The sequence below is a fragment of the Podarcis pityusensis genome (genome assembly GCF_964106645.2).
Source record: "Podarcis pityusensis genome assembly, chromosome: 5".
NCBI classification, from domain to species: Eukaryota; Metazoa; Chordata; class Lepidosauria; order Squamata; family Lacertidae; genus Podarcis; species Podarcis pityusensis.
In genome coordinates, this window is record NC_138032.1 from 55,725,101 (window position 1) to 55,869,279 (window position 144,179).

At 41.1% G+C, this 144,179-nt stretch overlaps 1 protein-coding gene and 1 long non-coding RNA gene across 2 annotated transcripts; both read right to left on the reverse strand.

The window, feature by feature from the left end:
* Positions 1-3,747: 3,747 nt before the first annotated feature.
* LOC308477476 lies at positions 3,748-6,635 on the reverse strand. The gene is made up of 3 exons (XR_013986580.1): positions 6,509-6,635; positions 5,220-5,480; positions 3,748-4,086 (listed from the first exon to the last, which is right to left on the reverse strand). It is a non-coding gene; the product is annotated as an uncharacterized lncRNA (long non-coding RNA).
* Positions 6,636-27,155: 20,520 nt separating this feature from the next.
* On the reverse strand, positions 27,156-99,392 carry CHST15 (carbohydrate sulfotransferase 15). The gene is made up of 8 exons (XM_081005268.1): positions 99,187-99,392; positions 54,403-55,413; positions 50,712-51,051; positions 46,016-46,153; positions 43,153-43,309; positions 31,487-31,643; positions 30,229-30,376; positions 27,156-27,768 (listed from the first exon to the last, which is right to left on the reverse strand). Exons 2-8 carry the CDS (start codon positions 54,946-54,948, stop codon positions 27,578-27,580), a joined length of 1,677 nt encoding a protein of 558 aa, XP_080861394.1. The 5' UTR covers positions 54,949-55,413; positions 99,187-99,392; the 3' UTR covers positions 27,156-27,577.
* Positions 99,393-144,179: the final 44,787 nt, after the last annotated feature.

Here is a 144,179-nt window from a genome sequence, read left to right on the forward strand (position 1 = left end):
GAGAAGATGAAGGAGAAAGTTGTTGTTGAATCGCAAGTAATTCAAGTGGAGGGAGCCCCGGCCTCCCAGAGGCAATTTGATGAACATAAGCTGTTGCCTTTTATGATTGAATTTAGAGAAAGTCAGAAGTGGTGGGATGGAGCCCTGCTTGGATTGGAGAAGGAAAGTTGGCTAGATCCTCCTATGCAGGGATGCTCTGGCCTTTGGGACTTGGATTTGGGTCAGGGGGAGAGTGGCGCTCTGAAGTATCTTTTGGACTTTAGTTCTGACTATGGAGAGTGGGCTGACCTGTTGAGAAGGAATAAAGACATTGCTAGGTTGGAGCTCCCCCGAGATCTACTCCTCAGTGCCAAAGGAAGGAAATTAAGACCAAGATCAGCAGAAGACAAAGTAATGTGCATGGATATATATGAAGAAGATCTGCAGAAGGGACAGGGAAGAGAGTTAAGAGCCTCGGACAGAAGCTCACCAGGTAAATGGACTATATGGTATTGATAGAAAGGGCTGACAGAATCCGAGACCAGGGAGAGGAGACGGTGGAAGAGGATTGGGGGGGGGGAGCATAAAATTAATTTTATTTAGAGAAATGTTGTAAAATTAATGAGTGTTAGAAAAATGTTGGAATGAAATTATACGGCTTTAGTAGAAATGTTATAGGGAGTACAAATAAGTTTTAGGGTATTAATGGTAAGATAAGGTTAAAATAAATTATGATAATTATATGATAGAAAATAGTGAAAGATGGAAAGGATTTGCTGAAACAATTAATAACTAGAATACAAAAAGGGAGGTGTGAGGAGGTCGATGAAACAAGTTAATGAAAGATAAAGATATGGAAATATTGGATATGTTTTTAACTGTTTCTGCTTTTTGTTTTGATGTATTGTGTTTTTTATGCTTTTCTTTTTTATGTATATGTATTGTAATGTGTTGATTTGTACTGTTTATTTTTTTATTTTTTTTCTTTAATTCTTAAACTTTTAATATATATTTTTTTTAAAAAAAAAAAAGATGATCAGAACCTATAACGCTAATTGTGGCATGACTACACTGGCTACCAATTAGTTTCCAGGCTCAGGTCAAAGAGTTGGATTTGGCCTATAAAGCCTTATGCTGCTCAGGAACCCTGTAACACCTCAAGGACCACCTCTCTCCACATGAACCAGGCTGGATCCTGTGTTCTTCATCTGAGGCCCTTCTTCATCCACCCACTCCATGAGAGGTTTGGAGGATGACAGATGAGAACAGGCCTTTTCATTGGTGTTCCCTAGCACAGCTTGTAGAATGCTCTCGCCAGGGAGGCATGCCTAGAAGCATTTTTATCCTGTTATAGGTACCAGACAAAAACTTTAGTTTCCCCCCAGGATTTTGGCCTTCTTCTGAAAGATATTGTGGCCTATTTTAAAGGAGTGGGATTTATAGTCCTGCTTTTTGATTAGCTGTGTGTATCCTATTTGAATTGTTGTGTTTTTAGGTTTTTATTTTATTTACGGGGAAAGGGGGTGCACACACACAAAAACCCTTTTGGCATCACAGTGCAGAATGGCATCATAGGAATGGGTAAAGCAACAAAAAACTAAAAGCAATAATACACTGTCATTTTTAATGACAAATTGCAAAGTCTTTGGGGAGGGGATTTTCTTGGGAGGTGAAATGTTAAAGACAGAGCTATATAGCTACCATAACATGTAGTGTGGCCATGATTTTCTAGGCTCATCTAGATTTTTCTAGTTCATCTGTCTCTAAACTTTTTATAGCAATGTAAAGTTAGTCAGCAGGGTCTGGAAAACATACTGCATGTTATGGAGCTTTAACCATTCTAAAATTAAAATGTGATTTTCAGGAAACTGTTTCTCAGAAAAAGCAATAATTTCTTACAGAGGTGACTAATTTGGGACCCATGGGCTATATATGGCCGCCAGAAGGATTTTTGTGATCCTTAAAAAATATATCAAAAAATGTGTTTTTTAAAAAATTACTCATATACCATGACACACGTATCTTGAAAAATTAGCTTGTTTTCAATAGACAAGTGAGATGTTCACACATTTCCACATTGTCATCAGTGGTGGACGTTGACGTCTCAAATTTCAGTGGTGCCTTGTGTGATGCTCAAAACCGGCACCCCATGCCTCACCTCTCGCCTACCATTTGATGTAACAATTGTGGCATTCCAGAAGCTCTGCACCCACCTCACCTCTGCTCCCCTTGATCTGCCTTATCTGTTATGTCTGCTTTGGCCTCTACTGTTTTTGGAAAGAGAACATTAGTATGTTTTATACAAAATGTAAAAGATCACATTTCATATATTGTTCTTTTAGAACATATTACTTAGCATCTGGAACTGCATATCACTAAGAATGTGTCTCTAACTCCTAGTCTAGACAAAATCCTAGAAATCTTTTCATAGGCCAAATGCTTTGGATCAAAATCCAAAGGATGTCAAATGTTTTCTTTTTTTCTTTTTCCCTCCCTCTGCCCTTTTTCTGGTTTAATATTCTTTTCTGGTTTAATATCTGACAGGCCTTTTTGAAAGAGATTTATTTTCTATAGCTCACTTAGGAGATACCATGGCCAAAACAAGTTTTCTGCTTCCAGGAACTGTTAATAGTACTGAATATATTGTTCATCGCGGGGAATCAAAGTGTACTGAAACCCACTCAAATATGGCATGCTCATTTGAGAAAACTTGGCAAGTTTTTGTATGCTTCTTTTCTTCTGATTTGTGTAAATTGACTTGGAGAAGTTCTGATTTGATTACTAGACCATCCTTATGATAATGTGCCTTAGGTGGGCCTGTGATGCTGGAAGCTGGCACAGCCTATCCTTGAAAAGCACAGCAAGAAGGAACTTAATGAAAAGCATCTGAGAAGGCTGCCAATTGTGATGCATTCATCCAGCAGGACAGTCAGAGATCTCTAAATCAGTCTGCTTCTACTCTTCATCTGAGGGGGAGCCACATCAATAATCAACATGCAAAACAAATCAAGGATAACAAGCGAAGCTGAGGCAGGGCTGCAAGAGCATATGCCTCTAAAAGAGTAACACTAATCATGGGCTTAAAGATAGGCAACTCACGGTGGCCAGAGCTGCCTCTGCTGTAACAGCAACATGATTTCCCACCACCTGAGATGCCACCATGGCTATGGCTTCACACTGAGTAGGGTTCACTTTTTCTGGCATAATGCCGCTTCCAGTTTCATTTTCAGGCAATATTAGATGCCCTAGACCAGACCATGGTCCAGAACCCAGAAAACAGATGTCTTTAGCTATCTTCATCCGCCTGCAAGTCACAGAATTCATTGCCCCACTCAGGATAACTAGGGCACCATGAGCAGCAAGGGCTTCAGATTTGTTTGGAGCAGTAATGAAGGGCAAGCTTGTTAGCACAGCCACCTTAGCAGCCATCTTCTCAGGAAAACCAGTTCTTGTAGTCATCTGAATACAAACAGAAGTGCCAACAGCACTGATAAGATCCTAGTGATTCCATGTCTGACTTGCTGCACCTAAGCACTAAATTCCTGCCCAAGGGGAAAGGGAACTGCATCCCTTAAAACAGAATTTAAGATTGGAAAAATGTGAAATTGGGGGAACCAAAATTGACAGATTTGTCCACCCCTAGTTACAACAAAATCAATAAAGGATATTTTGGCACCTTAAAGAACAACTATTTTAAATGATACAAGATTTTGTAGGCTTGAGTCCATCCGGTGTCAAGAAATCTCATCCATGAAAGCTTATGCCAGCAGTAGACTATAATTCCCATCAGCCTCAGTCACTATGGTCAGTGTTGGGGATGGTGGGAGTCCCAAAAATATCTGGAGGGCATCACATTGACTACCTCTGGCTTATGCCACAACAATAATAAAAAGATCTTTAATGTGCCACATAACTTTGTTCAAAATGGAAGGTGTTGCAATATTTCACTAATGAACGAAAGTTGCAGGAAAGTTTTCTGAGAAGTCAGAGTTCTAGCATTATGTTGTAATACTGGTGTAACTATGAAGAATTGTTTGTGCAGCACTTATCTGAACCAATACAAAAGGGCAAAAGTATTCTGTAAACACACCACCACATGATACATTCCTGGAAGACAAGAAGAAAGCAGGAATCAAAAGGACAAAAGGACAGCTGCAGCAGGGTGAAGAACAATAGCAAAAAAAAAATTGTTTGCTTCTCAGTTTCTGTGGAATATGCTTTTTCAGATCTTCATACTGTACTTCCCATTATATTTTAACTCTTTCTCTCTCTGATGCCATTTGTGTGGCTGCAACCAACTGATTTTGTTGTTGTTGTTAGAAACACCACTCTCCCAAGGCTATATTAACATTTTATGAGGTTTTGTATTCCTGTGGGAGTAAAATGATTCCACAGTTCACCTTTAAAACAGAAGTCTGTAAAACAGTAACTTATAAATAGAAGTTTTGGCCAACTGTGCAGTGTCTTCAATCAAGGTGTTTCATGAAAATATATTCTATTCAAGCTGCTTGATGTTGACATCTATATTGTGGTTTGTTAAGTTACAGTACCTTGTGAGGTCTGAACCAAGAAACTGTAGTTTGTGCACTACTTGAAAACTAGGTTATAGGATCTGATCCTGGAAGATCCAGGCTTGATCCCAGTTACTTTCCAGAGAGTCAGAGGCAGCTGCTCATGGTAGGTCTTATATTACTGGTCACCCATTCCTTCAGAAGTAATCTGTCAAAGGCCACATGCCACTTGTACAGGATGAGAGCCCAAAGTGGGCAATTTGCAGGATTGCATAGCAAATTTGCTCACTTACACCCCATATCTCTCCTCCTTTCTCTGCTCCCCCTCCCTCTCTCCATCCAGTTTACATTCTCATACTGCCTTGCCCTCCTCCACTAACACAGATTACAAGTGACTGCTTGCAGTTGGCTTTCCTTCCATTGTTTTGTCCATTTCCATTTCCCCCTTTCTACCGCCCCCCCTCCCCACCCCAGGATTCCCCAACCCTTCAGTTTCCTGCCAAGTTTTTTTCACCCAGCCTTATTGTGTAGCAGCTACATCTTCTCTACCTCTCTACCCCTATCTCTCACATTCACAAAACAGGAGAAGAAATGACCGCAAGGTGGTGAACTGGGCAGCTATAGTGAACCTGCAGTGTCCCAGAGAACTGCATTAAACTAGACTGGCAACAACAGGTTCCCGAGCACTGCACTAGGGCATGCATGTAATGGATCAGTTGTAGGACTTACTGGTGTGACCTTGACCATTTATGCTGAAAGTTATTATGTGTTCTATGTTCTTGAGCAAACTACTTGAATCCAATAGATCTTAGTTAATCAAGTCACATGAATATTGTCATGCAACCAGACAGGTTTCTTAGGGTCCTTGGAGATTATGGCAAACAATGTGCTGTCAGTTGACCCATCAAAGATCCTATAGAGAAGAAGCTTGTCCCTTCCAAACATTATTTATCTGCAAAGTTGTTTCCAAGCTGAACAAGTGTTGTAAGTCTGCAAATGAAAAAAGCTGATTATTTGGGGTTGCATTTTCCACCTTGCTCAGGATGAAAGTGTAATTCAGATTATTTGCAGCTGGACAGCTGGAAATACGCGCCCCTTCTACCAGCATCTTTTTCTTTGCTAATGCCTACAAGATGATACGTTTATATGTTTGAAAGGTAGATTTCTTTGATAAAAGTATGTTCCACTGAAATTTATAGCTTTCACATGCAGACCAGATGAACTAGAAATAGCAATCTGGCAAATATGATCTCTCTCAAAATAATGCTTGACTCATTCTGTGATTGTTATTTCAAGTTTCAAACCCCAAATATTTATAAATTCGTTTTTATTGTGCTTCTTGCCATATTGGTACACTAGCCTGTGTACAGCACATTGTCAAAACAGCAAATGATGCATCTTGGAAAGTCCACACCTCTAAAATAGACACCTTATTTAACTAGGTGTTTTGGGACTATAATTCCCATCATCCCTGACCACTGGTCCTGTTAGCTAGGGATGATGGGAGTTGTAGTCCCAAAACAGCTGGAGGGCCAAGTTTGGCCATCACTGAGATAAAGGCATGACTTTACTGCAACATATTTTATTTCTCCTATCAATGGGGAGCCTGATCCAATCATGTGTGAATGAGTGCGAGAGAGCAAGCGTTCGTCTCATTGTCAGAATCTCACAGGAAGAGATGGTGAGTGGGAGATCACGCTCCAAATTCACACTCGGAGAAAGGCATTTGGAAGCCGACGAAAACCACGTCTGTTAAAATGACTTTTATTATAAAGGAGGAACAGAATAACTTTTCTCCAGCATAAAATGCCCTTACAATACCAAATCCTGTCTTGTGCAATAAACTAATACTGCAGTCATTTCCCCCAGTCCAGTTCCTTAGGATGTTGTGACGTCCCCTGGCTGTTCCTGTGAATGTGATGTAGCTCCTTGGCATCGCTGCTAGCCAAATCCCAATTCACCTTACAGCTCTTCTCTCTCCTGCCATTATTTTTCCTCCCTGCCTCTATCTACCACACCTGGAACTTGGCTGCAGGGTCCCCTCACTGAATGTGCTTCACAAACTCACAGCAACACTTTCTTCTTCCTTCCTAGCCCACCCTTCCTGCTCTTCTCTTCTCTTCCCCCTTCCCCTGCCTAACTGCCCCATTGTCACTTTCCCAACATTCCGATTCCCTTGGCAACAGTTGCCATGACTGCCCAGAACGCTCTCGCCCTCAGCTAGTTACACACACACACACACACCTATCCTCTGTTTTTCCCCAGGCAACTAGCCTTATGAAATACACGAAAACCAAAACAGAAATGTTAAATGAAAATATGACTATACCTATGTCATCTGTCCCGGGGCATTTCCGGGTGGGGGTTTCATATTGCAAATGGGTTGTTCAAATGTCATCACAACAGCAGCTAGGGGGTGTGGTGTTAGCGTTGAATTATCTGCAGAAAGAGTAAATCCAGATAAAATGGGGGAAATCCAGGCTGGCATTTTGATGGCAATGATGTCATGTGAAGCCTACAAAAAATAATAATGCATGAAGTGTGCCTATCCCACAAGAAACACCCACCTGGAAGCACCCGGAAATACATTTAAAAAGTGTGGCTTAACAAAAGTTTCCCAGGTTCTTTAACTGAGCAATTTCTGAGTTCAACCAGCGAGAGCTATTGATTAACACTCGTGTTCTGCAACTGTTTGCGAGCCTGTTTTTGTAAGCCTGACAGTTTGTTATCTGGATGTGTTTTGCTCATTAGCCTTAGGTCAGTGTGAAGGATCTTTCCAAGATAACACAATGTACTTTGAAATCTAAAAACCTAAAAAATAGTAAGAGTAGGTTTTATCTCTGGACTCTTTGAAGAAAATTAGGAGAAAAGTATCATGAACAAAATGCGCATAAGCAGAAATCAGGATTTGGCAATCTCTTTTAGAGGTGATGGTTTTTTCCACTTCTGTAAGTTGCAGACCATAAGTAAATTATGAATGTTGTTCCTTGGGCACATTCTAAACACGGCAGCATTAGTTAAGAAGCTCCTTAAAGCAGTAGCGCAGTCCCTTGGGGAAGCAAACAGAACAAGGTTAACTTTCTTGCTTAGATGCTTTGAAGACAAAACTGCTTGTGTCGGCTGTTGCCCATGAAATCTCATGCTAAATTAAAATCAATTTGTCACAAAGATGCTGTAGTCGGCTATAGCACTCTGAAATCCCAAATACACAGGGCTGATATTTCCTTGCGATTTTGGTCAGCTCCTTGAAGATCTTTCGCTTCCTCTCAAATTATCCTGTCAATGCTATGGAACGGTTCACAGGCCAGGAAGGTCCCCGAAGATTGTTTAACGCAACCTCTTCCCTCAGGCAGATTCCTCCAAACATTCTTGGACGTTCCCATTCCACCTCATGATGAGCGTGGTGTATTATGAAGCGAAAGCTAGAAAGGTTCCCTAAGGCAGGGAGGCCTGCTTGATTCAAGGGATGCATTATTCAAGTACAAAAGTGCTTGACTAGAACATCACAACTACTACTCCATTCTAAGGCAGTTTTTGTATGCCTGTTTTTTTTTGGGGGGGGCATGTGCAGCATGAGGACAGTCCACCGTGCCTCCCTTTTGAGAATCTATAAAACAACCATCTTGCCTGGGTGATCAAATAATCTTTTCATTGGCGCCAAAATTGTGTTAGGGATTCTCTGAGTCTGACAGCTTATCCTCACTGAGAGGAAATTACTTGAACCATTAAACGAATTCACCAAAGGATGAGTGCAAAAGAAATATCTTTCACAGGACTGAATGGAATCATTTTTTAAAAACATTGCCATCTGTATCACCCGAACTTTCCACAGCAAACCAAAACTGTTCTGCACATAATTATCTTGGTCTTAGGTAGGTGAGAATGGAGGTGGGAAAGAGGAACACGGCAACAGAATGACACATTGTGCTGTCACACACATGTTTTTTGCTCCCTGGTAATCGACATGGCAGCAGGTGACAGCAACTTATGGCAGGCAATTAAAGTGTGGCTGCAGAGTGTCAGAACTGGATACCTAACTTGCAGCGGTTATCACTGCCCCAGATTTGATCTCCAGTCTCTGAACTTCAAGAAAATAGTTTCCTTAAGTCCTAAGAAAAGTGCTGCATTTTTCCTTTAAATTCTAGCTTTGGAAGTGTGCTTACTATTCATTTATTCCTAGGGTCCAGGAGAATTTTTAACCATCCTGTCTACTTCCCTACTGCACTCCTGTATTCAGTGTAGGTGATATCATTCAGTATAAGTTGGAACAAGCAAAGCATACCATGCCCCAAACAAGTTTCATTTAAAATAAAATAAAATAAATAAAATAAAATAAAAATTGCTCCATAGATGAAACCAGGCCACATGTGCCCAAAGTTTAAACAAGCAAAAAGGGACATCAGTCATTCTAACCTGGGAATGTGGAAGTCCTCAAATATGGAGAAATTGCTGAGATGCTTCCAAGTACCATCTCCAATGGTAGGAGTTTTGTGATCTTTGCTTAGTAGTTTCACGCACAGAGTCAGCTGTGATCCCACCTACTGCCTGAATGTGGCCTTCAACGGGGGGGGGGGGGAGTTTCCCACTACTAATCTATTGGCTGCAGGAGCTGTATATTCATTTCACCTCTTCCACTCTGAATTAATTGTAGAAAAGATCAAGCATGTTCGCATTAGTATTATTCTAAAATTCAAAAGCTCTTCAGAGAAGAGCAAAAGCACGTGATCATTCATGCTCCAAAGAATATGTAAATAGCAAGTAAAGACCTTAACTTTAATGTCATGTGAGCTGTAAACATCTTCTACAATTAGCCATATGCTTCTTCTAGCTTACAACTTTAACTCCATGCACCGATATTTTGCCTTTTTCTTTTAAGACTCAGTTCTACTATGTTGCAATTTAGGTCTGAAGCTGAGGTCAGGGGTAAATATCACAACTAAAAGAGAAAGGGAAATAAACTCTCCTCTGCCCTTTCAAAAGCTTAAGCAAGTTGAATTGTTTTCACCTGTAGCAACAGGAAGGTAAGGAACCAAATGAATTCTGCTGAGAAATCAAAATCTGGGGGCCACTACAGAAAAGACTCTGTTCCTGATGCTGCCGAGCTTTCTTCAGATAGTGGCATCTCTTGGAGCAGAGCCCCTCCTAAAGAAATCAGCATTATGGTTAGGTTTACATGGGACAAGGAGACCACATGTGGCTAAGCTGTTTAAGGCTTCAAAGATCAGTGTCAGGGATTGAATTGCACTCAGAAACCAACATGAAGACATCAAATATCATTCATCACCAGAGGTATGTACTCAGAATTTTGGGTTCCTATTAAAAGCCTGTTTGCTGCTCGGGGGGGGGGGGGGCTGCTGTTTTCAAATGTTTTTCAAGGGCAGTCCTGTGTAAAGTGCATGTTATTAGAAAAAGGATTTTCTTGCTGGTCAGGTAGGGCTGGGGGTAACCCTGATCTGAAATCCTGGAGAGCTGCAGGAGTGTAGAAAATGCTGAGCTTGATGGATCAATGGTCTGACTTGGTGGAAGGCAGCTTCCTATGTTTCTCATTTTAATCATTCTCTATATACATACTTTGCTTTGCATGAAATCTCTGTGTGTAAATTATATATTCTTGCATTAGCCTGACCTCTTGTGGTATTCTTAGCTTCAGAACTGACAACTCATCTGGCAATTAGGTTATATCATGATACACTTTAAAATCAACGTTCACTCTTCTTTCTCCAAAAGCTCCGGGCCAATTTTTCACTGACTTTAATAGCCCTTCTAGCAGGTGAACTGATTAACGAACTCTGCACTAATACAGATGTCTTTCCACCTGAGCTTCAGGTGGCCTCTCCATCTTCCTGCATTTGCATGTTTGCTCAGGTTTGTTGGTTTTGGTTTGTAGTCATAACTACCTTTTCAATAGTTAGATAAACTGCTTGGGGGCAGGGGGTGAACATGTCACATCACAGGGGTCAGCCAACCAGTGCCCTGTGCAATTGGCTTATGTTGCAAACAGGAAGAATCAGATTTCTGGGATTTGGTCCTGAAGAGAAGACTATAGTTCCTCTTCTGGTGTCCCACTCATGTGATGAAAAAAGTGAGGAGAGATCGCAGCAGCCCCCACTCATAGAATGATATGTGTAGAATGATTTGCATGAATGGCAAATACAGTGTTACCTCTGGATGCGAATGCAACCTGCGTCTGCACATGCACAGGTCGCAATTCGCCACTTCCTTGCATGCGTGTGACGTCATTTTGAGTATCTGCGCATGCACGAGTGGTGAAACCCAGAAGTAACACGTTCCATTACTTCCAGGTCGCCGTGGAGCATAACCTGAAAATGCTCAACCTGAAGTATATTAGCCCGAGGTATGACTGTGTGTCACTGATTGGGTGCCTGTTCACCTATACAGAACTACCTGTACCTTCAGGTGTTTGCATGGGGCCTCCTGTCAGAATCAGTACATGAAAGGAAAGGGTCCATAGGGTCATTAATCTTATGAGCAGAGCCCCTGAAGGGGGTGGTACATATGTGTGGAATATGGCAAGTGGAATTTCTCCGTGGGGTTAATAACTCAAAGTTGTGTATGTCATGCACAGCCTAAGCCTTCAAAAAGAACTCTCTCTTTTTTGTTCTCGTAGTAGGTGTGTTACTCTCTTGCATGCAGAAAGGGAGGAGCAAATATCCCCATTTCTTTCTGCAACAGCATTTATCTTCTTAATCTTGGTAGAACTGATTTTTCTTTTGTTTCAAACCCTTGACGATAAAGTACATAGTATCTCAGACATTTAAAAACAACGAATAAAGTATCTAAGCTTGCATACTGTGTAACAGTATGTAAAGCTACTTTTGAATATCACTCACTAGCCAACTACTAGATTGGAATGTGACTAAAATAGATTTGTTCCTGTCCTGCATTTGCCAACACAGGTGGGTGGATTAAATTATCCTCTAACTAGCAAGACCAAGGAGCTTTCCAATAGGTCAGAAAAGGTTGCTAAGAGAGCAGGAAGCTGTCCAGCTATAGAGTCACATGGAGCTGAGACAGATAAGATGGTACACCAGGATTGTCTATGCACCACTTGCATTAGTTCTGGCCCCCTAACTAACCCTGCCACTCAACTCCTTCCTGGAACATCAGCTGGGCCCTGATCAAGAAAAAATGTGTTTGGCTATTACCCCCTTTCCCCAAAAGTCTTGTTCCTTGTGGTCTAAAACTCTGCTTGAACACCCTTTCATCTCTTTTCTCAGGATTGTGGGGTTAATTTGGGGGTGAGAGGTGGAACCAGCCAGAATGCATTTGCCCCCATAAATCTGGAATCCTTACAAGTGAGGCACTTTCCTTGGTGGTATACTGTATGAGGAGGTTTACTGTATCTGTCTCCACTGGCCCCCTCTTGATTCCCATATAGAAATTAGGGCCAACAATGGGACCCTCCTCTGAGCAGGAAGATCCTACCTGGATTTAGTTGTAGTTCCTGTAGGGTAGAGGTGGAAACTTTTTACAGCCTCTTGAGCGACCTTGCAAGGGACATATGCTAGTAGTGGCTGGGGCCATAGGCAAAAGTAGGACAGATATGGCTATTACATTTATACAACAGGATTCAACCTCAATCTGTTAGCCTGGGGGAGAGGACAGAACCCTGAGGCACCCCATAAGTGAGAGCCCAGGGGTCTGAACACTCATCCCCCACCACCACTTTCTGAACATGGCCCTAGCCCGCCGGTGATCATCGACCAGCGTGACCAAGGCAGTTTCAGTCCCATGATGAGGCCTGAATACCAACTGGAAGGGATCCAAATGGTCCTCTTCTTCCAGGCGTGCCTGGAGTTGTTCAGCAACCACTCGCTCAATCACCTTTCCCAAATGGAAGATTTGAGACTAACAAATGTAATAAATAATAATAGCTCACATAATCTTCTTTTTCTCAGCAATAAAAAATAAAACATCAGACCTGTTATCATTACAGGTACACACTTGTAACAGGCCTGTATCTATAGCTTTTCAAAAGTAGCTATCATGTTGAAGAGAGGAGAGGCCTATTTATTTATAAAATACATCTAATACATAATAAAACCATGTGAAATATTGTTAATTATCTCCCCCCCCCTTCAAATTAAATTTAGCTTAATCCAATAAAGAGTTTTCCAAGGAATATTCTCTTTCTATATCAGGATGTTGGTTAACATTGGCCAAAGAGGTTAGGTCTCTTTGTATAAATAATATGTCCCTGGGGCATTGCTTATATTCCAGTTTAGTACCATGCCATCAACATAGTACCGAGAAACCTCTGTAATTGGATGAATTGAGCAGTTTTGTAACACCAAGCACTTAATCTAGTTTGATCTATGCACATAAACATAGCCTTGGAAGTTGCATATGATTTAATTTTAGCAGGAAATTAAATAGACGCAAAGAGCTCATCCTTTCTGGGAGTGTTACAGTCACTTCTCAACATCATCAGCATAATGGCGTGAGCGCTGCTTTTCTGTTGCCTTGTTGCTGAAGATCCCTGAACAGAGCCCTTCTAGCCATTTCTTAATATGTGCAGAAAAGCCTGAATTGTGGCCATACTGACTTCCAAATATCAAGTAGAAGATCCAATATTAAATATTAGTTCCTATCAAATAGAATCAGATACCAAATGTCAAGTGTCAATAATCAAACCCTGACAACATTTTTTTTTAAAGCCTGATGGCCATTATAAAATTACCTTAGGCTATATATGAATCTCTGAGAATACTGGAAAAGTTGTTTGGTATCCCGGTGGTCCTAATCGGAGAAACTTGAAAACCAGATCTCAGTTTGGGAATATTCTACAGCCTACAGCATGCTCCCTTTCTCCCTCCTCTCCACATGAGTAAAATATCACAGCTCCTCATGAGCCTCAAGCAATTTTTCACTCTATTTTCTCTGCATTGAAAAGGATCTCCCCATGCTCTCCACTGTCAAAGCATCTGCACTGGGGATTGCAACAAAATCTAGGGAAATCTGCAGATTGAAGTCCCAAGTGACAGTATGGTTAAGATATACAGTAATTTGCACACCCTGGGACCTTTGGGTGAATGATAGATTATAAATACTTATAACAAAGCAAATCAAATTAAATAATTAAATTCAGCTGCTGGGCATGGAAGCCATTTCGAAGTTTCCACTAAACTAGCAAGTCGCAGGCAAAAAGTTGGGCTCCACGTATTCTTGGTGGCTCAAAATAGGAGCAAACGGAAAGTGCCCAAGAGACTCATCCTTTCATACAAAGTCTGCTGTGAGCCAAGATACCAGTGAAAAACTGAGGCACTTCCCCTCCTCACCTCCACTTACATAAGCAAACCTAAGTTTGTCACAATTGCAATGTAGAGCTGCAGCCAACAGAGCACCCCAAACATAGAGCTGAAGCAAATTAAGTCACACTGGCTGAGCATATCTGTGTGACGTTTGTGTTTACAAAAACTTGTTTGTTGCATTTGTACTCTACATTTCAGGTGTTGTCAGAGATTGAGATCTCCTATCTAAGAATAGCTTTTTCCTTAGAATGTGGGAAGCCAGCAGATTGACCGTTGAATTTCCCCAGGTGACAAGGCCACTACTCTCAAATGTATTGGCTCTATCATTGAGCTTTGCTTTGACAAATAACAACAGGAGTGATTCTCCATGTTTTTTGCCTTTTAATGATTTTTTCTCCCTTTTAATTAAAAATGGATCAAAATGTTCAAAAGCATGGTTGAATTAAAGTCAATAGTCAGTATAAACAGAAGTCATTTCCCTTCTCTTAAAACATCTTTGGCACATGCCATGAAAGTGTAATTTACTGAAATGTAACTTGTGCACCTTTTCTTTTTTAAAAAATAAAAGCACTGCAAATGCATAGCAAATAGGTATTTTAAAAATGAAAAGCAGAGCAGCTGCCCCCACGAATCTGAGAAAATTGTAATAACTTTGCTTTCTGCAGGAAGAACTTGGATTTTACATACAGTATAAAAGTGTTCTGTGTAGAAGAGCTTTGTGGTACCATTAGTAACATGTGCTTAGCATTTACCATGGCAACTGCTACTTCAGTAACAAGGAGCAAGCTGAGATCTCCTAGAACCTAGCACACAAGTTTTCATCAATTTCCTATATGCCTGTAATATGTAACTAACAGCTAACTTCCTTTTGTACTATACACAAAGAAGAAAAATCAGTTAAGGAGATTTGGTGGAACTGCAAGATATACTTGTAACACATGTCTGGGCTTCATTGCTCTGCGTGGAAACTTCAGGAGAGCAAGAGCAAAACAATCCAGCCTCTCAGAGAGAGATGGAATCTGAAAGCCACATTGGCTCAGGAGAAATGCACTAAGAATTACATAAATTACATTTATTTCTTTAATTTGCCCCAGCAAAATGGCTATCCTTTCAAAGTCAAGCTGAGGGTTAAAAGACAAATGGTGTGCTTTTGCTGCTGCTTATTATGGTTCATCTTCAATGACTTGCTTCTTTGTCTAACCATTAGGAATCACTATCATCTACAAGGATTCCCAATTGTTTGTGTCTACCCCTGGATGTTCTCTGCAAGCAGCTTTAAAGTATCTGCAAAACCTCATGTCAGTTAAGGTAAATATTTGTGGTTTCTCTGTTTCTTCTTCCCAGTGATCTATTCCTCCCTCCCTCCCTCCCTCCCTCCCTCCCTCTCTCACTCACACACACACACACACACACACACACACACAATGAGCTGAAATGTTTTGAAGGCTAAGAGACAGTCCTTCGAAATCAGGTATGTTCCTGAAAGGACCAGCTGCTCATCTTGCCACTGTGGAAAACTGGCTTCTGCACATCCTTTTCCAACTTGGTACCCTACAGATGTTTTGGACTACAACTCCCATCAGCCCCACTGAGCCTGCCCAATGGCCACAGATTGTGGGAGTTGTAGCTCAGCAATATCTAGAGAGCACCAGGTTGGGGAAGGTTACCTTAGAGCACAGTTAGCCAAGGGGATGTCTTCCAGAGAAGGAGCATAGCTCTTAAGGGGGAAAGGCTATAGCTCTGGGATTGGCGCATATGTTATGCATGCAAAAAGTCCCAGGTTCAATGTAATTTAGTTGTCAATATTTGTTTTTAAAAGTATTACTAGTTTTACCTGTGTTTTATTGATTATTGTTTTATGTAACTCTTAAAATAATTTTGTGGATTTTAGCTGTGTTTTATCAGTAATTCTATTATGCACATCACTTGGAGAGTTTTGTGATTAAGTCGTTTATGAATCTAAATAAGTAAAAATAAATCCCTAGCATGCTCAGTGAAGGCTGGAAAAGGCTCCTGCCTCAGACCCCAGAGCAAGGGTAGGCAACCTAAGGCCTGGGGGCCGGATGTGGCCCAATCGCCTTCTCAATTCGGCCCGCGGGCGGTCTGGGAATCAGTGTGTTTTTACATGAGTAGGATGTGTCCTTTTATTTAAAATGCATCTCTGGGTTGTTTGTGGGCATAGGAATTTGTTCATTAATATATTTTTCCAAATATAGTCCAGCCCACCACATGGTCTGAGGGACGGTGGACCAGCCCACAGCTGAAAAAGGTTGCTGACCCCTGTCTTAGAGACTAACATATTATCCTGAAAACTGAAAGGTTGCTGACCCCTGCCCTAGAGGGCCATTGCCAGTCAGGGACAACAGTATAGAGTTAGAGGGTTCATTGGTCTGACTTACTATAAGGCAGCTTCCTATGTTCAGATCTTGTTGGACTACAACTTCCATCAGAACCTCAAACTCACAATTCCTTTGTCCCCAAATAGAGGAGAGAATTTTGGATGCCAGTTTTGCAGAGCAGAATTTTCTTTGATGCTTACCTCAGCTGTGGGGGTGGGGAGGAATCCATCACTAAACCTATTTTGCCACTTGCAAATAGGTTGGGGGATTTGGAGAGGCTTTTTTTTTTTTTTTTGCTCAGAGCTGCAGAAGTAGTAGTCTGCAGAGGTGGCTTTGCATGGGATGGTTGATCATGTAGCAGTGTGTTTGCGGTCGTCTCTCTCACAGCACAAGCCTATGCATATCTACTCTGACGTAGTTCGATGACATTTACTCAAAGCTAAATTTTATAGGGGACGTGGGTGGCGCTGTGGTCTAAACCACTGAGCCTAGGGCTTGCCGATAAGAAGGTTGGCAATTCAAATCCCCATGACGGGGTGAGCTTCCGTTGCTCGGTCCCAGCTCCTGCCAACCTAGCAGTTCAAAAGCTCGTTAAAGTGCAAGTAGATAAATTGGTACCACTCCGGCGGGAAGGTAAACAGCGTTTCCGTGCGCTGCTCTGGTTCACCAGAAGCAGCTTAGTCATGCTGGCCACATGACCCGGAAAAACTGTCTGCGGACAAACATCAGCTCCCTCGGCCAGTAAAGCAAGATGAGCGCCGCAAGCCAGAGTTGTTCGCGACTGGACTTAACTGTCAGGGGTCCTTTATCTTTACCTTTAAATTTTACAAGGTTACAGCCTCAATCTCTCTATTTCCTACATGTGTCTTACACCTTCAATAGAGAATATCAAATGCTGTAGGTCTCCGTTATACCAGCATGCCTTTCCCCACACTGACTTCAATACTGTATGTTTCTAACTTGTACATACGGTAAATGAAAACTCTTGTTCCTCTGGGTTAAAAACAGCAAACTTTTAAAACTGGTGTAAAAGAAAGCAATAGTGCCCTCTAGTGTTTTGCCAAGCACTGAGCAGAGCTGTGTAATAATGCATCCCAGGGAATTTAATCTAGGGCCATAAATGGATTAGAATTTACTGATTTGTTGCATAACCGATAGCAGGACTGTGCAATTCTCACTGCACTGTATCGTTCATAAATTGCAGAATATCATTGTGATCTGTCAAATTACAATCTGTCTATATCACAGTCCTGGTTATTCAAATCAGTTCTGAGAACACTTACAAGTTCTAATCTGAAAGATTCCCCCCCCCCATCCATATATGAAAGGTATTTCACTCCTCATAAATTAAATAAGATGTATCAGCTGAATCTATTTTGTTGGAGATGCAGGAAATTAAAAGCAGATTATATCACATTTTCTGGAGGTGCATCAAAATAAGAAATTTCTGGGGCAAAGTCCTTAACACAATACAAAGAACAGACCATATCAAGAAATCCAAAATATTTACTTTTTTGTTTACTAAAAACAAAAGTGTGAGACATAGACTTGCAGCCTGTTTCCAGCTTACTTCTGAGAGCTAAGATATACCGTATATCGCACAATTATGGAAAGAAGAAAGACCCCATACATTGAGAGTGGATACAGAAGTCCTGGGAAATTGTTTTGTTAACTAAATTGACCTACCAAAGGAAATAATCAATTAAGCAACAAGAAGATAAATACATGAAAAATAGGCACTTAAAAAAAATACTGGAACACAGAAAAATTTGTGCTTATGTGGAAATCATAAGTTGTTCCTGTGCTATAAAAAAATCATTTTGTGTTAATTTGGGCCTGGCCTCCTCCATCCCAATCCTAAATACTGTGCACATGATTTTTAAAGGAGTATTTGTTCATGTGTGCACATACATAAATTGGAAGAGGAGAAGTAGTAAATTATATACAGGAAAGTTGATGGCATTTCAAAGATTCTTAACATAATGATTATTATTTGATTATATTTCATAACTCCAATGTAAACTATATCCAATTCAAAAAATTCACGCTTGTATGAGATTATTTGCAAACCCTATAATTAATGATTCTTGACTGCACTAGTTTGATTCACTTTCATAATTATCCTTGATGCTTCATAATAATTAAGTGTTTAAAATAAGCGGCATATGTAAAATTTAGAGGGTTCGTTCCAGAGATTTTGACACCCCTGTAGTGAATGAGACAGTGAGCCGGGTTGCCAAATCTGCTTCTCTAGCCAGCTGGTGGGTTGGACTACAATTTAGATTCCTTGTAGTTATTTAACAAGGTTGGCGATGATGCCGGGACTTTTCTCTTCAGCACATTGAAGATTTCCTGCCCTGACTGAGGATTAGAGAAAACTAGGAAATGATGGCCTTTAAAGATGAAGCTCAAACCTACAAAATAAAAAGGATCAAGTAGATCAAGATATTAGCAAATCCACATGCCCTGATTATTCCTCATCAAAAATGCCTCCCTTATTCCCCAATCCAGTTGATTCCCACCCCCCTCCTGACTAAAACCCATCCAAATACTTTACATTCCCTGACAGTGATGATGGCAATTTTAGTTCTCCTGTTGTGCACCTTTCTGTTATGTACTGAAGTTCTCACCCTGGGCCAGCAGGGGGATGCTGTAGATAGTTCAGGTCCACATATGCAAATAAGGGATTGAAAGTGACGTTCAGTGATTGGATAGTTACAGAAAATGGTTACTGTTGCATTCTAGTGGAGCTCTATATAAGCAGGCTGGCTGAACCCTTCAGTTCAGTTCTGTTCTGGCCTGTGAATAAACAAGAGCTGTTTGAAGAATCGCTGTGTTGTCTGATATGTTCACCCACAACTTAACACTTCCCCTGCTGTCTACCCTTCTGGAGCAGCCAAAACAGCACACACTACAGGAATACACAAGAATAGCTCATCGGGATCAGGCCAATAGCCCATCTAATCCATCACTCTGCTCCCAGAGTGGTCAACCAGGTGCCTATAGGATAATGGGAAGCCTGCAAGCAGGACCAGGGTTACTCTTCCCACCTGGGATTCCCAGCAGCTGGCGTTCAGGCAAACTGCCTCCAACAATGGAGGAAGAATATCATGCAACTGTGGTCCATGAACCCCTTCATTCAGAGGGTCCATGGCATGTCCCTTAAAATACATTTGAAAATCGTACAGCATCTTGCTACAACAGGCAGTAATGTTGAGTGTCTGCCAAGAATCTCGGCAATTTTCAAGTAGTCTATAGAGGAAAGTTTGGAAAACATTGGGTCAGACCATGCTTATTGCAAAATGATCTCTGTTGCAGCAAGGCATGCTGGGATGAAGGAGCAACAGCTGTTTTCCCTCTTGAAATATAAAAGCCAGCAGCAATTTGGCTTTGCCACTAGCATTAACCAGAGCCCAGCAGAGAACAGAAGCAAAGAAAAATGGAGATATCTTTATATTAGCAAATCTGAAGTTTAATTTTAGGTGATGCACAAGGCATGGAATATATTGAAGCCAATTTAGGTAGTGATGGGTGCTGAGCATGTTGTTTTTCCCCCTCTGGGACAAAGGTCTGTCATTAGGCAATAAATTGAAAGGTGGTTGTCTTAAACTTTTGGAGCAGCTGCTTTTGATATTCTCTAGTATTCAAAATGTAGCCACGGTGCATATTTGTTTATTTATTTACAGTCTTTATAAATGGAGCTCAGGGTAGTTAAAGTCACAATATACAGTCATAAGTGCAGATGTAGCGTATAGGCAATGTACCTTTTGCAATTGCCACATAACATCATTTCCTGGCCAATCCTTCAGTGTAGCAGCACCAATGTTCTGCAGCTCCCTGGCTGTTAGGATTAGGCAGGTGCTTTCATTGTATTGTTTTCCACGTCTGCTAAAAAGGTTTTTAAAGGCAAGTCTATCCAAGACACATAATTTATGATGCCTTAATAGCAGGATTTCCAATTGTGCCTTTAAGGTATGTCTTTTAATTACAGGCTGCCTTGTTGCGCCATAGTCCTGTAGAAAATAACAGATGCCCCATATTTGCACAGAATAATCCAATGCCACAGATTCATAAAAAAGCCCTTTGTTGTTGTTGCTTTCCAAAATTCTGATCTTGTACGCTGCAGGATCCCAATGGCTTCTATAAACCCCCACCAAGTTGACTTGTGTATGAATCATTTTAAGCACCATTATGTTGATACAGCACAGGGACAAGGCAGCTATTTCATAAAATGTTAATGTTTCAAAGGCAAGCCTGGATAGGGGCTAGAGGAGCTTGTCACTATCGAAAATAACGATTACCATCAGCCTAGGGCAGGGAAGTTTCACACCCAAGAGCCATACTGGAAACTTAGTTACTTTTCATCATCAGAAGAGGCCATGGCAAGATTGCCACTTTTTGTTAATGTACCAGGGAAATCTCCCAGTGCATCTCTTGCTAGCTGAGCCCTCCAGTTGACTAGGGGGATAAAAGGGGGCTGATCTTGCCAAGCCAAATTTATGCTTGCTCTTATACGATATCAGGGGCTCATATTGCATCCATTAATTCCTTTTCAGCATCTCTGGACTGCTTTTCAGAGAAAAACCCAGCTGACATATAACATAAAACATTGCACGACAACATCCTGTTCCACTGCAATGCAGCCATGTTAAACAGCAGTTTCAAACATCTCACAATCCAGTCCAAAACCCATATAAAGCTAACTAAGCCACAGGAAAACCATTTTATGCCAAGCATGCAGAGTCCTCCTCAGACATGTTCAGTCTGAAGAGGGCTTCTAGATGTGCTGAATGTGCTCAAAAATCCCAGCAGTCCAGAACCCTGTGTGATCACGGTGCATGATTATGGGGAGGTTTCTACATGTATTCAACCAAAGCTATATTCAGACATTTGCATGTAATGTAAGACAAGCCCTCATGTTGGGGTCAGGACTTGCAGGCACAGTCCCTTCTCCCCTCCACGTTTTAAACCACTGGGAAACTGGCCCAGTCCTACCTGAGATCTAGCGTGTTTTGTGTTTCTGGTCTTGGTCTTCAGTCCTGACTTGTTCAGTTCTGCCTCCTCAGGTTGTGCTTTCTCTTTGGTCCCTACTCCTGGCTCATTCTACCAGGCCTGCCTTGGGGTTTCCATTCTGTTCTGGATTGCGCTCTAGTCCTGACTCCTAGTTCCCAGTTACGGGCTCAGTCCAGGCCACTGTCCATGCCTTGACACTTTATTTGTATTTTCTAAGCATAGGAATACAGGGAGCTGCCTTATATGGAGTCAAACCATGGCTCAACCTAGTTCAGCATTGCCATTACTGACTGGAAGCAGCTCTCCAGGGTTTCAGGCAACAAGCAGAACTTCCCAGGGATTGGACTTGGGAACTTCTGCATGCAGAACATATGTTCTACCACTGAGCTATTGGACTTTCCCTTATATCAGATCAATAGACAACAGAGATACCATTAAAAGAAAAAGAAACTATACAGGGATACATATGGCATCAAACCATTTCCTGCCATGGTTTGAAACAAAGAACAGCTGATCAGAACACAGTTGTTCTTTGAATATCCTCACTGTGTGTGTTTTGCTGACAGTTATGAAACTATACAGGCTCACAATTTGTTGGTTGGTTGGTTGGCTGGTTGGTTGGTTGGCTGGTTGGTTGGTAGCCCACAAAAGCTTACATCATAATTAATGTGTTAGTGTTTAGATACCACAATAGGTATTTTGTGTTACCTTATTTCATGCGTTATTTTCTGGGAGTAGGGGGCCCTATTTTGGAAATTGCACCAGGCCCCCCCCCTTTAATCTAAATCATAGTTAAGAGTAGACACAGTGAGATCAATTTACTTTAGTGGACCTACTCTGTTTTAGTTGGGTGCAACCAATAGAATATAAACTAATATGATACATGGCAATTCAGCAATTTTCAGTACTCATAGCTGTAGTGTAGATCCACCCTTTTTTGTGATAAAAATGTCCTATATTTAGGTTGAAGAGTCCAGAGAATCGAAACAGCAACCTTCTGTCCACCATACAGATCTAAACTTACTTGAAATAATTTCAGAAAGTCAAAAAAAGAGTTTGAAGTAACAGAGAAGAAACTCCTCTGTTTTGCAAACTTATTGCAAAGAACAGTGTTATGCATGAACGCAAGGTGGCAGCACAGCCCTAGTTTTTCTTCTTTTGAATCTATTATATCAAAGGCCAGCAGAAAAAGAAAGTGCTTTCACTAGGGACAGACATTGTTCAGGGTAACATTAAACACATGTACGTGCTCAATCTGCACAAGGTATCTAATGTAAATTGCTTTCTTGCAAAGAGCTTAGTGTCTTCTTATACACACACACAAAATGCCTCTGGCTTAGTTGGGAAACTTGGTTAATTCTTGGCAAGGTGACAGATGCTTAGCTTGAAGGAACTTCTTTGTTTATCTTGAGATTATTAGGTTGAAAAAAGACATGCCTGAGCCCTGGGATCAACAGGCAACAATGCCTTGTTTTCTACATAAATATAAAAGTCAGTTTGTCTTGGTTCAAGGCTAATTTTTTCTTTGTGGTATGATTATACTCTGTTTCTGCTTCCAACTTTCCAAAACTCATAGATATATTGCAAAGCTTTACTAAAATATTTTTTGCTACCAAAGGCACAAAACAAGAGGTTAGAGGATGTTTTGAAGTCCACCCTTTCCTGAATCTATGTTATCTTCAGCCTCCCCTCGATTCCCACAGTTAAAGAGAAATCAGTGGAACTAAATGAAAAGTCCTAATTAATTTGTATTTTGACAACGTATGAAGCTTGACAAATACTCTGGCAATGGTGCAAAACCTTGGTCCAGGAAATGCTGGTCTTTTACGCTAAAGCGCCACTCTGAATGATAATGCTGCTGGAATATTTGGGATTTGTTCAACTGGTCTTAGTCCAAACCAGATTGCAGTGCCCTGTAGGTTACTCATTATCTCCTTACCCTTGAGAACAGTACGGTCAAAACTCTGAGGCTCGTGGGAACGTGATCCTTGACCATAAGCAAGTACCAAAACATGGGACATATAATGTTGGGAAGGTAGTTTTAAGAACTTGTGGGGAAGTTTTCCCTTACATTTATGATCTCTTTGTAAAAGGAGAGCAAACAGGCCCTGGGTCACACATTTTCACTGGTGGCCCCAGGGCTGGTGAATAACCTCCCTGAAGAAACTCACTACGCAACTGGACTTCGTAATTGCAGACATGCTATTATAACTTTTTACTCTGCAGCTTGTTGGTGTTTGGTGGAAATATTGCTCTTGTTTGCTGTGTTTTATTTTATTACTCATTAGTGCTAGTTTGATTGTACACTGCCTTAGGTATAATTTTTTCACAGAAATGTTATAAATAATATAAAGGTAAAGGGACCCCTGACCATTAGGTCCAGTCGTACCGACTCTGGGGTTGCGGCGCTCATTCTCGCTTTATTGGCCGAGGGAGCTGGCGTACAGCTTCCGGGTCATGTGGCCAGCATGACTAAGCCGCTTCTGGCAAACCAGAGCAGCGCACGGAAACGCCGTTTACCTTCCCGCCGGAGCGGTACCTATTTATCTACTTGCACTTTGACATGCTTTCGAACTGCTAGGTTGGCAGGAGCAGGGACTGAGCAATAGGAGCTCACCCCGTCACGGGGATTCAAACCGCCGACCTTCTGATCAGCAAGTCCTAGGCTCTGTGGTTTAACCCACAGTGCCATCCGCATCCCTTCATAAATAATATATAGAGAGATATATACAGGGCAGACTATCCTGACTAGTAGTGGGGGAGGGGGATAGAGATCTGGGATACATCCACTTGACTCCACTAAGCTCTGCCAGTGGGGCGTGCATCTGAACTACAGTGGAATGGAGGCAGGGAGAGGAAGAGTTGGGCCACCCAAGGATCTGTTGGATCTTAAGCCTGGAGTTGGCACAGCAAAAAAATCAGGGAGGGAGGCTTCTGTCCTAGATGGCATGAGCAGTGGGGCTTCATATATGGCAGTGGCTCCACCATTTTGTTCAGCCCCGCTGCTTGTTGGCCTAGAAGTTAGGACTGCCCCCTTATTGCTCCCTATAACACTAGATCCCTAAGCAAATATACACCCCTGAGCTTACGTTTAGTGGTGCATCATCAGAACTCGCTATGCATTGGGTCCATCTATTTTTTCAGCCTCTAATCTATTTCACTTCTCTTCACTGCGTCACATAACTTGGTGTGAGATTTGGCAGAAAAATAGAACCGCAGCCTAATGGCCAAACTGCCCATTACATGAAGCACACTGTTTAAACCTTCAGTTGGGATCTGCCACTTCATCTCCTTAATGAATGCAGGAGGGCCATGGCAGAATTCACCTCCCCGCTCCACCATTTCCTGCTCCCTCTCTAAAATCACCCTCCCTCCAGGTGCTCTTTGCCCCATAAGGTATCGATGAAGCAAATAGCACATTCTAGATGTCTTTGTTGGTGGTAAAGAAACTGGAGGGAGGATTTAACCCCCTTATCCCACATGCCACAACCCCATCTAGTCTTGACCCAACCACCCCCACACCCTTTTCTTACAAAGGAGAACAGGCAAGTCATAAACATGTGTTGCACAAGGACTTTATGTAACATGTAGTTTGGCCCTATGATGGCTCTCTAGCGTCATGGCTAACAAAGATGCTGAGGAATGTGTGAGATCTGCAGAGAATTACCCTCAACATCCTCCCATACCTCTAATCCACAGCTGCACTCCAAGAAATATTACCTGTCTGCTTTTGCTTTCCCCCTTGAGTGGGATCCATGCTCTTAGGTATCCCTGGGTTTCTATGCAATAATAATGAAGGAAAGAGGCCTTTCAAAGAGGTCTCCAAGAAGCAAATTGGGAATTGTAGGAGAGAAAATGGAAATAAAAATATAACAAAATGGATGAGAGTCTCATGGGTAGGGGTGTGAGAGAGGGAGAGGGGAGGGGTAATGGAGGGAGATTCTGAAGGAAGGCTTCAAGAATGAATGTCTACAATGAAGATCTCATCACACTGCTCCAGGGTCCTAAGGGCTGTTTTCCTTTGGAGTTAATGGTGATGGTGGTTGTTTTCTTTTGTATGTTTTTTTGTTTTGTTTTTGCAGTGTGCGATATGCTTTTATCTGTGCTTGCATGGCAACAATACTTTTTATGTGTTAAGTTAAAATTGATCTTACCAATGTGCTTGCATTAGTATTTTGAATGCTACAGTTAATATTCCCTTTACATTTTGGAATCAATACCTTTGGAGGGGGGATGGGACAAATTCTCCATCTCTTTTTGTCTTTCAGAACTTTCATGTACTGTATGTTACTGAGGTGCCAGCTAACTGGCTAGGGCTGAGCTTCCTGAATGGTCCTGGGGACAAGAAACACTTTCTGAGGGAGCGGTGTGAGAAGGCAGCCGATGATCATTCCCTCCTGGTCCCACTCATCCCCATCTCTTTGAAAGCCAAGTGGAGAACTGCATTGCTAGGTGGGTGCCAGTGTTTATACTTCCTCTCTTTTTTATATGGTTATTAATGATGTTGCTGTTGGGAGAGCATAGATTATCCAGTAAACTAGTTAAGCTGATGTAAGCTAGGTCTCATGGCAGCTATCTTAATTGTGGTGTAGGCCTAGCTTGCACATTGATTGGTTGTGTAGCCCAGGGATGTCTACTCCACAGGCTGTATTTAGCCTAAGTTATATGTGGTGGTCCCCAAGACCTCCAATAATGCAGTGTTTGTGGTGGCAAAAAGAGAAGGGGAGGAACCACTCTGCTATTGACTGGCAATGTGTGCAAAGCAACCCTCAGAGGTTTTCAGAGTAGTTAAGCCTCAGCATTTGTGGTTGAGAAGCCAATAACAGAGTCGGCTTCAGAATCATAGGTATGTCGCCTGTTGCTACTGCAGTCACAACAGCTTGTATCAGATACACATCTCAGATAAGCATCCTGCCACCTTCCATGGGAAAGCTGGGGCACCATTTTGCTTTACTGTGGGCTGTGATGTGTTACTTCCATTGAGTCCTTCCTGGGGAAAGTTTCTTTCTTTTTCTTTTCTTTCTCATGCAAAACATTTTTTTAACTAGTAGCCATTGAGAAGGGTATATGGGGTGTTGAGAAGGGGTAGTATCTCTGGTGGGGGAATCATCGTGCTCCTTCTAGAGTAGTTTGTCTGTCTTTGGTTCCCACCCTGCACTCAACTCTCACCTGTGGCTCCTAGAAGCTGTTAGCATGTGACAGAGGCCACATCCCAGGAAACTGCTTTGACTGGCTGACTAAACCAGTTGAGGGTAGCCAATGGGTCTCAAACCCTTGTTCAGATAGGGGCTTCCCCTGCATGAGGGGGAGATAATGTGAATAAGTACTACTTCAGAATGAATTACTTGGACCTTGAGCAGTTCCTTGGCTGGAAGGCTCAAGGAGCAAATAAAAAAAACTCATTGGTCTAGAATGGATAGTGAGGGAAGTCAACTCAATATGTGTATGCATGAATTTGTGTGTGTATGAGTATGTGTGGGGAATTTGTATTCTGTGTGTATGCATGCACAAGTTAGAGCGAGTGCATGTTTGGTGGCCCAAACCACTTTGTCCTAGTATGTGGCCATTCTTAATAATCAGGCCTAATCATCAGGATTTTAGGCTGTGTACTTCAGTGGAATATTGTAATTCTATAGCTAGATCTGCTCTTAGCTTTTGGATGAGGCCCATATTGCATAGGAATAGAAACAGCACATAACTATACAAAACAAAAAGCAAAGCTAATAATTTCCCTCCCTCTTCTTTTATTTTATTTGATTGTAAACTTTTTATGATTGGATCATATCCTTACATCAGTTTGAAAGTCAGCCCTCTTTTCAATTAATATTTTAGAGTAAGTCACCATTGAGAAATTTCTTCTCTTGATCACTGTTACAGGGGAAGGATTCATTCTGCTCTGGGCTTACTAAAACACAATCATCCATTAAAAAGTTACTTGGTTTTGAATTAAGTTACACAGCTCAGGCAGATTCAATAGGTTTATTATGGGCAAAGAGAACACATATTGAAGAGTTTGTTGAAATTAAAAACAGACTTCCAGATGAAAATCAATTAACTTTTAATGGTTAAAAAGCTGTTTTGAATAGTTTCAAAAGAATGCAAGACATATCTTAAAAAGTAGAATGAATGTGCATTTTTAGGTGGCTAGTGCTTTCTGTACTGTAACAATAGCTTAAAAATGGCATTTCAAAAACCATAACCACAGAATGCGAGACTGCTTCATATCAAGGCTATTGGTGCACTGTTTGCTGAGAGAGAGAAAAGTTTACAAAAGACATTGATAGAGCTTAATGTTCTTCTATGGCAAATCTGATATAACTTCATTGACATATTGTATGCTGAACATGGAGACAAAGATTTAACTGCAGGCTTGCTTGGCCTCAGAGTGGGCAATTGCTTGCACCTGAAAACAAGATTTAAAAATAATCCCAAGCACTGTGTTTGTGGCACCGGAATTGACACATCAGGATTTTTTCCATAAAAAAGCTTCATCAGAAAGAACTTGAGCCAGTTTTGTGTTGAAAGGCTGATAGAAATCTCGTAGAATTTCCTTTGTGATAGGTAACATAGGGCCCAAATTGCGATCTTCAGGCCTCCTAGTGTTTGATGCAGGACTTTTGGTAATTAGAGCTTCTTCTTTTTCACTTAGAGCACCTGTAGTAAAATTAAGAAAAGGAAAAAGATAACCACAAAATATGCTTGTATAGCTTTCTGTTATGCATTTCCTCAAACATTTCCAAATTAAGTGACATGAGATGTATAAACGTGGCTTTTGGACATTATAGCTTGTTGTCTGAACAGGAAGCATGACTTCTTGGCAGTGCCTGAAGCACACACCATCCCTTCTATTAGGACCAAACTATACATGGCATGAAATGTTTGCAAGCATTTACTATACAAGATTTTGGTTTTTAAATTGTTGTTCTTTTGTTCTTTTCGGCTGGTAGGGATAAGCAAGATACAGCCCCATGGAATGTAGAGAGGAAGCTTAGCCTTTTCTGTACATGCTGTGATGTACCCCCATCCGCAACCGCTATTGATGCCAATGGAAACTTCTCTGCTAGGGCTAATATAGCAGCTTTGGAAAGAACATATATGAAGAAGAGCTCTCTGCTGGATCAGGCCAAAGGCACATCTAGTCCTGTGCCCTGTTCTCACAGTAGCAAACCAGATGCTTGTGGAAAGCCTAGAAGCAGGACTTGAGCACAACAACACACTCCCTACTTGTGATTCCCGGAAACTGGTATTCAGAAGCCTGCTGTCTCCAACAGTGGAGACAGAACATTGTCATCATGGCTAGTAGCCACTGATAGCCTTATGCTCCTTGAAGTTGTCATTAAGGACCTTTTTCAGTGCAACTTCATTATGTGAGGAAAGGGTTAATTCTACCCTTCTCTTGCACAATGGCTCTGGTTATGTTCACTTACATTCCCATTCTCATACTATTTAAGGAAGGGAATTCATGCATATTGAATGCTTGCCTGCATTTAACCTCAGAACATTGTTTGCCCCTTAGGAGCATGATCTTGAGATGCAGAAATAGGAGTTCTAACCATTTTGTCCTACTCAAGAGTAGGCCCATTGAAAAGATTGGATATAATTAACTTTGGGCCTTTAATTTCAGTGAGTCTACTCTGAATAGAACTTAGCTGGATACAACCCTAGGTATGTTAGTGCAAAGGGACCATGTGAAAACATGAAGAGTGTGGCTCCTGTTCCACTTGCAAGCTGTAGTGTACAAGCCATTCTAAGTAAATATGTGTTCTTTTCTTTCTTTACACAATGTAAAAAAAATAATTCCCTGCTGGTGCTGGATCGTTCTAGCTCAACACCCTAATTCCCACATATTAATACAAGTTTAATGTAACTGTTCTACTCCAGGTTATGTTCTGTAGCATTTAGACAGTTTTTAAATGCTTAAAAATTAACTGCATTTAAAACATAAGATGATTCCATCCCCCATGTATCACTTAAATCATTTTGCATTGTAAGCAGTATGAATTGTTCATCTATTTTTAAAATGTCTAAACCAACCTTCATCCAAACAGAATAAATCCTTATGGCTGATTGTTTTCTCGGAACAATTTAGCATAAAATAATCATGAATGTACATTCCTTCTCCTTTTTTCCTAAAAGTTGTCCTCTTATGATGGAGCTCCTGATGTCAGGAAGCATTTATGTCACTCATGCATAGAGGTCCAGCACACCCTCATGCAAAAATGATAGCAATTCACTTTTGAAATATATTACATGCTGCAACCTTTTGATGATCTAAAGCAGAGGTAGGCCACTTTGACATCTGGGTGGAGCTGAATACAAGCCCAGGAATCAGCTCCACTTGGGAGCTCCTAAGTGGAGCAGTTCCCAGCAGGACTTACATCGGTGCCATTTAAACAAAAAACACCAAACCCAAGTCCCATTTGTAGGGGAACAATTGGAACCACACTCAAATGCTCCCGATTGTTCCTTTGCAGCTGCAGCTTTCCCTTACCCACAGATGACAGCATGTGGACATGGCAAAAGAAAAAATGGCCTCATGGGCCAAATTAGAATCCCTGGTGGGCCTAATTTAGCCTGTGGGCCATGGTTCCCCATGCCTGATTCCCAAGCCTGACCTAAAGGCTGCTATTTAGCATAGCAGCACATGTTGATCAGTTTCCACATAGAAATGGTTCACTGAAGGCCATTTTTGATATAGATAATCACTAAATTGCTCCATGTGGAGGGGGGGGTGTGCAGCCATAACTTGATGCAACTGCACTACTTCATAGGTCTGTACATCTGCCAGTTCTTACAATGAACATGCAACATTCTTAAATGGAATAGTCTTATACAATCTGTATAGGAAAGCATGTGGCAAGTGACCCAAAGGTAACATGAACCTGTGGATTAAAATTAAATTTAAAATAGAATACCTCTTGGTTAAGATACAAAGAATGGCTAAATTTAAGCAACTTGTTTTTCTTTAAATTTGAATATATGTGATCTAACTACAGAGCAATTACCAGGGACCGTCTGAGAGCAGATTTAGGAAGGGGGCTGAAGCAGAGCCTTAGAAAAACAGGGCAATTTCATTAAATGTGCTTTAATCAGAAAGGTCAGAAAATTTCCTACCTAAATCCAGGAACTGGAACACCATATGCATAGTAAACTTAACGTTGGATGCATGATCCTCCAAGCGGAGAACTAGTATTTGATCTTTATTAAAAACTGTCAGCCAGTCCAAGAGAAAAACAACATACAGACCAACCTGGAGCCTTACCTAAAAGAATGAAAAACAAAATAAATTATTGTTTTAAGAAAACACTCCAAATGAATTGGCCATGGCAGACAACAATAAGGGAGATTATGCAAGGCATAGCTTTATTGCAGGAATGTGACATACTCATGGGTCACCGTATGTGCTATAGCAGATGACTCCCATTCCTGAAATTAGACTTTGGAAGGTTAACTTCTTATCTCCGCCTCTGCACCCATAATAGGCTTGAAAGACAGCAAAAAACATTTTTAAAGCCTAAATTGAGATGGGGAGAAAGTGAGTGTGCATGTGTTGTGCATCCTTTCAGGGCTCATGTGTACAGCTGCAGCACTTCCATTGTACCCACAACAGTTTATCTGGTTTGCAAATGTGCCCACGGAACCAGAAAAGTTGGCAACCCTGGCATACATGCATCAGGGAAGCCCAGTGGGGAGGTGATACTTCTCCCTCATCTGGTATGCTGCCCTCCGATACTGGAGGCAGCATGCAGCCACCATGGCGAACAGCCATTAGATTTGTTTAATCCCCTTTGAAAGCCATATCTTGTGGCAGCAAATTTTATATCTTAAATATGCATTGTGTGAAGAAGTACTTCTGACTTTCCAACATTCAGCTTCATTGGATAGTCTCTTGTTCTAGACCAGTGTTCTGAGCAAAGTAGAAAAATGCCCCCATCTTCATTTTCATTATGCCATGCATAATTCTATACACCTCTATCATGTTCCCCTTTACTTCCCTTTCCCTCCAGACTAAAAAGACCCAAATGCTGTAAAGGTTCCTCACAGGGGAGAAAGGGGATAGTACATGAATGCACCCATTAATGCTCTAGCTGGGTGCTCACTTGATGGAATGCTCCTTTCTTACCAAAGATAAACAGTTAAATCCCCAATTTAGAATTAGATTCAGCCTTTTGTCTTCTGTGTGGATGGATTTGTTTTTAAGCAGAAAGACTTTGTCATATGAACCACCAGGTTCAAACACAAGTTGGGTTTTTTCTGGTGGTTTTTTTTTCATTCTATAATGTATTTGTTACATACTCTAATATGATAATACCAGCTTCATGAAATTCTATTGTCTAAGAATCATATCAAGTGAGAACTGAAATGTACGTACGGGCATGGCATTGTTAATGGTGTTGTTGTACACACAGGCTCTCAGGGAGTAATCTGCCAGGCAATTTTCAAAGAGCTGCAGTGATTCAGCCACTTTCTCATGGAAGTCTTCTACAGATTTGTTAGCACTTGCAAAGTAAAGATAATCAGAATACAATCTGTAAATGAAATAACACAGGAACAATTGAAGCACAATTGCAGCTAAGCCATCCCACATCATCTTCATCATAGTAATAAACCAATAGCTATTGTCCAGGCAAGAAAAGAAAAGGAAGAGTGCTATTTGTATAGTAAGGCTGTGCTTTAATTATTGTTTATTCCAGCAGAAGTCTCACAGCTCCATTCCGAAGAAAATTAAACTGAAATGCCAGGCTGATCCAAGTTGCCTACCTGGCAAAGGAATCCTACAAATACCTCACTTTAGTGGAGTGTACTTCCCAAACATCTTCCCTCCATCTCTTTGGTCATGCCAGGGGAGTCAGATGAGAAAAAATATTACAGGAACAAGATCTAATAATACTATTACTTGTCTTCTCTTTGCTAACTTACCATTTTTATCTCTCAAACTAGCCATATGAACCACACGATTCAGATCTTGACCCCATATTGCTCCTTGTAGACTATATTCCTTGCTGCTCTTATTCATTCTTGTAGCTTTTGCTACCACTTTTATATTGATTATCCCAGTCGCATGGCCACTCTCATTAGTCTTGCTTGCTTATTAGTCACTCCTTTCTTCGATTCCCCATCTTCAGTTATCTTACTCTCAAGCCTCCCTCACCTCCAAATACCCTTCCTTCAGGGTCTTATTTTCCAGTCCAGTGTCCACCGAACACTCTTTTTCAGCCACCTCTCCTCTGGTCTCACTATCTGTTGATTCCCTCCTGCTGTGGCCCCTTCCTTGACCTGTGCCTGCTACACAAAGTCACACTCATCCCTTGGAACCACTTTGACCTTGGAATTTTGATACAGCCCGCTGTCATCTTTAGCTTTAAAAGATGTTTTAAGGTAAAACACCTGCTAGCAGCTTCAAGCTTGTTTACTTTGAAAGATATCCCCCCTTCCTTTCATGTGACGAATAAAAACTCTATTGATTTTCATGAGAAGGAGGAAAAGAGAGTGCAGCAGAGATGTCAGAACAGCCAGAGGTGGGAAAGGAGGGTCTCACTAACTGCTGTGTCTCTGTGTGGTATGTTATAACAACAGAGCCATGTACAAATGGGAAGCTCTGTCTGTAGGTGTAATGAAAACAAACAGAAAAATGTGCCACTCCCAGCTCATATTTCACTGACAATACAGCCGTGCTGAATATTTGGCTGTGCTTAATATTTTGCTGCCTTAGGCAGCCGCCTGTTTTACTGTGCATGAAATAGTTGGCTGTGAAACTGGAAGATATGAGAAAAACAGGAAGGATGGAGCCAGCCGATTCATTAAATGCGGCACTTTGAAACATAAACAATTTTTCCCCCCCTCACTTTCCCTGCAGAAATGTGTGTGTAGAAGAAGGTTAGAGCTCACTAAAAGCACATTATCAAAAGAAATCGAGAAAGGTGAAGTTTGCAATTTCTGCCTTGAGTAACATCAGTGCTAGCTAATAGCGCTTACTATCTAGGTTAGACAGGCGAGAGGGTGGCCAAGAAAGTGAGCCAAAAGGATGGCTGGCATATGCGGCTCATTTAGATGGCTCTTTCTTGCCAACACCATTTAATCACATTCTCTAGATCAGAGGTGGGGAACCTGTGGCCATCCAGATGTTGATGGGCTACCAATCATGCTGGCTAGGGCTAATGGGAGTTGTGGTTTAACAAAATCTGGAGGACTGCAGTTTCTTTATGCTTGCTGAAGATGGCAGGGAACTTAAACAGATAAAAATAAACAACATATCCATATCCACAACAATACATATCCATTCCAAAATAGAACACGAGTATGAAATTCTGTCTCAGAATTAAAATCTAATCTTATAGGAGGGCATCAGCTTTCTGTACTTACATAACCATGAAGTTACCCCCTAGAGTTTAGGATCAAGAAATAAGAATTGCAACTAAAGCTAGTCACAATTGTGATAGGGCAGAAATTACTTTAATGTCTGGGATAATCTGAACATATGGCAACCCGTGCTGGGAGCGTCATTTTAAAATAGCTCAAAAACTTCCCCAAAAAAAAAATGGGGGGGGGGGGAGCTTAACAACTTTCCTGTCCGGATTTTCACTTTCTGAAATATGGTAACCCTAAATTGATATTACTATTATGCAATGCTAATCTTTGCACTTAAGCAAAATATTAGCTGTTATGGGTTTATCTTGATACCAAGGGACATTCCTCAAAAAACCGGGGATCTCTCATTCATTTTTATTATAATCAACTTCAAATATGTTTCTCTCTGTGTGCTTTCTGTTATTATCACTTGTCTGAATATTAGCAGAACTATGCCCAGCACAGTATGCTCTGTCAATGGTCTATCAGTTATATATTTTAGTGAATTGTTTTTGTTTTAAAAAAGTATATCTTAAAAGACCAATCAGATTCTTATAACCAATTTTCCCATTACAGGAAACTCATGCCTATATCTTGGTTAAGTACAATGACCTTTAGAAAGGGTCTTATCTCCTTCTCCAAACCCCTTAACTGAAATCAATCTCCTTTCTGATGACCTTTTCCTGAATAGTCTGTTTATGTATGTGTGTCACAACAGAATCCTATATATGTGTCTACTCTACAGAGATCAGTGGGACATACTCCCAGGTAAGTATGGATTAAGATTGCAGCCTTAGTTTCTCTTGGTAGAACATTTCTCCAAAGAGGGAATGAAACTGATTTTCCCAAGAGTTGTTAGAGATACATATGTCATGTTTGTATGTCCAGATAAAATACGGTTTATGCACAAGCCTTGAGCTCTCAAAACTCCCCTCCCTCTGCATGTCCAAGAGGGGGACTTTGCAAGATTTTGCTGAACTAAGGAACCTGGTTCACATTGACTATGGTTTATTGAAGCAGTACAGCTTCAGAAACCAAGGTTACAACTTCCTATGTTTTTGAGACGTTCCATGATTAGAGTTATACCACAGTCCCTGCCTCAGAGAAAAGGAGGTTAAAACTGTTAGCTAACTAAAGGGTTTATTAAAATGAAAAGCTTAGGAAGTCCTTCTCCCAGATGCAGGGGAGAAGAGATGGGAGTGTGCAAGTCTGAAGCACACCCTACACAGTTTAGTGATTAAACTATGGTACAGAAAGGGAACTCCATGTAGACAGTGGAGTGTCCACAAACTCCTTGTCAGGAGATTCTCATATTCTAATGAAATCTGTATAAGTTGTAGGATATTTCCTTATTTATCTTGCATTGTGGGACATCTTTATAAAAACCAAATCTTTGCTGATGAGAATTTCAGCTGCTCTTGCTACTTATGGCTCACTTGTTGCTGTTACCAACTGCCATAATCTATCACAATTAAGTGTAGGTGCACATGACTGCCTCTTCATCAGAAAAGATTGCAGAGGAAATGGAACCTAGCATAAAAAGTGGAACCATTTCTTTCAAGCACAGTTCCATATTTCAATTCTATCAGCATAAATACTTGGTTCTTGATGTGTTCCCTATGTTAACAATTTTGCGGAAGCTGTTTAATGATAGCAAAAATGAAAGGCTGAACCAAGCTTTAAATAAATGTTCACGGGTGGTCACATGGGCCTGCAGCTCTCAACAGTGTGTCTGTTCCTCTTCCCTCTGTGTTGTCATGGTACAGAAATGTTTTTCCACAACTAAGGAAACATGCAGCTGCATGGTAGCTGCCTGCTTGTCTCTCTAATGCCAGCGGGAAAAGAGAAGGAAAACAAAGGCATTGGAAAGGAAAAGTGAGTGAGCAGGCATGCCATAACACAACAGTCACATGAAGTGCTAGGGCAGCAGAAGAGCAACTGCAAGTTCAGCTGCCATAGTGTTCTGTTGCATTTCTAAGTTTAAACTATTAAATAAATTGCTGTATGAATCCCCTTGTTCGTGCAGATTCTAGAAAAGGAAAATATGTGCACTGCAGCTACTGCTGGAATATTAAGGGGAATAGCACCAATGAGGAATATCTAGGCATTACCACAACTATGGCCATTGTATTCTCTTCCAGCACCCAAGATAACTCAGATTCTCTTTTGGCCAAATACTAATATCTCTGAAGATATTTACAGCTGAGCTACGTGATCCATCATTATAGAATTCCATGGCTCAAAATGACTGGAAGTCAATTAGTTTACAGGGGGAAGCAATGCTGTATATCAGTGCACAACTTTTCTAGACATAAAACACATTTAACTCCAGTCCAGTTTAGGACTCTTAGTTTTTCTTTCTCCATCCCTACAGCATTCCTCTAAAGAAAACCCCAAAACAATTAAATAAATAGTAACAATAATATTGGTGTAACCTCCCTTAGGTTAGGATGAAACCAGCATGTGGGTCTTTACTCTACCCATCAAATATTTACATTATGGCAAGGCACAGTTATGCTACTTGGCTGTCAGGAATAAAGAATTTACAATTCAGCAGTACATATAGGGTTAGATTTATCCCGTGGTGAGAGAAAAAGCACAATCTATTGTAATGGAAACTGTATCCATTACAAGTGGACAAAATTGGTATCTCCCAAGTTAAGGGGTATATTACGATATGAGACAGACACTAAAGCAACAGCTGGTGAATATTAGAGTCATATTGCAGAGCATTTCCAGATCATTTACAGAAGAAAGCCACTTCATCCAGCTCTCTTGCATACAATTACCATCTGTTAACATTCAGAGCCCACAAAATATATTTATCAAGTCAACAGTGCACTGTCTGCCATGCAGGGGGCCATGAGGTGACTTGGGCAATGGGGAGCACTACTGTTGACAGCTCTTATTCTATATAGTGCTGCTGATGAGAATAGAATTCTAATAAGGAAAACATTCACATCAGGCGGTAGTGTGTTTTCCCTATGACTATCTTTCAAAAAAGAAAAAAGAAATTAAAAGCCAATTTACATTCTGGTATTTGATTTTTATATATGTGGCCATGATGCATGAAATGCTGATGGCACTGGAAACTGATTTACCACCTTTTCTCCCATTTGGAAAAAATGACTGATCTGGAAAGAGGCAGAGCTATGGACACAAATCAAATGAGACAAGGCAAATAGTCTATGAGCCTGGTCAGATTTTACTTCCTCCCCTACTTCCCAATGTACCTCCTTTTCACAGGGGGGAAATGAATGAACCATACGTTCATCCATTTATTTGAATGTGGCATGACTAAAACTTCTTACTAGGAATTTAATGTCACAATGGGCCAGTTTAAGATTTACATCTTCCCTTGTATGAGGAAAAGAACATGTGATCTTGTATGAATCCACAGCTCTCCCTAAGTTTAAGCTGATCAGAAACAGCATATGAACAGAACCTTTAAATAGGGATAAAAGTTATCATTTCCCTACAAAAATAATCTCATTCCTAAATTCCACAAGTTACTATTTTCAACCAGTGGTGCAAGTAATTATAGCCTCTTTAATAGTTTTATACCCCGACCCCCCTTCTCTTTAGATGCTAATGTGTATTACTTCACAAATGTGGTAAGCTAGCCCTCCTATATATAGAGTCTCTCTTGTTCAGTCTGCTGAGTTTGACCTTCCAGCTCTGTTCTAACCAGCACCACTGTGTTAGAGATGAACAAAAATTCCCATGTTCCACTTGGAAAATCATTTGAGTTTTCCAAGCATTTCCACTGAGAACATTTTATTTTCAAGTACTCACAAAAGCCTTCGAGCTTTTGTGAATGCTTGAAAATAAAATGTTCACAAAAATCCAATGTGCCCATTGAACTCAATACAGACATGATGCCTCCATTAGTTTTAATAGACAGATTGAAACCTGTTGTGTACCGCAAAATGGCAGATGAAGGACAAAAAGTGATAACAGCTGGGAGCAGCTCCTGCTTGAAATCACGGAGAGCTGTTATCAGTCGCTGTCAACAAGACTGAGCTAGATGGACCAGCGGTCTGATATGTTAATGTTTCAACAGGCAGATATGAACCTGTGGCATTCTCTCAAACACCTGGCAGGAGGGCAACAAGCAGTGCACTATCTAAGAAACTTTAGGACTATTCCTTGGGAACTGAAGCCAGCACATTGAAGCCTTGGGGAAGAGGGGAACAGAACTGATGCAGGAGACTTGCTCAAGTCACCTTAGAGAAAAGCTTCTGATCCTGCAACTGTAGTATTCTCATTGCACAAAAGTAAGCAACAGTGAGTGATATTGCAGTGGTAGGGAAGCCTGCTTGTTTCTTTTTAAATACAAAAGGGGAGATATGTGCCATGAGGCTAGAAAGGAGGAGCACATAGACTTGTGGGAGACAACTATGTGCTCCCTTGCACCACTTTTTCTTTTCAAGGATTACACAAATGCCTGTATAGCATTGTGGTAGGAATGGAGAAGGCATGGAAATCATAGCTGACAGAACCAAGAAAAAGAACCACAACCACAAATACAAATACACCTTAGAGTTGGGGGTCCTAAACTATGGTCCATAAAATTCACCCAGGTGGTCTGTGGATTTGCAGTTGAAGATGACATATTCATCACATTAAATATAAGTATTGATTTTTGAATTGTACTTTTATTGCTTCTTTTGTTTCACATTTTGCATTTTATTATATTACAATCTGAATCCTATGGCATTCAAACTGCAATACAATGAAGTACAACATATGAGAAAAAAGAGCAATTAAAATACAATTAAGAATCATATAGCATCTAGCACAGCACATTTCAATTGCTACAACAGGCAGAAAAAATAATTAAGTGATCCACCAAGACCCTGGGCAATCTTCAAGGGGTCCATGAGGTGGAGTGTGGACAGTTTGAAAACCACTGCCTTTGAGTGCATAAGCTCACATCAAAAGATGTGGCTGAGTATTACAGATGATATTTTCCCTTACTATCCTTGCCTGGGGCCTGCAGAGCAACATATATTGCTTTCCAATATATGTTGCTAGCCTCTGCCTAAAATATACACAAAAGAAGAAAAGAACTGAGCATGCCTTTAGTAAACTGAGGAAACTTAAATATTTCCAGGAAACAAATGTTCAAGCTAGAAATAAGCAATACTTTGACCAAAAAAAACAATGGAATAACAGGTGGGGGTTGGGAACTGAATTTCAGCTGTCCTGCATTCCTCAGATGTCCAAAGTTCTTTGTAGTTTCACCTCTTTCTTCCGTAACAGTAAAAGGATGAAAGTCATGGAATCCACTCCTAATAATGATTTATATACTCAGAGGAATGGTTGTTTGAAATTTAAAGCTTTGTTCTGATTTATCCCAAACTAATTATAAAAAGCAGACCTCAGCACTAGTGGGCCTTGCCAGGATGTAAGAGACCAAACGCCAATGCCAAGCCTGGATGTGGTGACCTTAATATAATATTACTATTATCTGTCATTTTACATATGATGAGACGTCTTTTGAATATATTTAATGAGACCTGAGCTTAACCATATCATCAAGCCTTTTTTACTTAAATCCTTAGGAAAAGACCGTGCTATATTGTTCCATAAAACTGTCTGTACCTGTTGCCATGGGTTCTTTCAGGAGGAAGAGCAGGACAGAAATGTTACGAATAAATAATAATAGAATACCATGTGACTGTTGAAATAAATCACTTTACCATTTTAAAAAGGTGAGAATTGGACCATGCAATACAAGGCAAACAAGTCCTTATATCTCACCAAAAACAGGGATATTAAGAAGCCGGTGGAATCCTGTGAAGAGGGTTAAAATATTTATTCCCATATTACTGCTAAGGAGTACATGTCAGCAAAGCCTGAAGAACTGTGTTTCCTTTTCTTTCACTACAACTTGGAGTGGACTCTTGACCAAGGTACACACTACCTTGTGCAGGGGAGGAAAACCTGTTGACCTTTATTTCTATGCCTTATAGCAGATGGGATACATTTGCCTTTTTCACACTGAAATTGCCCTAAGCAACTGGGATCTCCACACAGTTCTCGGTTTCCATAGTTACCTGCATCTCTGCTAATGTCAACAAGATGAAAGATTATCTGTTATGGGAGTTTTACTTGTTCAATTTTACAACTCGTATCAGTTCAGATTGCATACTGTATTAACTCTTTCCCAGATCATGCTCAAGAATTAAAGGCATTCAAAGTTTCTCCAATATATGGAAATCAGGATTGAAAATGTGATTAAATAATTCAGAATGGGAAGTCAAAGCTACCGGAGACTGTAATTCACCTTATTCTGAACACTAAGCAAAACAAGGAACATTCGTCCTTTGGTCCAGGGCTACATGCCAGTGGTGGGTGTGGCTACTCCACCCTCTCGCATGCACACACACATCTTCCTAAGGTAAGCTAAATGAATTAGCTGACAGGGAGAGGCAGGTGTCTTACTGCCCCCCTCATCAAATGATCAATCTGATAGTGAGGGGACAATTTGCATCAGGGCTGGGTGGAGAGGTTCAAACCTCTCTGCCCTCTGTCGTACCATGTCTCCTTTAAATTTTCTTTTCTGTATTGCTGTCACCAATGTTGTTGAAGTCTTGGGGGATTGCATCAGGCTACTGGGCTACAGGTAAGCCATCTCTATTCTAGAGCTTCCTAAAGAATCCATTTCTACACTAAAAACACTATAGCTTTCCAGATTGTATTAGCCATATTAAAAACAAGTTTTTTAAAAACAATGGATTCAATGACGTGGTACGAGTGTTTATGGAGTCGAGTTGCGGTGGTGAGTTATGTTGGATTGATTTATTGGTTTGGCGTGACCCCCGCTAATTGATTTACGATCCACAATTAGCTCTTTATGCCCGGCGCGCTTCCTCCTAGCTGCGCCACTCAGCTCCGTCTCCAGTAGCTCTCCAGTCACGCCTCAGCAGAGTTGAACACAGCGGTGAAACTGTCACGTAGCTTCCACTTAGCTTCCGACAAACACACAGAGACCAGGTTTGTCCATTTATCAGTCCTTTATTCCGACTTTCCCCAGGAAATCTCCTGGGCTCACAGCAGCCATGACAAACTGCCACCTCTTCCCTCAGAGAACAGAGGGGAAGAGAGCGTAACTCCTCCCAGACTCCTCCCAGCTTCGAAAACTGACGTCAGAATGCTGAGGCATCATGGGAACTTCTTAACCTGTTAAGTTCCAAACCCAACACCCCCTCTTGCCGAACCATTCTGACAAGACCTTTTTTGAGTTCAACACCTTTCCCTTTGCCTTATGCCACTTCCCGGCATCTTTCCCAGGCACCTGTTGAACCCCTTCAACACTCCCAGAATCACACTGTGCGACACTTTTCCACGCACTTGTGACCTGATACCCTACTGACCCATTTTGGGCCAGCAGTTGTGTCTTCTCCGTCAGACTCTTCCCCCTCTGACTTGACACCCTGTTTGTGAGCTTTCTCCATTACGCTAACCGGAGATGAAGCCTCACACCTGGACACTCCTTTCACAACCTTTGGAGATGCCCAGACCTGCCCTGAACCCTGATCTTGGACCTGGTCCCCATCACCGGGTTCTGAACCCTGATCCTGGACCTGGTCCCCATCACCGGGATCAGCCCCTGCCTCCCTTTCCTCCTCAGAATCAGACAGACATTCTGAGAGAAAAATCAGAACCATCCCTGAGTCTTGAACACCCATCCTGTTCACAGAACTCAGCCTGCTTACTGACCAGCAGCTTGGTTTGATCACCCTCTGGGTATGCAAACTTCCACCCACAGAAGATCATTTCCTGAACCTTTGGACCACCTGCCTCAAAGAGCTCAAAGGGCTCTTCGGCTACCCTCCCAAACCCGGGAAAACCATGTACCTGTGCACCCTTGCATGCCCTGCACCCTAGGGACCTCCCACATTTCCGGAGTTTGTACCCTTTTGTGCACCTGTGCAGCTTTTGCACATGACTGGGAACCTTAGCACACTGCGCCTGTGCTTTTCCAGCATTCCCACCACCCTCCAGAGGTGACTCCAGAACAAAGAGATTGTTCTGCCCCCTTTTCACGTTGGCCACTTGTTTCCCCCCAACGTAGACCTCTAGCTCCTCCTGTAAAGGAGAAAAAAGACATGTTAGCCACAGCAGAAACCGACTTTCTCATTCCGTCTGCTAACATCACAGTTGTGTCCTGTTGAAACAGCCCTGCAGTTCCGCATTTTGCCAGCAGGCTTGCTTAGCAGGTGCTGACCAACAGCAGTATTCAAACCCAGCGCGTCACCGTGTCCTGGCTGGAGTTGTTCTTCACAGTTGCCATAGAAGCAGTGATAAGAAAACAACCCTCCCCAGCGTCTGAACCACGTCTTTCCCTTGCGTTCCCACGCTGGCCTCCTCTCCGAGACTGGTTCCCATGAGAACTCAGCTGGTTGACCTTGGGACCTTCCTGCCCAGCTGTCTCCACTCTCCATGGGCAGCAACGACGAACTCCAGTGGAAAAACACTGCCCGGGGCTCCTCCCAGCTGGCCTTCTTCTCCTTCTTCTGGAAAAGCACTCCTTGCCAGCTCCGCCCCCTCTGGCCCGGCTCCCACTGCGGCTTTCTGGGAACCTGCTTTGTTGACATTCCACTCCAGCACGCACAGTGGACAAGCCTTTACACTTGCCTTTGGAATCCTTCGCCCCCCCGATCTGCTCACTAGCACTCCTTGAGGCTAAAACATCAGGAACAGGGGCAGCAGCCATCTCTAGGCTTTGGCAATACTTTCTCCAGGGCTCTGGCCTCCTGCTGAAGCTTCACAGCACATCCCAGGCAGCCCTTGCTGACTTTACGCCCTTGCCCAACTTCTTAGAGTGAGCCTTTGAAACGCAATGTCCTCCAAGACCTGGCTGCCGGCCATTGTCATCCGTTCTCCCAAGGGGCCCCAAGCTGTACTCACAGATTACAAGCTCCTCCGGCACCCATCCGTCGAGAAACGATTTTCCAGCTGCTCTCAGCTCCCAGCACTCAGCTCTCAGCACAGGCAACCACTTAGTGTCTTTCAGCTGCTCTGAGCTCCGCAGCTCTCCTTTGCCTCTTAACACCAGGCAAAAACTCCTGCCAGCGACTTCAAACGCATTCCGGCACTTCAAAGCGTTCCTGTGACAGTTTTTACGATCGGTGATTAAGGGTCCAAGGAGAGCTGCGGATTTGGAACTTAACAGGTTAAGAAGTTCCCATGATGCCTCAGCATTCTGACGTCAGTTTTCGAAGCTGGGAGGAGTCTGGGAGGAGTTACGCTCTCTTCCCCTCTGTTCTCTGAGGGAAGAGGTGGCAGTTTGTCATGGCTGCTGTGAGCCCAGGAGATTTCCTGGGGAAAGTCGGAATAAAGGACTGATAAATGGACAAACCTGGTCTCTGTGTGTTTGTCGGAAGCTAAGTGGAAGCTACGTGACAGTTTCACCGCTGTGTTCAACTCTGCTGAGGCGTGACTGGAGAGCTACTGGAGACGGAGCTGAGTGGCGCAGCTAGGAGGAAGCGCGCCGGGCATAAAGAGCTAATTGTGGATCGTAAATCAATTAGCGGGGGTCACGCCAAACCAATAAATCAATCCAACAAGTTATGCTGCTCTCAACTTACCAATTTTGAGGGCAGCTGTCAACCATCCATGAGAACAAATAAAAAGAATAAAATACATTTCTTTGATACTATGTAAATATTGTTTGCTAACCTTTCAACAGGATCCCTAAGCATAACAATCAGCTTTGCATTTGGCTGGAAGGCATGGATGAAGTCCTGTATTAAGAATGGAGGCTCCCCTTCTGTACTGTTGTCATAGAAGAAAATCCAAGCATTGTTGTCCCACATTGTCGAAGCACTCGCCTCTCCTAGGAATGACAAAAAGCTGCAGATCAGTGTCACTCTAGATGACTGGCTCATTCTGAGCACTGTTGTAAATGCAGAGCAGGACCAGAACATTAAATGAAATATGCTAGGTCACTTCCTATTCTTGGCTATGGCAGCCAAAAATACACTTCTTAATAGTTGAGGGAGTTGGGTATGTCTTGGGCAGAGACTGAAAGGAAATACAATTGAGATTCCTGCATTGTAGGGGGTTGGATTGCATGATCCTCGGGATCCCTTCCAACTCTACAATTCTATGATCTTCAGATATCTGAAGGGCTACCACATGGAAGAGGGGGCAAGCTTATTTTCCGCTGTTCCTGAGGGTAGGGCCCAAGCCAATGGATTCAAATTACAAGAAAGGTGATTCTGACTAATCATTAGGAAGAACTTTCTGACAGTAAGAGCTATTCAATAGTGGGACAGACAACTTGAAAGGTAATGAACGCTCTTTCAAAGGAGGTTTTTAAACAAAGGTTGGATGGCCTTCTGTCAGAGATTCTTTAGCTATTATTTCTGCATTTCAGGGGGTTAGATTAGATAACCCCTTGACTTCCCATCCAACTCAGAAATTCCATGATTCTATTGTTTCATCATCTCTCTCCCCCACCCCATAGCACCACAACACGAATTAATGTTTGTGAGGAGGAATCCATATTTAACCCATGATGAATTAAATGCTGCTGCATTTATATATCAAATGAGAACAGCACAGTCCAAAATATACCAATTTTTCATAGACGCTAAAAGCATACAACATATGATGAAACTGCCTACTTTCATTAAAAATGGCTCTTTAATGTCCTTAGCCAGAGATTAATGGGAAAAAATCATGTTGTGCTTTCATAAACCATTCTGGTAAATTTATCATAATAAGGATAAAAAATAAATAAACCCTGTCTAAAATGCTTGGAGCTGCAAGGGTAATGTCTTGTGTAGGGCTTCTGAAACCTCCATGGCTTCATCTGGCAATATAATTACAACCCAATAAAGATTTGATTCAGAGATGTTTTTGATTGTAAAATTACTTTCCCTGGTAAAGTTAGAGGGATGTTTATAGTTTTAATTATATCTCTCCATTTTAATCATTTGACGTTTAATAATGTGGCTCCCTAAGAAAATCTCAGATTTTCATATTTCCTATAGATGGATTCTTGACTAAATTGTATTTTTAACAAGGTAATAAAAAAAAATTCATTATAATGAGCATATTAATTCAGATGATTTCTTGTAAACTTTATTAAGAAGAGGCCATGTAAACATTTTCCTTAACAAAAAGTTCAGCTCCTTGCAAAGGCAATTGCTCAAAAAAAGTACATTAGCCATTTGAATTAGCATTCTTCCCCTTAGAAGAGACGATAAAATAAAAACTGTAGCTTGTATGTGTCCTTGATAATAAAAGTCCAGAAAGAGCACTTGAGGCACAATATTTGTTTATAGAAAGAGCAGTGAACCTGCTCATATCACAACAAAATAATGAGGCCTAATAGCTTCTTGATTTAAAAAGTCAGGATATGTCAATAATGTCATAATAACTTTCGTAGGTCACAACACCTTAGACTTTCCCCAGTCTCAGTAGACAGTAGAATAAATTGGCCCCTTGAAGGAAATCCAACCTATCCTATCTCTTATGCCTAGCAAATGTTTAGTGTCGCTATATTTGGCTCCTTTATATAACTAAACAGCAGCACAGCAGGCAGAAATTACAGGTGGAGGTTCCTATTAACACTACATCTCCATCCATGAAAAGTTTTATTTCCTAAAGTTTCCCAGGGCATTTGTGGAGTCTGAGCAGACTTTGTTTCCGGCCTGCTGATGCCACACTTGCAACTATCCTAGGCTGTCTTCCAAAAAAACAAAGTGCTGTTGCTGAATTAGGATGACCAGAAGCAAAAGAGGAAACCTGTGCCTTTAGCATTGTGTAGAAACAGATATTTCAGCAAGTATAGCTTCTCATGCAAACTACACCACCTGAAATTCCCTCTCCTACCCAACCATTAAAGGTGCAAAGACTCTGTCCTCTTTGACATCTGGTCAACCCTGCGCTGAATGCATCCTAAGGGAAACAATAGAGCTAAAGTCCCATATACGTTATCTCATATATTCTTCCATACCCATCAAGTTAATCAGATTACTTATTTGCTTCATATGATGTCATTTACTGTGGTTAAATCAGTGGGACATAGCTAGATTTCACTAGCAAGTGAAGGTATTTTTTATTCACAAAATTTTTGCCCGATTCTGCATGTTTGTATTTCTTTGTAGTTATTTTTTATTTTAGATGGACAGCATGTTGCATTGAACACTATATTGTTGCCAAGGTGCTATAAAGTGTTATAAAAAACTAAATAATATTAATGCATTTTTAAACAGCCTCTATTTACATTGAAAACAAGGTGCAAAATTAAAGATTTATAATGCTCTTATTTTCAGACAGATGTTTGCTCAACTTTTCATTACTAGTTGAAGGCACACTTTCATGATGCTGTAAAGCTTGCATTACCCTTCTGCCAACAGAAGTTGTTCTAATAAAATGCCTTATCCACATTTTTGCTATCGTATACTTAGCTTACATTGCTAAGATACAGAGGAGATCAGTGAACTCTTATCTTAGTACAGATAACCACCGATGTTATTAAAGCAAGTCTCATACCAGCAACATAAACCCCTATAAGCAGTAGTTTCTGTACCAATAATTATCTTGCTGGAGTCTTTTGCAGTGTCCCCCTGCAACACACTCTGAATCTGATGAGCAGCCAAGTCAAACAAGTCCAGGTAATCTTCCACTGGGTAGCGATCATGAAATCCATCCCTCAGACGAATTATCCCTGAAATGCAAAAATAAATAAATAAAGTAAGCCTGGAATCTACAGTGGTATAGTTGAGATGTTTACTGCTCTGCCTTTTGGACTATTTGGTGGAAGACCCTGTTCAAATAGCATAATCATAAATAGGATATGATAGTTATTCAATTATACTGATGGTTCAACAAGGAAGTAACATTAAGAACTATTTTCTTGCATGGTAGCTGCAGCAGGAATACTGCTTGCATAGAAATAGAGCTCTCAAATAACACCTGGTATTGAATTAGTGGACACATAACATTTGGGAATTTCTTTTAATGAAGTCAAAAGAACCAGGACAGAGACAAAATGGCAATATAGCAAACTGGATCTGATGTGGTTAAGTACCATAAAAAAAACTTATTTTCTCCAAATTATCAACTACTGCTGTGAAATGTTCTGAAATTTAAAGAACTGATTTATTCTCAGTATATCAATCTCATTTTGTTTTTCAACTTACTTTACTTTACTTTATAAACACTGTATTCTATTATTTTTTTCAAGTTCTTTTTTATTGTAAAATTAACAGTAATAAAAAAAAATGTCCAAAACCCTAAATAAATAAGTATCTGATAAAAAGAGTCAAAATGGTTGCATGATTAATTTCTACATAATCTATTTCATGTAGCAAGTTCTTTGTAGTCTACATGTACATGAACATGAATAAATTGTTTCTACTTTTTCTTTAAGCCACCTTGAGTTCCTGTCAGGGAAAAAGGCAGCACTATAAATAAATATATAATTACAATTATACATATGTGTGTATAAATACGGACATTGAAAATTGTGTATTTATTTCATGAGTGTAAATATTATTTACATCCTGGCCACATAGTAAGAGAAGCCACCTTGGTGCTTGCTAGGGAAGCTCTTAGTGACAAATCTAAATGGTGTAACCTTATGAAGAAGACCACAGGATGGGGACTTCCGGGTTAGCGCCTCCGGCAATGGCGGATTTCTTCTGATCGGGAGGAATCCGCTTCGTGAGAATTAGGGTCTGGACCGCCACGGCGAGGCGGAGACCCATCAAAAACCACAGGCGGGAGAAGCCTGTGGACGTGGGATTTGGCTGGCACCTTCTGCGCCTCCCCTACTCGCGGGGAAACCTGGTTTCGGGGATCCGGAGCGACGTGGGGTGAATGGCGCGGTGCTTCGAATCGACTGCTCTTTTCACGGAGTGAAGCCGCATTGCTGTTGCCGGAGAGCGCTGACTTTTTCCTGTGAACAATTGGATTTTAAACAACTGCCCGTGAGTAGAACGGAAAATCGGACTATGAAACTTCTTAATTTGGCACTGAAGCGGGAAGGTCTAAACAGGAAGTCCACCTTCCGCTTTTGTAAATAGATTGAAGCAAAGACATTGCAAGCTAGAGTCTGGAAAGTCGTTTGTAAAGGACTAAATTTCCATCAGTTAAAATTACTAAACCCCCCTTGGGAGCAGTAGAAGAGGGGGAAAATCTTAGACTGTTAAAACCTGCAGAAGAGAGAGTAAAGAAAGATAAATTTCCACCGTCTTGAACCTGGGAGCGGGGTGTCAGAGACAGACATTTTGGGGAAGTTCACTGACTGTGGATAAAACGTTCTTTTTTTGACAGATAGTTAAAAAAAGAGAAACATTTTGATTCCAATGTTCCCTTTTGCACTTAAAAGGAACAAAATATCTGAAAAAAGAAAGAAATTTTGTTGCGGGATCTGCTTTTTTTAAAAAAAAAAGACGGATACAAACAGAAACTGTTTCCTCTAGAGGGAGCTTGTGAAACTGTTGCTGGAGTCGATCTGGGGATTTCCACAGTTCTAGAGATTAAGATCGTGAGACCAGACATTGACCTTGAACAAGAATGTGCCCAGAAGAAGCTTTAGTGCTTGCTTTTTGCAAGACAAGTGCTTTACTGGAACAGTTACATGAGAAGATGGATTTGATGACTGTTGCAGTTGGCAAATTTGGACAAACAGTGAATACTCATATAAAAACCACTCAGGAATTGGTCCAGGAATGTGCCTTGGCAGGGCAAGTTGTGAGGAAGATGGAGGAGGAGGTTGCTGCTGAACCTCAAGTGGTGGAAGTGGAGAGAGCTGCGGCCTTGCAGGAACATAGGTTGTTGTTTCTGACGACTGAACCTGGAGAAAGTCAGATTTGGAGAGATGGAGTACTGTTTGGTTTGGAGATGGGAAGTTGGATAGACCCCCTATGCAGGGATGTTTTGACTTCTCGGATTTGGTTTTTGTGTTTTTATGTTGTAAGCCACCCTGTGGTCTTCAGATGAAGGGTGGTATATAACTTTAATGAGGAAGAAGAAGCAGAAGAAGGCTGGTTTGTGGGTATCCTTCCATGCTGATACATGTTAGCATGCCTGTGTTCTACTCAGAGTGGCATACATAGCCTTCTCAGCCAGATGGAAAAGCCCAGAGTTTCTCAGCTTTGGAGATGTACCTGCCTGGTCCTTTCAAATAATTCTAAAACAGTCGCCGTTTGCATTTGGCCTCAGCACATGGAATTTTATTTGAAATAAATTCAGAAGTTGTTTTATTGGCCCAAATATAGAACTCGTATAAGAGACAAACCACAAAGAATATACTTGTAAGAACACTGCATACCAATTAAAATCCCTCTGAAATTAGTTCAGCTCAATTTTATTGAGTTTGTTGCTTCAACTGCCTTAGTAGAGGAAACCAGTTGTACCAATTTAGTCCATTTCAACTAGATTGACTTCACTCAAACTTGAAGGCATTATCAACTATAATCTGAAAAGCAGTGGTTTCCTATTCAAACCAATTTGCAGACAGAAGAAGCTCTGTTGTGTATTCATTCTAAGGTTTTATCTGAAGCGGGGGGGGGGGGCATGCACAACTGAACCTATCCTCTGTGTGGTATAAACCTCAGCCTACTAGGCCATCTATATCACTAATCATAAGCCAAAGCACTGGTGTTAAAATCCATAGAGGCTAAACTGTTCCCTTGTGTCTTGAGACATACTGAGCAGAACCAGACTGAAGTGAGTACAACCAGGCTTGGCAGGGAGGGAGCTCAGTTTTCAATAATAAAAAAATAATGAAAACATTCTCTACTGCGTTGATATTTCAAGATTTGAATCCTTGCAACTCTTGAAAGCAAATAAAAATAAATCTGTTTGCTGAACTAAAAATCCTAGGAAACCCGTCAGCAGAATGGTAGCAGCATCAGGGTCAACATCCACGGGCAGAAGCCCAAGGATTCCAGGTGCTGACGCTGGTCCTGCTTTCAGATAATCATTGTAATTGCTTCCAACTCTCACTCCTGCCAAACTGGCACTCAAGCAAGGTAGATATTAGAAACTGTTGTCACTATGTCCTTGAATGAGCTCATCATCAGATGGGAACTAGCACTAAGTCTCTTCACCTTTCAAACCAGGCCAATACAGACTGTGGAGTCAAGCTCTGTTATACAACACTATGCAGCTGAAGCATCTGGGCAGGCTAATCACACATGCCTGTATTCTGAGATAGCTCAGATGGTAGAACACGAGACTCTTAATCTCAAGGTTGTGGGTTCGAGCCCCATGTTGGGCAAAATATTCCTGCATTTCAGGCTGCTGAACTAGATGACCCTTGCAGTCCCTTACAGCTCTATTATTCTATGCAACTGGCACCTTTCCTCCAAGGGAAAACCCATGCAATCTGCCTTATCCTTGTGGCTGCATCATCCATATACCAGCCACAGGCCCAGTACCAGAGCTCCATGGGCAGCTGCCCTTTGCTTTGGGCAAATGAAAACTCTCCAGCACTACAGCCTTAGCAGCTGAAGCACCCAGCATATTAACTCCACAAAATAAACTACTACAAAGGGACCTCACGTACTAAGAGGGGGCTTAAAACAGTGGAGACTAGCAGAACTTGCTCACTAAACTGCCCCCCCCTTTTATGATGCTGCTGCATATACCTGTCACTTTCAAGGTGAGAGTCCCTGGGGGCCAAGAGCCCCACTAAACCTGGTATTGATCAAGCCACATGGAACTGTCAAAAGGAAAAGCAGTTCTCATGTTACCGCAAGGTACTGCCTGAAATGGATTTTTAGCATCAACTCTTTTACCTAAACCAGAGCAGGTATTTTGAAAGAACTACACAAAAAGGCAGATTTGTATAGACATCTGCTTATGACCAAACAACAAACAGTGCTACCCATCCTAGGTTTTTCTAGTTGATGACAGCTTATTATAAATTTGTGCAATGTTAAGACTTGTTCTGCACACAGCTGACAAGCAACCTGGGCATTATATAGATCAATTAATTAATATTAGGGCAGGCTATTGTTTATACCAATCCAGCTGATAGGCTTCTCTATATTAGGCTTCTGATTTGGGGGCTTGTTACGTGCACTTCCAGTGTGTATCCAAGGCAATTTGCCACAGATACAGACATTAAGGCTAGACCTATTGGTTTCCAGCATTAGGTCTACTGCTAACTAGGGATGGAGAAACTTAAAAATGAAGAGATGCTGCTTCCAAAGGAAGATTTAAGAATTCATTTCTGCAAAAACAACTCTGTGTCAGATAGTGTGTTTACTCACCAAACCTTTTCCTTGTCCACCAGTGAGGCTCCTTAATTGCTGAGAATCTCACATCAGGATGTAACCTGAGCCTATCATAAAGGTCTGTTGTTCCGCACTTTGGCTGGCCTATGATGTAGAAATGGGGAAGGCAGCGTAGCCGGTAGTGCTTCTCCTTGTAATGATACAAATGGCTCCAAAACACCTTTCTAAGGTAATCAAATATTGTCCGAAAACGTTTGGAATACAACGCATATGAGTTTGTAGCATAAGGATCCCTAGTAGTGTTTCCTTTGTATTCTTCATACCAACAAGGATTCTTGCTGTTTGGAAGAAACTTGTTAGGAATTACGGAGAACATCTGCAAAACAGAGAATAAAAGCTCTCATTAAGGCAGGAAACAAAGAACATGGTAGCACTTCCGGTTATGATAATCCTATTGTTTACACATTCTAGACATTTTAATGTTCCGATAGCCTATGCTGTTGCACAGATATAAGACCAGGAGGATATGTAAAGCTGGCAGAGAAGAGGAATATATTTGTAAAGCCCAGCTCTTAAACATAAAAAGAAGTAATATGGTTATCTAAACCTAAATATTGCATCTATGCAGACTTCCATAGATAGAATTGTATTTTAAGAAATTAATTCCTAGAGCAGATGGAATTCATCTATGTATAACAAAATTATAATGCATCAACAGAAGGAATAATTTGAGAAAAGCAGCACACACTACATAACACAGCAATTCTCTACAAAAGCTTCTGCATAGCAACCACTCTATTAAATATGAGGGGGGGGGTTGGGAACCTTTTTTAGCTCAAGGGACATCTGGGACCCACATGCCAGTGTTGGGTGGTACCAGAAGCAAAAGTAGATGGAGCAACAAATGTTAATTTTACCATTGTACAGTAGGCTAGTTTCTATACACATTCACACACACTCTCATCCATCCAGACAAGCAAACAGAATGATCAAAGTTCAAGGATGCATTTCCTGCAGGGAAAGGGATTCAAGAAGGGTGCAAACCTGGACTGGTGGGGTGTGTGGCTAGAAAAGGGATGTAGGAGGGACAGGCAGAGTGACCTGAATGCTGCATTCAGCCCTCAAATCCTGAGATCATACACCCCTAGACTACAATCAGAAGGGCCAACAGGATTTTCTGTATACTGTATATGGATTGGCCGCATTGACCTACTCACAAAAGAGTATATGTTTTGCGTGATAAAATGTCTGACAGCTAGAATGTGAATATCTTTCCCCATACTTGCACTTAATCTGTTGAATTTTTGCCTTCCACACAGCTTTCTCCAATGCTAGCCCATAAGCGAAGCCTAGGCTGAAATCATGTACTACTTTTACCTGGGAGTAATCCCCATTAAATATGAAGAGACTTATTTCTGTGTAGACACTGTACAGTACTTCATTGTACCTGTAAGTTAACTGCAGAGTGAATTCTTAATGAGAGTCTGGTCTTTAGTTCCTGCACAGTAGGAGACATATTGAAGACTATTTGCAACAGTTTTCACATTTTGCTTTTGTCATTTCTGCTTTTCATCTTGTTTTAGCATGGGCAACTGAGAACAGAAGACCTGATGCTACAGTTGTAGAAACTGTCACCCTGAGCTATATCTGTAATGAGTTTGCACAGCGATTCACACACTGCTTCCAACATGGTCATATCCCTGCACAAACGTAAAAGAAACACCACATAATGTTCTATAGTATCATCAAGCATTCTGCCACCTGGGCGTCTGACTTCACACAGGTCACTTTCATGTTGCTTCCACTATAGCATCCTACAGCAATAACTGGACCTAGTAAAGACACAAGTTTGTGTTGTATAGGGTTATGATACTACTGGACAGTATACCAATGGCTTCAATAATAGTCATAGATTAATTTATTGGATGAATTATAGGGTAAAGGAAAACCAAGGTGAATTTTCAGAGCCAAAGCAATAACAGAAATCCTTGGGAGATCACCAAGTGACTCTTGTGGTTTATATGGAACTAATTCAGAGATGTATGGAGTGGTTGGGAACATAGGAATCTTCCTTATACCAAATCAGACCATTTTTTCATCTAGCTCGGTTCTGTCTCTACTGACTGACCGCAGGTCTCCAGGATTTCAATTCCCAGGCAATCACTCACAATAACACTAGTTCGATGCTTATCTAAGTGAACCAAAGAGGTACATATTGAGCTTCACTTGATATCACATAGGAAGGATATAGTTCACCAATATTAATAGTGAACCTAAACAGTCACACCTAAGAGAGTATCTCAGCTTGGTATTGTAAACACTGGAAAACCTGGCTTAAGGTTATTGAAATGTGCAAGTCCAATAATATTATGCAAACTGGAAGATATGCATGCAAGGAATTAATAATTAGGAAACACTGGTTTAAATGAAGATGAAATACACAGATCAAATTAATGTTCAGGTTTAATTAATAAAACTGAACCACTTTCATTGTAAAAAAACACTGACTTCCAGTTGTTTAACATAAGTTCTATACCTTCCTGAAATCCCTCAGAATTATTTTAGCATTTTAGAGTCCTAAAAGTCTAAGGAGTAGATTGTGCTTCAAAGTGTTCATATGGACCTTTAAGCATGTCTCCATCCAATAATTTTCTCTTCCCACATACTCCCAAACATCTGTTAACACTCTACATTCCTGAGCATCTACAAACTGCATATAAGAAACCTCCTTGGAAGAATTAGACTTATCTAAAGTATTCTTAGAACTTTCTGTGTTCACTCTCTTCAGGTCTGATTTACCAATAGCAGTGGCAACCACATCTCTGTTTCCTGTACACCAGTAAAATTATGAGAAAGCATGTAGTGATAAGCCAGTTTTCATGTCTGGTATTTATATAGCAGCAATTGCACAAATTAGATGCATGCAAGGAGGAAATCTTAAAATCTCTTTCCGTGATGGGCTTTGTCGACATGAAAAGAGCTTTTAAGTTCTCATACTTGCTTACTAGGCTCTGGGAGGCTCCCTCAAGATTCCATGGGGCCATCTGAAATCTCATGAGATTCCATGGAAGCTCCCAGAGACTGCATGAGACCTTCCCACAACCCAGTAAGCCTGGTTTCATGGAGGGCCAGGCCCACTTGCAACACCGGCTTCAGAATGGTAGGAAGCGTCACACTGGGGCAGTTTTGGGATTTTTCTGACTATACGCAATTTTGGCTTTACTATCAATCCTCCAGAACGGACCTGTGCAACTTGTGAGTCTATTGTATATACAGTTGATAAAAACACTTCATTTAAGGGTCTGATCTGACCAGCAGAATGTCTATGATCATCCAGCTACAGTAACTACCTCACTGTTTGATCTGATCTTCCCATATTTCCAGAGGAAACTTAGAAAGCACCACAGTGGCTTTCCCTAGGCTCCAACATGTGTGTTCCAGCTTCTGAGACTATCTATTGTTCTCAATCATATCTACTACTGGGTCATATCAAAAGCATGAATGAAGAGATATGCACCTATACAAGTGATAGGGAGTCCCAACACCTTGCTAAATGTCAGTGTTAACCTAAACTGAAGTGCATCTGCCTTGATTCTTCAGTGAGTGTTAACTTAAGAGTGCATTGGCTTATAATGGCATCACTGTGTTGGTGTTGAATAGATACTACAGAGAGTAATGGTCAAGGTTACCATTTTTTAATAAATAGTTCTCCCTCTTGTATACTCACATGCATCTCTTGTTTCTTCAAATCTTCTAAGTCTGGAAGATGTCTAGTTATAAACTCAATGTTTGTAGTAATTGTGTCAATAATTACTTTAATGCTTGGATAATCCTTTGCATATGAAATATTCATTTTAGATGTTTGGTAATGGTCTTTCATATCACAGAGGCTCTCATTGTCCATTAAGTTTGAACTGCTAGTAAAAGCTCCATATCGTAGTGCTGGCTGCATCAGCAAGAGGCCACGTTTAGCTCCAGTCAGTATATAGGATGCCATCACTAGCATCATTATTAATAATCCAAACATTAAACTGCATAGTTTTCCTTTCTTCAGGCAAAACAATCCAGTCCAGCTTTCACTGTGATAAGTCCTTACTTCTAGCACTGCAAGCAAGTTCATCTGTTTGCTATCCACGTGCAACAGAACTTTATTTTTATCTCTGCACAGAGAAGGACACTCTTTAATATTGTGAGTTGGCCGCTGGCACTTGAAACACTGTCTGTGCAAGTCATTTGATAACAATGCTATGCAACGTTGAATGCAATGCTTCATATTAGTACCATTAAAGAATTGGTGTAAGGAGCCATTTCAAATGGATGAAAGTCACTTTCTACAAGCAATTAAGAAACTTTGTCAAATCAGTATATTTTTTTTTAAAAAAAAATCAGACTAACCAAAATAGATGGCAACTACTGAAAATAATATGGCAATGTATTAGAGGCACATTATACTTGATCTGGACATACAAAATTTTCTTTTTAAGTTGATGATGATGAGTTCAGGTTTTTCCCATTGAACAAAATGAGGAGAGTGGGATTTCACTGTACAGAGTGAAGAGACACAAAAAACAATAGGAGCTCATTGTCCTTTCATCAAAATTAAACAAATTTAGGTATGTGAGAGAATAGATTCTTCTTGAGATTTAAATATATTCCTTTAAAATGTAGGTTCCAAGACAGAGAAATGACCTGGAGTTCTTCATTTTTATAATCACTTCAGAGGATTCTGTTGTGTAACCTAGAAGAGAACAAAGAGAAAATGTGAATAAAATTATCTGTCCAGAAGTCAGATCACTTTATTAGGCAATGGACTATTAACCCTGGTTGATGAATCTATGCTAAATTGCATATTCAGCAGAAAGGTAAATTCTGAGTACTGGGAATAAGTATAGATGACTTGAAAATGATTTGGACAGGAACTTGAAGGACTAACTACTTGCATGAACTTGCTGAAGTACTCAGCCCCTTTTGAGGTGGTATCTATTCAGTGCCCCATCCTCTGAGGTGAGGAGGATAGCAACAAAAGTCAGTGCCTTCACCAAACCATAAAGCTTTCCCCCCCCCCCAATAATTTTTGGGGGGGTTAAATTTATGCTTTTTGCTTTGTTTTTTAATAGCATCTGGTGCATGCTTCTGAATTGAATTTGTTGTGTGTGTTTATCTGCTTGATTTTTCCTTGATTGTTTTGTGGTATTGTGAGCCATCTGAAGAATCCCCGTGATTAAGAGGCAGGATATAACTATCTGAGATAAAGAGATAGAAAGATGAGGTACATGGAAGGGAAAGGTGGTGAGCATGTCAACTGACAATTTTATGCTGGGATACTCTGAAGACTATGGTACAGATTACAAATAAGATTAAGCTAAGCAATCGTCTGGGTCAAGATTACCCAGTGGGACATTCTAAAGGCCAATCTAATGGATCTGTGGGGCAAGAAAGCTGTTTAGAAAGGGAGCAGCATCTGTGGTTTGTGTGAAGGCTCCACAGGCAAATTTTGAGCAAAGAATAATACTAGCACAGTGTATTTTTGAGTAGCAAAAATTACCAAGTTTGTATTGGGCAGGAAGAAAAAGCCATGGTTAAGGGTTCAGGAACACAGCAGCCCCTAGAGATTCCCAAAAATGAATTGTGGCCACAAATTGACAAAGAGTTGTTGCATTGTCTTCTGCTGCTTTTACAGGAACTCTACAAGCTGAGTTAATGGCAAATTAAACTTCATTCTTGATGAGGCCCAGGAGCCTACACTGATCAGTAACCAGCTCCTTCAGCCAGACCACACCTCTGACTCATAGATGTTTCTCTAAAGGTGGCACATGTAGGGAACTGTATTAAGTTGCTAATGCATGCATTAGAGCAGGCATCCCCAAACTCGGCCCTCCAGATGTTTTGGGACTACAACTCCCATCATCCCTAGCTAACAGGACCAGTGGTCAGGGATGATGGGAACTGTAGTCCCAAAACATTTGGAGGGCCGAGTTTGGGGATGCCTGCATTAGAGATATCCTTCCGTTTTCCATTAGGGATACTGTTCTTGGCTCAGAAAATGTATCAAAATATGCATTAAAATGTTTAGATGAATATAAGAATATGCTTAATTTATGTCAAAATGCATATAAAATGTGTTTTAGGAGACTATACGGACAGAAATGCATGTTTTGTTGGGGAGAAAACGTCAGTAAATGTGAATTTTCATACATTGCTTTAAAATGCAGATTGACATGTAAACAGGGTGGACTAGATTTAGGAATGGGCTTATGGATGCAAAATACACATGGACCAGAAATAGACATCCATCTATCCCCAACTCTTGAACCACAGAAATAAAATGAAAATTGTGCACATAAGAACTTAGTCTACAAATAGGGTTCCCTATGCTGGCTAATTGGCTATGGAGTTTGAATCATATGTTTGATGACAGATAACCTTTTGAGGGACACTTAAACAACTTGTGCAAATACCAAGCTTTTTCCCTCCTTTTTGTGCCAACTCTTGAACACTGATTTGGACCCAGATCTTAATAACTAACACTGTCATAAGTGTCCCTTTCCATGAGATGGTGATCGAGAAGGTAGTGGCCTCTCAAGTCAAGACATTATTGGAAATTTCTATGCCAGGTACAAAAGTTGTTATTCACCCAATTTTTTAGTTAAAGTAGTGCTCCTAACTTTGTCGGAGTAAGATCAGTGAAATCTCCAGTCCAAGCTCACGAAGAATCTATTTATATGTTATTTGTAAACCTCCTTTCAAGACTACATTTTTCTGATTCAACCAATTATTCTGGTTCCACAGTAGCGAGAACAAAGTTTGCTAAATAGGACACAGAGGAAATCAGATAAGATTCAATATGGTTTATAGAAATATATAAAAGAAAATTACTACCATGTAGTCTTCTTACAATATACCAAACTAAGTCTTCAACTACCAGTTGCTGCTTCAAGTGCACAACGTTTTCTTATACAGTTCTTATGAAAACCAGCTGAGTCCCTAAGGGCTTAACACTGACTTACAGGCATAATTACTGTATGTCTGAAAAAAGTTTGTAATTAAAATCAGCAAATGACAGAAAGTGGAGCATTTGAACTGCTTCTTGTGCTGAGCACCAGCTTATGTCTGAGTAGAATTAGAAGACCCAGAAGGAGCCTTCAGAAATGTTCAAAAACATTATTAGAGATATATGTGCTAGTGCATAAATAAGAACCTTCATATAACAACTCCTGAAAATAAGTTTCAAGTTTCAGTATGATTACTCACATTAGTAAAAGGAACACATGGATGGGTTTTAATGACCCTGCAGGCTTTAAACTAAGATGTTAAGAGAAGTGAAAGAAAAGAGAATTGCAAAAATAGCTCTCTTCATAATGATTGCATAATATGATTGTGGAACATTTAAATAAATGGGATGAATTATTTAAATAAACAAGACAAATATGTGATTCACATTTTACAAGGGTTTGTTTCACTGTGATCAAGTAGTGTATTTGCCCACAAAGAACGATGAAATACTGTAAACTGCTATAGTAGTTAGAGAATAGGAAATTACTCACCCTTTAAAATTATCTATTAAGAGCAAACTTTAACAGTGACATGGAACATTTTTTCTACATGTTCAATATCATGGTGTTTTAGTATATAGCACTTGCAAACCCAATGTAGCAATCCCAGCAGACTCCATTGTAGCTGGATTTATACCAAACTGAGCATTGCTGCATCTTGCATTGTGTGCGCATTTGTGTGTGAGTGCCTTGTGCAGTTTATTAAAAATAGCCCAATCAATTCTATGCAAAATTATGCTGTGTGTGTGTGTGTTATAAAAGGACCAGGCCCCATGCAGTACTACATTTCTGAAGAGTAATTTTGCAAATATTAATACATACGTACATATTAATATATAAGTTTCTGGGTAGTTTTCCAACAGCACTTCCCACAACACAGTAAGAGAGTAAGAGTAGCCAGTAAGAGAGACGCTGACAGCCAGTGTAGATAAGTGGTTAGAGTGTTGGACTAGGACCTGGGAGACTAAGGTTCAATTTCCCACTCAGCCATGAAACTCATTGGGTGACCTTGGGCCAGCCACTACCTCTCAGCCTAACCTACCTTCCACGGTTGTTGTGGGAATTAACGTGGAGAAGAAACAACCATGTATGCCATCTTGAAGTTTTTGGAGAAAAGGAGGGGAATGTAAATGCAATAAAGGATGTTATCAGATTACCACAGTACAAAGCTGGTACATCAGCTATACCTGGTGAAATATGCTATAGGCCACAGAAGTCAGTTGGGCAGCACCACCAAGCTACAAATCTAATAGGGTCAGCTAAATACTCCTTCCCAAGCCAGGAAACCCCCTATGCAGCAGCAGCAGCAAATATTCTATATTTTACAGACTGAGCTACATAACTGTTCTTGATATTATGTTTTTGTACACCTGAAGATACAGCTGTGACTTCAGAAAACTGGTCCATGTCTTTCAAATGGATTACTGCAGATGGTGACAGCAGTCACGAAATTAAAAGACGCCTGCTCCTTGGGAGAAAGGTGATGGCAAACTTAGACAGTATCTTAAAAAGCAGAGACATCACCTTGCCAACAAAGGTCCGTATAGTTAAAGCCATGGTTTTTCCAGTAGTGATGTATGGAAGTGAGAGCTGGACCATAAAGAAGGCTGATCGCCGAAGAATTGATGCTTTTGAATTATGGTGCTGGAGGAGACTCTTGAGAGTGCCATGGACTGCAAAAAGATCAAACGTATCCATTCTTCAGGAAATCAGCCCTGAGTGCTCACTGGAAGGACAGATCGTGAAGCTGAGGCTCCAATACTTTGGCCACCTCATGAGAAGAGAAGACTCCCTGGAAAAGACCCTGATGTTGGGAAAGATGGAGGGCACAAGGAGAAGGGGACGACAGAGGACGAGATGGTTGGATGGTGTTCTCGAAGCTACAAACATGAGTCTGACCAAACTGCGGGAGGCAGTGGAAGACAGGAGTGCCTGGCGTGCTCTGGTCCATGGGGTCACAAAGAGTCAGACACGACTAAACGACTAAACAACAACAAACACTCCTTCCGAAGCCAGGAAACCCCCTACGCAGCAGCAGCAAATATTCTATATTTTACAGACTGAGCTACATAACTGTTCTTGATATTATGTTTTTGTACACCTGAAGATACAGCTGTGACTTCAGAAAACTGATCCATGTCTTTCAAATGGGAGGAAGACCAGAATAGAGCTATTTTTAATGTGTAAAATGTCAGTGGGTATCTGACTGACTTGGGGATGGAATCCAAGCAACTAAATTCTCACCCTGATCCATCAGCCTGCTCTCAACTTTGTCTGGAGCTACGAAGATGCTATGAATAACAATTTGTTAAAGAGGAGATTTGGAATTTCTCTTCAAGGCCCATCAATGCAACACTTGTTAGGAAGCTCCATTCTTGAAGCCAGACAAAGCTTCTATGACTGACATTAATTCTTATTCTTCTAAAAATGAACTGTCAAAACTATATTAAAGAATGCAGAGCTATGAATCTTGCATAATGCTTCTAAGCCTTGCCCCCGTTCCCACACAAGCAAATTTATTGTGACACTTCACATGGAAACAAAATGAATAATAATTTATTAGACCTCTACTGGAATTTATTGGAATGCTTTGAAAGGTATTTGCATTTGACGAACTATACCATTTGAATGTGCATGCAATGCAGTGATGATAGATAGCATCGATAGTTGGAGCTTGTTTCAATATGGATCTAATTTGTGTCTGTAGTTCCTAATTCAGATACACATGTGGATCTCCTTAGCTTGATTAGAGTGCTTTTTAAAAAAATGAAACATTCATATAGAATATTACAAACCGGTGTGAGAGCCCCCATTAAATGCTACACTAGTAGAAGATGCAATATAACAGGGAGGCAGTACATGTCCAAATCTCTCCAGCTGTTTTGAACTACAACCTTCATCAATCCCACCCAGCACAGCAGGTGTAGTTTTGGTGATGGCTGTTGTAGTCCAAAACATTGAAAGGACACCAGGCAGGCAAAGACTGACCTAGAAGGTGATTTATATTAATTTATTACGTTTGTGAAATGCTCTCCCAAGGGAGGCTTGCCTAGTACCTTCATTACTTAGGCAAAATCATTCATTTTCAACCAGGCCTCTGCCAGGAGAAAGACAGGTGAAATGTGTCCTTGTTGATTCTCCTTGACCTCTCAGCAGCTTTCAATACCATCAATGATAGTATCCTTCTGGAGCAGCTGTCCAAGTTAGGGGTGGATGACACCACTTTGTGGTGGTTCTGTTCCTACATCTACAGGTTTGGTAGTGCATGTGCTGGACTGATGTCTTGTCTCAGTAATGGACTGGATGAGAGTCAATAAACTGAGACTCAATCCAGAGAAGACTGGGGCACTGTTAGTGGGCGTTTCCCTAGACTGGATGGAAGGTTACCCCCTCTTGATGGGGTTACTCCTTCTGAAGGACTGGATACACAGCTTTTGGATCCTTTTCTGTCACTTGAAGCTTGGATGGGCTCAGTGGCACAATAGTATCTTCCATCAGCTTTGGCTGGTGTCCTATCTGTGCCTCTATCTGGACAGGGATAGTTCCACCTTCTGCTGTCTGTGCTCCGGTAACCTCTAGGATAGAATATTGCAATAGGTTATACATAGTTACAGCTGGGGCTGATTGGAATTGTAGTCCAAAACATTTGAAAGGCACCAGGTTAGTGAAGGCTGATCTTGAAACATTTGGTTGGCCACTATTTTATTTAATGCCAGACCATATGGACTTTGGACTGTTCCAGCAAGGAAGTTCTTATAAAGCATGTCCTTCTAGCCCATTAGTGTGGAAACTGTGCACTCAGTAGGGCCAGATGACTGCTTCTCCAGCCCTTGCCTTCAGTTCCTTTAGCTACTATGTGAGTGTTATGTATTTATGAGATGAAACATTTATTTTTTTCCCTCAATTGCTCCCACAAGAATAGACAATTCTTAATTAGCTCAACTGGTGCCCTTTGCCAGATTTCAAATATACTGTTTGTCAATAGTTTCTTAACAATCCTATGCAAGGAATGCAAATTTTATTCATGTCTTATTGTATGACATGTCAACTCAGAAATATTTGTGCAATTAAGATTCCAATCTGTAGTATTTATACTACAGATTGCTGTGCAGAGGTCCCTTAAGTTATACAGTAGTCATCAACTGCTCTCTTGGAGTAGCAAATGTTCTCCATTTATTAATATTTTCCCCTCAAGAGCTACTGTGAATTCAGTGTGATAATAAATTTACAAAAAGTATATGAGTAACTAAGTGAAAAGGTTTCTCACAGCTATATTAGAGTATGAATAATGAATTCTTTCAAGTTCAAATCGTGTGACCAGAATAAATTATGTCAATTAAATAGAATAACAAGTTTGCTTGATTAGTGTTATTCTGGTTTCAAAAAGGAGTGGAGGAACATGCAAGCTTGTTTTTAGTACAGTTATACATCAGAAGTCGAACGGAATCCGTTCAACTTCCAAAACATTTGGAAACCAAGGTGCAACTTCTGACTGGCTGCAGGAAGCTCCTGCAGCCAATCAGAAGCTGCGGAAGCTGTGTCGGATGTTCAGGTTCCCAAGAACATTTGCAAACTGGAACACTCACTTCCAGGTTTGTGGAATTCAAGAGCAAAACGTTCAGGATCCAAGGTACAACTACATTTTTTAGTATTTCAATATTATTTTCTGAAGCCAAGAAAGCAGATAAAGACAATATACTTGGGAAAAGGACAAGAGCAGTGGGTCTCTCTCTCAATGCCTGATACAGAAAGGTGGCTTCACCTTTCTACAAAAGTGGTGAAAGCTCCTTGTCCCCCACCCCAATTTCTCTGAAATTTGCACAGTATTTTTGTGAACTGCTTTTTCCATTGGGGGACATAGCTGAGCACCAAATCTGGAGTGGCAGTTGTCACTGGTGATGGAATTTGTTCACATTTGTCTATGAATTCTGAAATATTTAGGCTCCTGATGTAAGGCAAAGCAACATTTGCTATCCAGGGAACTCTTCTTTTATAAACCTACATTTTCCTTGAACCAGACCAAATTTACCAACACATTCCTCCTCCATCTTGCTCTACCCCTTTAGAGTAAAACAATTTTTGACTGATATGGCAATCCTCTATTGCAACAACAGTGTTCTCTCCATTTGTCATTCCAGCAACTGGTATACAGAGGCATACTCCTATATCATTTTACACAAAAGTAAGGCCCACTGAATTCAACAAGTCTTACTTCTGAGTAGATATGGTCAGGAGCACACTTGTTAGGCCCTTTCAGCCATTTCTTCCCCTCAGCATTACCTTGTATCTCCTGCAGCTACCAGCCAGCTAACTCCAACCCTACTTCCTTGCCTGGCTGAAGCTCCACAAAGAAGACCCAGAACTGCATACCCCAGCCAGCTATAAAGCCTCTCCCCTCCCTATGCTGGCCAGAGCACAAGCACCCTAAAGAAGGCTTCTATAAAGGGCATGTTTCTAGATTACATTCTCCTTGACTCACCCTTTCACTCATGATCATCTGGGCTTTGCCTATACAAATAGCAGTATTTCACCAGAAATTTAATCAGTTCCGTAATGTATTGGGCACTTCGGTGTTACTGTTTCACTCCAGCTCTTGGCTCCTAGTGTGCTTTGCAGCTTTTACAATCTTGTGTTAGCTTCATTTCTTCAACATTCCTGCCTCTCCTAAGCTCTTTCTGTGTCAGTTTCTTGGACTTCAAAAAAAAAAAAAATCAATTGTAATAGTAACAGAAGTAAACAATAACATTCCAAGATGGTAATCTCAGCAGCCATCCATCAAAGAAAGCTTTTTGAAACAATTTTTAAAAAAGATGCTGGCAAAATGTCAAAAGGGAAGTGTCCAGCACATTTCCTTTAGGAGTCTGTCCCAGAGTGTGGGTGCAGAAATAGAAAGGGGGGAGGAATCTTGTTCCTTTGCAGTGAAATATGAAAGAGAACTTCACTAATCCCAGGGACTGGGGAGAGCCATATGATAAAAGGTGTTCTGATACCAGCTATTAGCTCTGACCTTTTTATGTGGTGGGCTACTAATCTGTATTGTTGTGACAATTTGACCACATAACAAGTATTTCCCAGGCCATAATATGCAAAGGACACTAGTGCTAGTCCTTTAACAATAGCAGTTCATGGGTAGAAATTGGAAGACCTGAAACTGGTATTATTAAAGACTGGGTTTGAGTTTTTTACATTTTCCAAATTCCTGCCTTAGGTTTAGAGCATGGCATAGCACTGTTATCTACTGTGAATAAATAAGCCTGATATTTAACATGTATGACAATAAACTGTGGCTTGAATGTGGAAGAAATTTCACTGGCCATAGTATATGTGAAATGCACACATGGATAACTTGTGAAATATGTTCCTGGAGACCAAGCTGAGTGAATACTTCTCAGAAAAACAATTCTCTCTCTCTCTCTCTCTCAAACACACACACACACACACACACACACACACACCTAGAAAAAAAAACTGCTTCGAAGAATACTGTCAGAATATTTGTGAAGATTGCCATCCACCATACCCCGGCCAATGCCTCTAGGTCCAGGGCACTGTAGAGCATGCAAAATCATGACTCAACACAATTGCTGCCATTGCCACCTAAAGAAGAGGAGGAAGAGGAGGAAGAGGAGGAGGAGGAGGAGGAGGAGGAGGAGTGGTGGAGCCAGAACCTTAGGGAAAGAAGCTGTGCTATTTCCATTACTAATTTACATCCAAAAAAACTGTTAGAGAATTTATCATCTCCCTGAAAAAATGGTGAAATGGTCCCCCCAATTTCTCTGTTCACGAACAGGGTGGAGAATTTCAAGAGTCATTTGTGAACAGCTCTAGACCAAATCCTACAATGAAGGATGTCGTCATGTTCTGTTGTAGTACATCATCAGTATAATGGATGCCAAGTGTTTGGGGCCCATTCCAAGATGCAGGAGCAGCTACAATACATTCACTGCACTTTACAGAAGACCTCCCTGATGGCGTTGTCCATTCTATTCCACATGTACCCCATTCAAAAGTAGCTTATATGGTTCCCAGAAATACATCCATTCAAAAAGACCTGAGCTTTTTAAAAATTTGTCTTCCAAAGGGGGTGGGGCAGAACCAGCCACCACCATTTGAAAGAGTTTAAGTGCTATTCAAGTTGCAACTTCTGCAAATGAACTGCAGGAATAATAAAAGTGAGCTGTATATGGGGGTTTTTTTTAATGTGATGTCGTAGATCAGTAGACCAATACTCAGCTGAATGTTTAAAGTACTGGGCTTCCCTGATTAACTTTTTGTTAATAAACTTTGTGTGAACTTGTAGCTATTTACTTCTGAGCAATCAACAGTCTGCCAAAAAGAGAAAATCAATTATATGAGAAATCACTACCCTCTGTGACCGTGCCACAAAAAGGCTTGAGTAATGGTTTTGAAAGCCCATATGACATGTTATGCTGGTCAGTGACCTTCTCCAGCTACAGCACTCTGGCTCGATATAAAACTTCTCAAAATTCGGGGGGGGGGGGTGGACATTTGTAACATGTCTGTCAAACAGTTTCCTTGAAGGCAAAACTAACAGCTAGTGGAGTTTTAAGACGGCTATTAAAAAGAACATTTGGTAACAGTCAGAAAATATATACACAGCCTGCCTAACAGTTGTTCAGATATAAACTTGCCATCACAGTTAAGTTTTTACAAAGGCTACAAAACACAGCATTTTCGCTTAAATAATAGTTTTATGGATTGCACTGTAACTTGTTACATTTGTCCTAAACGATTCAGTCCAAATATGTTGAAACCTACCATCACTGCTATATTCAGTGAGAACAGGAAGCCATCTGTGTAAATCAGCATAGCTTCATAGTTATCAAGAGGGAAAACAGCTATTTAAGTCTGCTACTCAGGATCATTGTTACTAAATTCATTCCTTTTAGAGGAAGTTACAGAAGTTTCTATTACTAACTACTCTTGTTTGCCACAAATTCTTATTCAGCTGTACTTCTCTAGAACCCATTCATCTGTTACTTGGTTTTATTTTCAAAAAATATACTTCCTATTAGGATATAAATGAGTACTTTTAATGGCACACCCAAAGTCAGAAAGGTCAGATTAAGTGGAAATTCAGCTCGAGTTTTTCTAACTATGTAATATCAGGCTTATAAACCTCTGAAATTGAGCTCTATATTTTCATGTTCTGAACACTCAAAATGCACTGTTGTTATTGTTGGCATCCTGCTGTCTCAAGAAACAATGAAGTGAGTTAACAGCATCGTAGGGACCTCCCCAGGGTGCAAGCCTGATCAGTGTGTATGGAGGTCCTGGGCTGCCTAGACGACAAGACCGCCCCCCTTGGTCTCGCTGATGTGGTCTAAAGGAAAGCAGAGCAATACGTTTGGCACCAGCTTGGCTGCAGAAGCTGCTGGAAAGAGGCATACAAGGTGCCATCAAGCCGTTTTAGGGACTCCACTCTGAATTTATGTAGCCTTTGCTCCTTAGCCTTTTCTTCTCCCAAAGATATCCCACAAGGCAGCAAATGTTTCTTAAAGGTAAAGGTAAAGGGACCCCTGACCATTAGGTCCAGTCGTGGCCGACTCTGGAGTTGCGGCGCTCATCTCACTTTACTGGCCGAGGGAGCCGGCGTACAGCTTCCAGGTCATGTGGCCAGCATGACTAAGCCGCTTCTGGTGAACCAGAGCAGCGCACGGAAACACCGTATACCTTCCCACCGGAGCGGTACCTATTTATCTACTTGCACTTTGATGTGCTTTCGAACTGCTAGAGCAAGAGTTTATCTTCTCCTAGAAGGGCTACCTATTCAGGTTGATAAACCCCATTTGACCCTCACTACCGTCTGCAGCAGAAACTGCCTTCTTCACAACTGGATCCACTATTGTTCTCATTGGCTCAATCTACCAGATTTAGCTGTCTTCACATGCAGGAGAATCATAGAATTGTAGAGTTGGAAGGGACCCTGAGGATCATCTAGTTCAACCCCCTGCAATGCAACAATATGCAGATGTCCCATATAGGGATCGAACCTGTGACCCTGGTGTTGTCATAACCACACTCAAACTAAAGGTTTGAGACCCATCAGCTACCCTTACCTGGTTTAGCAGGTCCGTCAAAGCTGCTGTCACATGCTGACACCTTCTAGGAGCCACAGGTAAGAGCTGAGTGCAGAATGAGGACCAGAGGTGGGCAAACTACCCCAGAAGGAGCATTGTGTGTACTACCTCTCCTCACACATCCCAAAATGCACTAGTTTTTAACTGTTGCCCTACTCCCTCAAAGCCTCAATAATGCAACCTTCTGTGGCAGCTGCCATATCAGCCTGTGATTCAGGGTGATTACATGTCTCTTACACAGTAGCTTGATAGAGTAATTAAAACTCACCCAGGATACCAAAGTATAAACCGGGTATAGGCAAACATGGCCCTCCAGATGTTTTGAGACTATGGTCCTGTTAGCTAGGGGTGATGGGAGTTGTAGTCCTTAAACATCTGGAGGGCCGAGTTTGCCTATGCCTGGTATAAACTAAGCTAACTGACCCTGGCATCAAAGGTACATTTTTTAAAAAAATAAAAATTTATTTTTTAAAATTAAAATTACAAAATTAAAACTAAACATTAAAAATGCTTAGTGTAGTAAATATTCACCTCTTGCATGATTTTTTTTCATCTTGTAAATTCATGAAAGAGCACAATTGGCACATGTTGGTAAAAATGCTCAAAATTATGTGTGTTTGAAAATATATATATAGACTTTCTACTTCTGCAGCCACACTGAGCAATCTTCCCAAGCATCCCACGCTACCCTGGAGATTATACACTAAAACTAGGGGTTGGGGTTAAAAACACATTCCATCTGCAATCTCACAAAGACAGCTTGGATATATTGCTGCAACAAATTCATAACAAACCATACATTTTTACAGCACAAACTTTGTGTCTGTTTAAATAGTGCTGAAAGCTTGCAATATTTCAGTTCCTCTTCAATGGAAACTAAATACACCACAGGCTTAAATGTTATAATATGCTGTTTATGGTAATTAATTTTCACTCCCTACTCATTGAAGTATTCAACTGATACAGAATGACAGCTAGAAAATGCACAGAGACCAACTGGAAACAAATTATGATACAAATTATACCAAAGTAATTTGCATACTCATATTCATGAGTTTAGTACTACCGAGGGTTGTGCTGCTGTTTTAAGCAAATCTATCTCCTTTTTTTTGGAATGTAACAGAATGATAGAGAGATCTTTCAAAAGCCAGATTAAACTGGAATGGACAGAAATGGCACAACTGATCCATTACAAAAACACTGTGAAGTTGCAATATTTTCTGAAAGGTCACTAAAATACTATCACCTACTTGTGATATATAAACTCAGAACCTGTTATTCCTATACTCTGTGATTATAATCTCCATCAGTATAGAAGAAAGTGGTCTGGGGTGAACGATTTTAGCAACTATCCCTTGTCATGGTCAGATCACCTTCCGGTAAGATTTAGATTTTCAGTGGTTTTCCTGCTCTACGGAGCTGGGAGACATATTAGAATGGTTCATCCTTGGAAGCTGATGGAACTAATTGATTTTCAGATGGCTCTGGGGGGATTTTCTGACTGATATAACTGGCACTGCTGTTGAAGTCCGGGTTGATCTGTGGAATACACAGATGACCTGGGCCATTTACACAATCACTCATGAGCACCCTCTCCCGCTTGATGTAGCCTAACCGTCTCCTTGGTATGCACCTGGTACACATCGGGGAGAGCAATGAAACAAGCTAGGATATGGCTAAAAAACAAGTGGAGGAAAACTCCAGAAGAATGCAACTGAACACTGGTAAGAACCCACTACTGAGTCTACTCAGTGGCAGGGAAGGCAGCAAAGAAGCAGCACTTCACTGTTTCCTTGTATGCTCACTATGCCTTTCAGTAGTATGTGGGCAATAGGGGGTCTTTTAAAGTCTGGCCTGAAGGAGGGGGAAGAACCAACAGTGGTCCACTGCAGACCCATGCAAGGCAGGGTGGGGGAAGCAGGTACACTTGCCTTTGGCATCAAAAGACTAAGCTGGCTGGCAGACACTGCCAGGGGCTGGCTGCTTTTTTTGTTTCTAACAAGACTCCTGCCATGGACCTCACCCAAACTCTGCATGGGCCAGGCCCACTGCAAATCTTTTGCAAAGCACTTTTAGAATAAAATCACTTGCATCTTCTGAGACCTATTATAGTAGGTGAATTTCAATAGGTATCTAGAGCACTGTAGTTCTCAAGTCTCCAAACACAGTTCCTTAGGAGAGCTAAAGGACATCTTCTATAGGAACTGGGACAAAATATAACATTTCCCCCTTGCTTAACTCATTTTCATATGAAAGATGATTACTTCATTTTATCTGAGCTCAAAGGGCTTCCACTTGATCTATACCTGGGTTGGGCCAGTGGGTGGGAAATCAATGACCGATATATACATCCAACAAAAGATTTGAAGGAAGAGGGCCTATAGTGTTTAACAAAGGGTGGAAAGGGGGGCACTTTTGTAACTTAGAGCTGCTTCATATACTGCATATTGCCTACACATATATTTTCCTGTGTGTGGGAAAATACACTGTTGTGTATTAAAATTGCACAAGAGTCTATTTTCCTGAAAGTATATGTGTTTATAAGCCTTTGTAGTTTCTATGCATCCTTCCACAGAACATGCTACCTTTTCTATATTCCTTCCGAATCTTGATTATTTACCGGCCTGTTGGTTTTTGTATTTCTAGACCGAATCCTATTATTTTGCCTCTTTCTTGCTTCATTTCCCATTTCTTCTGTGGATCTCCTATTGTGTTCTAGACTAGAATCTTTGAAGACCTGCATCCCTGGCACTGTTCTATAAATGTTGTAGGTGCATATGCAATGGTGTCTTCTTCTACATACAGGTTCCAGTTGCATTGTTAAATCTTCTTTTTTTTTTTTATTAGCAAGAAAGACAGCAGTGGGACCTATGGACATTGTTTTTTATTTGAACCTTGGAGACTAGATGGTGTCTGCTTTAATCCCGCAACATAGGTCTAGATCCTCCAAAATGCAGAGCAGTTTTGCTCATTTGCATTTGCCATTAGGAGAAGAACACCGGGAGAGGGTATTAATTCCATTTTTAAAAAAAGAAAATTCTGAAGAGACAGAATTATCATTCATTAGTCTCACAATAAACCATTAAATTGTTAAGAATAAAGATCAGGAGGCAGCTAACTAGGGATTTTTAACCTAGACTGACTTCATATGATATGAGTTAATGAGCTGAATACATAAACTTTTAATAGCTGGGGAAATGATATAGCATTTGATCTTAGAATCATGCCTTTTACAAAGATATCTGTGAAGCATACAATCCATAGCTGCCATCAGCTCTTGAAGTGCTTGGGCAATTTTGAATTGACAATTATATAGACACCTAGTCGTACATGATAGACTTCTTATCCCTTTTCTTCCTAGCATATGTACATGAAGTCCAAACACAAGTTGGACAGAAAGAGAAGATATTACAATGAATTTGAGGAAATACATTTCTTTCCATTTTTCAACTAACTGGATTCCATTTAATTCATACAAGAACAAGATGTAACAAAAATGATTAGCTTTGTAAGTGATATAACAGCACCAACATGGTATTGGTAGTACCCATGATTTGACATATTGTAATATTAGCTTTGAACAATTTCTTGTGCTCATTTTGTGTTTTTGCTACAAAAACTTTAAGTTACTCAAGGCATTTCCTGACCTGAAGATACAGTATTTTTTATAAATCTCCCTCTCCCCCTTTTTGAATCCTGAGCTTGATTACATGCATAGGTAATTAACATTCTGTTTGTCTGCAATGCAATGATACTCAGTTGAAAACTTAGATACTGTAATGACATTTAGTAAACATTTTCAGGACAAAATTACATATTTCAGATTCAATCACCACCTTAGCCTCTACATGCATCTTCAAAGTGGTGTGGTAATCCAAAAATAGAATGCAATGCCAGACCTGCCTTGAAGGTCAGAATTAAAAGGTGAAGTACATGCTCAATGCCCTTTCCATATTTGTGAAAACTTCAGTTTGAACACATGCTGCTGCCTTATACCAAGTCAGACCACTAGTACACCTAGTTCAATATTGTCTACTCTGACTGGCAGTGACTCTCCAGGGTTTCAGCCAAGAGTCATTGCATGCATGCAGAGCATGTGTTCTGCCACTAAGCTTTGACCTCTCCCCAATTCTGCATCCATTCTTAAGGCAAAACAAAATTCAATGCACTACTTCCCTCAATGTTGAATAGTCAAAATAAAATATGGTGTGCATTTTCAAGGCACCATACTCATTCCAGCTATGAACTGCAACATAAACTGGGACAGTTTATTGCAGCACAAAGCAAAATTTCACTTAAAGACAGAGTTCACAGTAGCCTTATCCACATGACCGGATAAGCCTTGGTCGCAGCTTCTGCACATTCACACAGTCTAAGTAAACCATGGTTTTGCTTACCATGTTGTGAGAACCATAATTTTCCATAACTGCTTGGCCTATGCATGTCTTTCCAAAGGCACAGAAACGAAGCATGTAAAATATGTTGTAGTATGATATATGTCTTAGAGCAGGGGTAGGCAACCTAAGGCCTGGGGGCCGGATGCGGCCCAATCGCCTTCACAATCCGGCCCGCAATGGTCCGGGAATCAGTGTGTTTTTACATGAATAGAATGTGTCCTTTTATTTAAAATACATCTCTGGGTTATTTGTGGGGCACAGGAATTTGTTCATTTTTTTTTCAAAATATAATCTGGCCCACCACATGATCTGAGAGACAGATTTTTCAGGCCCATGGCTGAAAAAGGTTGCTGACCCCTGTCTTAGAGACTAACATATTATCCTGAAAGCTGGTAGGCACATTCAGGCTGCAATTTTATGTTTATGTTCAAACATGAGTTTATCCTGCCTCTCCCTGCATCCTGCAACACACACCTATTTTTAAAACAACTATCAAACATTTCTGGTCCTAATGTCACCTTCTACAATTCTCAGAACACTTGGGGGGGGTAGGCTTGTTCCATCAGAAGTAAACCCTCTGGATGAGTAACGTCATTTACATGTGTCTAATTAAATGTCTTTACATGTATGGAATAGCATTATGAATTAAATCTGGGCATGTCATGATCTGAAGCCTAAGAGAGATGACTTTACAGGACAATAAATGCTAATTACAGACTATTAATATTTTGACCTCTTCCACACTTAGTGCAGCTGAATAGAAGCCAGAGGAAAAGCTTCACTAATTCTGCACAGATTTTAATGAGCCAGAATAGTTCTGGCTTGCCCTTTTGCTGAAAAGACAAATTCCACAACAGCAGATCAGGTAGAGTTATTTTGTCATCAGTAACTAAGCCAAGGCAAGCTCATTAACGTGTTTTTAAAATGATTCTTTTCCTGTGGTGTAAACCACTTCACTCTTATTAATGCAGAAAAATGTCTACACCAATACAGGCTTGTCAAGTCTTTCCCCCCAACCCATGAACCTCTCCAAGAATTTTGAGTGACACAGCAAAGTGATAACACAAATTTCCCAGGAGCTGCACTGTCTGCTTATGTGCAACCAGGCCCCATTCAAGGTGTCAACTTTGAACATACAAAGCCCTGATTGACCTAGGACACAAGCACTTGATGGAGTTCCATGTCTGCCAAGCCAGCCTTGGGGCCTGCAGAAGAGGCACTTCCCATCAAAAGGTATGGCTCATTGCACTGTGACTTGTGTTAGGGCTTTCTCTTTGGTGGCAGACTATTTGTGCAACTTCCTCCCTCTGAAGGCACAGCTGATGATTTTGCACTGTCAACGTAAAACATATATTCCCTCCCAGGCATTTGGCCTCGGCCGGCGAGGTCAGGATACAAATATATATTATTATTATTAAATTATTATTATTATTATTATTATTATTATTATTAATAATAATAATAATAATAAGCCGAGGCATGGCTACTTTAATGTACACTGCTAAACTGCTTTAATGATTGGGAACTGTGTTTCTCATGTTGCTTCATTTAATGTTTACGCCATACTGGAATCCTATGGAATGAAATTCAGTCTAGAAGTACCATCAATCAAACAATCAATCAATCACCATGGTTTAGCATTATGAGCTATTGTGATAAGCCATACAATAAAAGCCAAATCATACTAGATGTTTTATACTGTATGCTGAATTCCAAATGTGCAGACATGACCCTTCTTCGCCATTCTCTTAAAAAGATATGGTTCATGCTCTAGTTCAGTAGCAGACAGTAGGGCAGTGTAGATAGGGCTATATTGCTCACCTGCCTTCTGAACAAAGAACATCAGTTCCTGTGAGGGAAAGGATAGGGGCAAGGTTCAGGGAGCTCAGGGTGGTGCAGGCATGGCAGAACAAGGATCATATTTACTCTGCTGCTGCATCACACTGATCTCTCCATACCTTGCCCCATCTCCCTCTCAGGAATCAGCACTGACACTTCTTGTTTGGAAAGCAGGTGCTCAATGCCACCCCCTACCTGCACCACCCCACTGACTGCTACTGCCTTGGTCATATATCACCTACTAATATCTTCTCTCGGGACTTGAGTAGTCTCACCTTGGTCACCTCACATCTGTCCAACACTCCAAAATATCCCACCTTTCACATTGCACTAATTACATGAAGATCCTCCTTACACTGGATTCCAGTCCATTCCTAGATTCAGCACAAGCTACTTGTCTTTGCCATTTGCACCTCACAGACTCCATTTGTCTCACCCCCTTTTCTCTGTCATTTTGAAGCCACAATGCCCATGCTCTCCACCATGCCCTGTTCCTTCAAAAGACTCCATGCCTTCTCTCGTTTCCTCATATACTTGCATCTGCCTCCTAAAACACCTGCAGGATGCCACCTCTTCATTTTTTGAAATCCTCCCTCAAAACCCACTTTTCATGAAGCTTTTGGCACAACCCCCTAAATCCCCATGTTCTGCTGCAAACTGGCCTGTAAATTGGTCTGTAACTAATTCTAAGCATGTGACGCTGAAACAGATTGCTTCACTAGGAGGAATTCAATACCACAGTATTACCATTGTTTCCTCAGTGCAAGCAGTTCTGTTTACCAGATGAAATGGACTCTCCCCCCTCCCCTCACATGCTGTTCAGAAGGTGTTTACATGTGTACCCTCGAACCAAAATAGGGGTGCATGGGGGAGGAGAGGACGGCAGCCCTGTAGCACTAGCAGGACTTGTGCCACTGGCTCCTGATAGTACCACTATTTAGTGAGTCCAGCCCACTGTTTACCACTGCCACCACTTGCTTCCCCCTTCCCTTTATAGCTTGACTTTTCTGAATTTTAGATTGTAAGCTCCTCTTTCCCTTGTACTCTGCAAATTGCCATGCACACCGATGGTGCTGTATTAGATGGTCTGAAGATGCAGAACTTTATGTATCTTGTTCTCACAAATAAGGACTAACTGGTAAATGAAAATATAGAATGTAGCTGGACAAAACCAGTCATGTGATGACTGAAATTGTGACTCTGAAGAAGGCAAGAAAGGGAAGAAGCCTTGTTCCCTTTCTTTAAAATAAAAAAAAAGCTGATTTAATAGAGCTAGGGGAGTGACAAGAAATAACTAATGTGAATCGAATTTAAAAGGGAAAGGAGTTCAAGAAAGTGTTTTGTTTCCCCCCCGGAAAGAGACACATCTGAAGTCACAGGGGAGAACAGTAACATTACTGCTGAAAAGAAGAGACAGCTCAAGCAAGATCCATGTTCATCCAATATCCAAACAACAAACAGCAAAGGCACATTTCTAAAGTAAGCAGTTAAAGTCACTGGTCTATCATGCAAAACCAGTTTATTATGAAAAGAATAAACTTCAGGAAGCCTCGGGCTTATGTGCTCTTATGTTTCTCTTCCAGTACAGTCACAAGGAACAGTTCAGAAGTGTTCACTTCCAGTTTTGCTTAGGCACACACATCATCAAACCCAACAAACCATGTTTAATGTTAACTAATAGTTGTTTCAAACAAGTGAATAGATTTGAAACAAATTGTCACATCTTTAAACAACCTATAGTTTAGTGCAACATTCAGGCATGGCCAGTGTGGGGCCTACAATGGTTATACTTACTACATTTTTGGTAACATGCGTAGTTGCAGTAGCCTCATTCACACTAATCTCGGTTTCTGTAGACTCACAACACTTAAAAGCTACCAAACCTCTTAGCACTAAACATACAATAAAATCAAACCAGACACTGCAACTGCATTTCTAACTAATCTCAACAGAGCTGAACTAAGAACTAAACTGGCTAATAATAAGTTACTTCACTTTAACTCATGCAAGAGAACCACTGCACTGATATGCAGAAGTGTAAAGCCAAACACTCTATATATTACAAAATAGTAAATGTCCTGTCCTGTATAGATTTTTTTGTGAACATTTTTGACAGGTTCAAAGCTTGTCTCCTTCCCTTCTGACCTTTCCTCATAATTGCTTTAAAATCAAAGTATTACTCTCTCACTTTGAGTTGTCCATAGTTATCCTTAATTATTTCAGCAGGTACCCAAATTTATTGGCTTTATGGCACTGTGATGTCATCACATTCACCATATAATCCCTGATTATATAATCACCCATGTGATTAAAAAGAGCAACAATCAGAAAAAAGAGTGGCAGATAATGGAAACAACAGTATCAGGCTCTGGTGATGTTATTACATGGATATAAAGTCACAGAAGAATATCTTCAAGCATTGTGAAAATTGCTCTACTCTTTTCTTTTTGAAATAAACTTTCACTATACTTAGCTGAAACATGGGATATATTTTAAGCTACTATTGTCAACAGTGTCGTTCTCATTGTTACTTAACTCTCCACTTCTGCAGAGCTAGCTTCAAAACTAACACTTGTAATAATTATAGTCCCATGTACCTCTATTATCCCACTTTACATGAACTCGTTTCTGGAACCCCTTGAGAGACTACTTCCCCGAATTCCTTCCAAAGCATACAATTTATGAAGCAATTTAACATAAAACATTTCTCAAGGTTCCAAAGATGTTTTCCTTACAAGAATAAAAAAAAGGATGTGGAATGATGGATTTAATATACTTTGTGATTGCTTCACTTTTGAAAGAAAATGAATTCAGAAGTGACATCAGCGTAAGGTAGTTACCAACATGGCTGCAACAGAACAATTCTTTTAGCTTAAAGTGAGCTACCAATTGTTCACTTCTTGTAGCAAGGTGTCCTCGCATGTGGGAATGCATCTTGCTCCAAAGTATAAAGTGGTATATATTGAAACCGCTGCTAAAATTGAACTCCCCCTACCCGCCACTACCTGTTTAATTAGGTATTGTATCAGATGATGGTCTGCTTCTAAGTTCATATATTCAGAGCCAAACTTCATGCTGGCAAGAGACCCTGCTCTTTAATCATGGGTCTGCCCTGGTAACTTGAATATGGGGAGATTTACAGTGCAAATGGGAATGTAAGTCATGACTCCTATAGAGACATTTTGGTGAAACTGGTCAGAGGGGAAAGATAAATGGGACAAGAATTTGGATTCAGCTAGGTAGAGGAGACCAGTGGTCATGGGGGAGGCTATGCTCTTGGAAATACTGAGCTGTATCTTGGGGAGGAGTACAATGGCAATAACTGAACCAAGTAACATGTATACCAGTGGCAATAAGGACAGCATGCCAGGGAAGCTGATGAGCCTTTCCCCTCATCACACATACTTATACAAGGCAATACTTAATGCTAATCCTACTCACTGAAGTTAATGGACATGAGTAACTAACATTCATTAATTTCAGAGGGTCTACTCTGGGCACTTTGTTTGACTACCACTCTCTGAAACCATCCCTTCAGCCACTTTTCTTCTGTCCGCTTCTAGCACTGGAGACCAGCAGAAAAGGTACAAATGACTTCAGGAGACAAGCCAGAAGTGTGTAAGCAGCAGGTGGAGAAAGAACAGCACTATCTACACACTTCTTGAGCTATAAATCACAACTGCTGCTTTACATGTAATTTGGCACATGTACACCTGCTGTCATCATATGCATTTTGACCTTGAGATTTTAGCAGCAGTACATTTAAAGATATATAATTCCTTAATTTGCTACAGGTTTTACCTATCAATCCCTGTAGAGTCAGTTCAGGCTTAATACTAGTTGTACACGTTAAACTTAGACTTTTGTAAGTTGTACACTTTTTCTATTCATTACTCAATCATTTTGAATCCATGCTTACCAAGAGGACATGTGCAAAATTGGTAGCCCATGCAGGGTATACAAGTATCTAATTGTGGCACTGATGTGCATCACCAATTTGTGCAAAAACACCGTCACTCAGCTATGCATAGACATGCAGAAACTAGCTTCTTCATATATTTTCCACATAAGTAGATCAAGAGGCGTGTCTGTGGTATTGTTATAGCAGAGATAGAGAAAAAAACAGGGTGTTCATTCATCTGATATCCTAGAAACGTGATGTTTCATACTGCTCACTTTATAGATATATTTTAGTATTTGCAAACATTATCTGTCTTTTGAAAGATATCTTCACCAAAATGTTCTGTCAGTTATAGCTTATTCTTCAGCAATTATCAACATAAAAATCTAAATATAAGGATATGATTTTAAAAAACTGGTGGTGTTGATTACACAGAAAAGGAGCAAAGGCTACAGCTAAGAGACAAGGACCTCTGTCATGCTTACAAATATCTTTGCTACAAATCAAATGAGAATTGCTTTGAAGGGAGGGGGAGGAATAAAAGGGCAGAAAGGAACAGGTGGGACTGATAAAGAAGAATGGCAAAATACACCAGCAACATAGGTATCTACATTTTGCTGCCTGAGGCCACCACCACACTGGTATCAGACTAGGGACAAGAGGTCATATTTCTGCAGGCAGCACCCCAGCTTAAAGGATGCAGGGCAGGCTTAGTGGATACAGAACAGCCATATTTGCCAACACCTTGCTGCAATCCTCACCTCCAGTATCTGCTGCCTGAGGCAGTTGCCTCACTCTCCCTAATGGTAGGGCCACTACCATTACCTACTAAAACTGATATGTGGAAGAGTGGGTGCCATTTCTCCTGCTAAATGCTGGGAAAGACTGGCGTTGGCTGCTAGTTAAGATGTCCCGCAGCACTACTCAGATCAAACCAAAACTACACTAGATAGATTACACAATCGACCTGTAGGAAGCTGAAGTAAGCTGCAACTCTTCTGTTTTGGACAAACCTCCACAACCATGAATAGCAACCCCATTCCAACCTTATGAGTGTCTTTCTTGGTGGCCAGTCCCTGCATCCTTTTCCTGAACTAGGTAACTGCTAATGTCCTCAACCAACCCGACACAAAGGTAAAAAATATTGCTCCTCTTTCCTCTCTTTCTTGATCTTCCCCCTGAATCCCTGTTTGATTACCTATATTGATTTCACAGTCCCTTCTCCACCACCAACCATAAAATCTAAAGCTAATAAATGTGCCCACAGTCACGTTCCCTGTTCTTTCTTTCAAACTCAATTAAAAAAAATAACTAAATTGCCCAAAGGCTGAACGAGAAATAGAACTTCCCATTGGGAGCACTTTTCAAAATAAAACCTATTCTAAAAGCAAATCACAGATTATCAAAGTCCTCAGGATTCAAAATCAAAAGTGAGAAAGCGGATTTTATATTATCCAAATTTTGCCATAAGAGCACTGGGCATAACACATGCACCATAGCTATAATTCTTGATCGATGGCATCATTAACAAATTATGCCTTCAGATATGAGAGAGTTGGTGTTTGAGTTTGTATCCACCTGGAACCTTCTTGCGGGGGCAAGGTGTGCAAATCTAGCATAGAAAGTACCTGATGTTCTTCCAATATCCTGCTCCATTTTGTCTCTTTCTCTGTTCTATTTCACCTGTTTCAAATACTTGGCAACATGGAATTTTAAACCCAATCATAAAGCTGTATTTTTAAGAATACCACATTGTTCCTCTTGGACTACTCCAAACCAGGTTCCCACCATTTCTTTCTGCTCCTCTGTCAAAGCTTACCAACCCAAGCCTGATCACAGCAGCCCTGTATGGCAGCTCCAAAAGGACTGCCCAAAAGTGTAGAATTACTGCTTCAGATTGATGTCCACTTATTTGGGATGAGCTACCATTTTTACTTTGAAGCTTGCCTGTCCTAACTGATGTCTAGAAAAGGCAGGAAGTGGGCTTGTAGAAGTCCCAATTGTGCCACTTGTTCCCAACACTTGCAAGACACAGGACCAGGCCTTGGCTCTTGCAAAACGTAAAGAGGACATCCAAATCCGCCACTTCTGCTCTCTCAGCAACCTCCCACTCACTTCACAGGCTTAGCTGCAGTTGAAGCAGGGAATTCTTTTTACCTTGCATTTTGGAAAAAGCACTTTACCAACAATCAGTTCTTCAATGTCTATAAATTAATGTCTCATTCCTTAGTGCTGTCACAGGCAGGTCTAAATTATGTGCATATGTTTTCCACTGTATATAGTCACCATGGCAGGGCACAAAAGGTGAGAAGCTGACAAGGAGAATTATTAAAAGAAAAGTGATGAAAAAGAGAGAGAGAATGTCAAGAGTGATATGTCAGCAAATCCAGGTACCACTTAGTGAAACATTTTAAAATCTGATTTATAAAACCATAACTTTGTTGAAGGACCTGGCATTTGAGGATAGAGATTAGCAAATGGCTGCAAGGAAATAACAGCCTCCATCATGGGCTAAGCGAATCCTAGCTGTTCAGCCCCACCCCTTGCCTCACATGACCTCAGTGGGTTCTGCTACCTAGCAGGCAGAGGAGGTAAAAGGAAAACCACAGTGAAGGCCAGGGGTGCCGACTTGCCTCCCACATTGAGAGGGTGTGGTCATGTGACATGTCATGTCACATGCTGCCATGTTTGCTTGTCCCAATCACAGCCCAGCAGCTCAGAAGCCGGGCTATGGCTGGGACGAGTGAAGCAAAGATCTTCCGCACTTGTCCCAGCCACCACCTGGCTCCTGGGTTACTGGGTGGAAACTGGGGTTGTGGCACATGGAGGGGTGTCAGCCCTCTCAATATGGGGGGGGCACAGCCGTCTGCCAAACAATACTGAGGGAGCTGAAGTCCCCAAAGCTGCTAGTGAAGGCCAAAGATTAGAACAAGAAATGCCACCTCCATAATCCTAGCACCATAGGGACACATGACTAATATTTCTGTTCCTGATTCCAGACATAAATGTGCTTTTTAATATTCTGAAAATATAGCAACTTGTGCAAAACAATGCGTTGGATCCAGTTTAGCCATTCTGGCAATAGAAGGATTCCTTTTGTGTACTATTTATGAAAGTCCCTGAGATACAGAGTAAAGGCTCCCTGCTAGAGGAAGCATGGAAGCGAATGTCACCAATCATTCATTGCCCCTGTAGCTCCCTGAGCTGCCTCTCATTTCATCTCCTACATTTATCCCACCTTTCTACTGCGATAGAGCCCAAAGCAGCATACATCTGGATTCCACATATGGACACATATGCAGACTTGCTTAGTTTCAGTAAGGTGGCCATCTCATGTGCCTTCAGACCACCCCCTAGAATTTGACCTGCTCTTGAGTACCCCCAAAGCCCTACTGAAGATGTTAATGTCCGACAAAGTGAATGTGGGCATAATATGGAATAGTGTAAGCAGGTGAGCTTAGCATATTTATGTGTGAAGCTTAATTAAATTATTATTTAAAATGCTAACTAAATGGCATGTATGGCCTTAAATGGGAATAGCATTTACTCATTGAGTAAATACAATTTCTGTAAGTTAAATTTTTGAACATATTACAAACTGGATCTCAGTCATGCAACTCCAATTAAAGTCAACTGAAGATATGCAACAATAATCCTGATTAGAACATTGAGTTTAGGAATTTAATTAATCTAATACCAATTTCATGTTTTCAGAACACTATTATCTTTTCTGAGAACTCCTACATACACAGCAGCTGCAATTTTCATGCTGACACCACTAGCACAATATTTTGTGAGCAAAATGTGAATATTTTGGGAACATATACATCTTTGCTACTGTTTTTTTCATATGGGCATGCTAGTTCTCTTCAAATCATATGCCCCTACCAAAACTGGAATCTTGAACTCTGGCACCAAAGTCAAGTATATTTTTACACACTAAGCAATTAAAAGTGGAACCCTGCAACAAAATGCTGAAATGTTGAGTGCTTCTGTTCAGGTTTCAAGCCACTCCATTCCATCCCTACTTTCTCATATTTTTGTTCCCCTGCAGTCAAGCAGCCAGCATTCCATGCTCACAGACCATGCTCGGTCCTCATTGGACTGTTCTGAGGGCGTGATCGCCATTTGAACATGTGTGTCGCTTCCCACCCCCATTTTGAGTTTCTTTGGGGTTTTTTGTATGTGGAAGGGAGAGCATAAGGTGAGATGAACGTACTTATGCTCCCAAATACATTAAATTATTTAATTTCTCTATTTATGTCAGCTCCCTTTTTCACCTCTGGGGAACAATAAAAACAGCTTCTTGATGTGAACCAGGAAGCTATTTATCCAGAATGAGATGGTACTCAGAATGCCCCTGTTCTCCTGCTCTAGCAGCTTCAGTGTCTCTTCCCTCCCATCAAGATGTCAATTTCCACCCACCCCTCTTCATCTCTCAACCTTCCAATCCATTGAGCTATCATGGGACTCTTTTGAGTAATTTGCTTATTGGGGTAAAAAAAATCCTTCCAGTAGCACCTTAGAGACCAACTAAGTTTGTTATTGGTATGAGCTTTCGTGTGTGTGTGCACTTCTTCAGATACACTGAAACAGAAGTCACCAGACCCTTATATAGAGTGAGAGGGTGGGGAGGGGTATTACTCAGAAGGGTGGTGGGAATGGGTGATTGGCTGATAGGTGTGGTAAACGTTGATGACTGTTGACGACTGTTAACAACTGCAATTGGTCTTACAGGAAAAAGCAAGGAGTGAGATGGCTAAAAATAGCTTTATCGTGTATAATGAGATAAGAATCCAATGTCTCTATTCAGACCAGGTCTCTCTTGCTTATTGGGAATTTTTCCTGCAAGTCTTATTTACTTGTGAGTATCTCAAACTTACCCCATGTCTTCTGGTCTGCCTCGCCTGTCCATAATTAATGCAGTTATAACTACATAAACACAGGAAGACTCAATTTGGAATTAGTATAGAAATTATATTATATTATATAGTTAAAACAGCAAAGTTGTCTTTAAACAGTTCAACCAGAAGAGGGAGAGAGGTCTTAGCTATTCAAACTTACTTAAAATACAGTAGCTTCTAGCTTAAAATAATATAATAAATATCTAAATGTTAATAAAAGCTCTACAAATATCATCCTTGTGGAAGGAGATGCAAGAGGTTTGCCACCTATATACTGAACAACTGATGACCTTTGGGACGTACATTAAGAGTAACAGAGCTAAGTTTTGGAATAAAACAGGGGAGACACTAAAAGGTCTGAAAAGTTTTTAAAGTTCAAATAAATGCATGATCTCTAAAACCATATGAAGATTCTCAAAGGACAGACTCATATTTTTCACTTTCTTGAATTAGAACAAGAACATGGTACAACATGTTCTCCATCTCCAGCTTTGCATCAATATGCAAATTGTGCAAAACCACATGGAACCAAAATATGCAAATTAACAGCCGGCCTCATGGAATATCCATTCAGTGCTGAATGTTCTTGATTCCTGAAAGAGGGAACAATCTTTCCACTTCTGATTAAACACAAAAACAACAGTTATTTCCTTTGCTCACTGCTGATGTTAACTAGAACCATACTAGATGTAAAATCACAACTAGTCCAAGTGCAACAAAAACTAAAAGTTAGTGCAGCCTAATGTTATAGACACTAAGATATGAGCATATTTGTGAGTCATATCTTACCTCAGTCATGAACTCAGTTGGTGGTGATGGTAGTAATAAAAGTGATGATGATTATGATGATGAGGATAGCAGGCTGTTGTACAGATTATCATGTGTGAATTAATGCAAATCAAGAGGTGAAACATTTCCTGGCCTATACTATTTAAGGCAGGGATAGCTAATAAGGTACCCTCCATGTAATTTGGACTACAACTCCCAACAGCTCCAACCTGCACGACCAATAGTCACAGATGATGAGAGTTGTAGTACATATCATCTGGAGGACACCACATTGGCCACCTCCAGTTTAAGGCTACAGGTGGGAATTACATATATAAATGTACCCTTACCAAAATAAATAAGTCATCTGGGAACACCAAAAAATAGCATGTTTTGGACCTACCTGGGCTTAGCCTTTTTCCTGACATACTAATTTTCTACAGAGCAACACTGGTGTGGCATGTAACCAAATAGTCTTATCCATGGTTGTTCCCGTACTATAGCTCAAGGACAGCCACTTTAGTGCCCTCCATGTGTTGCCCAACTCCATCTCTCAATATCCCTAACCAATGCCCATGCTAACTGGGGCTGACGGGAGATGGAGTCCAATGGCAACTGGTTGTTGCTCTAAGTGTTGGTCAGAACCAGGCCAGATGGCTAGTCTTCTTATCTAAAGTTGGGTTCAAAGGGAGTTAGTTGAACTTAGGTCCCAATAAAATCAATGGGACAAATTAGCATCATCTTAAATCTCATTGCTTCAAATGGAAACTAAGTGCAGTTATCTTGGACTAGACCTACACTTAGGCCACTTTTATGTTTGTTTAAAATAAATGGCCTTTAAATCTGTAGTCATGAGCTCTAGAACCAGATATTGGAAAAAAGATTTGCTTTTCCAGATTCTGAAAAAGAGAGCACTAAACTGCGTCTTGTATGAACTTTGGTACACCCAAGCATTGCCAACTTTCTAAACATGCCATGCTCATGGATTCCCAATTTCTGGCTTTGAACAGATTTCAGACTCTATAGCTACACCCTCTGTAATGGCTAATGATGTGCAAAGTCTCTGTGTCCTTGGAATATACACATCCCTATTTCCTTTGGTATTGGGATGCAGGTGGTGCTGTGGGTAAAACCTCAGCGCCTAGGGCTTGCCAATCGCATGGTGGGCAGTTTGAATCCCCACGGCGGGGTGAGCTCCCGTCTTCGGTCCCAGCTCCTGCCCACCTAGCAGTTCGAAAGCACCCTCAAGTGCAAGTAGATAAATAGGTACCGCTTTATAGCGGGAAGGTAAACGGCGTTTCCGTGTGCTGCGCTGGTGCCGGCTTGCCAGAGCAGCTTCATCACACTGGCCACGTGACCCAGAAGTGTCTCCAGACAGCGCTGGCCCCCCGGCCTCTTAAGTGAGATGGGCGCACAACCCCAGAGTCGGACACGACTGGCCCGTACGGGCAGGGGTACCTTTACCTTTATTTCCTTTGGTAGCACACGCTGGATTTCAGTAAGACCAGGGTTTTACCTACAGTATGCTGCCTTTAAATGCTTGAAGCAATACTGTACTGACTTCTTAATAATTCCACATATATTATGTGTTGTGGCTATATTTTTATTGCTCTTTCAAGATACAACAGGACAAGGGACCATAGCTTAATGGAGTCACATGTGCTTTGCATGCAGATCAATACTCGGCATTTCTGCTTAAAAGGATCAGAGAACTGCCAGTGTGGTGCAGTGGTTAAGAGCAGTGGACTCATAATCTGGTGAACAGGGTTCGCGTCCCCGCTCCTCCACATGCAGCTACTGGGTGACCTTGGGCTAGTCACACTTCTCTGAAGTCTCTCAGCCTCACTCACCTCACAGTGTTTGTTGTGGGGGAGGTAGGGAAAGGAGAATGTTAGCCGCTTTGAGACTCCTTAGGGTAGTGATATAGTGGGATATCAAATCCAAACTCTTCTTCAAATGATGGGAAATATCCCTGGCCAGAGACCCTGGAGAACTGCTGCTTGTCAAGGGGACAGCACTGAATCAGATGTACAAATAATCTGACCTGGTAGAAGGCAACTTCCTATATTCCTAATATGTAAGAAATCTTGATCAATTGGAAAGTGCACAGTTCTACCACTCTAAATTGTGTAGATATTGTGAAATGATTCTACATCCTAACATATATGCAAATATCTTTTTTAAAGGTATAACTGTACATTAACTAAAAATTATCTTGATAATTGCAACTGTGTAACAGAAGCACAACATTATTGTGGTACTTCCAGCTGATGCAGACAATGATGTGCTCTGTCTTTATTTTACATTTATCTCCCACCCCCACCCCTAATAACTTTAAAATAAAGGGGATAAAATTAAACGAGAAAAAAACCTCCTCAGGGATGAGTATACAAATGCACACAAAATATTAGAACAGATTCTGGAATGCTTTTGCAATTTACAACCCAATGTTCCAGTGCTGGAGGATAAAAGCCTGAAAGACTAGGAAATTATTGTGCCCACTTAAAAGGCTACTATTAAGTAACTATTAAATCCTGGCAGAAGCTTTTTATACATTTCATTGTATAGTGCCAGAATGAGATATCTCCAAATTGTAGCTTGTGCCATCCAAAAATTATATATTATTTAGTGAGAACATTTTGATGTGCTAAAACTGTGTTGGATAATTGTTAGTGAGTGGCTGTGGAGGAGACATTCACGGAAAATGCTTCAATCATAAAATTACTTAAATTTGATTTAACAAAACTGAATTGCAGTGACATTCAGCTAAAAGCTACTCATAAAATATCAAGAAACCTAAAAGAACAGTTACAACACACTGCTCTTATGCTTTCACTACCTTGCTGATAAAGACAAGCACTTTACTCATGCTGTGGCAGCCCATGAGGTAGGGCAGAAAATTGTAAACAGCCACAGCCTCTGAGTGGCTATAAGAGGGGGAAGGAGCCCTATGAATTTGCCAGTAACCTTAGGGGAACCAAGGCTGGTGGCAATTCAGGCAGCACCCTATACACCAATGATGAGGTTGTTGCTGGATTACAACTCTCATAGTCATGAGCCTTTGGCCATGCTGGCTGGCCCTGATGGGAGTTGACGTCCAACAACATTTGAACGGCCACAGGTCCCCAAGACCACTGGACCATACAATTTCAGGGTGCTGCTGGCTATTCACCAGCTGTGCTCTTGTGTCATCCTGCAAAAGACACTTCCTTCCTCCAACAGATGCTTATCAGAAAGGATCTAAACTCTCTTGCCGCTCGGTCTCTGCAGATATTGGTCACTGGTGTTTACTGCCCCCACCTTATCAGCTGCCACTGAATCCATGATGTTTCTGAGACACATAGTACGTCTATAAATTCATCACACATTATCTGCACACAGACTTTAGGTCTCTGTAATCAAAAGCTGGCCATAGCACAGATGGATAACTCCCCCCCCCCCCACCAAGTAGGAATCCCACAATAGTTTGTACCCACATCCTACAGGTAAAGGTAAAGTTCCAGTCATGGCCAACTCTGGGGTTGCAGCACTCATCTCGCTTTATAGTCATGTGGCCAGCACGACTAAGCCACTTCTGGCAAACCAGAGCAGTGCACAGAAACGCCGTTTACCTTCCCGCAGCAGCGGTACCTATTTATCTACTTGCACTTTGATGTGCTTTCAAACTGCTAGGTTGGCAGGAGCAGGGACCGAGCAATGGGAGCTCACCCTGCCGCGGGGATTCGAACTGCCGACCTTCTGATCAGCATGTCCTAGGCTCTGTGGTTTAACCCACAGCGCCACCCGCGTCCTACAACTACTTAACTAAATAGTACCTGGGAAACAACAGCAGCTGTAAATTCTGTTATGGGAAATGACTATCTCTGATGACTGGGGAAACAAAAGACATATGGACTGAGATGAAGGAGAAAAGTGGCATTTTAAGTGTTACTGCTAAGCGCTGTAGTGAAAAGTGAATTATGCCATCTATCAGACTACATTGAAAGGTAACGCCGTATCTGGCTTCTGAAGTTAAACATTGTAACTGCACAATATGTATTTTAGTTACTTATTACTGGACTTATAGCTGCATACTCCTATGCATCAAAAAATAACTCTCCACTTTTTTTCTTCTTCACCCTCTGTTGTTTCTTTCACTCCGTTCTCTTTATCTTTTTATCCCACTTTGTTCTATAGTATGGGACTACAGACCTTTGCTACAAGTGATCCTGCTTAGTATCTTTGTCTGTGTATAGGATACAGAAAGCAGTCTTCTGGATGCTTCCACATGGCAGTTTATTGTGGACTTGGTGTGGCTCGTGCTCAAAATGTTTTTCACAGTACAGTGGTGCCCCGCAAGATGAATGCCTCGCAAGACGGAAAACCCGCTAGACGAAAGGGTTTTCCGTTTTGGAGGTGCTTCGCAAAACGAATTTCCTATGTGCTTGCTTCGCAAGACGAAAATGTCTTGCGAGTTCCTGCGGGTTTTTTTTCCTTTTCCCCCCCTTTTTCCCAAGCCGCTAAACCGCTTATCAGCTGATGGCTAAGCCGCTTATCAGCTGATCTTTAAGCCGCTTAACAGCTGATGCTAAGCCGCTTATCAGCTGATCTTTAAGCCGCTTAACAGCTCATGCTAAGCCGCTTATCAGCTGATCTTTAAGCCGCTTAACAGCTGATCGTTAAGCCGCTTATCAGCTGATCTTTAAGCAGGCTAAGCCGCTAATACTGTAGCGCTAAGCCGCTAAACCTCTAATGGGCTTGCTTCGCAAGACGAAAAAACCCGCAAGACGAAGAGACTCGCGGAACGGATTCTTTTCGTCTTGCGAGGCACCACTGTAATGATATATCGCTATCATCAAAATGCCAGCCCATACTCCCTTACACTCTCTGCATCAGATATTAAGGTTTCCTTGCTGGGTCTTAAAAGTCAGGTTAATCCGGGGGGGGGGGTGTTGAATTAAAAAATCAATTGGAAGCCTCATCACTTCATCAACTCTGAACCAACCTCAGATAATTGCTGGAGATGTGGTACTGTGGGAGCAGGTCTGTACCCATAGGCAGACTGAGGGGAGCATGACCGATTTAGTCGCACTGGGCCTAGAGCTTCGGGGGCATCACAGGGGCACCACAACTATTATCTAGACTGGAAGGTGAGAGGCAGAATGAGAGTTGGGGGTGCTGGATTTTGGCATTGCACAGGGTGCTGCTGAAATTTGAGACCCCAAGATCTGCCACTGCTGTACCATATGCTTTTGGGGTATGTGCTGATAGCACCATTGTGGAAGGAAACTTTGATTCATATATGCATGCCAAGATGCTTTACTTTGCACTAAAACAGCCATACCTTTCTTAGGCATATTTTCAGAATTTGTTATCCAAAATGTTTGAAGACTTCCTTGCAGATTACTGTCAATATATGTATTTAAAATAGCCTTACAAAATGCATATTTTTATGCATCTCTGAGTCACCTGAATCTCATGTTACTTGATTACACATCACACATCTAGCAATTCACTGAAACAGTTTAAAAGCCAATATAGTTTTGGAAAGAGGGGAGGAAAACACCTACAAGGGAAAACTGTCAAGTGTGACAGTGTATTCACAAATGTGAACTCTTTACTGCTAGTCTGATTTATTCTGACTCATTTCTTCAACCTGAAGAAATGTGTTTTGTGGCCTTCTAAATGTATGTGTGTGTGTATAATATCGAAACTATTTGAACAGATGGAGAATGTATTGCAAAAAGCCTTACAAGAAGTATTGTGGTGAATTATGCAGAACTATGTAAAATGGTTTCTGCCATATGCATGTCTTGGATCCTTGAACCCTGTGTAGGCCTTATCTGAAATAACTGTGATATCAGCTCCTGAATCTATTTTAAAATTAATGGTTGAACCAGATTTGTTTTGTTTTTTTTTCTTGTTTGGTCAAAACACACATTCCCCACGGTAGGAAAAACAGAGGAAGGAGGAGTGGAATTGCACGATGTGTTCATATCATGAAACGGCAATGTCCAAAAAGCACACGTTACAGGGTAGATAAAAGTCAGCAACTCAATGCAAAAACTATCACATTTCGAACCAACATAGTTTATTGTCAAAAACTGGCAAAAAGACATTGCAGATTCCAGCTACTGTTGTTATCAAATCTAGAAGACTTAACAGAAACTGATGACATCTTTTTTCACAGCATAAAGGAAAGAACTGCCATGCATGCTTTGTAACTATACAAAGTTAGAAAGAGAAACAGTTCATGTTCACTGCAAATGTGATAGAAGATCATAATCTGGATAATCTCCTCAGTAGTGGAATGGCTGCCCCAATTTAACTGAACTATTCATTTTTCCTTGTACAGGAAATGGTTCTGTTTTCTTTGTCAAGTTAGGAATCTACAACTTTTAAAACTTAAATTCTGACAATATGTCAAGGAAGACTTCAAGGGCACACCAGCCAGTAAGCTAGTTGGGGAGGGGGAAATTCTATTTTAAGCAAGCAAAGAACAGACACTACTCAATACAATTCCACACAAATACAGTGCTACAAAGTTCAGTGCAGCATAGGGATTAAACAATATAAGGATAAGGCAAGGCTATTGGGTGACCACAGATTGAATCTACTCAATCTGAATTCCCTCCCCAGGGAGACCTGCCTGGCTGCAACATGCTTACCTCTCAGCACCTTGTATTCCCCAAGGCTTTTAACTGTATTTGTTTATTGTGTTGTTATTTATTTTATTGTAATTCAGTTTTGTATTTTACCACGGTTTTTGTGAACCACACTGGAAACTTTGATGAATTATATAAGCATTTTGAAGAAAATAAGCAACTTATGTGATTATGATTTCTAGTGTGCAGATAGCAGGGATGGGGACAAGGCAGCACCTTTGTTAAATCAAATGCTTGCCTACTGCATTGGTGTGGGTGCTTCTCTACCCTTTGAAAGCAGAACACATATATAGCAAGTGAGATGTTAGCATTACAGGCACACACCATACGTTTACTTTTTAGCCATTTTCATCTGTTCGTTTTACCTTTCCTAGATCCCAAACAGTTAATTCTCTAAAGCTATGGCCATTAGAGTTGGTGTGTCTTCTCAAGAACTCATTCTCCTTAAAAGAGTCACAATTTTTCACAGCATTTCAGAAAGGGAAGGGGATGGGAGAGATCTGCCAATAATTTTCAGGATGTGTTTCTTAAGAGTAATCCCTGCAAAGTGCAGTATACATTTGGCTTTTCCTCTTAATGTCCATGATAATAGCATCATGGATCCCACCCTTAACCTCACAGGAAATAACATTTACCATCTGGCGCAAGTTTGCCTTCACATAATAGCTATGTGAGTGGCAAAAAAAGGCACAAACCTAATCTGCTGGCACTAAACCAAAACATTGAGCAAGCCTGTGCAACTAATACAGCCTGTGCCCTGGTTATATTATCATTAAGTGTGTGTCTCACACACCATGATCAATAACATGTCAAAAACAGGAATGTAATTAATGAACTTCCATGTGCCTTCTGAATGCTAGAAGGCTGCTTTGTAAGCTCATATAATTCGTCAGTTACTTAGAGCTTTCCCCATCACTCCCAGCAAAAATCGTTCCTTTTGCCTATTTGTATGTGATTGCATATTATTCTTGAGAAAGGTTCTTCAGCTACAAGATTCTTACATACACCAAAGGAAACAATGCAGGCAGTCATAAGATGACACAAGATGCCCTTCACAGACCATGACACAGTACAACTACAGAAACAACTCAGTTAAACTTGGGGGGAGACCTGAATAGCTCCTGAATAACAGTTCTGGGAAATGACACCAAAAAAAAAAAAAAAAAATCAAGAGAGGCCTTCTTGGCACCTACTGGTAATTTTTGTACTTACCAAGCAGAAATTCAAAGTTAATAAACAATAGGACTGCTTACGAACCTCACAATCTTTGTCAAATAATTCAACATTTTGAACACTAAACCCATCCTAATCTCAAGGTTGGAGCCCCATGTTGATCAAAAGATTCTGCATAGCAGGTGTTGGACTAAATGACCCTTACAACCCATTTTCTAGGCCACTTATCTCAAGTAATGAAATAACATTACAGTAATATTGAGGTTAGGGACGCGGGTGGCACTATGGGTTAAACCACAGAGCCTAGGACTTGCTGATCAGAAGGTCGGCGATTCGAATCCCCGTGACGGGGTGAGCTCCCATTGCTTGGTCCCTGCTCCTGCCAATCTAGCAGTTCGAAAGCACGTCAAAGTGCAAGCAAATAAATAGTTACCGCTCCGGCGGGAAGGTAAATGGCGTTTCTGTGCGCTGCTCTGGTTCGCCAGAAGCGGCTTAGTCATGCTGGCCACATGACCCAGAAGCTGTACGCCGGCTCCCTCGGCCAATAAAGTGAGATGAGCATCGCAAACCCAGAGTTGGCCACAACTGGACCTAATGGTCAGGGGTCCCTTTACCTTTACCTTTAATCTTGAGGTTATGTTTTATAGCACCTTAGAAGTTCACACCAAAACTAAGTAGCTGGTTATCTTCAGAATATAATACAAGGAAAAGCCTATTCAAGACAAAATATCCACTTAGTTCAGTAAGATTTTCTTAATTTAAAACAGGGTTCATACAGAAAAGGACTATTCACCAATACTGCTGTATACGCCAAAAAAATTTCAGGAGTCGAGGCTGATGAAAATAGTTATTACAGGGACAAATGCAATACAAAATGTTTGTACACAAACCTATTTTAACTATTAATTAAAAATGTGTATTTTAACAGAACAGGTTGAACCAAGATCAAGGAGCAAGATGATAAATAGAAAATAATCTGCAGATTAGACTGATATCACTTTTTTCAGAATGATTCATCCCTAGGCAATGCCCCAGGAGTTCGGTTTGAAGCACCCCTCTCAACTTAAACATTTTGAAAAAATAAACTCTATGAGTCTATGATTGTATGATATATGCTTACAAGCACCTAGGGAAAAAACCACACTGATTTTATAACAGTTCCAACGAACAGCCAACCAACCTTGAGTTACCAACCAGGTATGGCATTAAAACTAACTTGATTAAGGAACATCAGAAGTAGACCCAATTGACTCTCATTACTGCTAGGAGAAGCGCACCTACTCCCTTTATCCAAAATTAATTATGCCTTGAATACACAACAACAGAAAAGTTAGACTAAGGAAGGTAAGAAGTGAGAAGTTTCAGTTAAGTTATGTAGAGTAGGAGTAGATGACTTGAATCAAGAAAAAGCTAAGACTGAAAACTCATTTATAAAGTGCTTCCTTTTATCATGAGAGATAAATAAAATTAATTTTGAACACCATATCATGAATCATAGTTAGCAGGGCAAAGCAGCAATCCCTGTAGTGTTTGAACGAAATGTTGTACTATAATTTATTACAGGGGATACAAGGAAATCAAATGTGTTTGCTGTACTAAAACCCAAGCAATTAAATGGATATTCTCCATGTTTCAGTAACGATGATATTCAAGGAATCTAAATAATTATGATTTCCATTGCATTATTATTTTAAAACTATTTTTTCCAAGAAAGCATCCTTTAATAAATGCAATGTGGAAAAACTGTTTTTATGGGACTGCCAAGAAAAACAATTGTTTCATTAAGGTTAACAGATTTACTTTCTCAAGGATCACTTGCACTTGGAACACAAAGGGCAGATTAGAATCAGCAACCTTTCTATAAACACAACAATGCTACGAATTAGCTGACAACCTGACAGCATGATCCTTCCCCTCCCTATTGCCATTCTGAAACTGTGTGCTGCTTCACCAAAGGCAATGCAGTACACCCTGCCAGTGCACATGTGGTGCTCATATCCCCCATATTCAGCAACCCAACAGCCAACATGTATTGGGAATTTGAAGAGAACTGAGCTGCTTGATGGTTGGATGTGAAGGGTACAAAGTTATCTGTGAAGCACTGAGCATAATCTACTGTGACCCCGCATAGTGACAGCCAACCAAGCTCAGGGCAGGTAGGAAGGAGGGAGATCCACATCAGATATATGTACATATGAGTTGTGGCACACACTCCCCACATCTTCATTATACAGTTTCCGGTAAATACTTAAAATGCACCTCTTTACCCTGGCTTCTGACACTTTAGGTCACATTATTTTTCAGATTGCAAGGTGTTTTAAAACTGTGCTTCAAGGTTGTAATCAGCCCTGGGACCTTAGGGTGAAGGGAGGGTAATTGTAAGAGCTAAACATGCACAGGTTCTGTACGAATGCAAGAGAGATTATGTCATTAGTCTGAATATATAAGTAGGTTTTCACTGGATGGATTCTAATTATACTTAGACATAAGCAGCTAAACATATATAAAAATAGCAAACTAATTGTCCGTATGCCAATCTAATGTTATTTTCTTGCCCATAAATCAATGGGAGTCACTCTTTTCAGATAAAACACAAAGAGATGCAACTGAGGGCACTTATAAGGAGCAAGGGGGTGTTCCTGACACTTCCCAAGGTCACAGACGTGAGGTGCAAATTCAGTCTTCATCAAAATGATGTCTTCAGTACATTTTCTCCTAAAACTAAAGTCAATGGTTCCTATTGACTTCTTTGGGAGCCAGTAAAGGGTTGTCCACTGGAGTAATCTCTCCCCCCAGCAACAGAAATGGAGGTAAAGATTTATGGAGACAAGGGAAGATATTAAGAGACAGAGAGAGAGAGATAAGTGGGGACCTACTTGGGAGTGCTGAACCAATGTGTTGCCTTGGTAATGGACACAATGAGAGCCAATAAACTGAAGCACAATCTAGACTGAAGAAATGAATGGCTAGGAGGTGGCCTGCTCCCAATGGGGTTACACTCCCTCTGAAGCAGTAGGTACATAGCTTGGCGTTTCTTCTGGAACCCTCACTGTCTCTTGAGGCTCAGATGACCTCAGTGGTGTAGAGTGCCTTCCATTGACCTTGGCTGGCGGCCCAGATACACTTCTATCTGAACAGGGATAGCCTAATGTCTGTTGCCTATGCTCTGGTAACCTCTAGGTTTTAATACTGCATTTTTAAATAGTTCTAACCTGAGCTCATGTTGGAGGATGGGTAAGAAAATAATTAATTAAATATAGTAGTAGTAAGTAGTAGTAGTAATATATTTTCCTTCCAGCTCTTATTTTTCATTTCAGTGCCTGCTGAACTTCTATCCTCCAGCCACCACTCCCTTTTTCTCCCAGCCACTACCTTCCCTTTCTTCCAAAACCTCTTCCTTTTGAGCTTCCTAGTACTCAGTCTACCTGCCTTGTCCAAACAGATCAACCTGTCCTTTGGGTTTGAAATGAGGTTTCCTCAGCCAAACCTGAAGTCACAGACAACTTCCCTCAGCAGACAGAATGTATATGAACATTCTGTGGAATAGCATCTTCTCAGCCAAAAGGTACCGGGGCATCATTATCACCTCAATAAGGCACACTGCAATCATGTTGGATGAAGCTAGTAAATTATTATTCCAAATAATTCTCCCCCCCCCCCCAAAAAAAAAAAATCAATCCCTGGTGTTTTGTCACAACTGCTGCATTGGAATTTGATGACGATGCCTTTGGCTGCTAACTGAGAACTACTATCCTCAAAACAAGCAGGTTTTTTTGTCAGCTGGAACTACTGGGCATTCTATAATTATAACACCACTTAGCAATTATATAGTATTTTCTGAGTGTTGAAAGTAGAGGTGGATGGATCAAGCTATTTCCAGTTCATGTCACTTTTGTATGTGTTCATCCACAAATCCTCTCTCTCCCATTTTCACATTAATCTGAGAGTTTTTCTTTGGCCAGCATGAAAAATTACATTTAAATGTGTATTTTGAGCATATTCTCTCACAAAATACGCATTTCAAGTGGAACACAGGCAAGACTGAATAGGTCACTGTTCCCCACCAAACTTGATGATAAGCAGTTTTCATCAGGATCTCCTGTCCTCAATGCAATTACTTATATTTTAATCCGTTTTATGTCATCAACATATTGGTAGACATGGAATATGCTCTCTGCAATGCAGAAACTACTTTCAATATTTTGTTTCTCAAAACTACTACTACCCTAATGTTGAATATTATTTTCACAGTGTTTCCACATTTTCTGTTACTTTCTTGTCTTCCCCAACAAAGAACTAAATGCAATTGTATCAAAAGCCAATGTCAACAAAAGCAGTACATGCAGAAGAGAATTAGTCAAGTTAACTAAATCTATTTGTAAATGCATATTTCTATCAAGTAAGAGGTATATTTAAAATGTAGGTTTTATTTATAATGCTTTTGAATTATACAGTTTCATATTTTTCTTTGACTGTTTGAAATATCGTAGTTGAAATTTCTTAATTTGCTCACTTGCTAGCCTTAAGTCACTTGTTGTTGGGCAAAGATAACAAAATCTGTTACAGGATTTTATATTGCAATTGGAAGCATTTTATAATGCAAATTCAAAGTTTCAACCATATTCTTATTTCAGTTAAGGTATAAAAAAGTTGGTTTTGATGTTAAATTTTGTATCAGTTTCTAAACAAGGGCTGGAGAACCTTTATCAGCCTTGGGGCCACATTTTCTCATGGGTAACCTTTCGGGAGCCACATGTCATTGGTGGGTAGGTCCAAAGGCAAAAGTGAAGGCAGCCAGAACCAAAAGTGGCGAGAGCAACAGATGTGATTCTTATTTTTGAACATGACTACATTCCAGTCACGCAAAAGTCGGAGGTTCCTACACCCACACACCTCCAGCTTCCATCCAGACAAGGAAGAGACATCACCATTTCAATGATGCTTGACAGTCAGGCAAAAATACTCAAGGAGAATGAAGAGCAGGGCCAGTGAGTACCATGGGCTGGAGAGAGGGGCATGGCCTAGGAGTCCCAAAGGCTGGACAGAAAGGATTGTGGGGGCCACATTTATCCACACATCCAGCCTGAAATTCCTTACCCCTTTTCCAAACTGTACAATTACTGACTTCAGACATTAGGCTTTGGCTCCATGTTGAGTATATTTATAAACAGTGGAATGGTTTTCAGGATACCCTCAGGGTCCAAGCACAATATATACTGTTGTGTTCAGTGACCTTTATATAAGCAAAGCATTCTTTTCAGCATGTAAATTAATTTTCTTCTCTTGGCTTGTAACAAGCCAAATGACTATTTTGACTCAGTGCCCAACTGTAGGAGAAAGTAAGATAGTGGCAGAGAGTAGAACTGAAACTTTTAAGATATCATAAGACAGCCAGTTTTGAGCAATTATATTCAGCACATTTAATGAAAACTGGTAATTATAGTGACTGGTGATTTCAGGAATTCCCCTCCTTAATTATGGTAAGCAGAAGACTAATGTTGTTCACTGAAATGTTTGTCTACAGAAATGAATAAACAAGCACATCTTATTCTGTCACCTCTCCAAAATATTTACTCTTCATGAAAAATCATTGCTAAAGTGCAAAATTGAGTCATTCTTTGATTAGCCCAGATTTACAAGTTGCCAATGGCTTTATATGTCAGAAACAAGAGATATATATCTTAGATATGCTTCACATAATGAAGGTAATTCGCTGCTATATAAATTCAGAATGGATATTCACTGACATAAGATCTGAAACTGTTGGAAGAAGTATTGAAGCCATGGTTTATGAAATGAACAATAAGTGACAGTATTCTTTATGTGAGGACTTCAAGAATGACTTTGCTAAAGATACCAGTATTTGTCTTTCAAGCCTACCAATAATTATGATCTAAAGGGTCAGATGTCTACAGAACAAAGTATCATAATAGTAAAATGGAAACATTTATCACCAATATAGCAATGCTTAAATTTAATGGTGATTAGATGCTTAAAGTTTTTGTGTTACAGTGGTACCTCGAGTTACAAACGCCTCAGGTTACAAACGCTTCAGGTTACAAACTCCGCTAACCTGGAAGAGTTACCTCAAGTTGAGAACTTTGCCCCAGGATGAGAACAGAAATTGTGTGCCAGTGGCATAGCGGCAGCAAGAGGCCCCATTAGCGAAAGCACGCCTCTGGTTAAGAACAGTGTCAGTTTAAGAATGGACCTCCGGAATGAATGAAGTTCGTAAGCAGAGGTACCACTGTACGTAAGAACTTGTTAATGAACTCTGAAGCCAGTTTCAGCAGCAACAGACAACTATTAAGTTCATCAGTTTGATGTGAATATTTCAGTATTATCAGAATATATTTACTAGTTTTATCCCCATAAACACTTTTTCTGGAAGACATATCTATCTTGATTTGAGTTAAATGAGGGTGGCAGCAGGAAGAACAGCCAAGCCGCACTTGAGATACAGGCTATTTCACAATTCTTTCCTGACAAATCACCATAAAAATGCTGTAATTAGCCAATCAGCAATTCTCAGTTTTATAGTGCTGAGCCCAACAGGCAACCCAGTGAGGTGGCAACAAAATTGCATTATCTTAGTTATTATGCAACTCTTCTAAGGCCTTGCTTCAGACACACAACATTTTGAAAGGGCAATTTTTTCTTTTTAAATCAAATACCCCTTTCATTTCACAGAGTGTAAATGCTGAGTAGCACAGCCTGTCTACTAAATTAATGGATGTGTGTATTAAGAAACAGACACAATGCACTGCACACCTCACTATTATCAATAACTTAAGAAGAAGTGAGAAGGGCAATTTTAAAACTACCTAAAAGAGGATTTTAAAGTTTCACATGCCAAATGCAAAACAATGTGCCTGCTTTTCTGACTTTTCAATGCTTTCCCCCCCAGGAAATTGCTATCATGTGTTGCTTTACAGGAGAAGATGGAAATGAGGGGAAAGTTAAAAGCATTTCAAGTTCATCACCAAGTTGTCGCTGAACAGTGACTACCACTAGCAGAAAGGACGAGCCAATGACTGACCAGTGTCTCGGTGTCAGATGAATCTACAAATTGTCTTCTCTATAGATGCTGTGGCCGATATTGTCATGGCAGAAAGCTTTTTAGCAAGCAGTCTAATCAAGCAACCAAACGATACTATGTGAAGAAACACAGCTCTCCACAAACTGTGCTAATATATAAAGGCCACTTATAGACACATTCACCAACTCAAACACACATGCATTCATATATAAATGGGTCCAATCAAACGATACGTTAGAATGATTATTATTTCAGATAGGCTTATAAAAGCTGGCATTCATTCAACAGCCAGAATGATTTAGCAAAACTTCATCCAAAAACGTGTGTATCTCTATACACCCTCAAGGCATTAAAAAGAAGTAAATGCTTCCAGTTAGCAATACAGTATGTTTCATGCTTGTTCTAATATATAGCAGTATAATATAGTCATATAGGTTTATGAAGCAGCAAAGGCTTATATGATCCTGTTTAAATATATGCTACTGCATTGACAGAATACCTAATCTACATGCTTCCCAAGGATTTTACACAATACTATCGACCACACCACACTCCTGTACAAAGAACTCCTACAAGCAGCCAAGCCTGCAGCACGCCAACTCAGCGTTTGTGAGTGTCAGGACAAATATCCCAATCACGACTGTGCTTCTGGTAACTTGCCATGTGCATGCATTATGCCTTTGCTCCCATCCCTTCTTATCATACTGCTCTAATATACCTTGGAAGTCCAAAGAGAGGGCAGCACTTATCAGAGCCCTATAGCCTGCCTTGGGTATGGCTGGTGCTAAATAGATGTCAGGAGTACAACTATCCGTGGCACTAAGCGGGCAGGAGAAGAAAGGCAGAAAGAGCCAGTGCATTATGACAGAGTTCTGCCAAAATAACTCATCCATGTTCCTTACAGCACCCCAATAACCCTGTTTGGATGAGTGCACGGTTATTCTAACGTCTTTTAATTTCTGAGGATTTCATCTACTGCATCTCCTTAGCCTGTTGACTGTCAGCGCGGTATAGTGGTTAGAGGGCACCCTGGTTAAAATCCCTGCGCTCCCTTGGGTAGCTTTGGGCAAGCCAGTCTCACAAAAAGCCAGCCTATGGCAAAAGGCTCTGGAGGAAGGGAAAAACGAGCTAAGATCATACAAAGTGCAGAGCACAACCAAAGAAGCGGGGGCCAAGTTTCCTTTTGTTGCTACACCTGTGCCAGCCTGCGCCTCCTGCCAGGAGGGTGCAGAGACGACTCCCAAGGCTCTTCCCCACGCCCAGTCGCCCGTGCCTAGCTCCGCTTCCCTCCGTGCCCCTTGGGCTCTCCAGAGGGGCACCGCGCGCTGCCACCTTCCCGGGCAGGTCTGGCGCTCCTACGCCTGCGCACTGAGGTCGACCCCCCCCCCCTTCCAGCGCACCCCACCCCCTCCTCGACTTGCTCCACACAACTTCTTCCACAAAGTGGAGACGAGAGCCGGGGTGGAGCCCCAGTTCGCGCGGACGCCGGAGCTCTCGCCTGCTGCTGACCTTGGGGCGCTTCCCCGGCGGCGCCGCGCGCTCACCAATGCGGGTCCCAAACGAGACCCGGCGGCGGTGGGGCGGCACGTGCTGCGGCCTCCTTCCCCTCAACTTCTTTCCCCTCAGCGTCGCCTCGTCGAGCCTCCACGGCCAGCATCTCTCGCCGCCCGCGCCCCGCCTCGCCTCCACTTACCTCGCTCTTGTTCGCCCCTTTCTTCTCCTCCTCACACTTTCCTGACGAGGGGACGGCGGGATGGGGGGGGGGGAGGAGGAGGAGGAGGGTCGAGGAGTTCGCTCCGCTTCGCAGGCAGCGCAGCCTAAGCCTCCCGGCTCCGGCTGGCGGCGGTGCTGTCGCGCCTCCAGCCGCTTGTTCGCTCGCGAAGCCGCGCTCTGCACCACACGCCGGGCAGCGGCTGAGGGGAAGAAGGGGCGGGGCGAGAGCCGGAGCCGGAGCCCGAGGGAGGGAGGGAGGAGGGAGGGAGACGTGGTGCCTCGGACCTGCCGCCTTCCCTCCGCGAACGGGCGCGAAGCTAATTGCCTGCTGTTACAGGGAGAGCGGCGGCGGCGGCGGCGGCTGGGGCTGCTTCCCTCGCGCTCGCTCCGGGCTGAAAGAATGAAGGCGTTTCAGGCGGTTACCGGCGGCGGCGAGTGCCACGAGCCGAGCGCCAAGAGAGCCCAGCCCAAAGCTGCGGGCTGATACTTTCCGAGCCCGCGGCCGCCGCTCTCGGGTCCCCAGAGGACGGGGAGCGAGTGAGTCTCTGCGAGGCTAAAAATAAAGAAGTTTGATTAAAGTTCCTTGGCGCTCTTCGGAGCAGCCGCCGCAGCTGCCCAACCCAAGGGTGGCACCCTCGCCACAGCGCCGCCGCGAAGGGAAGGAGAGGAGAGGCTAGCTTGGACCCTTCCTCGAGGCGCCGAAGCCCGGGCTCTGAGGAAAGAAAAGCAAAGGCACGTTTCTCCCTACGGAGATGAGATGCTGGGAGCCTGGGCCAATCCAGTTCCTAGTGCCATATACCTCTTCCCAGCGCGTGTGCGAGGAGATATACACGCCGCGTAACCTAAGCTGCTGCTGCCGCCGCCGCCGCCTCCCTTCTTCTTTTCAAGCACTTCCACTCACCGATTGCAGTGTCAAAATCCTGAAAGAGGTTTCCTTATCTTTGCCTGAGGAGAGCAGATCTGAAGGCTGCTTCACCTGTCACAAGATCCTTACTGAAAAGTCGGAATTGGCATGCAACCCATGCCTTCACTATCACATGTATAAGATGTTGCTGAACGGCCAGGCAACAACAAAAAAAATCACCTAAGTGTGCTGCTGTCATATGCAATGATCTAAATGCAGCATGCAGGCGAATTATTTGTGTAGAAATGCTTGTTCGGTGCATTTGACAGTTGTGCAGGAAATGCAATGGGGTACAAGGTATCTTAGGTTGTGCAGTGCAAAGAACAGAAAAAGGAACACTTTTTTGTTTGTTTTAGTTCAACCAAAGGTATGGCCAGCCCCATCCCATGGGGGGGGGGGTAATACAGCAATTCCTGAATTCTCTGGCTCTGCCTCTCTATTCTGAACCACCAAAAGTTTGGACTGAAATGTATTACACTGCTTCTGGAAGATGCCCGGCTTTGTCAAGTTTCCAGGACATGAGAAAACTTAAAACTTAGTGCATATTTTGGAAGCAAAACCTGAAAATCCATTCAGATGTTATCTTTATTCAACAAATAAAAGAAAGTTCATCCAAGAACTGCCTTTTCTCCAAATTACACTCGTTTCAGTTAGAGCTGTTGATTTAGTAGCAGAGTTTCTTGATGATTAGCCCTCTTTAACGATTCATTAATTGAGTGATTCAATATTACTTTGTCCCCATATTGAAAAAAAAAAGTCTCTCAGCCCCACTCACCTCACAGAGTGTTTGTTGTGGGGGAGGAAGGGAAAGGAGAATGTTAGCCGCTTTGAGACTCCTTAGGGTAGTGATAAAGCGGGATATCAAATCCAAACTCCTCTTCTTCTTCTTCTTCTTCTTCTTCTTCTTCTTCTTCTTCCTCCGTCACCCTCTATCTGAATTTGCATCTGAACAGATGTAAAAGACTAGGATTGAGGTTGAATCCCAACAAGACAGAAGTACTGTTTCTGGGAGATAGGAGGCAGGCAGGTGTGGGGGACTCCCTGGTCCTGAATGGATGTGCTGCTGAAGGTTCAGGTGCACAGCCTAGGAGTCATTTTGGATTCACAGCTGTCCATGGAAGCGCAGGTTAACTCTGTGTCCAGGGCAGCTGTCTACCAGCTCCATCTGGTATGCTGGCTGAGATCCATATACTAAACAAAGGAATCAGTAGGCCTGAGAGAACAGCAAGGTTTGCAGAAGTGTGAAATATCCTTAGAAAAAAGCCCCAAACAGAGAGACCCTAACAAATCTTATTAAGGTCTCAGTATGCTAAGTGGCCACAGAACATTGGGGGGAGGCTGCAGTTAGTGGCTTGAATCCTGAAAAGAGGGTATTTCACACTCTAGTATTTTGTTGTAGGTGCCATTTGTCATTCAGTAACAACCAACTCTTTATCTTAGATGAATCAGCCCAAGACACACATCAGTGACTGCTCTAAATGGCATCCACTATTTTCAGCAGTATTTATTAAAGCATTTGTTTACTAATTTTAACTGTGTGTAAAGGAAATTGAAAATTCCTGCCGCTTTCTTGTATGTCATTTATTTATTTTTAATGGCTAAGGCTGCAATAATAGGTTAACTAGAAAATAAGCCCCAGTTTGACTTATTTCCATAGAAACATGCATAGGAATTAGTTAGAAAGATAGGCATCCCTGTGCTAACTAAATCTCCTTCATCAAGACCAAGCAACATGCCAAACTATGGCCTTACAGACTAACTTCACTGAGCATCCATAGACCATTCTGGATGCTACTCTTCTGTACTTGCAGTTTGAAAATAACTTTCAGAGCACCTGAAGCTGCCTTTGCATGTCATATCTATTCAAACAAGTATAAACCTTTGCTATTTTTTCCTTGTTTCTCTACCCTAGTGGTAGGAAAAGTGAAATCTGCCAAATGTTTATGTAAAATATGGGTGATCAAGTGCAATGGCTTCCAACCGGTTTGTCACGTAATGGACCCCTTGCCTTTATTTTATTGTATTAAATTTCTACCCCACATTTCAGTGCCCAAGGCAGCTTCCAGAATAAAAATGCAAAAACACATTAAAAAGTAATGAGATAAAAACAAATACACCACTTAAATCATTAAAAACAGCTGCAAGAGAGGAGCATAAAACAAATGGGTCCGTTTAAAAATACATACATTGCCACAGCAGGTAGCACATGTTAAAAGCATGGCCGCAGGGATTTTTAAGGGTTTGTTTTTTTAAAGGTCTTTGCCATCCTCCAACATTCCCAAATGATGAATTTTTCAAGGAGTGTAAATCCCCACCCAGCATGGGCCTTCACTTCAAGCCCAGTTCAGATCTTCTACTAGGTGGAAGTATTTCTGTCTTACAGGTGCACCTCTGTTTATCAGCTCAGGTCCTTTGCTACAGAGCCATCAGTCCAATGGGATCTTTTGATTATAAACCACTTTCTTATTGATGAATACATATATCTCTGTCCCAGTGACTCCCAGCTGCAAATACCATAAAATGTGGTTTCATGCGTTGCTTTAAATTCCTGCTTCAGGGATTACCGTTTGAAAGCAAAGCAAATGTAATCCTTATAAGATACAAGATGTCTCCATTCTGAAGAAAATCAATTCCGTTTTATAATTTGAAAAGCACAGTAACAGCATGAAAGATTGAGTAAAAGCACAGAAGTGGATGTACTTGTTATGAAGAGCATCTGATCCTAGAAAGTGAGACAACACAAGGCTTTCATTCGGCCATCTATTCACTCCATGCTTCTGTCTAACCATTTGAACTTTGGGCCTTACCCAAATTCTTGGCCCAGTTTTGAAATTGTAAACCTTCTGAAAACCCTTTCCAATACTGCTGCTGAAGAACCCCGGGGCACTCACATCCTCCCAATCGATACTGCTTCCCTCTCTTTCCTAGTAAACAGCAGCAACTCACCTGTCAACTGTTTGCCACTCATCGGCTGAGAGTATACCTGCTCAACACTCCCCTGCAGCTTTTTTCAAGGAAGCATGTCCACCACCAATGAACCAGTGTTAGAAACTCAGGTGTATAAGCTCATTGCCAAATGGGACCTTAAAGCGAGGTTACTGTCGTCACAATGGAGTGTCTAGGTGCCATTTCATTTTGCAGTAGAATTTCTTCTTATTCTTATTTTTATTATTCGATTCATTTCTATACCACTTTATATTTTAATGGGAGGGGAGGACTCAAAGCAATTCACAACACATTGAAACAGCAAATAAAACAATCCAGAATAAAAACAAATTCAAGCTTCAAGGAAAATATTTTAGATCCTTCTCTAAGTGACATTTTGTTCCCCCTTTATTTATTTATTTATTTATTTATTTATTTATTTACCTACTTAAATTATATAGCCCCACAGCAGAAGTTCTCTAGACAGCCAGTGTGGTGTAGTGGTTAGAGTGTCAGTCTAGGTCCTGGGAGATCACGGTTCAAATCCCCATTCAGTCATGAAGCCCACTGGGTGACCTTGGGCCAATCACAGCCTCTTAATCTATCTCACAAGGTCATTGTAGGCATTAACTGAGGAGAGGGGTGAACCATGTACTCCTTGGAGAAAAAGGTGGGATACAAATGAAATAAATAACCTATTCTGCTGGACCTGCACCAGTTGCAAAATGTGCCTGGCACCTTGGGAATGTCAAGCACTACACATAACTCCAATACGCTTTCAAGGAAATTCAGGATCTACCAGACCATAATTTGAAAACCACAGTGTCTGTCAAATAAGAGCTATTAACAGATAACTATATTAAATACGCATCAGAACACCACAAACTTAACCTCTGGCATTAAAGATCACTCAAAACAAAGCAGTTACAGATAGGTAGCCGTGTTGGTCTGCCATAGTCAAAATAAAAAAAATCCTTCCAGTAGCACCTTTAAGACCAACTAAGTTAGTTCTTGGTATGAGCTTTCGTGTGCAAGCACACTTCTTCAGATACACTGAAACAGAAGTTGCCAGATCCTTCTATATAGTGAGAAGGTGGGGAGGGGTATTACTCAGAAGGGTGGGAGATTGGCAGATAGCTGGGATGAGCCTGCTGACGACTCTTAACGACTGTAATGGGTCTTACAGGAAAAGGCAAGGGGTGAGAAGGTGAGAAATGGCTTAGTCATGTATAATGGGATAAGAATCCAATGTCTTTGTTCAAACCAGGTTTCTCCATGGTTTTAAGTTTGGTAATGAGTTGCAATTCAGCAGCTTCTCTTTCCAGTCTATTTCTGAAATTCCTTTGTAGTAAAACAGCTACTCTGAGATCTTGTATAGAATGTCCTGGGAGATTAAAGTGTTCTCCTACTGGTTTCTCTGTTTTGTGATTCTTGATGTCAGATTTATGTCCATTTATTCTTTGGCGTAAGGTTTGGCCTGTTTGTCCAATATAGAGAGCTGAAGGACACTGTTGGCATTTGATGCCATACACAATGTTAGATGATGAGCAATTGAATAGTCCCGAGATGGTCATCATCTAACATTGTGTATGGCATCAAATGCCAACAGTGTCCTTCAGCTCTCTATATTGGACAAACAGGCCAAACCTTACGCCAAAGAATAAATGGACATAAATCTGACATCAAGAATCACAAAACAGAGAAACCAGTAGGAGAACACTTTAATCTCCCAGGACATTCTATACAAGATCTCAGAGTAGCTGTTTTACTACAAAGGAATTTCAGAAATAGACTGGAAAGAGAAGCTGCTGAATTGCAACTCATTACCAAACTTAAAACCATGGAGAAACCTGGTTTGAACAAAGACATTGGATTCTTATCCCATTATACATGACTAAGCCATTTCTCACCTTCTCACCCCTTGCCTTTTCCTGTAAGACCCATTACAGTCGTTAAGAGTCGTCAGCAGGCTCATCCCAGCTATCTGCCAATCTCCCACCCTTCTGAGTAATACCCCTCCCCACCTTCTCACTATATAGAAGGATCTGGCAACTTCTGTTTCAGTGTATCTGAAGAAGTGTGCTTGCACACGAAAGCTCATACCAAGAACTAACTTAGTTGGTCTTAAAGGTGCTACTGGAAGGATTTTTTTTATCAAAACAAAGCAGTCTAACATTTATTCAAAAAGCAGTTTAGTGGAAAGCAAAGCACAATAAAAGTTGATTGTGTCACATGCTCAAGTTGTAATCTACCAGTCTGAGTTTTTGCTCCTTAGAACAAAGCAAATCACTGTTAATCAGAGAACATATGCTTCAGCCTTGCCAACAGTGCAATCCTATACCATGTCCACTCAAAAGTAAGTCCCACTAGGTTCAATGGGGCTTACTCCCAATCTATGGGATCTTGTTTCAGGAAAAGGCCAAAATATCTTTTCTGTTGAATTCAAGGAATCCTGAGCCTTCTTTATGTGTTCTTCATAAGCGTGTGAAAATATAGAGTCTTGGAGTACAAGGCTGCATATAGCACCCCATGGACAGCGTTTCTGTTCCTGCTGGTTCCTTTGCATGTTGGGTAGGAAGGTCTGAACGGCGATTCTTTGTATGGTAGCCAAACATGCTTAGAATCACCCCTGATAATGCAGAGTTCCTGATGACTAGAAGGATCCTAAGCACACTCACTTGAATCCAGGTAGAAGATCCCTTCAGATTTTTTTTGTGCAATGCAGAAAGTTCAGGGATGAAATGGATGGGACCAGAATGCTGGGATGGGGCTGGCACACACCCCCACATCCCCATCATGCTTTAACACACTTCTGAAAGATGCCTAAAAAGGGATGTAATGGGTATAATGCAGCACTGAGATATAGAGATAAATCTACTTCTCGATAGCCATAGGATAGAGTGGGTAGGGATGCAGACTTTCAAAGCATCCCAGAAATCTTGATGGAAACAGCTGGCTCCATTGAAGGCTCCTAAGGCTTCTCTTTATGCAATTCACAAGTCTGACTAAAATTAGTTCGCTCTACATAGGAGGCGAGAACAAGGGGAATTGTGCGGCCCAGCTCCATTATAACTCTTTCTGCAATGGTATGCATAAAAAGGCATTTCACAAATTCTAGCATATTTTCTTTTTTAAAACCCATTGCTGCAGCAAAGAGTTTAAAACTCTTACAATTTTGCTCACAGAGAATGTGAGGACTCCTGCCTAAATTTGCACATCAAGTGATTGATAAAAGTACTCAACCATCTCACATATTGCCCTGGCTCCATGTATCTACACTTTGCATTGGTTTTTCAGCTCCAATCCTGTTTCTCTGCAGGCTGGGGTGAGCATGGGGCCAGTGGGCACTTTCAGCTTCCTTTCCTAACCACCATCACCCCCTGCTTTCCTTATATATTTCATTTGTACACATTTCCATTCCTCTCTCTCTGCAGGTTTAGAGGAAAGAAGCTGATGCTTTACAAATGTCCAATACGAATTTGATACATGATGGAATTAGTGCCATGGAATGCTGTTGAAAGAAATGAATGAGGCAGCAATGCCAATGTGGAAATAAACCCTATAATCATTCACAGATCCCAGGAAGTGACTGTAAAAGAATACAGCGGAACTGTATGGGAGGGAGGCAGCTATGGAAGCAAGAGCAGAATGAATGATTGAAGTGCTCCCGATTCTCTCTTATCATTTCTCGCAATAACTCTTTCTGCTCAGACACTAGTCGTTCTGTTTTTCACAGCATTCATCCTACTATTCCATCCAGGTCCTTGCTGCTGTGCGCAAACCTTCCCCATAGCTTCATTCTTCCCATTCCCTCATCTCTTCCTCATTGCTTTCCTCTTACCCCTCCCAAAATCACCGTCCCCTTTGCAGGTGGTAAATTTGCAGAAACATTTCAGAAACCTTTTCCCAGGATGCAGGGCAAAATGGGTTTCAGTCATGGGGTGGAGATTACCAGGTACTGGTGGCAGCAGTGGGTTCCTCCCTTCAATGTTGTTTTGCTACCACCACAAACGGGACGAAATGCTTGATAGCATGTAAAACACATCACCAAATTTCTTTATCCTCACAAACAACTGAGAGTGAGTTGGCTGAGAGATTGCCCAAGGTCAGTCACTGAGCTGCAGAGATGGATATGGATTTGAAACCTGAACTTTTTCATCCCATCTCATAAAATGCTGTGCACTGTACAACACTGATAATATCACTGCTTTGTTTCCTATTGTAGCATTGATCTAAGACTCAATATTTTAAGTTAGTGTTTTGCTTACAAAAATCGTTTGCAATAACTGCAACTCCCACAAATTCAGCTTTCATCCTCCTCTAGTTATGTATAGTTCTGGGTGGATCAAGATCAGACGAACTTTGTTTGAAAAGTAGCTGCCACCTACTCTCATGGTTTAAAAAAAGGTTTAAATGGCAGGATCAAATTCACATTTACCACAGTGGATTTTAAGTGTACTTGGGTGGAATCTACACACATATTTTTAAAAGCTGTGAAAATGCTTTTTTTAAACAAAAAGTTTTGAAAAATATATTGAATTTGGCATAGCTCACTTTTGCCATCTAGCTTCACATTTGTATACTGCATTTCACAACACATTTAAAACGTTTATTTTCAACTGTGTAGACAAGTTTCTCGTCTCTCAGTAAAACACCTGACTGCGACACTAATTAAACCTGTAATTTGAAAAACTTACATTTTTTTCTGTTCCTGCTTTGAATTAGATATGTTGCCTCTTCAAAAGAAGAGTGTGCATCACAGAATAAATCATGAACATGATTATTCTTTTGAAAGCAACTTATGTACACATATTTTAGCACACACTTTCTCATTTATCTATTTTTAAAAAATAATGATGATATAAAGTCTATTTTCCCTAAATCATATTGGAGCAAAATATGTAATACCACTTAAGGTTGTTGGTACCAATCCTGGAAACATGTATTTAATTCTGTTTTGTTATCTATATTACTTTCTTCCTCCAAACAGCACAAAGCAGCATCAATTATTCTCCTTCCTCCCCCTGCCCCAAACACAAACACACACTTTTCCCTCTCAGCACCCCTGTTAGGTGGTTTAGGCTGAGAGCTTCATGGCTGAGTAAAGAGTTGAACCTTGGTTTCCCAATCCTAATCCAACATTCTAACCACTACACCATAGCAGGAGAGTGCATGATCATCTCTCTGCCTAATAATCCTTTTGTCCGTGCATACAACACCTTTACTCCTCCCTTCATGTAAGCAGGCAAACCAGTGGAGAAGCAATAATTAAAAACTTCAGAATGAACTAGGATCTTAAAGCAGTTTGCAGCTGGTTTATACTGGCATGCTCTAAAGTCATTAATCAGTTTCAGTGAAATAGGAAACTATAGTTAATGAAAGGGTTCCTGGGCTGGATCTACACTGATTTGTAAAAACGCTATTAAAGGCTATTAAAAAAAAAGTTGTATAGCTCTCAAAGCAATTTCCCATTGCCGACGAATCACTGATCTGCAGTGCCTCTGATGTCACATTTTTATAATGCATTTTTAATGTTATAACTGACCACTGTGGATTCGCCCCTGGTTTGTTTGCCAGCTTGAACGAAAGGGAGAAGTTTAAGGGTTGTGCACATGGGCAAAAGTATCAACCATATCTCAGTCTATTAAGCCAGGATACAATAATCCCAATGCAGCTAGTGACTCTTTAATTTAAATTACTTACTAGTAAGAAATCCACTTCAGAGTGGAGCCACCTTTTGCAACTCTCATCTAAAACACCCAGTGTACACATTGGTATCAGCAGTGTACTAATTATTAGTATGACCATCAACATTTCATTTGTATGTACAGTATGCTGCCTTTCCATATATCAAAGCATGCTCAAAGTGGCTCACAACATGAGACAATTTACATAATTGCAGCATAACAAAAGTAATCTTAAACAATAAATAAAACACATCAAAAAGTACACAACCATAATCAATTTCCGCGTAAATCGTTCTATAATCTAAAAATCAATATACAAAGAAACCCTAAACAATACCTCAACCAAAGTAGCCTCAGCTTTTGTAGCTGGAGTTGGTCAGGGTCCCACCGCCCACAGCCAGGTGGGAAAAGGCCAGCAAGGCAGGGAATAGGTCTCCCAGGACTCACAGCGAATATGTGAGTAATAATGTTAATTACTATTTGTTATTTCTGAAGTTCATAGATTAACAAGGTACTGGAAAACGAAACAAAATTTAAGACATTTTTTCCTCAGACTTACAGTTTGAAACAAGTGATACTCAAGAAAAGGAGAGGCGTGAAAAGACAGAGGAGAGATACCAATGTGAGAATATTTCAGTGAATAAGTATGCTTTTAACATTTAAACAAATTAACAGGAGCCAGATAACTCCATAGAATCCTTGCAGTACCATAGATTCTTAAGGCCAAACTAATGAAATCCTTCTTTAAAAGCGCAAAACAATAATCAGTTTGCAATATGTCTCTGCTGCTGTACAGCAATTGAAAAATGTTTCATAATCTGTTAAGATGTTCCAAGGAATAAAGTCTGATGAATCAGCCTTTTCTGTAACGGAGGTGACTAAAGTTGAGCCATAGTTTGAATTGATTGCTAAATTCCAATGATTACTAAATTAAGCATTGCTTAATTGTATTTTCTCATTATACTTACCATACTTATCATTTTTGTGCTCAAAGAAAACCTCTACAATATGTAGCAACCTGTTCTGTGTCTGCTTCTTGAGAGCAAAGACTGCACACCTACATGTTCATGCACACATGCATGCAAAGGTCATGAACCTTGAAAGATGTTGCATTAAATCCTGAAAGAATCCCAAAGCACCATATTCTACTACTGCAGCTGATGGAGGCAGCTGATGGTTTTCTGCATGCCTTGGCCTTAAATTATTGTCATTTTTAAAATTGATAATTTTATCTTTTTTTTGTAAACCGCTTTGAGGTTTTTGTACAATCAAGTGGCTTAAATTTTTTTATGAAATAAATATAAATAAATAAACTATGCATGCCACTAAACTTTTCATTTTAGTAGCAACTTTTGTTTTTTAATTGCTAGTAACAATCATGCAGACATCTTTAACAGAGCAATGGCAGGGAAAGAGAGTTGAACATCCTCTCTCACATTCCTGATACACAAGCACACACTTTTGTGCTATTAGCAACTGAATAAACAAAAATCCACATCAACAAATATGTTTAGCATCACAATAACTTGGCCCTGATTTGCATAGCAGTCTATGTCCAACTTGTTGGTGCTATGAACTGTGGGACTGACAAAGCATTGCAATAATAGAATCCTGATGATAGTGGACCAATATAACAATACATATGACTTGCCAACACAATACTATAGCACTCAGCGCAGCATTGCGGTACTCAGACTAGCATCAGGCATCTGAAAGTGGCTCCTTGTCCAAATGGACCACAGTGATGCCGTGCGAGGGCACCTCCGAGTAGGGGAAAGATAGCAGAGGATACATGCTATAAGTCTGATCTGAGACCAGCACACATCTGTATCAGCCAGTGGTGACATTAAGTGATTAGAGGCAAGTTTACTAGCAGCTGCAGCAGCACATGCCATTCACTTTCTTGCAACCTGTAAATCAATATCAGCCTTTACCAACCTGGTGCCCATCACATATTTTGAAGTCAGACTCCAACTCTTATCAGTCCCAGTCACTGCTGACTGGGGCCAATGGCAGTTGTAGTCCAAAACATCTGGAAGGCATCTGGCTGATGAAGCCTGCTCTGTATGATTAGGCTGCCAGAGGGTGTTTTCAAAATTACACATTTCAGATTAATTATCTTATGTGAATTAAGTTGCCAAGGGATAAGTGATTAGCATCGTAAAAAATATATATGTAGATCCAACTATTTCGATCTATATTCTTGGAGAACTCTCATTAGGTTGTTTGTCCACAGACACAAGCATACTAATATGCTTCAGAAAAGGAGAGTATTGTTGTTGTTTAGTCATGACCGACTCTTCGTGACCCCATGGACCAGAGCACGCCAGGCACTTCTGTCTTCCACTGCCTCCTGCAGTTTAGTCAAACTCATGCTGGTAGCTTCGAGAACACTGTCCAACCATCTCATCCTCTGTCATCCCCTTCTTCTTGTGCCCTCCATCTTTCCCAACATCAGGGTCTTTTCCAGGGAGTCTTCTCTTCTCATGAGGTGGCCAAATTATTGGAGTCTCAGCTTCAGGATCTGTCCTTCTAGTGAGCACTCAGGGCTGATTTCCTTCAGAATGAATAGGTTTGATCTTCTTGCAGTCCATGGGACCCTCAAGAGTCTCCTCCAGCACCATAATTCAAAAGCAGAAAAGGAGAGTATCCCACCTTTAAACCAAATTTTCATCACGCTGAATGATGGCTAACAAATCTAGCACAAGAGAGACTGAGAGACAGCGAGAAAGGGACAGAGAGAGATTGTTTTTCTTCTGAAAAGAATATAACAACCAAAGGATTCATATCTCAGATTTATTTGTGGAGCATAAATGAGCAAAGTGAGAATCCCACAGGTGCCTCAGCCTACCCATGTCTCATTTACAAGCCAAAATGGAGTCTAAGAGCCTTTCGAATGCTATGATGTACACCAAGGAAATAACTTGCCGTGAATGAAAATTGTTAATATATTGGAAGCAGTCCAAGACCTACGTATGTTTTGGTGCTACAAAAATGGAAAGAAAGGGAATTCCTGTCTATCTTTCCTTCTCTCAGTACAGTTACATAGCACTGAGGCAAATTATGCCCACTACATATGCCTCACTCAGGGAGAAATGTAATAAGCAAACTCCAGACAGGTTACTAGCCTTCTTTCGGTGGAAATGTTTTAAATCTTAAAAACCAGATTTTTCCCTTACAAAATTGCCCTTGGGAATTACATTTGTAGGCTCGTAAATTCTGGACTGTATCCTGGAGCCTAGATATTCAATCCAAACTCTGTGTAAATTTGTTCTAAACAAAGGCTGAGGCAAAATGCAACAAGGAAAATCCAATATGAAATCCATCACTTGTTTTTAAGGGGCTTTCACTTTCCATGATATAGTGCTTAGTTTCATCCTTTTATTCCTTATTCATAACAATGACACTAAAGCTGCAACTCAATACACGTCTACTCAGAACTCAATCCCATTGTTCCCAGGTAAAGGGCTATAGACCTACAGCTTAAATAATTCCTTTGACATAATGTTTACATCCTTTAACAACTTGTTGATCAGCATCATTTCTTTCATAGCCCTCACTGAGAGAAGTTATACATATTTAGCCCTTTCTAATCTTTTCTCATAAACCACTGTCCTCAGACCCTAAATCATTTTTATTGCTGCTCCATGAATTCACTTCAATTTGTCTGTCTCTTGCAGGCAATAAAGTTCCCAGAGTAAAATAAGACATACTTGACATAATCTCATCACATCATTATAGACAGGGAGCATTATTTTCAAGAGACCTTTAATTAATTATTAGAATTTTATCAGTGTTTTAGAATTATAGAGTCAGTGGGAATTGATCCAGAAAGCTTCAAAGCGATAAAGATGGCATAAATGCTGTAGAGATTTAAGGGCTCCGCTTATATTAAGGAACACTGCACACTCCTTTTTCAATGGCATAAAATACTATTAAAAACAAAATTTTAATGTGCAAGTGAAGAGATAGGAGCCTTAATAACTTCATTAATAGAAAAGCCAATTCTTTTCTTTTTTTTAATCTCGGTTTTAAATCCGATTTAAGTGATTCTAATTATTATGTGCTGATGGCATCATTACAGACTTAAGTGCGTAGACTTATACCGGCAGTGGCCGTGATCCAGGACCACAGAACTGTCAGTCAATCAAGGAAAAATTATCTGTTTAAGATTCATCACATTATCATAACTGACTGCTTAATACAGAGCTTAATGTACTGGCTCTTCCCTCCTCCATTTTAACCTTTCAAAATGCTGTGATATAGGTCAAGCTGAGAGAACATGACTGGCCAAAGATCATGTCTGAGTGGGGATTTGAACCCACCCAGCTCTCTCTAGCAACACGTACACAACACAGGTGCTCTCTGTTATTTCTGCAGGTGGAAACATAAAAGGAAACGAGATGTTTTCTCCTATGAAGCTAACAGTGGGTTTCATTACAAACAAATGGCATTTAAATGTTGTGAAACATACATCTTGTTGCCAAAAACCCACTTATTCGATTTCTGGAAGCACCCTTACTTACTTCTTAAGAAACATCCCAAAGAAACTGAGAATGACCATCTGAAGGAATATCGATAGTTACTATATGGAGCTACAATTGGCACCAAATCAACACAGGCAGCTAGAAATTTTGTGGTTGCATATTCAGGATGGTAAGACTGAGAAATGCATTGCTTGAGCTCCATCTGGTTGGTACAGTACTCTTCCTTCAACTATGGCCAGCCAGATGCCTGCCAGGGCAAAGCTGCATTCCTCAAGGTTCAAGAAAACCCATTCCAGATGTTCAGTGGTGGCAACATGACATATCAGCAGCCCTCCTGAAGCAGATGTGCTAATTCCATTGGATGAATGTAATGAGCCAAACTCTTGCTCAGCTGCTTTGTGTCAGTTAGGATCACTCTGGGCACCAGCAGAAGGAGTAGTTGCTATGCAATGTATGATTATTACATTGTCCCTAGATGTAGCATTAGTCCAAGAACCAGAAGCAATGGTTGTGAAGGATTTCCTGACTAATACATGGAATGTTTTGTAATATCCAGAGACCTCCATTCAGACACAGAATCATAGAATTGTAGCGTTGGAAGGGAACCCAAGTCCAAGCGCTGCAATGCAGGAATCCTACCCACAGCTGTCCCTAGGTGGGCTCAAACCACCAACCTTCTTGTTAACAGCCAGACACACTGGCTCATTGCACCACAGAATGTTCAGGATGCTTACTTGCAGGACTCTTGCTCAGCGCTAGAAAAAAGGAGGAAGACACTATTTCATTCTATTGTCTTCCTCTGACCTTTTTTGCTTATTCATTTATTATTTTGAAGCTTTTCTTGTCCTACAAATCAAGGTGACTAGATAGACTAAAATGAATAAAATTCCTTAAAAACAAAAGCTAGAAGTGGTTTGTGGGTTGGGGCAGACCCACTACACTAGCATCCCAGTCGATGGATATTTATTGCTTACTGGAAAGAAGAGGAGAAACGAAGAGGTTTACATGGTGCAAACACATTGGTGGAACCGACTGAGTGCTCCTGCCGGTGCATTTGCATCATGTTGACATGCTCGCCCCTCCTGCTAAGCAAAAGCAACCCATTTGCTGGCAAGCTAAAGCAGAGCTCTGCTAATATGCATTCAGATTAATAAGTTCATAATATCCTACATGAGAAGCCCTGAGCCAACAAAAATTGCATAATAAACCAACAGTTCCTTCACTGCGAGAAGCAAAGCTACAGGGAACCAGGCAGAGGGCCTTCTCAGTAGTGGCGCCCACCCTGTGGAACGCCCTCCCACCAGATTTCAAAGGAAAAAACAACTACCAGACTTTTAGAAGACATCTGAAAGCAGCCCTGTTTAGGGAAGCTTTTAATATCTGAAGGACTATTGTATTTTAATATTTTGTTGGCTGAGGAAACCCAGCCAGATGGGCGGGGTATAAATAATAAATTGTTGTTGTTGTTGTTGTTGTTGTTGTTGTTACAGCCTTTTTTTAAAAAAGCCAGGTCTTCCTCAACTATCTGAAGCAGTGTGGTAATGGAGAACTCACTTGTCTGGGCATCAACCTAGATTTTACTTTTGTAGATCTGGGAGAGGTGGCTAAGATCTGGGGGGGAAATAGCCATTTCTTTTAAAGGCACCCCCAAACTCCTCATCCAAAGTAAGACTAGTGATGGCCAAGGACAATTATGAGAACATCAAGACTGTCTGTTAAAAGATAAAAGGGGGGAGCATATGAAAGCCTAAGGATCTATTCTTCTATCACTGTCCAGAAATGGTATTTACAGGACCAGTGAAGAAGAAGCCTAGCTTGTCTGATGCTGATGCTCTTTTCTTAAAGCACCTAGCTGTGAGCCATTTGTGGACCCTGGCCAGCCATGTGTACATTGAGAGACATTTTCTCCAAAAGCCTGGAAGGAGGAAGGGAAGGGTGCTGCAGTCTCTTGCTGAAGCTTTGGGAAGGGGATGGTGTTACAAAGCCAGAGGAAACCAGCTCAGATTCTTGACCCCTCCTTGCCCCAAGGTGGTTTCTAGTATGAACAAGTCCTACAGATGGTTCAGCCAAAAACATTTTATATTCTGTTGCTGTTAGTCAGAGAGAAGCAGTCTGAATAAAGCAGTGGGTTTTGTTTGTCTGTCTGCTGAACCCTTTACATGCAGCAACTTTCCTTTGGCCAAGCGAGCATGGCAATCTCAAAAACAGTCTGGGGGGAAAATTACACTGCCAATTTTCCAGCAGCACACATGTGAGGGTGGAGTGACCTTTTGTAAATGCTGCATGTTCAACAACACAGCCCTTGTTTTTTCAAAAGGCTGTTCGCAGTGGCTTTGAATGGTTTCCTAAACAGGTGTTTTCCTGCACTTCCAACGGGAAAACTTGCAAGGGATTTAACAGAATGAAACGGGTTTGTCTGCCTTGCTAAGTCCATCACAGAAACACAGAACTCGAAGACCATCTATTCCAGTCACGTGCTCAGGGCAAGATCTGCAGTGCGGGGTGCAGCTACAACATCCTTGAGATGGAGATACAGCATTTACCCAAATGCCTCCAGCAAAGGAGGGTCCACCACTTCTTTACTCTGCTCTAATCAAACAGCTCTTGCAGTTAGGAAGTTTCTCCTGATATTTTGCTGAATTGTGCTTCCCTGCAATTTCCACCCATCGGTGATCGGGAGCTGTGTATCACTACCTATCTTTTGCACTGTGCATAAATGAAATTTAATAAAACATCATAAACAGTTTATTTTGCTTGCACATAAAGCATAAACACTTTTGTAGCACACTTTCTTCCCATCTCCCCTACCTGCTCTGCCCCCCAGGCAGCAGTGTAGGGCAAGTAGGAATCACACCCGCCAACTACTTGTCCTACCCTCCTTGTTATGTTTGTGAAGTAAGGACATGTAGTTCCATGTTTACAGAGGGCTTTCATTTAATCATGTAAAGCAGCTGCAGTTGGCTTCAGGTTGGGAGGGAGGAGGGAAGATATTTAACCCTTTCCTTCTCTCTTTTCATCTGTTCATATCATTCCCAATTGTGTGTTGTTGTTTTCTCTCCATGAGAAATAAAAGGTTTGAGAAGTGCAAATTAGGTGGTTTGTCATTAAAAAGCAAACCAAATTTAATGCCTTCCCCATCTCTGCTTCTCTGTAAGGGCCGCCCAAAGCTTTGATGTCACTCCACATGGGATTGATACAACAACATTCAGCTCTGGGGTGGAAATATACCACAGCAACACCCAACACTTATGTCAGTAATACAGCTGGAAGGATACACATGGCATTCTCTCTCTCTCTCTCTCTCTCTCTCTCTCCACACACACACACACACACACACAAACACTTTTTTTAAGCAATACAAAATTTGAGACGTGCAGCTTTTAAAAAAACATTTTTTGGAATAATGTGTTCCACTCATTTGTGCAGCCTTTTCATTTCCACGGAAATGAAATATATGTGAATGTACTTAATCTTGTGCCCCAGGTAAGGAATTGTAGGTCATTGGGCCATTTTGTGTGCACTTCAGTACCCAGCATAATTTGTCCTTCCTAATTCATTTATTATTCCTCCCCATCTCCTGAATACAAAATGCTGCCTTTAAAATTTGATCAGAGATGTATTATGAGTTGTCCTTGAATCGCACAGCTTATCTGCCAACCCACCTCCTTGCTACTTGCCTATCTTTCCTTAACCCCTTCTGCCCACACTTGTTCAAGTCACAGCTATGTGGTGCATTCTATATATTACTTTGTATTGCGACAATTTTTGTCCTGTCTTTTTTCTGCCTCTTTTTTCCATGGCTTGACTGCTGCTGGAACACTCTTCCATTTATTTCTATGAGGGATCTGGAGATTTAAAATGTGCAAATCATCCCAGTAATCAAAAGTCCTCTAAACTAAATCTTAGCAAAATGTACATTCCATTTCTAAGGTTTGATGCCAATCTTCCTTTCATAAGCCACTTTATAAACCCAGTCACACCCATGAGCTGTACACAGGTCCAGCCCTACCATGAGGCGAGTGAGGCAGCTGCCTTGGGAGGTAAATATTGAAGGGCAGCGAGTGGGGACAGTTCTGTGTGTGCATTGCAACCTGTCCTGAACCCACTAAATCAGGTCACTGCCCTTAGGGTGAATTGGAGGATGTTGAAATAAGATTCAACTATCTGCTGAGATCCTATTAAATATCTTCCAGGACAACACACACACATGAGAATATTGTAACTAGACACTGGAAGGACCTATCAGGAGTGAACATAGACCACTGCTACCAAAATGTATGGTAAACCACCCTCCTAGAGAAGTTAACCAACAAACTTAAATTAGCAAGGAGGATGCCTTCACCCCAGGGGCAGAGAGCAGGCAGGGGTGGGGCTGACATGCATCCTGGGGGCGTGGTGCCCAGCGTGGGTGGGGGGGCAGCCGCCTGGCACCCTGCCAGGATCGCGCTGCCAGGGGCAGTCCGCTCCCCCCCCACACCTCTTCCTCTGCCAGTGCTTCACCCCAGTATGGTTCCCATTTATCACATACGGCACATAGCACAACAGGACAATGACCTACCCCTCACCCCAACAGCATACAAATCAATATGGCTAATCTGACCCAACAACCTATCCTCACACATAGAAACAAGCCTTTTCTCTGCTCCCAGCTCACTTCCTGTATCCAAACCAGGTAGAGAGAAAAGTGCTTGAAGCAACAATTTGTGGAAAGTGAAGGCACAGCAAAGGGAAGATTCAGTTTCCCTCTCCTATATGCTCCTATGATTCTCCCATTTTGTATGCAAAAGATGGTGGACACATACAAAAAAATGCCCCCATTATATGCCACCCTGCCCTTCCGAACAGCATATTCACCCAAGAGCGGCTTTGATTAAATAGTTTCATTTTGCAACAGTTCCCTGAATACTATTTCAAGGATGCATTTATTGAATATCTATTAATTTTTGACACATCTTTTCAATCATGTAGTCATTTCTGGATATCATTCCTCGTTGTCATGAATTGTGTTTCTTTAGAATATTGATAGAAACATGGGAAAGCAGGCTCTTGTTAAACTTTTTCTCAGAGAACTGCAAAATGGGATTGAGAAAGAATTTAGGAGTGTTGGGGGTTTTGCCAGGGCGATTGTGGGAGAATGGATTAAACCATAAATGCCTAATGTTTTGTTGTTGCATAGACAGGAGTGCTGCTATTTTTCTATCAATAGGCTGAAAACAGTAGCATTGGCTTATTTGTATATGCTATGTATGAGAGGGGCCTGGCTCTCATTTAGACTGTAAAGGCCCTGGGTACAGACTAGAGATGTTGATGAAGTTCGTACTTCCTTGCTTCAGAAGATAGACCTGGTGACTGTAATGCCCTCTTGAGCCCTGCCATCTGGAGCACAGCTGCATCACCAGCCCTGAGAATGACAATTTCCCAGGCCTACTGACACCTGAGGGTTATTGGTTGCCCTGGGACAACTACATTCTCTAGGCCTACTGGCAGCTAGGTCACTGGCAATGCAGAGGTCCTGGAGATGGAAGGGAGTGAGGAAGGAGTCTTCTTTCTTTCCTGCCTTCTGACTTTGCTGATTGAGGGAGTGGGAACCAGCTAAGTGGGTGGAAGGGAGGGAGAGATGGTTAGTTTGGAGACTCGCAGCAGGATTTTGGAGGAGGGTGTGACTGGACCCTGTTGCTCTGCTAACAATATAATTTGGGCCATTAGAGACATTTAAAAAATTAAACAACCAGTTAATCGCTGGCACCTCCAGATAGGATTGGGAGAGATTCCGGCCTGAAACCCTGGAGAGCTCCTACTAGTCAGGCCCCATCTGCACTATACATTTAAAGCAGTGTCACACCACTTTGCAGAACCATGGCTCTCCCCCAAGAACCCGGAGAAGTCTACTTTGCCATGGGTGTTTAGACGACATAGCCACAATTCCCAGAGTTCCCTGGGAAGAGGGATTGATAGTTAAAACACTCTGAACATTATAGTTATATGAGGGGAATAGGGGTCTCCTCAACACCATTAACACCTCTACTTTCCAGGATTGCTTGGGGAATGACTGTTTAAAGTGGTATGATGATGCTTGAACTATATGCAGATGGGCCCTGAATATGGACAATACCAAGTTTGATGGACCAGTTGCCTGATCCAATAAGTTATGAGGCAGTTTCCTATTCTTAAGGTGGTGGAGGGAGCCTTAGCTCAACATGCAGAAGGCTCCAGGCTCAATCTCTGGCATCTCCCATGTATGGTGGCTGGCAAAGCCCACTCTCTCCAAGACCCTTGCAAGCCCTTCCTGCTCAGAATAGAAAGTCCTGGGGAAGATGGGCCATTGACCTGACTCAGTATAATGCAGCTTCATGTGCTAATCCAAACTTAGTGGCTGAAAGAACAAAGGAGAATTGAAGGGCTCCTGCACAGTGGCTAATTTCTTGCTGAATCAGGCAGCCTGGTATAGATCCAATTTCTGCAATTCCTCAACCTTGCATGAGAAATGGCAATTGCTGAACAGAACTTTGAATGCAGGGATACCCTGCCTAATAGACGGATGGGATATTTATTCCAGATATTAAGCAGCCAGCCTCTTCTGCTTCTATTCAGCCAAGCTAGACATTTGGTCATCCAAGGGAGGAGGAGGGGGACGGGGAAATCAGAGCTGTAGTTGCTAGGCAACCACAGGATGTGCTTTCAAATTACCCTCAGACCAAAGTCAGCTTTCCTTCTCATCTGAACTTGGCAAATGGTCAACCAGGTCCAGTTCCTCTGCAGCCCCCATGAGCGATGCAAAGAGGGAAATTGGAATAAGTGGAAGTAGGGAAATGGAGGTCTGGCTTCACAGGGCAAAGGAGGCGTCTCCATCCTGCCTGCCCCCTCTCAGAAACACACAATAGTTCAGTGTGTTTCTTTGTGACTGCCTTGTGTTTGGAAAGGCAAGTTTGATACAAATCAAGATGGAGGCTGAGGCTCTTCTTCACCCGCAGACTGTCTCATGTGACTCCCTCCTTTTTTGTTCACCAGATGTGTGATGTGCATTGTCTTGCCTTTTCTTACTTGTCCAATGTCAGCATAACTTTTAAAGGACAGAAAGTCACCAGAACTTTAAGAAGAAAATTGGCTTATATAATGACAGAGGTTTGTTTTCTGTTACAGTTTTAGCAGTTGATGTTTTTCTCTACCCCTACATTAAAAAGTTGCCCTTGTGACATATGCTCATCTCTACTATTCAAGATACAGGAAGTGTGTTGGTCATCCAGCTCTCCCCCTATGTTGTCTTAAAATGTTCTTGCAGGGTCTTTCATGGAGCTTGTCATTGGCTGAGACAGGAAGAAATCTGAGGCTCCTTTTAGACATTGAGTACCATGAAAACACAGATATTGAAGGTTTTTTAAAAGATCCGTGGCCCTGCATATATAACTACTGTTAATTTACCTTAATTTATAAAAGACTATGGTACATATGCATAGGTACATAGGCACTCATTAACATCAGCAGTCCATGAGGGTCTGAACATGATTTGAAAAAAGAGAGTAAAATCAGCTATTATGATGTCACAAAGAAAAAAGATTTTGGTTTTATCTTCCTTAGTGAGCCATCACTATATATACTCGCCTAATATCTTGATATGTAGACTGCTAAAAGCCAGCATATTTTTGTTTTGTTTTTTAAATAAGATTTATTAATAATTTCAAAATTACAAAAAAAGACAAAATAAAGAACAACACTACAATATAAAAAAGAGAAAAACACAGAACATAAAAAGAAGAAGAAGAAAAAAGACACAAATCCCAAATTGCATATCTATAATTTCCATTTGCTTGTTTCATTGACCTCCTCACACCTCCCTTTTTGTATTCTAGTTTAATTAATTATTTCAGCAAATTCTTTCCATCTTTCTCAATTTTTGTTAAAAAATATGTCTTAACAATTTAACCTAATAATTAACTCAACAAGTCCTTTCCATCTTTCCCCATATTCTGTTATTCAAATTACCTTAATTTATTTAACCTTATCTTACCCCAAAATACCTTAAAGCTTAAATCTTAGTTTTCAAATATACATAGCTCCTGATATCATTTCTGCTAGAGTCATATAGTTTCATTCCCACATTTTCCCTAATATTCATTAAGCTAATTCTAAATAAAAAGTTTCCTTTATAAGTTTTCTTCCAATCGTCATCCAGCGTCTCTTCTTCCTGGTCTCGGATCATGTAAGTCCTTACTATCCATTCCATCTAGTCCATCAACCTGGAAGCCTTATGTCCGAGGCCCTTAAGTCTCTTCCATGTCCCTTCTGCAGTTCTTCTTCTTCTTGTTTATATTTGCCCTTTTCCTTGTCTTTTGTTGGTCTCTTTCTTCATTTCTTTCCTTTCTCATTGAGGAGTAGGTCTCTGGGGGATTCCAACCCAAAATTGTCTCCATTTCCCTTCATCCAGCCCGCCCATTCCCCACAGTCCCACTCCCCACAGTCCTCGATATAATCCAAAAAGTATTTAATATCATATTTCAAGGTCTCTCCAAAGTTAGGAACCTCCTCATCTCCAAACTCCCCCTGGCCCACTTCAAATTCAATCTTCAATGACAATGGCTTATGCTCCTGTAGGGCCTCGGGTCTCTCCATTTGAATTATTTGAGGTGCAACCGCATCTTCCTTCATCATCATCTGCACTTGCCCAGTCAGTAGAGAATCATAGGTTGGTCCCTGGATGATTTCTGTATCAATGTTCCCTGTTTGTCCACAGTTATTAACCACAACAGTCAAATCCATTTTCTCATTCATCAAGTCCATCTTCTCGTGCATCTGTTCCAGCAAGGCATTTGTTTTGCATAAAGCAAGCACCCAGTCTTCCTCCCAGCTCATCTTTGGTCAAGGTCAGAAAAGACTGTTCCCACGATCTTAATCTCACAGATGTTGGATCCTCAAGTATACTGCAGCAACAATTTAACAAGCTCCCTCTAGAGGAGACAATTTCTCTTTGTATCCATTTTTTTTAAAAAAGGCAAAGGAAAGTTACTTTCATTTTCCAGATATTTCAGATGTTTTTCAGATATTTTGTTTCTTTAAAATGCAAAAGGCAACATTAGAATCAACTTGTCTCTCTTCATTAGCTATCTGTCAAAGTATTCCATTCACAGTCAATGAGCCACTCCAACAGTTTCTGTCTCTGACACCCCGTTCCCAGGTTAGAGACGGTGGAAACTTATCCTTCTTCACTCCCTCTCCTGCTTGGGTTAAACAGAGTCCCCCCCCCCCTTTTCTCCTGCTTCCAAGGGGGGTTTCAGTGATTCTGAATGAAGGAAATTTAGGCTTTTTTGACAGCTTTCCCGGCTTTAGCTTACAAAATTTTTGCTTTAGACTATATACAAAAAGCTGAAGGCAGACTTCCTGTTTGCACCTTCCCGCTTCAATACCAAATTAAGCAATTTCTTGATCCAATTTTCCGTTTCTACTCACGGGTACTTGTTTTAAGTCCAATTGTCCACAGGAAAAAGTCAGCGCTCTCTGGCAATGGCTGTGCGGAAAGCCAGCATATTTTTGGAATCATCACAACTATCTTTATTTTTAATTGTGATTTTCATTAGGGTCCAATAGCTATTCTTCATGGGACTTCTTTTTCTTTCAAAAGCATTGCATTCAACCTCACTGAATGAACTCATTTGTCAAGAATTAGAGTAGCAAGAGGTTTTCTTAACTGATTGGCATTGAAGGAAGTGGCTTGTTCTGCAGCCACAATACTGAGAAGTATTGCAACAGTACTATAAAAAGAATAAGGATGTTGCAAAGTTCAATCTAAGGGCCTTAGTCCTTTGTGTCCGAAGGAGTGTAGTCAGCTAGATTTCTAAGAAACAGGACCCACGGTGACAAAATTTCCATGAAGTGCTAAACATGGAAGTGCTAAACTTGTGTATTTTTATGACTTATGAATAAACCATATACAATTCAGGTGGATATGTACAGGTTTCAGAGAGACAAAGTAGAGGGCAAGATATTACGATTGTGTCAGATCACTTCCTCTGTACAGTGGTTGACTTGCAGCCAAAATCATTGTTTTGCCATGCATGTTCTCAGATTCCCAGGCTATGTAGTAACCAATGTTCTCATAGAACCAGAGATTTTCCAAGTTACTGGTGCAATTCAGCTGAAAGCCAGGGTGACCAGAGAAGGAGGAGAAGGAATCTTTTCTAGCTGCTGTTGTATAGGCAGAGTTTAAGGAGCTGTTGAGTTCCCCATCTCCTGCATAAAATGTTTCACTTGCTCATATGGTATTTTTCTGTGGCACAGTGTTGAAGGACCAGCTAGATCAGCCTGCCCATGAAGGTTTCTTATAAATCCAGTGGGATCCTGAATGCCTTTGAGGAGTTTCCATTTGGCACGGCAGGTACTGCTGATGATATTCAATCAGTTCTGGCTGGAACTGCATTCCCTGTGAAGGAACAGGTTCTCAACTTGAGGATATTCTTCTATACATAAGATATACATACAGATTAAACATAAGGTGTCAGACACATTTGCCTGCTCTCATCAATCTCTTTTATTTTATCTGGTTGTCCTCATGTTCAGGCTCTCACAACTTAAGTTTGCTAGAGTGTTTTGAAGATGACAATATTAAAAGACTAAGATACAAACAGAAGACGGCATACATGCAATTTGCCTGTCCCAGTACAGTGACTCTTTTTAGCTGTTCAGTAATTATGGCTTGCAATGTTGCATGGGTGGTGTTCCAATCAAAGATGACATGACACTTTGACACTGATACTAGCTTACTATCTGTTTAAGTTATCATATTAGTCCTCCTCACTTGTCTCTGCCAAGAAACATGCATAGTGCTCTGTTACCAGCAATGCTTCCTCCCTTCCGTGCAAATGTTAACATAGCTGTGCCTGGAACCTTTCAGAAACAATTTCCCACCCCATAAGTGAAATGCATCACTTGCTTCCATCAGTAATCATGTATTGAATGTGCTATAATCACAGTGCCATGCTTTCTTTGCACATTATTGCAACACCCATTATCTAAACTTCAATTAATTTTCATGCAACTGAATAGTTTCTTCTTTATGTTAATGCTATTGGATTATATTTTTTATTAAATAAATAAAAAGAAAGATATATTTTAAAAGAAACTTCAAATAACTTTTTTTAAGGTACCTAAAATGCATTATATACCATCCTGGTAAACTACAGTCAGTTTCAAACTGCATGAGCCGATCTCCATTATTTATTTATTTATTTAGTAAGTAAGTAAGTAAGTAAGTAAGTAAGTAAGTAAGTACTGCCCAGACCACTCTTTACCAAATAGTCACAGGGCAGTTTACAAATTGAAATCATAAATACATAACATAAAACTTCTTTTTAAATTGGCAGAGCCCATCGGTGGGACCACGGGTTAGGCACCTGCCTTGGTTGATATGGAAGGAAGCACTTCTCCAAGTACCTCCAAGCACTACTGGTCCAGTATTGTCATTGCTGCCTACCTCAACCTGGCACCCACGCTATGTTTTGGCCTACAATTCCCATCAGCCCCAGCCAGCATGACCAATCTACAGGGATGATGGGAGTTGTAATCCCAAACATCAGGAGAATAGCAGGCTTGGGAAGACAGGTATACTCCGACCAACAGCAGGTTGCCAGGGGATTTCCCACCTCTGCTACTTCAGACCCATTCAGTTGCAGATGCCAGACACCGGATGGAATTCAACAAAGCACTAAGGGGAGTGTTCCATCAGTGCAAACATTACTGTTTGCCCAGTGGAATAATCTCCCCTATCCTCCTCCTGCACATTGTTCTAGGAGTTCTCTAGGCCATCCAGAGTGGATTTGTGGGAGGTGCAGGAGTCCTTGTGCTGGCTTCTGCCACAGGAGTAGAAAAGCTGAATCTAGCCTTCTGAGCATTGCATCTTCTCTATTAAAAACATAGCTCTCCACTCCAGCAAAGGTGAAGCAGTCTCTCCTCCTTGTTATCTGGTCACACTGGTAGCCACCATCTCAAGCCCTCAAAGTAAATGAGGCTGATAAGCCATTAAACTTCTGTGCTTAGTATCTTGCTTGCTGTATTTTTTGTGAAGAAAGCAGAGCCAAGAAAACTTCATACACTTATGGTGAAGCTCTCATCTGCCCTATAATTTTAAATGTTTGTAAATTCTAATGGGTTGCCTCTTTTTAGAAGTACTGTGTACCCGGACTGTATGTACAGAAATACACTGGATGGTGTCTGTTTATGCAGTTTAATTAATACCTTATAACATTTGCTGTGAACTTTAGTGATATGCTTCTCAGGTCTCTAAGAAACTGTTCAGGGACATCTAAAGAATTTGCTGACATAAAAATTGCAAAGAATCTGTTAATTGTCATCATACTGAAAACCTGATATTAGGGGTTGTGCTAGGATGCTTGGGGTGGGGGTGGGGAAGTTGGATGTTGCCATTTGTAAAATGGCTCGAATTTTTAGCCCTCTTTTCATCACAATCCCAGGGTGAGGTACAATAAAATAGAATTGAAGCTACACAGCTCAATAATAATTCATAAAATCTGGAGCAGGTCAAAGCAACAGCAGAAGCAATAACAAGAGCAATGCCAGAACCTGGTCAAACATCAGCATCCTATAAAGCAGGTGTGGGGAGCCTTGCTTGAATATATGGACCTTTACATAAGGATGTAAGAAGAGCCTGATGGACCAAGCCAATGACCCATCCTGTTCTTACAGTGGCCAAACAGATGCCTGTAGGAAGTCCATAAGCAGAACCTGAGCACAAGAGCATCTCCCCTGCTGTGGTTTCCAGTAACTGGTATTCAGAAGCATACTACCTCCAACTGTGGAGACAGAACATAGCCATAATGACTAGTGGCCATTAGTAGCCTTATCTTCCATGAATATGTCTAACCATCCATGTTGGTGGGCATCCCTGCCACTGTTGGGACGTAAACCGCACTGGGCTTCTGAATCAACTTGGAAAATGCCAGGCAGCTGCGTTCTCCCCCACAAGCACCCTCAGGATGATTCATCACTCTTCTGTCCCAATGCGCTTCTGTGACACACATCCGAAGATATATGCACACAATACTGTAGCAGAGTCCAAGCAGCAGAAACTAGGCATTTGAGGGTTAGAAATCTAAGCTAATTTATTATGTACAAAAATCAAGTGTTACAGAACAAAAAAAAATGGCCCCTCTCTCCTTCTTCTTCTCCGAGAGAGAAGAGGAAAAAACAATAGTACAACATAACGGAACAGTGTAACTGAACTTCCGTTCTCATGACTCCAATGGTACGGAATGTCGACACAGACTTGTGATGAAAACAATCACACATCCAGCGACAGGAGGAATGAAAATCCCAACAGCCACCTGTAAACACAATGATGTCACAATTGTTGATGGCATCCACCTGTCTTGGAAGACAACAGGAGTGTGATTTAGGGAGTGAAGTCAAACAGCTGGAAGGTTGCAGGGCCTATTATGGCTGTAGAGACCGATATGGGAGAGATGTTTTGTTGCAGCTGGGGCAGATGAAGCCATCCTGTTGTGCTGCTGCAGATTCACCACAGTGTTTCTTCTCTCTGCGCTCCACCCAGCGGTCATTTCTTCTCTGGTCACTGCTAGAGAAGACTGTCTGTCTTCAGGCAAGGGACTCCCACATGGCAAGGCTGATGTTGCCAGCCTTCATGCCATGTTTGCAGACATCTTTGTAACACAGAGGTGGTCCACCAATTCACCTGGTGCCTGATGCCAACTCCTCATACAGCTCATCCTTGGGGATTGTGCCATCTTCTATTCTGTGAATATGACCAAGCTAGCGTAGATGTCACTGAGACATGTGTGTGAACATGCTGGGAATGTGGCTTGGGAGAACACATCTTTGTAGGAGACTGTCCTACCATGTGAGACCCAAAATTTTCCTGACACAGCAGATGTGGAAGGCATTGAGGCATCATTCCTGGTGGTTGTAAGTTGCCCACGACTCACTTCCATAAAGCAGCATGCTCAACATGTAAACCTGGTATACCTTCATCTTGGTACTGGACATTAGCATCACATTCTCCCATACCCTTTTGGAGAGGTGAGCCATTGCTGTAGCTGCCTTGCCAATTCATTTGTCCAACTCAGCATCGATGGAGAGGCTGCTGGTTATGGTGGAACCAGGCAGACAAAATTGCCTACCATCTCAAGCATGTGGTCACCAATGCTGATGCGTGGAGTGCTGGTGACATCCTGCAATTTTTTCCATTAAAAATTCCATCAGTTCAATTTCATTTCTGACACTAATATATTAAAGGAATCACTGAAAGATAATGGAATTATTCTACAAGAGAATCTGGCCCAAAGGTATTTCCGTTATTGCACACATGAAATCATTACATACAGATACTCATTGTATTCTTTTCACAGCTAACAAAATGATCTTCACCCAAATTTTCACATGCGATATGCGTACTGAAGACAGGGAGGGAGAATGCCACAAATTCTATTTGAATATGAACACTTCTCCCAACATTGAATTTTCTTTTGTATCAAGGTTACTTCTGACTTTATTAGTATTCATGTTCATTTACACTATTGCAAAGTCGTTAATGTGATAAGAGTCTTCCTATCTTTCTCAACAATGCGTATTCATTGAAAGCATGCACAGAGCAAATTGGTAAGATGATGGAACATGGCAAAGTACAATGCAAAGGAGCCTCTAGGAAAAATAATATGGATTTCTCATTCTTTTCAGCAGCTTCAGAGGAGCCAAGCAAGATAACACCGAACTGAATTCATCAGAATTTGCAAGTGTTTGGAATATTCAAGCTGCCCATGAAAAAGACTTGAATGGGGGGGGGGGTCCTTTTCTAGGAGACAATGACTTCCATGACTTTCAGGGAGAACCTGCCCTGCAGTATTATTTCATTTAAAATGTTACTGCTTGCTTACAAACAAGAGAATGTGTAGGAATTAAGGATTCATTAAGTATTACTACAACTAGACTTGCTCTACTTTACTCTGTTTCAGAAGAAGGTTAGTTCACCACTCTTGTCAATCACATTCAGGCTTGGGGCAACTATGAGGAACAGTAAGCAGTAGATGAGGGGCAACATTAAATATGGTAAACTTCCAGTTACACAATTTATTTTTATTTTTTATCTTTCTGATTTTCTGATGCAGGCACCAAGGTGTCTTGAGCCAGCCCTAGTCATATAGTAGATACAGCTTGTAAATTTATCAATGCTATATCAGCTATATCATACAAAACCAAATTAAACTAGGAAGCAGGAGAGGAATCCCTAACACTGCTCCATAGCAACTAAGACATGACAAATGTGGCAAAGTAAACAGCATCCAGAAGGAGATCCTGAAAGGGGCAGACTCCCTCGCTATGAATAGACAGAGGATGGGGAAGTGTCCACAAGGAGAAGGCAAAGCACGGAGGAAACATTGCCTCTAAAACCACTAGTTGGAAAATTCCCTAAACCCATTAGCCTAAAGCTAAGCATTCAGAATGTCATTCTTTACTGCTTAGATGAAGAGAAGGGAATTGACTGGGCAAATCTTTTGGAAGAAAATGTTTCCTGGATCCTAGATGCTATTACTGGGAAATCAGATTAAAATTCATCAAACGATGCCCTCTGTACAATTATCTAGCTCTTTTAAAACTAATGATGCTTTTTGTTCTCCAGATTTCAGCCTCTTACATCTACTTTATGGGCTTTATCTGTGACATGATCCTCTATAATGAGTGAAGAGCAAAGAGGACCTCCATGGCATGATTGGTGGTGTTGTACAGTTCAAAGTATATTATACTTCCGCTAATGCAGCTCAGCCCAAAGCATAGTTGAGCCGGGATCCTTGTGATTTCAGCGAGGCCAAATCAGTTTAAATGTGATAGCTGTGATGTGGATAAGACTATTAAAATGTCCCTATAGCATCAGAGTGGGAATTACCTTCGTCTGATGGCACAGTTGTAGCACCCCATGCCATCTGCTCAGGTCTTCCCCCATGCAATCATTGCCTAGTAGGCTGGATGAGGGGCATGTGAGGCTGGGCTTTTTGAATGGGACAAAAACACTGTGGAATGAAGCTATGGAAAAGTGGTTCCTGCCCCAATGCTGTAGCCTTCAGCTTCTTTTGAATATTGGTACAATTCCCAAAACAAGCAAGTGCAGCTTCCTTCTCTATACTGCAACAAAGACAGATTGATTTAAAAAGATCTAGGCCTAAAGTTGCTCACTAATGAATAGCCACAATGATGAGCCATTTGCAAATAATGTAAGCAGTTTCAAATACTGCTGCAATTAAAAGATGCAATATCTTGGATCATTATTCTTATTCATTAATTTTTTGCTTTGGCTTCCAAATAGCCAATCTTCATGTCAAATATTTCCATAATTTGTTATATTCAGCTCTTGTTTATGGAGCTCTAAGGCAGAGAAATGGAATAGCTTTTTAATTTATGAACATTTTTATTATTTCCCCCCCAAATATTACATCTAATGTATTTCTATCTCTAAATTCATTTTAAATGATACTTTGAGGAGATTACATTTTAAAACTATTTTAATGCAGGGTCATCTTCTTTGAAATGCTGATTCACATTTATATGACATTAAGCATAAGATGGGTGGGTGATGCAGGTGAATAACTTTTTTAAAAATGCCTGTATTGTGTGTATCCCAGATGGCTAGCCTTCTGAATTCATTTCTGCTTTCGTATTACAGGTTCAGCTTTCATTCTCCCCAGTACAACCAATCTTCTGTAGACATTCTTTTCAGTCAAAGATATAAAACAGAAATGGGCTTTGGGGCCAAACTACAATTGATGTTACATGCATGGTGGGTTTTTAAAAATGGAAATTGCATCAACTGGTGGATCTGATTGTTAGCTGGACCAGAACAGGTATGGTGAGGGAATTTAAAGCTGCTTCAACCTGGAGAGAAATACCTTCACTAGGTCATAGACCTAGAAACAGTTGGAAGGGACCTCAAAGCTTGTATCTGCACTGGAAGGAAATCCCTGATTGTTATCCCTAGTTTGCCCAGTGGTTGCTGGGCAAATGGGGCACTGCCCCACCAAGCTGGGTCTGCCTTCAACCAGCCCCACCTGCTCATCTTCTTACTTACAACCTCTAAATGGGGAGACATTGCCTGTCACCTTTCCTGTGCAAATTGTAGCACATTGTGAGAATGGTCCCTGGATGTTTACTGGGTAAGGAATTTTGTACTTTACCCAATAAGAGATGTATGCCCATGCCTGAATGTGAGGACAGGGAAGCAAAAAGATTATCGAAACAGCATAACCAGAGCATCACTAAAGAGAAAGCAAGCATAATAGGTGTTGTCTGCTTTTACATCGACAGCAATTTGGGCTACTCTGGGGCCTCTACTCTGCTTCTTTTTAACAGGGAGTATTTCAGCCTTCAAATATGTACCATTTTGATTTGCTAGTTGCATGCTAGTCAGCAACATCGACCATACTGTAAAATTAATCCCTGTTTCCCACTCAAAGTGTATTATGACAGAAATGATGCTCCATAAAGATGAAGTACCACATGTTGTCTTGTACAAAAAGCAATCTCCCGGCAGTGGGAAAAACAAAAAGGTTTTGCTCAGGCATGTCTAAAACTTAGATAAGCTGACAGACACAACATGTTAAGTTTGTCCTTGGTGTTTTCAGGCATTTCTGACTCTGCCCGGAACAAAGAAACCATGAAGCATTCTCCCATGCAAGATACAGTTCAGTGAACTTACTCTTTGCCTTCATTACTGCATACTTCTCAGTACTGAACCAAAACTTCTCAGAAAAGAATTTTCTGAGAGTGTTATCTCCCTCACCCTGCAACTGGAGAAGAATTCCACGACCCAAGAGAATATACTGTGAAATGTACACCCCCGCACCATTTCACCTACTGCACTTAGGATGGAGAATTTCGGGAGATGGTGATCTTGCAACACATGCTCCTTTCAAATTCCCAGAAGCTTAACAGCATTAAAATCCCTGAAGAAGTAGAAAAAACATGAATAGTTTTGGGGGACATTTTTCTCTCCCAAGCTAAATATCACTGTATCTCAGGGAAGTATAGTATCCTCAAGGCATTGTGCTATGCCAAAAAAGGGGCATTTAATGAAGCAACCCTAACTCCCAGCCAGGAAGCTGTGGGGTTGAATGAGCAGAACTGCCCAGCCAGAACAGAGGGTGCGTCCTGTTATTTACTGGGTTTGTGCTGTGTCAATTCCAGGCTCTTATGACTTTTCACATGCAGTAGCTGGCTATAGGCATGGGGCAAATGGACCAGGGTTTGAAAATCAAACAGGTATGACTTATTAAAGCTTACCATAACATAAAATGTTTGTTTGCAGATTACTTCTATAACACTACTTAACTGCTTAAATATACCGCAGCTGCTGAAAAGAAATTACTTTCACTTCACTGATGTTACTGCTGCTTTAAAAGAGGTGTCTATCCCTACAACTAAACCATTAGCCAATTACTATATTTAGCTCCACCGCAGTTAAAACACTGGCTGATTACATCATGTCACCTGAAGTCTTCTCTCAGGTCTCTTCCCCACAGTTATCTTACGGACTTTACAGATATTTTTACTGTTTTGCACTGGATTCAACATAATAGTTGCACTAGCAGGAGCCAACACAAGAAGTCCCTAGAGCATTGAGCATTTCCCTGTCTCCTCCCCATTCTTGTGTCCCATCCCCACTTGGTTCAGGAGGGAGCCAGGAGAGTTTAACAGCTTCACTTCCAAATAATAATAATAATAATTTCTCTCATCCCCAACCATTTTATAACATGTTGCTTCTCATCACTCACACTTTGACTGGGACTCACTTTTTGCTCACTCTTACTGTGGAACAAAAGAAGTGCTCAGAATAAAAAGCCCCTTTCGTCTACTGCTGCAGGAAAAATGCATTTCCTAGCCTACACTAGTGCTGAGACCAGGATTAAACACAGGAGCAGCATATGAGTTCCCCTTTCAGCGTTATTTGTGTAAAGGCCCGGTAGTTATTTTCTGATTTCACTTGTAGCGATCATTATCCTGAAGCCAATTAATGGATATGTCAGGATTTGCCTGTTCCCCTGTTCCCTTACTCTTATGATATATGTACTTACCCTTTGGCTGTGGAAGTGCTCGCCAATTGACAACAGCAGTTTTTAACATTACTAATATATTCCATGGTGCCTATTCATAGAACGTCTCTTGACAGGCATTAGTAACCATGGTAGTTTCCTAACAGTAATAGAGCTGCTATCAAAATGGCTCTGAGGCTAGAGTAAGAGGCTAATTTTCAACGGAGTGCAATTTATTCATATCACACTGTTGCTGACATAAATTAGTTTACATCCTCCACATCAACTGGGTAGCAGTAGCAGATACTGTGCCAGCATAACGCACCATTCTTTATTTAGTTATTTACAAAATGTATTACTAGTATTTTACTAGAAATGACCAAGTGGGGGATGTCAGGAAGCCAGTGCAAATTTTAGTATAAGGGGAAACAGTGTACAAGGGTCCTAAGAAAGGGTGAGGATTGTTTTTGTGTACACATGGTGTCCAAAATAAGGTTACCAGATTTTTTTTCAATTAATCCGGGGACACTTTTCAACTTCAATGGATTTTGCATGGAGACTGATTTGTAAATCTGGGGATTGTCCCTGGGAAATGGGGACATCTGGTAACCTTAGTCCAAAACCAGGAAGCAAATAGCAAAAGTCAAAGTGTTACAGGTATGAGTCACACTAAGACCCTTCCCAAACTCTTCTTCTTCCCATCTTTGTCTCCATCCTCTAGACGGCCTCCATCCAATTTGCTGATATCCTGCAGCAACTGTGATGTCCATAACTTTACATAGTATTCCTGATGAAGTATGGCAAAATAATAATAATCCCTTTTTATTTAAAAGGTCCAAACAATGTATAAAAAGGGGGGAATCTTAGGAAGCTAGTGATCTGGACTATTACTGTTGTTGTAGCTTACAATTGTGTTAGACTTTTAGCTATCACATCACACTGCTCACTCATGTTTAGCTTTTGGTCGAAGAAGAAGAAGAAGAAGAAGAAGAAGAAGAAGAAGAAGAGGAGTTTGGATTTGATATCCCACTTTATCACTACCCAAAGGAGGCTCAAAGCAGCTAACATTCTCCTTTCCCTTCCTCCCCCACAACAAACACCCTGTGAGGTGAGTGGGGCTGAGAGACTTCAGAGAAGTGTGACTAGCCCAAGGTCACCCAGCAGCTGCATGTGGAGGAGCGGAGACGCGAACCCGGTTCCCCAGATTACGAGTCTATCGCTCTTAACCACTACACCACACTGGCTCTAGTAAAATACATTTGAAATGGAGGGGGCGGGCTTCAGAAAACACTTGGATAGTAGATATCTGTGATAATTAGCACACTGATCCAACAAGAACAGAGAGGGACAAATCTGTTTCCAATCTGTACTCTTATAACAATGCTTCTTCTTTTCAATAAAAGGGTTTTAAGATTATCCCCTACTTCAGAGATGACAGACTCTGTATTATGTTGATCTGCTTGATCCTTCGCATGAGCTTGTCATTACAGAACACATCAATTCCCTCCACATTTGTAACTCTAGTTTGTATACCTTAAAACTCAGGTTTGATCTATCTGTGATAAGAAAGGGTTGTATTCTCATGTGTGGGGAGGGGTATCCAAGTACCTATGTTTCCATGTGTGTGTTTTTATACTTTTGTTGAAACAAATTTGGATTTGGATTTGAAATGCATAAATTCTGGTCAAAGTGTTAAGAAAGTTTTAGTGAGATATACCAAGTTAGTAATGACTCTGAATCCAAACTCATGCTATGTAAATTTATTCAAATAATCAAAGGTGGTGTCCTCTTCAAATATTTACTCTGATCCTGTTTGTAACTGAAACTGAAATGGAGAACTCTTAGAAATTGAAATGATTTGGATACAGATTTTGGAGCAAAATTCACAAAGATAGCCTCTCATATAACCCTCCCACATAATGCCTGTGGAAAATCAATCTTCAGTAGGGTGTAAATGACTTGGGACAGCACCCATAATGTGCAATGAAGGAAGTCCTCTGCATCCACATTGCTTCTTTAATGGTGCAGACCTGTGTGCCAAATAGGAACGAAATGCACTCCAATATTAGGTATTCACAAGTAGTTTACAGTCATAAAGCTTTAAAGAGAGCCATCGGAACATGCTGCCTGCTGCCAAAAGATGGCGAGCATTGCAGAGCATTGTCTGCTGGAGAACTTGCAGCTATGCCAATGCTTTTAGTTTCTGTTTAATAAATCAGTAGACATTTTAATGACTTGACCCAGACTCATCATTTCTTCCTATGCCAAAGGATCTAAGAATTTAATGAGCACAGATACGTTATTCTTATCCAAGAACTTGGAGGAGGTAGGGAACATAGTGTTTGATTTTATGGTGGGCAAATGGTGACTGCACTCTGTTCTAACTCGGAGGCAAATTTAGGGCACCATGATCGGTTACCCCTCACAGGGCACTGAACTGAGAGGGCACCTTCCAGCCTCCTTCCCAAAGCCTAGTAAGTGCTTGCTTCAGGAAGGAGGGATGAGGTCCTAGAGTCATCCTTCCTCCTTTCCAAAGCCTAGATAGTGATTTCCCAGATTTGGGAAGGAGCTGGGAGGGCTCTAGGACCCTGTCAGAGCCTCGCACCTTCTTCACAAAGCCCAGTTACCTCACTTAGCCAGCTTTGGGAAGGCATCATGAGGGCTCAGGGTTGGATGTCAAATTTCGGCCATGCACAGGGTGCCATATTGCCAAGGTCTGCCCCTGTCTAACATCATGCTATGTGAATTTTCCAAACAAATAAGCAATTTGTAAAGATGGAAAACAGGCGATAGATGCGCAGTCACTGAGCTTGGAGTTATTCAGAGGCAAAGGCCACGGATTGCCATATGCTACCACAGATGGTCATCCGCTGTCTTCGCCTCATAATTACTGACTACACAGAGCAAATCAGAGAAAGCCAATCACTTGGCTGTCCAAGGGATAATTTTGGCATTTAATATGTATTGCCACACTTAGTGTTTTAGGCTTGCCACTTGCATGCATCTCTATGCCTGAGCACAGACTTTTATATACATGAATCACTGTTAACAGAATGGAGATGCAGAACTGCAAATTCTGACATGTCAACTTCTACCTGTAATGTGAGAATCAGTGCTGCATAAATGGATGACTTGAGTAAATCACCCCCCAAATTGTTACATTACATAGGAATCCCATTTGGCAAATCTTGGTTCATCGTTTTTATTTAGTCCCTAGACAAAAAAATCCTTCAGTGCTGACAATATATCCCCAAGTTCAATAGGCTCATTTTAACTTTTTATAGAATATTGTAAAACCAAAATATTATATGTGCACTATACATTCTTTTTTGAAAAGCACATCCTGATTGTGTCTGTGTGAAGTGATGCAGGACTGTGAATCAACCAGGCCAGCCACCACCACCCATCAATTACTGTCATTAAAGGGGTTAAGCCAAGAAGGAAAAGGAAGGAATTGGGAGAAGAAGCCAAGATGAGCAGTAGAAGGTGCCTATAGTTGCTGGCAGAGACATCACCTTGCCAACAAAGGTCCGCATAGTTAAAGCCATGGTTTTCCCAGTAGTGATGTATGGAAGTGAGAGCTGGACCATAAAGAAGGCTGATCGCTGAAGAATTGATGCTTTTGAATTATGGTGCTGGAGGAGACTCTTGAGAGTCCCCTGGACTGCAAGAAGATCAAACGTATCCATTCTTAAGGAAATCAGCCCTGAATGCTCACTGGAAGGACAGATCGTGAAGCTGAGGCTCCAATACTTTGGCCACCTCATGAGAAGAGAAGACTCCCTGGAAAAGACCCTGATGCTGGCAAAGATGGAGGGCACAAGGAGAAGGGGACGACAGAGGACGAGATGGTTGGACAGTGTTCTCGAAGCTACAAACATGAGTCTGACCAAACTGCGGGAGGCAGTGGAAGACAGAAGTGCCTGGCGTGCTCTGGTCCATGGGGTCACGAAGAGTCGGACACGACTAAACGACTAAACAACAACAAATAGTTGCTGGCAAGAAATGGAAGAATACTGACTCCCTGACCTGCTGTTCTGGGGACATCCCTGCTTAAGAGCTTCTCCTTGCCCACCACACCGAAGCTAGGACTTGAGAAAAAGTTAGTCATGCAAAACTCCACTAACCATGCAAAAATTATTGCTTTCTTCATCAGGACTGGTTTTTAAAAAAACAAAAACCAAAAACCAAAAAAAACCTCATACCCACCCTTCCTCATATGGTCCCAGGACACGTTACATTATAAAAATGTATCTTCAATTAAAACAAACAAAATAAAATAAAATAATAAAATAAAATAAGATAATAAAATTCCTTCCAGTAGCACCTTAGAGACCAACTAAGTTAGTTATTGGTATGAGCTTTCGTGTGCAAGCACACTTCTTCAGATACACTGAAACAGAAGTCACCAGACCCTTATATATAGTGAGAGGGTGGGGAGGGGTATTACTCAGAAGGGTGGTGAGAATGGGTGATTGGCTGATAGGTGTGGTAAACCTGTTGACAACTGTTAATGACTGCAATTGGTCTTACAGGAAAAAGTAAGGGGTGAGGTGGCTAAAAATAGCTTGATCGTGTATAATAAGATGAGAATCCAATGCCTCTATTCAGACCAGGTCTCTCCATGGTTTTAAGTTTGGTAATAAGTTGCAATTCAATTAAACTTCAATTAAAACAATCAATCAAAACAATTAAAACAATTTACCACCAGAAGAATAGGATGGGTCCTAATCAAGTGTCAAAGGTCAGGGGGGAAAGGTGTATCTTCAGCACACAGCAGGATATATACAATGATGATACTAGATGTACCTCTGTGGACAGGAAATTTCACAATTCAAGGATTTCCACAGAGAGTTCCCTCTCCCAGGTCCCCATTCTGCAGACGGCAGAACTACAAAGGGCCTCTGCCAATCTTAACAACTAAGAGAATCCATAGGGAAGGAGGCAGTCTTTCAGATATCTGGCTTTGAGCATGAATGTGGGCATCTTGAATTGGGTGTGGAAACAAGCTGGCAATTAGTGCAGCTATTTCAAAACATTTGTTCTAAGAGCTTTACATGCCACTTGGTTAGCAGCCTAGTCACTGCCTTTAGGAGCAGTTGGTGTTTCCAAGTCATCTTTGTGGGCAGCCCCATATAGAATGAGTTGCAATAATGCAGTTTGGAAGTCACCAGTGCATGGAATACAGTGGTCAAGTCATCTCTATCATCTCTTTCCAAATTAGGAGTTTTGGGATGCCTAGAGTTATGTGGGCTCAGACTAATGCAGGGCCATCCACTCCCCTCCAAACTGTGATCACCATTCACCAAATACAAATATAATGCTGGTCGGAATGGTTGTTTCCATTTTACTAAATTCAGTTTGATCCAGTGCATGAAGCCCTACTCCTGCCCTCAAATGCACACATCAGCTGTACCAATCTCTTCTCGCTATCTCCCAAGTAAACTGGGGAAGCCATAGTCCAGTCTTTACAGAGGGAACATAATGAAGATGCAAACTTTCAAGTGACATCAGAACTTCTTTTGTTTGGGTGTATTGCTACAACACAAAACCAGCACTGACAATATGTCTATGTCACAAGTGATATTTCGGCCCATTAAAATGTCCTTCATTTTATTACAGGAAAATAATTCCAGTATAAGATGGCTTTGTGAGATCATAACAACTTATTTCTGAGTGAAGGAGGAGGAAACGCCAGTTTTGGCAATCATATCGTTGCAGGGTAGACTATTTCACAAAGTCCTTGTGACTGGCCAAGGATAAGAGATGGGCATTTTTTTACAGGGGAGGCTGGAAATATTTGAACGCTTAAAGTACTTGAAAAATACGTGTTTTTTTCCACCCTTTTCTATTTCGTATTTTTGTCCTCTTCCATCTCCTATTATCTGCCCACACCCTATTTCCTGTTTATTATTTCCTCTATGAAGGACAGTGGTTGAGTCAGCAGTTAAGCTTATTTCAGTTTCCTGAAAGTTTGCTATGAGTAAAATGCTGTACTTTCATTGCCCTGTCTTCTTATTTTTGACAGGGTGTCAGTCATGACCTACTGTAAGATTTTTCCATGCATCTCCGACAAAACTTATTATATTTTTTCTTAGGCTTTTTTTCTGAGGGGATGCATGGATACGCATACCCCTAAACATTTTGTGAATCTAAGTTCGGCCTCATTGAGGGGCAGTATTTCAATATGAGTAGGAAAATGAGAGTACCCCTAAACTTTTTTTTAGAAAGAAAGAAAAAAGCCCTGCCTACAATGGTAATAATCATAAATGCAATTTTTAAAGTATGAATTAATTTTCATGGAACCTGCAGTAAAGTATCTATTTCAATGGCAGTTGTCCACCAGTTTCCATATGTCTGTTTCCCAGAAAGCTTTTAATGTTTTTTTTTTGATGAACCACAGCACAAGCTGGTTAGTAGTTTAGATTACAAACCTAAATACACTTACTAGGGAGTAAGTCCCATTGAATATAAAGTGTTCAACCAAACATGTGTAGGGCTGTGCTGTTATGCACTTTTAAAAACATACCTTTAGTTAGTCATAGTGTAGTGGTTAGTGTTGGAGTTGGATCCAGAAAACCTGGGTTCAAATCTTCACTCACCTACGAAGCTCCCTGGATGTACTTGAACCAGTTACTACCTCTCAGGCTATCCTATCACACAAGGTTATTCTGAGGATAAAATGGAAACAAGGAAAGCCATGTCAGCTGCCTATAGTTTACTGGAAGAAAAGGAAGGTGTAGAGGTAGCAAATAATAAATAAGAATGAATGAATGAATAAAAAATAAGTGAACTCAACTCAGCCATGTTCATCAATTTAAATGGGTCTACTTGAAGCAAAACTTAGTTTAGCAGACAATAAAAATCTGTGAGAAGATGGAGCCACATTGTGACAAACCACATCATGACTCACATCCCTGTTTAAGCGACTGTCTTGTGTGAGGCATATGGTATCTGAAGATGCCCATGCTAGGTTGCACTAAATTAAATTGGCCTAACTCTATGCTTTTGCAGATAATGTAGTGTTTGATAAAGCTCGTGCAATTTAAACCTAAATGCTATCTCTTCTCTTCCTTCCGTGGCATGGAGGCAAATATAACATGGGCCAGGCTGAGAATTTCATTCCACAATGGTTGTTGCCAGATCAGAGAATGGGATTCTTAAGTAGTCAGTTACATGTACCCCACTGGCAAGCATAAGTACGTTGCAATTGCATTACCAGCATGGCACAACTGAACGTTCTTCAGCTTACGACCTCAACATTAATGCATAACAGTCTGTTCACCATTTTAAAAACGAAGGAGGCTGCTTCGGCCTCAAGCCCAGTGTGATTCTCCTTACTATTTGTCTGAAAAGAATGAAATGTGCCTCTTTGTTTTTAGCTGCCTTCTGCTCTTTTGTTCTTCTTATTCATGAAGGCATCATTCTTTTATGAGGAAAAGATCGTGCACCAATATATCTATTTTGCAGAAGTTATTTTGTTTCTGCCAAAACACACACACACACAGAGAGAGCGAGAGCGAGAGAGAGAGAGAGAGAGAGCGTTTGCGCAGCACAAAAGCTTTGGTGCTGTGATCCAAAAGGGGGTGGAATCTCATTTTTTTGGATGCACTGCATGTTAGCTGTCTGTAGTTGTTTTTTACCCTTTGCATGGCTTGCAGTTAGGCAGAGCTTGTTGGGAGCTATTTTATGTCTGAGGTAATGTTCCCATGTGAAGGGGAATTTCCAGACTGTGAAAGAGGATTAAACCACTAAATCATGGAGGCTGAAAGACCTGGATTCTTTCACAAGGGTCTTTGTGAGTACTGGGCTGAGTTGTTTTCCTTTCACTTTGTATCATGAGGGTGTTTTCACACGGCAGAACGATGCCAAGATCAATCCAGAGCTGAGCCACTGCAGGGCTGAAATCCTGCCACATGACTTCTGCAAACACCCACCAAGGCAGCATTTTAGATCCCTCTTCACCAATTGGAATTTGCACCCCACCCAGTCTTATAGGCTGGAGAAAGCCTAAAGCATTTTTTTTAAAAAAATTCCTTGGCTTGTATAAACCTAACTCTGCTACTGAAAGTGATTCATCCCCCTAAGTTACTCTTGTTTAACTTTCCTCACATCTAAGTCTTTCAATGATAGATTTTAAATAGAAAAGCCATGATCTGGCTTAGGGAGGGGGAACCTGCAGGTCAGCCCTCCCATTTGAGCCAGCCAGTGTGGCTAATGGTCAGGAGAATGGGAGTGGTATCCCAGTAGCATCTAGACAGACACATGTTCCCCATCCATGACTGGCCAAAATTAAGCTATTAAGCACAAATTTATATCTCTCTCATTGAAATAAAGACCTGTTGGAACAAAACGCAGGACAGAAGTCTAAGAAATGAATCAGTGGAGAAAGTGTTTGCATTTTCATGATCCATACCTATGAATGGAGGATAAATTTGGTTCAGTTCAAATTTAAAGGCAGCTCTATGTAATTTGCACTTTCTAAAACAAAATGCAAACAGAAAGAGAGCCATCCTGCAAAATTTGCACTTCTGAATTTTCCAATGAAGGTCTCCAGCAAAATGAATAATATTTATTGATAATTTCAGGATTACAAGAAAAATAAAAAATAAAAAACAACACCACTACAATACAAAAAAATTAAAAAATAAATAAATAAAGAGAAAAGCACAAAATATACGACAATACAGCAAAAGAAAATAAAGAAGAAGAAAGAAAAAAAGGAGAGAAAAAACACAAATCCCAAATTGCACATCCATAATTTCCATTTGCTTGTTTCATTGACCTCCTCACACCTCCCTTTTTGTATTCTAGTTTGATAATTATTTCAGCAAATTCTTTCCATCTTTCTCAATTTTTGTTATAAAATTTATCTTAACAATTTAATCTAATAATTAACTCAACAAATCCTTTCCATCTTTCCCCATATTCTGTTATTCAAATTATCTTAATTTATTTAACCTTATCTTACCCCTATGTACCTTAAAACTTAAATCTTAGTTTTCAAATATACATAGCTCCTGACAACATTTCTGTTAGAGTCGTATAGTTTCATTCCCACATTTTCCCTAATATTCATTAAGCTGATTCTAAAATACAAAATTTCCATTATAAATTCTCTTTCAATCACCATCCAGCATCTCTTCTTCCTGGTCTCGGGTCGTGTCAGTCCTTACTGTCCATTCCATCTAGTCCATCAACCTGGAAGCCTTATGTCCGAGGCCCTTAAGTCTCTTCCATGTCCCTTCTGCAATTCTTCTTCATCTTGTTTGTGCTTGCCCTTTTCCTTGTCTTTTGTTAGTCTCTGTCTTAGTTTCTTTCCTTTCTCATTGAGGAGTAGTTCTCTGGGGGATTCCAACCCAAAATTGTCTCCATCACCCTTCATCCAGCTCGCCCATTCCTCACAGTCCCACTCCCCACAGTCCTCGATATAATCCAAAATGTATTTAAAATCAAATTTCAAGATCTCTCCAAAGCTAGGAATCTCCACATCTCCAGACTCCCCTTGGCCCACTCCACTTTCAATCTTCAATAACAGCGGCTTATGCTCCTGTAGGGCCTCGGGTCTCCCCATTTGTACTATTTGAGGTGCAGCCGCATCCTCCTCCATTTTCATCTGCACTTGCCCAGTCAGTACAAATTCATAGGTTGGTTCCTGACTGATTTCTGTATCAATGTTCCCTGTTTGTCCACAGTTATCAACCACAACAGTCAAATCCATTTTCTCATTCATCAAGTCCATCTTCTCATGCATCTGTTCCAGCAAAGCATTTGTCTTGCATAGAGCGAGCACCCAGTCTCCCTCCCAGCTCATCTTTGTTCAAGGTCAGAAAAGAGTGTTTCCACAGTCTTAATCTCAAAGATGTTGGGTCTCAAATATCCTACAGCAACAATTTAGCAAGCTCCCTCTAGAGGAGACAAACTATTTGTATCCATTTTTTTTTTTTAAGACAAAGGAAAGTTACTTTCATTTTTCAGATATTTCAGATGTTTTTCAGATATTTTGTTTCTTTAAAATGCAAAAGGCAACATTAGAATCCACTTGTTTCTCTTCATTAGCTATATGTCAAAGTATTACGTTCACAGTCAATGAACCTATCCAACAGTTTCTGTCTCTGACACCCCGTTCCCAGGTTAGAGACGGTGGAAACTTATCCTTCTTCACTCCCTCTCCTGCCAGGGTTAAACAGAGCCCCCCCCCCCTTTTCTCCTGCTTCCATGGGGGGTTTCAGTAGTTCTGAATGAAGGAACTTTAGTCTTTTTTGACAGCTCCCGGCTTTAGTTTGCAAAATTTTTGCTTTAGTCTATATACAAAAAAGCGGAAGGCGGACTTCCTGTTTGCACCTTCCCGCTTCGATACCAAATTAAACAATTTCTTGATCCAATTTTCCGTTTCTACTCACGGGTACTTGTTTTAAATCCAATTGTCCACAGGAAAAAGTCAGCACTCTCTGGCAATGGCTGTGCGGCTTCACTCCGTGAAAGTAGCAGTCAGTTCGTAGCACCGCGCTTCTCACCCCACTTCGCTCCGGAGCCCCTAGATGGGATTCCCCGCGAGTAGGGGAGCGCTTCTGGTGCCCTGCCGAACCCCACGTTCCCAGGCTTCCTCCGCCTGGGATTTCTAGTGGGTCCCCACCTTCGCCGCAGCGGGAAGACCCAGTTTCCACGGAGCCTCCAGTCGGAGGAACTCCGCCATTCACCAATGGCGCTGACCCGGAAGTCTCCGAAGGTCTCCAGCAAAATGATGTGTACAAAAGTGCATTTGCTAAGGTAAAGTGTGTAATGAAAGACACATTTAGTGAAAATAACATACAAAAATGTGTTATATTAGAGAAATATGAATATTAGGGTAAATGGCGAATAAGCAAAATACAAAAATGCACGAACTGCAAGAAATGCTGATGAATTTTCATAAGGATTATTTTAAAAATAATAACCACAAAGTAGCCGACAGATTCCTCTACCTTTGGCCATACCCAGATAAATGCAAATCTATCATCATGTTTCAGAAATTCTGAGTGAACCTTCCCACCCTCCCAGGAGTTATTTACAATATTACTTTTCACAAACACTATAGCAAGCATGAAATTGATTCCATAGACTGGATCCTGGCCCCAGCTTTATGCTTCCTGCAAAAAATGATATTTATTCTATTTGCCAATCCCTCATTCGCTAACTATGTTGAAGCGTGTTCTAATAAGAAGTGCTACGCGGCTCTAGGTAAAACTATTGTTGTGCAAGTTGGGAGTATCAGCCTCCTTTTTGAGATGCCCTAGTTTTCAGATAAAGCTGGATGCCAAAAGATTAATCAGATAGGGGCTTGTGGGGTGAATAAGGTGTTTGGCACTGAAGACTCTTCTCAGAACACTCTGCTTTGTGGCTATTTAGATAGTTGAAGAAGGAAAATTGCCAATCTGCTTAGGTGCCTGACTTAGCCTAAACCCACTAGGGTCAATGTTTCCCCACCAGGTCTGCAATGTGTCTACCGGGACACGGGTGGTGCTATGGTCTAAACCACTGAGCCTCTTGGGCTTGCCGATCAGAAGGTTGGCAGTCCGAATCCCTGCGAGGGGATGAGCTCCCATTGCTCTGTCCCAGCTCCTGCCAACCTAGCAGTTCGAAAGCACACCAGTGAAAGTAGATAAATAGGTACCGCTGTGGAGGGAAGGTAAACAGTGTTTCCGTGCACTCTGGCTTCCATCATGGTGTTCCATCGCGCCTGAAGCAGTTTAGTCATGCTGGTCACATGACTCAGGAAGCTGTCTGTGGACAAATGCCAGCTGCCTCAGCCTGAAAGCAAGATGAGTGCTGCAACCCCATAGTCACCTTTGACTGGACTTAACCGTCCAGGAGTACTTTACCTTTTAATTTTTACTGGGAAATAAGCAGTAGGAAGGGAGAGTCAGCTGCACCAAAACCATCAAGTTCAAGTG

What these genes read in the sequence shown, in the direction of transcription:
- CHST15 (XM_081005268.1), bottom strand. Translation starts at nt 54,948, where the DNA reads ATGAAGCATTGCATTCAACGTTGCATAGCATTGTTATCAAATGACTTG. An exon ending in TGAAGAAACAAGAGATGCAT is followed by an intron (nt 51,052 to 54,402) that starts GTGAGTATACAA and finishes TCTGTTTTGCAG; the next exon opens with ATGTTCTCCGTAATTCCTAA. An exon ending in GTTCCAGTTCCTGGATTTAG is followed by an intron (nt 27,769 to 30,228) that starts GTAGGAAATTTT and finishes ATTTTACTACAG; the next exon opens with GTGCTCTAAGTGAAAAAGAA.